Source organism: Octopus sinensis, linkage group LG8 (genome assembly GCF_006345805.1).
Source record: "Octopus sinensis linkage group LG8, ASM634580v1, whole genome shotgun sequence".
NCBI lineage: Eukaryota > Metazoa > Mollusca > Cephalopoda > Octopoda > Octopodidae > Octopus > Octopus sinensis.
In genome coordinates, this window is record NC_043004.1 from 79,230,703 (window position 1) to 79,374,881 (window position 144,179).

Below are 144,179 nucleotides of genomic sequence, written 5' to 3' on the forward strand. Positions count from 1 at the left end.
TCTTTTTAATGTTGTATTGTATTCCAAAACTGTTGAATAAATATTTAAAATTATAAATCAACGTTATTGAATTCCCTTTCTCTTTTTCTTTTACAATTTCAGGGCATAATTGGTCCACCAGGACAATCGGGTATAATGGGACCTGTTGGCCTACCAGGTGTCCCTGGACCACCTGTAAGTATTCAATGACAAATCCAACTTTAAACTACTGTCTTTATATCATCAAATATTTCATTTAATTTACAGCTCGAGTCTAAAACAGATTATTATTATTATTATTATTATTATTATTGCTTAATCATTACTTAATATTACTAGCACTGATGCATCACCAGATACTAAGGTTTCTGGATTCACTCCTGCTACATTCCAGACAACGCATAATTTCTGCTAATTCCTCTTTTATATATATTTTTTTCTTTTGCTTGCTTCAGTCATTAGACTGCGGTTATGCTGGGGCACCGACCTTCCTTTGACTGCATTTACGTTTTATGTGGGCGGATGTAAATTAAAAGTTTATTTTTAAATTCCGCAAGACAAGATATGTCAGCCGTGTCCATCATCTGGTACATAATCTTTAATCTTAGTATTTTATAGATTATATATCTTTATAATTTGATAAATTTGTATTAAATTAATGGTCGAAAAGATCAGGACTGTAAAAATCCTTTTGCCTCCGAGTTCAAATTCCGCCGAGGTCAACTTTGCTTTTCATTCTTTCGGGGTCGATAAATAAAGTACCAGTTGCGTACTGGAGTCGATCTAATCGACTGGCTCCCTGCCCAAAAATTTCGGGCCTTGTGCCTAGAGTAGAAAAGAATCCTTTAGCTTCTGATGAAAAAGAAGAAGCTTCCTTGCATTCTCAAATTTTTGTTTTATATTTTGTAGGGGAAAAAACTTGATCCTAGAATTCAAGGCAGACACGGTTTTATTCTAACAGGCAATTCCATTTGACGTAAAAAAATTAAAAAATTTCATCGTAAATAGAATCTGTTTTAAAATCAGAGTAAACCTATTTGCAAAAAGATGGTTGTAACAGATAAAATATTAATGAAATTATTGCACTGCACTCAGTAGTAGCAACGCCCGCGTTCAGTTACAATTAGCGGTAGTTTATGCCGAGCCTTTTGTGGATCAACTTAGAAATATGACGAGAACATTACCACTATTGGGTGTGAATACTTAAAACCTTCGAAGTAGTTAGGTTTTCCTCTTGAAGCTTAAACATCTTTTAAATCCGTGTGTTTCGTCAGGTTCGAATGCCGTTGGGGAGTGGAAGAGGTACGTCACATCCCGAGGCTTTCTCCCCGTCTGGTGTCAGGACCCGTTTCCTCAGACTTTATTATATTTATGTAGCGCCCTTTCTCAAAAATTCATTCTTTGTATTTTACATGAAGAACAAGTTCTTAAAATAATCACAGACCATTTTTTAGAGTACATACTCCCCGCTCTGAACAAGGCAAAATAATGACCAAGAAAAATTAGTGCCTGAGTTCAATACAAATTATTTATTCAATTCAGCTCAATATTAGTAGGTTTATTATTATTATTATATTTACGTCTATTGTGATAGAGAAGTGCAATAATTTGTCATACAAAAACCATTTGTGATGCCGCTAGAATTAAAGTCCATACATCATTTGCTTTCTGTTTCCTTCGTCTTTGACAAAAAAACAAATGAAGCTTAAAAAATCATGAATGATTTATTAAAGTTTACACATTCTATTTTAATGGTAATTGTTTGAAATTTTGTGTATTTCCAGGGACCTCCCGGGCCGGTAGGACCACAAGGAGACCGTGTAAGTTGATTTAATTGTTACTGTTCTGTTTCACGGGGAAGCATGTTTGTATGCCATCCTACTTATAATTACAAAATCCAGCAAATTACTTTCTAAAATGCAAGCAAAAGAGGAGAGATACAGGGATAAAGGTTCATCTAATCGTTACATCGTGGATTATCATGCTAACGTGGAGGCACAATGGCCCAGTGGTTAGGGCAGCAGACTCGCAGTTGTGGGACCACAGTTTCGATTTCCAGACCGGGCGTTGTGAGTGTTTATTGAGCGAAAACACCTAAAGCTCCACGAAGCTCCGACAGGGGATGGTGGCGAACCCTGCTGTACTCTCACCACAACTTTCTCTCACTCTTTCTTCCTATTTCTATTGTAACTGTAATTTGAAAGGGCCAGCCTTGTCACGCCCTGTGTCACGCTGAATCTCCCTGAGGCTGATCGGATCAACTGGAACCCTCGTCGTCGTAACCGACGGAGTGCCACGATATCAAGCTAACATTTTGCTCCACGGAAGTTTTCTTTTTCTATCCTTTTAAACGGAAAAGTTCTGTAAAGAAGGAAAAGTCAAATCTATAGAATTAAACATGTCATTTGTTGATTTCTCGATATGTAATACCTATATGTAATATATAATATATGTAATACATAGATATGTCACACTTTCTCAAAAGTTATAATAATTGTTGATCTTTTCTTTTCGTTTATAGGGAGATACATTAGGTGTTTCAGGATCAGATGGCGCATCAATGGCTTACGGACCCCAGGTAATTAGTAACCATTATGTAAACAATACGATTAATTACATCATCAATTAGTGGTCAAAAAATTCCTGTTAAAGCTTCTTTCAATATGGAATCTGTAAACGAGGCATTCAGTCATGTCCGGCATTCGCCATGATAGATCGCTAGCCACTAAACCTTTTTCTATTTTCTCTCCCTGTTTATTTCTGTGTTCCTTTCTGTCAAAGAGCGTAAGCTCGAAATGTAAAAGACTTTCTCACTTCCCGAGCGTTAAACTAATACATCTGTTTGCTGTTTACACACACGTCTTCGTCTTTTGTTTTTTTTTATTGCTAAATTCTCACTATTTTATTATTAACACAGATTTAATTATGATGGAAACAGGATTTTACGATTTTCAACAAAAATACCCTCTCTCCTCAACTGTCTCATATATATATATATATATGCATATATATATATATATATATATATATATGCATATATATTTATATATATATGCATATATATATATATATATATATGCATATATATTTATATATATATGCATATATATATGCATATATATATATATGTGCATACATGCATATATATATGCATATATATATATATGTGCATACATGCATATATATATGCATATATATATATATGTGCATACATGCATATATATATGCATACATATATATACATGCATACATACATGTATGCAAACACACATACTATATATATAATAAAATAAGATAAACACAAGTTTATAATGTGAGTTTCATTGTTATGACTGGTTGGAAACTTGCATTGAGTGTGCGGATTAGAACGTAATAATCTATGTGGAACATAAATGTAGCAGTCGTTTCGTAAACCTGTTTGTACACACACACAATATATATATATATATATATATATAATATATATATATATATTATATATATATATATATATATATATATATATATCGTTGTTGTTATGTAAAAGTGTCGTAAGTCCAAAACGTTGTGTTTTTCAGAAAGCGAAAAAAATATTTTCACCAATCTATAGCAAAGCTGTTGTACTACACTTTGATAATTTTTGGGATATCTTAGCATTTGAAGCAGCTGGAGATACAATAGTTTGACCAAAAGAACAGGCTATTGCAAGCAAAAATAATACTGAAAAAGACTCATTTGGCCAAATTTGGACATCCGACAGTTCAACATAACAGCACGATAATATATATATATATATTATATATATATATATTATATATATATATATATATAGATAGATATATAGAAGAAAGAAAGAAAGAAAAGAAAATGGCTAAAAAAATTTTTGGGGCTGCTATTTCTACTAAGTTCAGTATGTGGCGAAGTAATTTAGTTTACTAAGCCCTAATTATATAATGTAATATTTTGAATTCGCCTTAAATGGTCCTTTTACATACTGAACACTTGGTGAAATTGATTAATTAATTTTACCCTCAATTGTTGATATTATATAGATATATATATATAGATATATATATAGATATATAGATATATGTATGTATGTATGTATGTATGTATGTGTATCAACGCTATGTGTTAGCATTTGTTTTGACTTCCTGCACTTTGGGTTCAGATCCTACCGAAGTCGACTTTGTCTTTCAGCCTTTCAGGGTCAATAAAAAAGTAGTAGTCCAAGATGATGGATTAGTAGAACTGTACGGGCATGGTACCAAATATCTTGTGGTATTTGTTCCAGCTTTTTCTGTTGTGAGTTCAAATCTCACCATGGCCTACTTCGATGCTAGATCAAATCCATCACTCCCTGGCCTTTTGAATGCCTTTTTTTTTTTTGGAGTCGCAATCCTTAAGATGTTTTACTAATTTGAAAACAAGACCAAGATTTTAAGGGCTGGCCGGCCGATTACATCGACTCTAGTACTTACTAGTACTTTAATTCATCGACCTCGGTAGGGTGAAGGGCAAATTTAACCTTGGAACGATTTGAACTGAGAACGTTAAAAGCCGAAACAAATACCACAAGGTATTTTTCTGATACACAAACGAGTCCGCTTTCTAGTTTGAAGATACCTTCTTCCCTCCCACCGCACCCCACCCAGTCTTGAAGGCCCCCTAACTAAAAAGATAGAAGTAATATTATACGTGAATGAATATCGAGATAAAATCAATACGAAATCGATTACATGGTTGATAATATCGAATAGATTAACCTTTTTTGCCTTTGTTTTATCGTTTTAGGGTCAGCCTGGACAAAATGGCCCCGCTGGAATGGTAAGTTATTTGCTTTTAACCTTGGTTTCTTATGGCTGTATGGTTAAGAAATTTGTTTTCCAATCGCGTGGTTGTGGGTTCAGTTCACTGCAGGGCATCTTGGTCAAGTATCTTCTACTATAGCTCTATGCTAACCAAAGACTTACTAGTGGTTTTGGTAGATGAAAACTATCGGAAGCTTTTCATGTTTATATACGTTTGAGTGTGTGTGTGTGTGTGTGTGTGTGTGTGTGTGTGTGTGAGTGTGTGTGTGCATGCGTGCATATGTGCGTGTGTGTGTGCATTTGCATTCCACAAAAGTCATAAGCTACGAGCAGTGCTGTTGTCACTTGTGAACAAATCATCCGCAGACATCATACCTTTGAAAATGAAGCCACATGAAATAAGAGGTCCCTTACTTGAAAAACAGGTAAGGATTAGTGACAGAAATTGCATCCAGCTGGAAGCCAATACTTTCAGTAATATATTCATCTAACCCAGTGCTTTTCAAACTTTTCCTTTTGCAAACCCCTCCTTGCAATGATCTAGCGCCCAACTCCTTTTTAAATGTTCACACACGTAATATCAGACCAAAATACATCAGCCCGTGGTTTTAGCTTTGGCCAAACTCAGGTACGTATTCTTTGTGCTTCGTATATACCCCTATAGCCCACTTTGCTTCCTACGCCCATAGAGGGTGGCATTGCCCATTTTGGGAAACACTGATCTAACCCATGCTGTCATGGAAAAACTGATGTAAAACGAACGAATGAATAGTGATGAAAGAGTACAAATTTTTAATGAGGGAAAATGGTAATATTGATAATATAAATCTATTATAATGCTTGTATGTGTGTGCTTTTTTTTTCTTTCTTGTTGTTTGTGTTGCTCTTGAGTCTCAAGAATGCAGACGTATCCATCGTAAATACGTTTTTTTTTAATCAAGAAGTTTGTAAAAACTGTGTTTTCAGTTGTCTAATTAAAAAGTGTTCTTTTATTTTTCCTGTTCAAAGCCTGGTGAGAGAGGAGCTACTGGTGAGCCTGGGCCTACAGGACCCCAAGGACCCCCTGGTATACCAGGAATGCCAGGACCTGCAGGTGTTACTGGACCAAGAGGACTTCGGGGACAAACAGGAATGCCTGGCATGCCAGGACTACCGGTTTGTCAGAAAATATTGTATTTATTTAACTATTTAATGCAATATTAACAATTACATTTCAACTTGCTTTTTCATCAATCATTTCTCAAATCATTCTTCAATCATTAACATCTGGAATGGCTTCTTTAATCATCATAATGATTTATATATTTTTTTCATAGATTATAGATTCCATTAAAAAATAAGCGATAAACACCGAGTAACGTATAAACTTTATTAAGCCTCGAGATATTAACATGAAAATATCATTGTCGAAAAACACTGACCTAGAATTTGTCAATGTGCTAATTAATCGCTTAGCACTAATAATCTTATGATTCTTCTAAATCTCAGTTAACCCTTTTCTTACCACATTTCTGTTGAAATAATACACTGCCTTTGTTTCAATCTATTAAAGTGCTAATGATAGATTCCTGTGGTGTAAAAACTCTGTCGCGATGTGGAGAAGAGATAGTAAAAGTATGTGTGCGTGTATGTGTATGTGTGCGATAGAGAGAGGGGTGGGGAGATGGATTTAAATTAATGCTACAGTCGCGTACATACATACATGCGCACATATGAACGCTGTTGGTACACGCAAACATTCAAACACACAGATGACAAATAGGTGTGTGTGTGTGTATGTGTATGAGTGCGTGTGTGCGCGCGTGTGTATATGTGTAAGAGCAAAGGGTGTGAGTATATGCCTTCACGCCGAGGTCGACTTTGCCTTTCATCCTTTCAGGGTCGATAAGTTAAGTACCAGTTGCGTACTGGGATCGATCTAATCGACTACCCCCACCTTCCCCCAAATTTCGGGTCTCGTACCTAGAGTAGAAAAGTATATGTTTACACGCCATTGACGTTTATATGTGTGAGAATGCGTTTGTGTGCCAATTCTATAATATCAAACACTTCTTAAATATTTTATTACCAAAACGCAGTTTGGTGTGTTACTGTGAACAGTGATCGTGGGGCACGACTGTGAGAGCTGAAACGAAGGAGGTAGGGAAAGATTAAGAGGAAGAGTGAAGACAAGAAATAGAAGTTAGGAATAAAGAGAAGAGAATTAAGAGTGATGAAAACGTATAAACTCAGAAGGAAAGGAATGGAATTAATAATGCAAGGAACGGAACTAGAAGGTGTCGTGTGATAAACAGCAAAGCTGAAGCTAAAAGGGAGAGAATGAGAAATATAGAGAGAGAATGCAAAATATGAACGATGATGAGAGACAAGAATATTTTGTAGCAGCCAGAATAAGAAAACTGGTTAGAAGAAAAAATGTGATTGGTGAGAATTGACAAGATTTCTCAGAAATTAATCAAAAGATTATGAAAGATATAAAATGATATTATGACAGAGTGAGTGATATGCTTATGGCTGACACTCTACCATAAACTGTAGCATGGTATTTCCATGGGTACTGCTAGTTAATTTTTGCAAATAGTAAAGAATTCAGTGTAGTAATTTTGCTGTTATTAAACTGGTGTTTGAAACATAAATTAACAGGGAATTTTGATGGAAGTCTTTAATTAAAATCATATTAAAATGGGGAACTTATATTATAGAACTAGATTCAGTTTCGAGCAGATTGGTATCAAAAGGGATAAAAAGATTAATTCTAAAATGTAATTCACAAATTCTTTACAATGTACCTCTTGAGACATCCCGAAACATTTCTGTAAGTTTTTCTTTTTCCACCTTCTTATCATTTTTTAGAATTTTTTTTACAATGTGGTTTTACTCTGATTCTTAAAAACATTCTCCAAAACTAATTCATTAATTAAACAATTTACTTCTCAACAAGTTCTGCTTTATTTCAGTTATATTAAATTCTTAGGACTCATTAAAGCTATAAAGCAACTGACTAGCTCAAACTCTTCTGCTTTTTGTAATAAAGGGTTTTTCTCCATAAACATTACATCCACTTTGAATTGGCTTAATCCTCTTCAATCTAACATTTACATAAGCACAATTGTCAACATCCTTGCATGCACCCATACGCCTTATAAGCACAGGGATGTAAGCATTCAGATTTGCATTATATCTACTTAGACACAGTTTACTCTGTCACTGTAGGTGCAGTATGGGCAAATAGTTAAGAAGTTAGTTCTAAAACCATGAGGTCTCAGTTCAATTCCACTGCATACATCTTGGGCAAATATCCTTTTCAACAGCCTTGGATCAATCCATATTTTGTATGTGAAACTGGCTTGGTAGAAACTGTAGAGAATCCCCTGTGATTCAGAAAGTACCCCCTTGTCAGGCATATTATGCCATGCTGATTCAGCCTGAGGATTACTTTAAGGGTACACGTAAAAGACACTTGTGCTAGCCCCACATAAAAAAGCACTTGTGCTGGTGCCACACAAAAAAGCACTTGTGCTAGCCCCACATAAAAAAGCACTTGTGCTGGTGCCACATAAAAAAGCTCTTGTGCTGGTGCCACATAAAAAAGCTCTTGTGCTGGTGCCACATATAAAGTGCCCAGTACACTCTGTAAAGTGGTTAGCATCAGGAAGAGCATCCAATCATAGAAACCATACTGGAACAGACAATTGGAGCCTGGTGTGGCTCCTGGGCTTGCCAGCTCTTGTCAAACCATCCAATCCATGCCAACTTGGAAAATGGATATTAAATGATGATAATGATTATGATGATGATGTACATATGTCTGTGGTATACTTAGCCACTTATTTGTTAATTCAAGAGCAGATGGTTCAGTTGATCAGACAACTGGATCTTCGTTGCAGAATGACAGAGATCCACCATCACTGTTCTCCTTTGTGATTTTATATTTGAATATATTTGAATATATTTGCATAAATAAATTTAGAAATAAACAAACAGATAAACATTTAAAGTCATAAAAACATTTTAAAAAAAGAAATTGATATACAAGCAAAAGAGAAACTGTTTTTTTTTTTTTTTAAGTATCTCATGTTTAAATGTGAAGGAATGAGATATAAACAGACTTTGGTAAAACTAAAAGAAAGAAAAACTCTCAAAAAGCCATTGAAACCAACAGTGTCTTCAACAAAATTGACATTTCCTTCTCTTTCAGGGTCGAAGCATTGCAGAAAATGAGATACGTCAACTTGTTTACCGAATTCTAAGAGGTGAGCAATTAAAAGACAATTATTTTAATGTCATAAGGAAACTTACCATAATTTCATCTCTGGTTATCTTCTTTAGAACATCTATTTATATATTTATTTATATATCAATTTACTAATTTGTTTTGAAATTTTCCTAAGGTCAAATTAATTATGTATTTCAAAAACTGCATTTTCTAAATTTTTGCTTTCTAAAAATATTTCAAATTTAGACTTTCATTTCATTTTGTTGCCTGAAGGATTAGATTAAAATCATAACTCAAGTTTTGTGCCCTAATGCCCTCACTACTATTAAAATAACTAATTGCAATATAAATAATTGGATTAATAATGAGCCAAAATAAGGCACATCACTTCTAGGAATCAGCCAAAAATTGATAAAACAGTTGGTCAGGACATTTTTGACTCAAATTCTAGGACTTGTAGGACTGGTTACCTGGTTTCCGTGACATACAAGTGACTGACATCACAACATTCCCCTGGATTGGGTCCCAGTCGGTCACAAGGTTACTCATATACTTTTGTACTCTTTTACTTGTTTCAGTCATTTGACTGCAGCAATGCTGGAGCAGCGCCTTTAGTCAAGCAAATCGACCCCAGGACTTATTCTTTGTAAGCCTAGTACTTATTCTATCGGTGTCTTTTGCCGTACCGCTAAATTATGGGGACATAAACACACCAGCATCAGTTGTCAAGTGATGATGGGGGGGTCAAACACAAACACACACATCTTTTTTTACTCATATATAGAGTATTGTGAAATGAAGTATTTTGTTTAAGGACACAAATGCTTGGTCTGGGGAGTGCAAGGAATGCAGGGTCAGTATCATCAAGAAAGAATTAGATAGTTGAAAAGAACAAATAGCATGGTACTGTAGGCTGTGGGTAGCAAGCCAAGTGAAGGGGTTCCAACAAAACCTTAATAAAAGAAATAATATATGTATATATATGTATATGTATATATATATATATATATATATATATATATATATATATATATATATATATATATATATATGTGTGTGTATATATATATATATATACATATATGTATGTATATATGTGTACATAAATATATATACGTGATATACTAGGGTCAATTTGGTCAATTAAAACCTTTCAAAGCGGTGCCCCATTATGGCCACAGTTCAATGACTGAAAAAAGTAAATGACAAAGAATGTATCAATCTAAGGAATGTATGACATGTCAATTATATTATGTTAATTATATTAATTATATTATGTTAATTACATATTTTCTATGGAAATAAACAATTATTCATTAAATTACAGAACGTCTTGAAGACTTAACAGCTGATCTTAAAGGACCCCCAGGACCAATGGGTGTAGGGAAAAGAGGTCGACCAGGTCCACCTGGATTGATGGGTACCCCAGGTAAGATGTTACATATTTACGATTTATGATTTTGTGTGTAGAAAACTCTTTTATCATTAAAAAATGCATTCTTTTCCGAATTTGCAATGAGTAAGATCTATTATTAAATTAAATAAGTTTAATTTTTCCATTGAAATGTTTTTAGGTGAACGTGGTGCTCCTGGACCCCCAGGTGAACGAGGATTTGTAGGAATCCCAGGTCTTCAAGGGCCCATGGGTACATTAGGGCGTGCTGGTAAGAAATGAAAATCTAAATTTAATTTCATCAAGAAAGATGTTCAAAAAAATACATCGGCTCTCTCTCTCTCTCTCTCTCTCTCTCTCTCTCTCTCTCTCTCTCTCTCTCTCCATTTTTCTGTATGTCTCTCTTACACTCTCCCTCTATACCCTTCTCTCCTTTCCTCTCCTCCTCACCCCTCTCTCTTACACACATACATCTAATCTTATCGCTTCCTGTCTGAATTATTTCTTTATTTGTATCATTTACATAAACCTATCTCTTTCAGGTCCCAGGGGAGAAAAGGGTGACAGAGGTCTTACTGGCACTGGTAGAATTGGCAAACCTGGTTTAAGAGGAAGAACAGGTAGAGTGTGGAATTCTTTTTTTGACAGTTTTAGTCACAATTTTTATAAAAATTTATTCAAAATACGATTTTCGAGTCAGTTTTAAGTTTTTTATTTAAATTTTGTTAAATTTTGTTTTTCTTTTTGCTTTGTGAAATTCCTTCATCTCTGTTGCAACAACAGGCTTTCTTGAATATCCAAAATTAGAAATTTTAATTAGTAAAATTCATTAATAGGCACAGGAGTTGCTGTGTTAAGTAACTTGCTTACCAACCACATGGTTCTGGGTTTAATCCCACTGCATGGCACCTTGGCAAGTGTCTTCTACTATAGCCTTGGGCTGAACAAAGCCTTGTGAGTGGATTTGGTAGATGGAAACTGAAAGAAGCCCATTGTGTGTGTGTGTGTCTCACCACCGGTGCTGGTTTGTCTACATCTTTGTAACTTACCAGTTTGGCAATAGAGACTGATAGAATAAAGACCACGCGAATAAAGATAAGGTGGCAAGCTGGCAGAAACGTTAGCATGTCAGGCAAAATGCTTAGCGGTATTCCGTCTGCCACTACATTCTGAGTTCAAATTCCATCGAGGTCGACTTTGCCTTTCATCCTTTCGGGATTGATTAAATAAGTACCAGTTACGCACTGGGGTTGATATAATCGACTTAATCCATTTGTCTGTCCTTGTTTGTCCTCTCTGTGTTTAGTCCCTCGTGGGTAGTAAAGAAATAGGCATTTCATCTGCCATTACATTCTGAGTTCAAATTCCACCGAGGTCGGCTTTGCCTTTCATCCTTTCAGGGTCGATAAATTAAGTACCAGTCGTGCACTGGGGTCTATGTAATCGACTTAATCCGTTTATTTGTCCTTGTTTGTCCCCTCTGTGTTTAGCCCCTTGTGGGTAATAAAGAAATAATAATAAAGACCAGGCTTAAAAAGAAAAGTATTGAGGTGGATTCGTTCTACTAAAAACTCCTCCAAGTAAAAGATAAAAAATAAGTTTGTTGAAATATTTAAAGAAGGATTTTGCTGGAATTCAAAGGAGAAACTGGATGATGAAGCAAAACCTTTATGTATGATTAATAGCCAAGTATTTCATTTTTATATTTGATTTGCAAGATTCTTGATGTGAACTTGTATGTTGAAACAGGTTTTGTTGTATCTTGGGAGGGTCAGTATGCCAATAATATACACATAATGGTTCTATTTCACTTCCTTTGTCAGTAGTAGTAGTAGTAGATGGTGAGCTGGCAGAATCAGATGTTTACATTCTGAGTTCAAATCCTGCCAAAGTCGACTTTGCTGTTCATCCTTTCAAGATTGATAAAAATTACCACTCAAATACTGGTGAAGATGTAATCAATGAACCCCAACCCCCTAAAATTGCTGGCCAGGCCTTGTGTCAAAAAATAGAATTATTAAAGGAATATATTTTATTAAAATTAAAAGAATTTTTTGTTTTCTGTTTTGTTTTCCTAGGTCCTCCTGGACCAGTTGGTCCTTCCGGTGTTGGTCGCCCTGGAGAAAGAGGTTTACATGGACCTCCAGGATCTCAAGGTCATAGAGGAGCCCCAGGTCTGCCTGGTCCTCCTGGATATTGTGAATATTGTAACTTTGCTGCATCAGGCCCTGAATATTTCCCATTAAATAGAAGGAATGCTATCAAGGGACCTTGAAAATGACATAAACTTTTCACTTTGCTCTCAGAACACTATTGCACCTGTAGCCACATATGACCACCACCTCCAGCACCCCCTACTTCTCTCCTCTTTAACCGCCGTCGTCATATTCTTTCTTTCACATTTCCCTATTTCTCCTAATTTTCTACATATCTAAAACTTCTTATTTTCACCAAAATTCTCTAGAATGGATAAGTATATATTTGGGAAGTTATGCCATTGAATTATGGTAGATTAACATAATCCTCCATATCATATCATCAGGGATTAATGGATAAATAATTCCTTCCATATTAAGGTTCATTTATTTGGAGTTTAAGGATTAAGGGAGCTAAAAGTGAATGACATTAATTAATAGGGAAAATGCTGTGTTTATTAATTTATATCATGTGTGCTATGTGGCTGTTATGGTTCCTGTTATAAGTAAAATAGTTAATTTGTATGTTGTTCTAATCATCATGACAGTGTGGAGAAGTCATCTGTTCACACACTGGAAACTAAATCATAAATCAAATAAGCTAATATATATATATATATATATATATATATATATATGTGTGTGTGTGTGTGTGTGTGTGTGTGTGTGTGTGTGCATATATATATAAGTATATATATATATATGTGTGTGTATATATATATGTGCATATACATATATGTATATATATGTGTATATATATATATATATGTATATATATATATATGTATAAATATATGTATCTCTGTATATATATATATAAATATATGTGTTTGTATATATATATATATATATATATACATTCATACACACACATACACACACACACACACATATATATATGCATATATAAATATATATATATATTCATACACACACACGCACGTGTGTGTGTTGTATGTCTGTAAACATATATATATATGTATGTATATATTCTGGTTCTTAGAAATCAAAGGAATGAAAGATGGAAAAAAATTAGAAATAGTATAATTTTTTATCTAGCAGATAGCATTTCAGAAACCGTCCAAATATATATGAAATAATCTCTGGTTGTCTTCCACATATATATATATATAATATATATATATATATATACATATATATGTGTGTATATATATATATATATATATATATGCTTCCTTATATGTGCACAATTATTTGTGCATTCATGAATAGTGCACAATATTTGTTGTATTATTCAAGAAAAAAATCCATCATATCATAAATGGAAAAAAAATCAATTAAAATTGATCTTTTGCAACATCTTATAACAGTAAAATCAATACCAAAGTCATTAGGCTACTAGGTTCCAATAAATATATATATATACACAGCTACCATGAACAGCAGATATTTAGGATGTGCTGTGTCATTCAATCAAGTATCTGCATATTATAAGTCCTGCTCAATCACAGCAAAGTTTACACAACAGAGTACATACATACATACATGCATATATATATATATATATATAAAACATATATATATATTTATAGCTGCCATAAAAGTAAGCTCTCCATTGTTGTTGTTGTTCTTCTTCTTCTTCTCATTATTATTATTATAATTATGGCTAACAGAATCGTGAGCATGCTAAGCAAAATGCTTAGCAGTATTCTGTCCATCTTTACAGTCTGAATTTCAATTCCACCAAGGTCAACTTCGCCTTCTGTTCTTTTGGAATTGGTAAAATAAGTACCAGCTGAGCCACTTGGGATGATGTAATCGACTTACCTGCTCCCCCAGCTTACCGGCCTTGTGCCAAAATTTGAAATTATTATTATTATTATTATTATTATTATCATCATCATCATCATTATTACCATTTGATGCAATTTAAAAATTTATATATTTCGCTTGAATTTTGTCTAAAAATTATCTGCTATCATGGAACAAGTTTCGTTGAAGACAGCAATGAGAAAGTGAATGTTTAATTTTTAAATACACATTGCTTCCTAGAACCTGCTTGATTTAATCTAGTTTTGGTGAGGTCTCTTTTTCTCTTTTTTGTCTGCTTTTTTCTTTCTTCCTTTCTTTATTTAAACTACCTTCACTATATATTACTTTTTATTCTATTTTTATTCAACTACAGACACACACACACTCACACACATATATAAAAATTAAGGATATCTACCAGACTTGTACTTACATTATTAACTATGTATTATATGCTTACAGACATAAGTGAATTAATTCTGATACCCTGAAATATAGATACACAGTTATTCACATGGCAATTTGTAGACCTGTGGAGCTAGACGTCCTTGGTTGGTATCTAGATTGGTTGCTAACTTATTCTATATCATGAGTTGTTACTAACTTACTAGACTGAGTTGTGACTTATATATATATCTACATTGCTTGGTAAGTTACTAGCATCTAGTTTGGTTGGTAATTTTCAGACGTTTAGAGTAGTTGAAAAGCTTATATCTAAATTGGTTGGTTAATAATAAAAGAAATATATAGATATATCAAAAATTTGAAATTTTATATACGTGTACCGAAATTTATATGTATATTTATCCATGGGTACCTATAAAAGAACTGATGAAGGAATCGTATAATGTGTATCTAAATTTATGTAAATATTTATAATGGATGCCTATGTGAGAATTGATGTAACGAATTTATGACAAATGTTCAGGACATTTGAAGAATAGTAAACAAAGATCATACGAGTATTTATATTTTGGTATCATAGTTCCTTTTGTGTGCATGCTAAAAGCAAGGTACATGAACAAAGGCCACAGCCGTTGCCATGGGTACAAAATATGAGGGCACGCTTTTGCATTTGTTGCAGCTTCCATAGTTCTTGGGATTGGAGACAAAACTATGGAAAAGGTTTTGGTATCATCTCTTTCTATTATTTCTTGGCTTTTACTCTCTTTTAGCTTATTTTTATCACAATATCCACCACCACCACCACCACCACTATTACCGCTATCACTATCTTTACTAAAACTGCTGTTGGCTGTCGCTATTAACAAATCAAGCATATGCTACAGGTCACGGGGTTTTTGTTATTATCAAGGTCTCTTATGGTACCATATCCTTCTGGTACCATATCTTTTATGGTACCACATCTTTCTGGTCTGGTTCGTTAACCTATTAAACACTTGATTAAAATTTAAAAAAAAAAAACATTTGTAGAAAAATAAGAAATATTACATTTCTTATATATTAAACTATAACCAAATAAAAAAGTAAATAAAAAAAAACAAGGGAAATATTTAAGATCTCACCACCATGCAGCACCCAGGAACCAGTTCCAGTTCTTCAAAGACCAGCACCATCAACAGTCACAGACAACAAGGAAGGGAGACAACAAGCAGCAAAACAGATTGGACACCTTACCATAATGTATTCCAGTTTTCTTACTTTCAATTTTGATTTCTTTGATTATAATTAGTTTTTATAAAATTTGTTTTAAATTTTCAATTTTCATATAAGCATAATTTTTATCCATAATTATATTTTACTCTCAAATTCTTCCCTGTTTATATTCTGCTTAACAAATGAAAATTTAAAACAAACAAGAAGGAAAGATAATCTTTGGAAAAAGAAAGCTCTTTTCTCATTGAATTATAAAATAAAACCTAATGTGTATATATATATATATATATATGAATTTTTTGCGTAATGGGATAAAAAAAACCAAGGCTGTATAGATATTAGAGCATTTATAGATAGAAGGTCTTACAGCTGTTTCTAGAATATTAATTAATAATAATATCCCTTCATCAGAGACGGTGTGAGAGGAAAAGTTAAGTCATAGTTAGTTTCGATGTGATATAAATAGAGGGTGAGGTGGAGGAAAGAAAATAGATGTAAGATATGTATGGTTATTGAGTTCATAAATCCGTGTTATAGGCATAATGGTATATATGTGTATTATTCCAATATTCTTTGAGTAAAATCCAAAAGTCCAACAGAGTTTAATATGAGTCCATCCAAATGTAATATGGCAAGCTGGAAGGCAACACCAGACTCATATATATATATATATATATATATATATATATATATATATATATATATATATATATATATATATATATATATATTGGTAAAAACGGTAAGATAACAAAAGAAACAAAGAGACCTCAATATTATGTAAATAGAGGAAATTTATCTGTAAAATAATATGTGACAGTTATTTAATAGTCAAGATAAAACGTTGCTTTTTCAAAAAACGGGAAAATAGTTTCACCATTCCATAGCAAAATCGTTATACTACACTTCGACAATTTTTGATATCTCGGCATCTGAAGAAGCTGGAGATACGATAGTTTCATCAAAAGACACCGGCAAACAAAAATAAATATTTAAAAAAATCTTTCGGCATCCGAAACTCAGAGTTTTATCTTGGCTATTGAATAATTGTCACATATTATTTTACAGATATATATATATATATATATATATATATATATATGAGTCTGGTGTAGCCTTCCAGCTTGCCAGTTCTGGTCAAACCGTCTAACCCATGCCAGCATAGACAACGGACGTTAAATGTTGATTATGATGATGTACACATACCTGTTTACATATTTTTTCCAGCCTGGTATCCAATATGAACATTCAGCTGATATTGTTTACTGATTTTTAATGAGGAAGCTGAGCCTTCCAGACTGTTTAGTGTTGCTTCATCTGGTATCTGATACTGATAAGAGTATAAAGAGCTCGAAATGCATCTACCAGTCTATAGGGAGAGCTTTGAACTGATTCTAGTGTTTCGACACCTTTTGTCGAAACCAAAACTTTTTCGTCATGGAAAGCCATATTGAAAATGTCTCTTTGTAGGTCAAATATGTCGCAAACATATTTGACATGATCTAAAGTTTGTTTATTTTATAACACTGCTTTGCACACCACTCATATTTCGTTGCTATTATGTTAAACTGCCATATGTCCAAATTTGGGCAAATGCGTTTTTTTTTTTTAATATTTATTTTTGTTTGCTATTGCCGGTGTCTTTTGATGAAACTATCGTATCTCCGGCTTCTTCAGATGCCGAGATATCAAACATTTTCAAAGTGTAGTATAACGATTTTGCTATGGAATGGTGAAACTATTTTTCCGTTTTTTGAAAAAGCAACGTTTTGACTTTGCATAATAGCAACGACACGTGTGTGTGTGTGTGTGTGTGTGTGTGTGTGTGTGTGGTGTGTGTGTGTGTGTGTGTGTGTGTGTGCACATTATACAAATATATAGAACAGAGAAATAAGAGGATAAATGTTTATTTCATTCATCTACACCTGTTTCATAATCTTGATAGTTATATAATTATATGTTACAGCAATGTTAATACACATAGAATATACATATAGAAACATGGATACCTGTTTACAGAAGGGTGATGATATGGGAACCAACAGACTAATCTTCAGAACGATACATTGGGGTTGAAAACAATTCTCCACCATTGTACCTTCTGTACCTTTCATAACAACACTTACGTTACCCTAAAGTCTACCATGGCCCATTGTTGTTCGCCAGGCAATTGGCAGAGAACTTAATGCAAAATATGCTTGATTCTTCAATTCCTTATTCTTTATTGCTACCTACATACAAACGACGATATATCGGAAGTCTGCAATGGCTTCATGAATGCCATCTCAGCTATAACCTTGGAGCCCTAGTAATCCGTTAAAGCGCTTACCTAGCGTACCTAAAAGTTTAGATCACCTGTGAACTAAACCCCCGTATTTTGTATGTATATATATCACCATGATCACCGTGTCCGACCAGGCTATCAGATGTTGCTTACACATCGCAGGTCACAATGCGCTTCGCATTGTTTCAGCCTTCAAATGACGCCACCCTGCTGGCTAAGCGAGCAGGCCAACAAGTTGTGGCGAAAGAGTACAGCAGGGATCGCCACCACTCCCTGCCGGAACATCGTGGAGCTTTAAGTGTTTTCGCTCAATAAACACTCACAACGCCCGGTCTGGGGATCGAAACCGCGATCCTACGACCGCGAATCCGCTACCCTAACCACTGGGCCATTGCGCCTCCACACACACACACACACACTCACACACACACACACACACACACACACACACACACACACACACATATATATACTGATGGTTGTTTTATGTTATAATACAAACCATTTTACATTAAACTGAAGGATTACTCTATACTTTTGTAGAGTACAAGTTCCAGTCAGCTAAGTCTGATAATGGCTTAGCTGTCCAAAACTTCGAAGTCACTATCAATAAGTCTTGTTTAAGAATAATAAGTATATATGTGTGTATTCCTTTGTGGGTGTTTCATGCCATTTATGATGTAACTGGTCTAATTTCATTTTTTTTTAAACGAATGTTGAAGTAATTTCCCAAATAAGGTTACTATTGTAATGAACTTGAGAGTAGAAAAAAAATGGCAAATATTTTAGAATAAAATCGGTGCAAGAACTACATGAATTATATTTCAATTTAGCGAGACTTGAACATGAATAGACCATAATATCTACAGTATAAAGTATTAATAATTATATCTACAGAATCACTGGCCATCGGAAATGACATTGTATTTAATAATAAACAGAGGAATATGAGAAATCATATGTTTTTTAAGAATGTATTGAAAATATTCAACATAATAAGAACCCATCCACCGCCTTATACCTGCAATAATAATTTTGACAACAACATAGACAACAACAATATCATTTATGACAAATTGAACAAAATATAATGTTCCTAATGCTGCCAGTGGAAATATTCTGTGTGACTGAATTATCTCATCCAATGACACTGTGAAACCCGTTGTCCGTGACAAACAGAACTTGAGTTACAATAATGTTATCATTTAAATTTCCTTTTCCCAAGGACTCTTTTTCTTTGTTTACATTAATCTTCCTCTTCTTAATTTTGATTCTTTGAAAGTTTCTCAAACAGTTCATATGTTTTCCTTCAAAATCAGAAATTTTTCAAAAGCTTTTCATTATTTTATCTTAGGTTAAATATTTAAATATTCCGTATTTTACTGTTGTAATTTTGTTTGTTGCAAATATATACATACATACATATGTATATATATATACATACATATATATATATACATATATATATATATATATATATATATATATATATATATATATATATATATATATAATATATATATATATATATATATACAAATATATATATTAAATATATATTGTAAATATATATATATATATGAATATGTATGTATGTGTGTATATATATATATGCATGTGTTTAAAATATGTATGTATATTGGAGAAAAATTTATATGTACTTATATCTAATCCATATATGCTTATAATGCGAATGTTTTCTCATAATATTTTTGTTTTCTGTAGAAATATACGATCTGTCATGATTTTACTGGAATAAGAACTTAATGCAAGGAACAATGACAAAAAGACTAACAGCACAGAACAACATCAAATATATATATACACACACATGCATCCATATAAACAAATAACTTGGAAACTGTTTTTATATATATATATGTATGTATATATTTATATGTATGTATGTATGTGTGTATATGTATACAATATGAATTAAAAGAGATCGATCTATTGAATCCAACTAATATAGCCTTGAAGAGGGCTCTATGATGAAAATAGAGTCACTAAGAATTCGTTTCTGGAGGTGACACCAATCATACTTTATTTTTTTATATAACCGCTACACAACACTCAAAAAGACAACATTCAAAAGAATCCAGAATCCATTAACTCTGAGGGATTTTTTTTGTCATTTATTCAGTGTTCTGTGAACATTTCTTTCTTTTGGCTACATTTATATACGGCGGACATTTTGTACAGTTTCAAACAAAATAATGCACTATGTTTTTTAAATAAAGACATTTAGTAAAAAAAAAAAAAGAAAAAGAATATATTATCAAATGCTCTTATATGTGAATCTTTGTGTTTACTTCCTTTTTGTAATTATATCTAAAGACATGCATGATTTGTACTGGTGTCACGTGAAAAGCTAGTGTCATTTAAAAAGCACCAAGAACACTCTGTAAAGTACAGTTCTATATTTAAGAGATGAGGAATTATGTACATTATTTACCTTATTTAATTTTGACGGATATTTGTCCTCATCTTGTTTGTTGCTAACACGTTTCGGCTGATATACCCTCCAGCCTTCATCAGGTGTCTTGGGGAAATTTCGAACCTGGGTTCTCATTGCTAAGGTATTTTTCGATGTTTATTATTATTATCATTATTATTATTATTATTATTATTATTATTATTCAGGTCACTGCCTGGAATCGAACTCGGAATCTTGGGGCTAGTAGCCCGCGCTCTTAAACACTATGCCATATGCTCGTGGGCATATGGCGTATATAATAATAATAATAATAACAAATCGAAAAATACCTTAGGAATGACAACCCAGATTCGAAATTTCCCCCAAGACACCTGATGAAGGCTGGAGGGTATATCAGCCGAAATGTTGTGTTAACAACAAACAAGATGAGGACAAATATCCGTCAAATGTAAATAATGTAGTCTGTAAAGTGATGGCATCAGGAAGGGCACCCAGCTGTAGAAACCATTCCCAAACAGACAATGGAACCTAGTGCAGCTTCTGGCTTTGCCAACTCCTGGCAAGCCATCCAACCCATGCCAGTATGGAAAAACGGACGTTAAATGACGATGATCTGTGAATACTTGGTGTTGTGAGAATGCAACTGCTAAATTTTGATATTTGTAAATAAAATTGTATTTTTTTACCCAGGTGAAGGTATGGCTGTGTGATTAAGGAGTTTGCATGGCTTTAGGTTCAATCTCACTGAGTGACACATTGGGCAAGTGTCATCTACTATAGCCTCACATTGACCAAAGCTTTATAAGTGAATTGTGTGTGTGCGTTTAAGTTGTAATGATGAAGACAAGTGAAATGGTGATATTTTGAAATCTTTTGATACGCACGTTTCAGGTCTGTGTAATATATAAGAGAAAATGCACCCAGTTTCTCTTCAGGTAATATATTTTGAAATGTTTTAATTGCAGAGTCCTACGTAATGGATGCAATTCCTATTATATACAGGGTGCGTAAAATATTTGAGGACAGATCTATGTTTATAAATAAACAGATATATAATAACAGATAATAACTTTATTTATCACAAAATTCTATGAGGATCGAAATAAACATTCTTTTCTATAGTGTTATTCAATAAAGCCACCTTCAGCTTCAATGACGGCTTGTATATGAGATCTAACTCTACATTATCGAATCAAGTGGTCCTGGTTCATTTTCGACATTACTCTGACTATGGCAGCTTTCAAAGAATCTTTGGTGTTATGGGCGTGTTCATTGACCTCTCTCTCAACAATGCTCCACATGTAATAGTCCAGTGGATTTAAATCTGGGGGGATTAGGAGGCCAAATGTTAGGAGCTATGTGATCATGATTTTTTTTTTCTGTGTTACTAGAGCCTTGTGTGATAGTGTAGAGTCTTACTAAAACACATATGGCCTTCCATTGCATACACAGTCTATCCAGGGTTTAACAATTATTTCCAGGACCTAAATGTAGGCGGCAGAATTAACTATAATGGAAAGAAGTAAGGAGGCATCACATGTCCTTCATTGCTGACAACCCCTAAAACCATGACAGTTGCAGGAAACTGTGTACGCATAACACTTGAAACTTCAGAAGGGTCTGCACATAACAATCTGTCATTTCTTCTGTAAACTTTTTGATCGTGGTCGAAGTTTTTCTCGTTTTAGAAAAACCAAATCAAATCTTCTTCTGCTGGATTTTTAAGTTTGTTTAAGAGCCTTTTAGATCTAATGCAGAGATTTTCTTTTGCTTTTTCTGAAAAACTGACGACTGTTCCTTCTGACACATGGAAATCTTTTGTAATTGACCCCATGGACTTTCTGGGATTATAATCAATGGTCTGTTGAACTTGTTGGATAAATTCATGCGTCCTGATGATTTCAGAGCATTTAGAATGCTTTTTATGCTTTGATACTGGTGATACGTTTCCATCTTCTGTCTCTAGCTTCTTACAAACTTTGTAGATGAAAGATCTGGCAACTTTTGAAAATTGAGATATTTCTAAATCGCTATGCTCAGTCTTTATAACCACAATAACAGCATGCTCTTCCTTCTTTGAGTAAGCAGAGGGTCTGCCATTATTGTTTTCTGAAACAAAGATTATACTGAGTAAGCAAAAGAATCAGCAATCACCCCAAAAAGGTATGTTCTCAAATACATTACGCACCCTGTATTATGCAGATCTGAAACACACATTAAATGATTTCAAAATATCACTATTTGGGTTTGATTTTCCTATTATTACAACTTATACCACTTAATGCCTGTACAAACTAGACTCCACTTATGCGTATATTCTAATAACGATTTCGAGTCGTTCGTTATACTAGACGGGAGTCGAAAATTCTGACACTGTGCTTTGTTTCTTAGCATGACATGAAATATCTGTCTATCTATCTATCTATCTATCTATCTATCTATCTATCTATCTATCTATCTATCTATCTATCTATCTATCTATCTATCTATCTATCCATCTATCTATCTATCTATCTATCTATCTATCTATCTATCTACACACACACAAATATATATATATATATATATATATATATATATATATATATACATATATATATATATATATATATATATATATATATATATATATATATATATAAGAGGGAATTTTTTAACCACTATGTGGAAGCCCTTATGCTAGAAGAAGATCCGCTATGGTCTCAGCCACTAAGAATTGTTCTCCAGAAAATTTAGCACACCAGAAACGTAAGCGAGCAAGACAAATGAAAAATAAGAAAAAATATAGATTAATCACAAATAATTGTTTCCCTATCAATAAATTACGTAATTTTACTTACACAATCTATCTGTAGATCGTCAGTGTGATCCTCTTTGCAAGATATAATTTGTAGAATGTGTTTGCTGTTATCTTGTCTAGACCTTATACAAGAGTGTTATAGTCATACAAAAAGTATCTTTGTTTCCAGCCTTCTACGTAAACATGTCTGACCATGGGGAAAATATTAATTACCTTACTTGGAACCAGGTGAAGTGTGGCAAAAGGAAGGGCATCTGACCACTGAAATTCTGCCTCAACAAATATCCTCTTTATGCTTGCATGGAGAAGAGGACAAGAAAGTATAATGAGTAATATAGTTTAATATATTTATTAACGTTAAGGTGCTGAGCCGGAAAAAATCATTAGCATTCTGAATTCAAATTCTATCTTTACGTTCCGAGTTCAAATTCTGCTGAGGTCAACTTCACCTTTCATCCTTTCAAGGTCAATAAAATAAGTACCAGTTAAACACTGGGATCAATATAATTCACTTATCTTTTTCCCCGAATTTGCATGCCTCATACCAGACTTTGAAACTAATATAATTATTAACGTTCTGTTAAATTTAGTTCATAGTAACTAACATTATATTTTATGCAACGATTAATATATATAAAAGTGATGCTTAAAAATCAAAAATATAGCCATGGTGTCAACGAACTCAGCTGATAACACATCGTTAAACTCCAATTGATATTGGTGAAATAAACTTGAATGTCTGTACATAAAGAATCGGCTAAAACAATGCTCAACATATTTAGAACATTTTCTATCTTTTAATTGTTTCATTCATTCGACTACGGCCATGCTGGGGTACCATCTTGAAGAATTTTAGTCGAGTGAATTGTCCCCAGAACTTATTTTTGCTAAAACCTGGTACATATTTTATCAGGAATTTTTTGCCAAACTGCTAAGTTATGGGGACGTAAACATGCCAACACCAGTTGACAAGCGATGGTGGTGGTGGGGGGGGAGGCAAACACAGACATAAAGCCACACACACACACACATACATATATGTGTGTTTTTGTGATGAGCTTCTTTCAGTTTCTGCCAACGAGGTCCTCTCACATGATTTTGGTTGGCTTGAGGTTATAGGAAAAGAAGAAACTTGGCCAAGGTGGCACGCAGTGGAACTGAATCCAGAACCATGTGGTCGGGAAGCAAACGCCTTGCCATACATTTAGAAAAATGATGGCTGTGCGGTACGAATTTTGTTTCCCAGCCACATGGTTCTAGGATCAGTCCCACTGTGCGGCACCTTCGGCAAGTGTCTTCACCTATTGCCTCGAGACCAGACAAAGCCGTGTCAGTGGATTTGGTTGACGGAAACTGAAAAAAACCCGTCGAGTGTGTGTATATATATGTTTATATTTATATGTGTGTGTGTATATATATGTATGTAAATACATACACACACACACACACTGCCCAGATCGGAGCAATCTCAAGATTAATCAGCCGAAATTGCGAAGATGATCCGGTTCTTGACTGATGATTGAAGGCTTCGAATGTCCCGTCCGTGTTTTTTTTTGTGTCGTCTTCTAAATGTTTCACGTTCTTGTCCCAGTTTGTATATATTTTTTTACTTTTACATATATATATATATATATATATATATATATATATATATATATATATATATATATATATATATATAAATGGAGTTGAACGAAGATGTTATTATTATTCTTTTACTTTCGACAAATGTTTCGAAGACAACATGGTATTATTCCAAAGGAATAAGCGGTATAAAATGCAATCTTCTCATTAGGAAAGAAAGAGAGATGGCCTCTCTCAACAACAAGACATTATAACAATTACGATGACTGCCTAAATGATAAACAGAATAGGTCGCTTCATCCGTGTTACTTGCGTGAATTTTGCTACCCTGGTAACTGTTTATTGAATTTTCCATGTTTACGGTAAACTAAGGATAATTCATTCATCCATTTAAATATATATATATATATATTATATATATATATATATATATATATATGCATACATAGACACTCACACACACATACACACACACGCACATGCAAACACAAAACTCACATACACACACGCACATACACACACACACAAATTGCCCCCATTACTTATTTTAAAGTCTAGTGCTTATTCTATCAGTGTATTTTGCCGAACCGTTAAGTTACGGGTATGTAAAGACTACACAGAACTCAAGAGATACTCGGTTCAATCAACCTCGGGTCAGCCTAAACCTTGTGAGCAAAACTGGGAGAACATAAATTATATAGAAAATCAAACATTTATTACCAATGTATTTTAGATTAATTTAGCATATATCTACATATCTACATCAATGAAAGAGGCAAACCTCAGTGAAAAAAACTGAGAAGTTAAACATTTCAAAAGCAAGTACCATATGACCAGGGCCGTCTGACCAGTAAATATATATTTCTTTACTACCCACAAGGGGACAAACAAGGACAGAAAAACGGATTAAGTCGATTACATCGAGCCCAGTGAACTGGTACTTAATTTATCGATCCCGAAAAGATGAAAGGCAAAGTCGACCTCGGCGGAATTTGAACTCAGAACGCTACGCATTTCGCCCGGCGTGCTAACGTTTCTGCTAGCTCGCCGCCTTTCTGACCAGTAAATATATAGCCCCGATAAGAACACTGTACTGAAGCTTATGATTTTATTTACTGACAGAAAACCACAGCAAAAATATGTTAGCATTGTGTTCCTAGGTTCGTGGGTCAACTCAATTTTTTTCTTTCCTCTGGGCGCAGGAGCGGCTGTGTGGTAAATAGCTTGCTTACCAGCCACATGGTTCTGGGTTCAGTCCCACTGCGTGGCACCTTGGGCAAATGTCTTCTACTATAGCTTCGGGCCGACCAAAGCTTTGTGATTGGATTTGGTAGACAGAAACTGAAAGAAGCCTATCGTATATGTGTGTGTGTGTGTGTGTGTGTGTGTGTTTGTCCCCCAACATCGCTTGACAACCGATGCTGGTGTATTAACTTCCCCGTAACTTAGCGGTTCGGCAAAAAGACCGATAGAATAAGTCCTGGGGTGAATTTGCTCGACTAAAGGTCGGTGCTCCAACATGGCCACAGTCAAATGACTGAAACAATTAAAAGAGTAAAAGAGTATGTAACCATAGCTTACATAGATCAGTATTGGTCCTTTACATTCAAGGAGGTTCCCCCAACAACTCCTTAGTGTGCTTAAATGTGGTTTGTGTTCCGCCCGAGTATTACCGACACTTCCTCGTCACTTTTGTGTCCGGAAATGCGTTGAGCTACTCATTCAACTTTTGGAAATCCGTAAGCAATGACATTATTGTTTACAAAAAGTGCTGAAAATACGATAAACATTTTTACCAGGTGTAAATTCGTAATTTACTTATTAATTACGTGCTACCTGTTAACATTCTGTGTTTTTCCTTTTTATCATGGATGACATATATTTATACAAGCGTTCCCGACAAAACTTGACGGTAAAAGCGTTTGTGACGTATGTTCTATGCTGAATTCAAGTGTAGCTTTGTGTTATGGTATTAGTATTTCTTCCATAATCAGTCTTCTGTAACAGAGGCCTTAAAACAACGTCAGAAAGGAAGACATTGATAGAAAATACTTTCATATATTATAGAATTATCCATGGAAAATTAAGACGGATTGTAGAAGCAATACTAATATCACAACACCAGGTTATAATTAACATAGGACATACACACGTCACATCTTTAAATCCAGTGAAAATAGAACAGAAAAGCTGTAACAGTCAAGCTGTAGTAGAAAAATCTGTGTAAATATAAGACACTCACTACAAAAATGGCAGCAGAGAAGTCAAAACTACTCTTCACCATAGAGACAGATCTGAGATAATTTGAAAACGCCGACAAAAAGGAATTTGGGGACTTTATTTTCGCAAACGAACAATAAGGATCTGATACGCATATACCAGAAAGCCTTAATAAAAGTATACCAGTATACGAAGTTTAAAAGTGTTTAGTTACGTGGAAATTATTTTTAAAAACTGCCGTTCAAAACCGAAAAGATCCCAAAACTACTCTACACCATGGAGACAGATCTAAGATATTTTGAAAACGCCGACAAAAAGGAATTTGGGGACTTAATTTTTGTAAACGAACAATAAGGATCTGATTAGCATTGGCCCCCTAGATAGTAGCTTGTAATTTAGGGTAAATGAGATTGTTGTTTCTAGCATTTCGGATGACTACTTAGAGGATCTCACTGACGTTCATATAAAACGTACAGACGCCGATGGAACTACTTAACCTGGATGTCTTTTAATTATAAACGCATCTGCTCTAATTAGTTTACACCGACGAGACACACTTATGTTAAGAAAGTTCTGTCTATAAATAATCAGTCAGCAAATATTATAGTTGAAACGAATTTAAATGAAATTTTTAAAATATCGCACGTTTTTTCTATAAATTTCCGTTGACTTCTCTACTTTGTAAAAACAAAAGAAAAATTAAACAAACACTATGGAACGAGATTATGTATGTAGTTTATTGATAACAAACACAAACCAAATTTCGTTATCTGATTCCCCTCTTCTGATTTAACTCCCATTGTTTTACTGGTCATCAGTATTCTTATAAATTGAGCTTTATTCTATGTCAACTAGTACATATTTCATTAACTTCAAAGAAGCAAGTAAATAACAAGGTTGGTCCCAGGACGATTTACATTTTAATTTTCAAAGCCTTTTAAACAAGAATGGGAGATGTGGCTTCAAAAATTCACCTGTCAAGGAATATAACATCAGAAATACACACCACAGAGTTCTCAATGTTCAAAATAAGGATTTCTCACTTAAGCACAATGTCAGAGCAACAGAACAGCCAATTAGATGAAATAAATAAAGAAACAAACGCACTAATATCAGTACTTGAAAAGTTAAAATGGTCTCAGTAGGATTTGAACTCATAACATACAGAACGTGAATGAATATCATAACGCTGTTTGTCTGCCGCTCTACCGATTCTGTAATCCAAAATAATATGTCATATCATTTCACTGTAAAAGTATATTTTGTATACAATGGCGATATTGGAACAATGAATAAAGAACTAGATTAGATTCCGAAGTTTATTTCGGTTTAATGCTCCCCTGGCTCCACTCCTCATTCTCACTGACCTCTCTTTAAACTCTTACCCAGAATACTGGGTCACAGAAACTTCAAACCACTTTGGCACGTTTTTATTTTAAAATAAACCCCTGGGGAATGTAGAGCTGACTTTGAGAGCCACTGCCTTACACTGTCTAGTTTTGATAACCAAAGTTGTACAATATCTATTTTGGCGCCTCATGTTTCTATGATTATGTTACGTCTGGATCGACGTAGGCTTCCATTCATTCGAAGCTGACAAACTGTAGCAGAACCTCTTGTTCATTGAAATCGGTTTATTTTACAAACGTTCCCGATAACAAAACTTCGTGTAATGCGAGCAGTTTTTAGACTTTAACATTATTGAGTAGTGAGAGAAATTCCTTCGTTTTGTTCCATTTATTTTCATCTTTATTTTTCATCAACAATTTAATCAAATCACTCAATAATATTTTGTTGTGTCTTGGGAGAGTCATTATGCCAATAACAATAACTCACTCACGGGTTCAATTCCACTCCTTTATTTTAGTCAATTGGGTAAATATCGGATCTTTTCGGTTTGACCGGCAGTTTTTTCTAGCGGTGTCATATGAAATTGTCACCCATAATTATGACCCTAGTATCGATCTATTGCATTTCAATCTGTTTTAGAGTTAAGGTTAGGGGTGGGGTTGGGGGAAGGGTATCTTTTTTTCTTCAGAAATGTAAATAAACCCAATCTGTTTCTTAAACGAGGGACATATTCATACGGCACAGAATGTTTTCACCTCAATAGACGTCATTGATTGGTTGAAATTGCAGAAATTGAAGAAAAAAACAACAAATATCTTACAAACTATAAAATTTTCTCAATAAAGCCAAGAGAAAAAGATGTTTTATAAATACATTCTACCAGTATACGAAGTTTAAAAGTGTTTAGCTACGTGGAACTTATTTTTAAAAAACTGCCGTTCAAACCGAAAAGATCCAACTAATCGATAGTTTTTTTTAATGTGTTGGTTAAACAATCAATCGGTTGCGTGTTAGTCTAAGTTCTTCTATAGGCGTTCGAGACCTTTTTAGTGACTTTCTCTCTCGCTCCAAGGTCTGCAACGAATTCGCATCAAGAATCTTACAAACTTAATACAAAAACCAAGTCACAAATATATTCTCCATTGTTCACGACTTCTTGCCAACGTTCCACAACTTGTCAATGGCTCGACTGATTTGTTGAAATCGTTGATAAAAAAAATAATTGAGGAAAAAAACGAACGAATTCATCTGCCAACCCAATAAATAGACTAGAGATAACTTAGTAAATATAAACCACAAAGCAAAATCTGGTGTCTTACCGAGATAAATTGATAACTAGTTTCTAACAGTATTAATTCAGTAATCTTAAAATCAAGATCAGAATGTTGGTTTCAAATTTTAGCACAATTCCAGCAATTTCAGGGGAGTGGGTAAGCTGATTACATCGATCCCAGAGCTAAACTGTTACTTATTTATCGACCTCGAAATGATGAAAGGCAACGTCGACTGCGGTGGAATTTAAGCTCAGAACGTTAAAGACGGGCGAAATGTTACTAAGCATTTTGTCCAGTGATATGTCCACAGTCTAATTAGCTTATTAAGAGCATCAACTGCAACTTGTGCACTTATCAGAGAGGAAGTCTTTTTGTTTTCTTTTTAAATTCAGACCCAAAGAAATCTTAATTTCATTAAGCTTATGATCGCCATTAGGAGGTATTAATTACCCACTGGATGAGGTATATTTTTCCGCCATGGAATGACACAGGAGCTTTTCTCGGACTATTCTTTTCGTTCTTTCCGGACTTTTTCCCTTTTTCCCTTTTGCTCGAAATTCGCCCCTTTTTCACTCTATAAAAACTGGCGCTTAATTCAGTCAGACGACCTTGAGCATTCGTGTAGATCACTCACAGAAGGCAAACCGCTAAGACGAGACCATCTCGAGCATTCAGACAGACCACCACTCGAGCAAGAAACGGCTTCAGGCATTCATACACGATGTACCACAGCACTCCTAAAGGACAGAGTGCGGTTCTCTCCTCCCATTCGACGGTTATATTACCAGCATCTTTCTTCTGTAAACAGCCAATAGAGCAAATCATGTCCAGCAATAAATATGTTAAAAATTAAAAGTTTCACGGGTTGGTTTCATTTAATATACTCGCAGCCAGGTAGACCACACGACGATCATCTTCAACAATATAACTCACCACAATAAGCATCCCTCTCACGACAAAGGTATTTGGATTAATATCAATGCTAGTATATTAATCAAAACTCAGTGTGGTGTTTGGTAGGACAAAATGAGAAACATTTTGAAAAGTTTCTTTTCATGACATCGCTATTAAAAATGTGATGAGCAACTTCTGCTCCAAACATCTTGCAGTTATTACTTTTTCTTTGGAAAATATCGTACACATGTAATTTCTTATGTAATGAAATCACATCTGCTGATATTCAATACTTTCTAAACATTTACGATTTATTTGTTGCCTTTAGGTAAGTCCTAGTATAACGGTATTTTTACTAAGTAGATGGTGGAGTGGCATTCATTTGACATTTATTTAAAACGAAAATATGCCAGCAACTAAAATCCAATTATTTCAAAATAAGTCCTTGCTTTTTGTTGGCTGCAAATTCCAATTTGATTTTGGTAAAATTAACAATTATTTAAATAAAAGTCAGCAGAATATTACAAGAAAGAATTACCAGAGAAATGGAAGTGTGAAAACAAGAATAGAACTTTTAGCAGACTGGCTTTGAAAAGTAGTTTTTCTCGCCCCACACATGTTTGTTCCCACAGCTATCAACTTCTTTTTTACAATTATTTTTCTTAAACCCAAGGTCTTATAAGGTCAGTAAATGATCAAGATATTACAGTATTCCTCTTGAGCGATTCGTGACAGGATTCAGGGCCTGCAATTTGGAACAAGCGGGCCAAGTGGTTCTTTATTTTATCAACCTTGAAGAAGATGAAAGGTAAAGTTGATCTCGATAAGATCTGAACTCAGAACATAAAGAGCCGAAAGAAATGCCGATATGCTAACGATTCTGCCAACTCAGCGTCTTAGTTGCCAACCAACAAGTAATTCAAAAGCGTATTAATTGCATTGATCTCATCGATCTCAGTCGACTTTCGAAAGCTACGGACACGATCTCTTTTCGTTTTTTTTTTCTTTTTCTTTTCAATATCACAGCACTTGAAAAAGATCCTATGACTTGCATCAAAGAGATTTTGCAGATCATAAATATATATATTTTCTTTAACCTTGGCTTTATATATATTTCTTTATTGACCACAAGGGGCTAAACATAGAGGGGACAAACAAGGATAGACAAAGGGATTAATTCGATTACATCGACCCCCAGTGCGAAACTGGTACTTTATTTATCGACCCCGAAAGGATGAAAGGCAAAGTCGACCTCGGCGGACCTTAGCTTTATATAGTGGCGTAGCTAGAATGTATGTCGCTGAAGCAGTCCTTGAGTCTATCACCCCCTATATGGATTGTACAGCAGCCCCCAAAGCGCTGTCACCTTAAAACCGTCGCCCGTGGTCGACCGCCCCTTATCTTTCCGCTCGTTAGCTATAACCAACACAAAATATCAAATATATAGCAATTTAAAACAAAGCTAATTTCACTTTTAATGTTTCCGGTTTCCTGTACTTACTTGTGGCGACATTCACCCTGGGTGGGTTGAGTCGGCTTCTTCTACCACCCTCGAGGCATCTCGAACCATGGCAGCCCACGCACGACGGTCATGCGCCAGTTCACTGGAGATAGCGAGCCAGTCACGGTCCCATCGGCGTAGGCCGAGCACCTGCGGACCCGTGAGCACGGAGAGGTCCTCCTTGATCGTCGTAGCCCAGGTCTTCAGCTGCCCTCCCGCGCGTTTCCGCCAGTTGGGAAGTGGAGTTGGGAGAAGGACATCACGGCTCAGTTCACCCACCGGACGCCTACATGCATGGCCAAACCACCGCAAGCGCTGTTGCAGAAGGACAGATGGAAGGGGCCGCAGAGACAGGCGAAGTCAGAGATTGGCGGTGGGAACTCAATCCACCCGACGGCAACGAAGAATGCACCAGAGGCAGTTATTGTCGAAGGCTTCCAGCCTTCGTTGATCGACCACCCGCGTAGGCCAGGTTTCCTGTACCATATCGTTATAAATTATAACTGCTAAATAAGACTGGTTACTCACTAATGAAAATTGTAGTCAACTGTTGGTGGTGTTTAGTGCCCAAATCGGCGATTATTGCTTCATTTAATGCCCTATTAACTTTGAGGGATGAGGATTGTTGATAAAATGTAGGTGGTCATTATATCCTTTCTACTATAGAGATAAAGACTGAAATTTTGAGGGAGGGGGCTAGTCAATTACATCAACCCCCAGTGCTCTACTGATGCATGTTTTATTGACCTCAAAGGGATGAAAGGCAAAGTCGACCTCGACAGAATTTGAACTCAGAACGTAAACACAGGAGAATTACCACTAAGCATTTTAGCCAGGAGGGGGGGTAACAATTCTTCCAGTTCGTCGCCTTTATGGTCGTCATTATATCAACGTTGCCAATACATAACAGTTGGAAGATAGACTATGTTGAACTGAGAATGACTACATTAATTATAATATACGTTTCCAAACACAACTCGAAGAGATATATCTAGATGCGTATATTAAATTAGTTGAATCGAAAAATATACATGTTAATGTGTAATAACTTATAGTTTTTACAGCATAGAAATAATTTAAGAAAATTTCTATAAGAGTCCAAAGCAGTATCTATAGCGAGAAGTAATGTCTATCGCTATGGAAGTTCTCTAAGAACAGACGATACTGCTATTTTAACCACGAGAGGACGCGTCCTCTAGCTGGTTATTCAGTGCGCTCCACACTCGATATATATTGCATGTGGAGAGAGAACTCCCTGTCATCCCAGCTATCGAGACCACCAGACTGCGTGGTTTCGACCTTATGGTTATCCTCAGTGATGGATATTCGTATGCTAGACATAGCACGTCGATGACCAAAATATAGTCGAAACTGCGCTGCCTGGTGGTCTCGATTGCTGAAATGACAGGAAGTTCTATACCCGCTTGTAATATATATCGGGTGCGGAGTGCACTGAGTAACCAACAGGAGGAGGCGTTCTCTTGTGGTTAAAATAGCAGTATCGTCTGTTCTAAGAGAATACTCATGTTTAGATGGCGATAAACATTACTTCTCAATAGAAATAATATTTTAATTAATTATGTTATAATTGTTCGTGATTGTTATGGCCATAACAAGTAGAAAAAGTGAGAACACATATCATGGAACTGAGTAACAGAATTCTGTGAAGTGTTTGAAGATGTTCTGCTTGACCGGGATTGAACCAGCGATAAAAAAAACACTGACACTCTGTCGGTTACGACGACGCAGGCTCCAGCTGATCTGATCAACGGAGGAGCCTGCTCGTGAAATTAACATCCAAGTGGGTGAACACAACACAGACACGTGTACCCTTAACGTAGTTCTCGGGAAGATTCAGCGTCACACAGAATGGAACAAAGCGGGTCCCTTTGAATTACAGGAACTACTCATTTTACATATATATATATAAGTAGTTGAATGAATTATCCTAGTATGGATAATTCGGTTAGCCGTTACCCGGGTAGCAAATTTACGTCAGAAAGCACGGTAGAAGCTACATGCCAAGGGCAGAAATCACGTGCTTCCGTGTGGAAATTTGTGTGTTTTTTTACTATAAATAAATGAAAGAATGGAGTTGAACGACGATTTAACAAAATACCTTTATTCTCGACATATGTTTCGAAGACTGCATATTCTTAATTCCGAAGGAATAAAGGGTGCATTATGCCGCCTTCTCATCAGGAAAGACAAGGAACTTATGCCAGCATCATGACGAACAAAAACTTTTAGATGACTGCCCACACGGAGTCCATAGTGATAATGAGTGTTTCTTTAAAATATTCCGTTATAAGCAGTGACGTCAAAATTGGTTGGATGGAGAAGATTCTAAAAAGTTCAAGAGTTCAAAAATGGTTGGAAGGGGAAAGTTCTAAGAATAGGAGGGTGACAGAGTGCAAGTCGTATGTATGGTGATGCGTTGTTGTTTGCTTTTGCTAATGAGATTGAGTGCCTATGTGTGTGTATGTATATAACTGCATTCGTGTCTATCTGTGTGTATGTGTGTGCGTGATTGTGTGGGGGGGGATAAATGCCAAATACATCTAGTGGTGAAGTGACAGGTTTGTGTCTGTGTGTTTGATTGTGCTTATGATAGAGAGAGGGAGAGAGAGAGGGGGAGAGGGAGAGGGAGAGAGAGGGGGAGAGGGAGAGGGAGAGAGAGAGGGGGTGAGAGGTAGAGAGACAAAGATAGAACATGCCCCAACGAATTTGGTAGTAGCTCTTCATGTAACGGAGTATAAAAAAATTTGTCTATGGTGTTGTTGTAGAAGTGGAACCAAATTATTAAATTCAAGGAGGTTATCTATATTAATCATCATTCATATGATTGGAAGGTGTGTTTCTGCCAGTGCATGCACCTATAGGATTTTTCTACCATTGTGTTTACTAAAGGGAATTTGGCGAAAAGTATATAGAAAAGCTCGGAATTACAGACGGCACAATATTTTCTGCCCTTATCAAAAGGAAAGGATACAGACAATATGGACCATTCCAGCTTGAAAGTTATATTGCTGTCCTTAAGACGCCAAACTAATTTACTTAGTCCTGTACTTTGTTGTTTTCTCATATCTCGGAAAGTTGAATAATGATTGGAAATCCTCTGGGATAATTTAGAAGTAGTCGCCCCAATATAGAAGAAGACACCGGTACCGGAAGAAACTTTACACAGGTAAATGGAATTTCTAATTTTGGAATTACTGGACAAGAACTTTAATCTGTTAGGGTTTACCTCCGAGACTAAGACGGAGTTTTTATTGTTATGATTGCTGTAAATATTATTGCTAGCACTGACCACTATACTATTTCTATTATTGTTATTATTATTAATTGTACTATCGCCGGCAATATGCCAGACTATAGAAATGCTGCCGTTGTTATCATCAATACTACCACTGTTATTAGAAATGCTGTCGTTGTTACCACTAACACTCCCACTGTTAATAATCCGACTAATATTATTATTAATATTACGATTGTTAATGCCAACGCTGTTATGAATGCTGCTAATATCAATACAATTTCTATTATTATTATTGTATGTTTGGTTGGAATTGGTAATAATAGTGTTGTAACTCCCGGGTGAAGAATCCTTGTTTAGCAGCTTGTTATTATGGGAGGCAATAATTTGCGATAGATTTCTAGTGTTAGAGAATGCAATCCTTACCTTATGCGAATTGATAGTAGAGTAATACTTAGAATTCCTGGGAAAGTTCCTAGCCACGGCTTCACGGAACTGCAAAAGAAGGTTTGACTTGATTTGTTTTCCGAAAGGTATGACAAACCAGATATAGTTTTTTGTGGACTTAGAATTGTTCAAAGTGTTACCAGTTACATTAAAGGGAATATTTCTGTGCTGGAAAATTGGGGTTGGTTGCCGATTGCCTCCCCTGGTCCGTAAATTATTTTTCTTAAGTATAGTGGTGCCGACGTTGTTAGAGCTGAAACCATTATTCACACTATTTCTATTGTTATTAATTTTCTTATCCTGAGAAGCATATATTGGTTTAGAATGGGCCGGGTCGTTATATGATACTTTATCTCTATAACCGGCTTTTGACAAGGCGGCGTTATAAAATTCCGCTTTCTGTTTAAAGATGTCGACATTAGCAGATAATTTTGACAGTCTTAAAGAAATATTTTTAACTAAATTATCAGTAATAGTTTTGGCATGGTTACTGAAAATGCTGATATATTTAAGATTAGTAGAAGGCTTATGATAAGGGAAGTATGAATTATTCTGCAGATTTAGGGTAACATCTAAGAAGTTGGCTTTAGTTAATTCGTCGTCAAAAACTATGCTCAAGCCCATTCTGCTAAAAAATCTAGCTAATCTGTTCTTAATCTTCTGTATCCTATTGTTCGGAGCATTCTGGAGGTAAAGTAGACAATCGTCTCGATACAGACCGCCACAGATGTCCGGGAATTGGTCAGCCAATTCATAGAGAATATATATATATATCAAGGGTAGGACAGAAAGAACACAAAAGCGGAAATCTAACAAAAAAACAACATACGGAAAAATGAACGATAACATAACAAGCGGAAAACTGGACAAAGACAAGATACATGGACCATTCGCAGGAGATTTCCTAGTCAGTCAGCGCCCGGAAAGTCCTAGCAGTTTCGTGCTTTATATATATATATAAATACACTAGCACTATGACCCGACAACGCCGGGTCATAATGCTAGTGCATGCATATACAGTTGCGTGCATGCGCACATACACGCGAGTACTGTCCAAATCTCCGACCATTCACATACAGCTAGCTGACATTCAATTGGTGTATCAAGTTTCGGGCATTTTGATTGGGGTTTGGATAGAAAATTCACAAAAAAGTCACTTCTATTGATTTTTTAATGGCTTTGAGGGGTGACTGGGGAAATGTAATGATGTGCACGACTATCCTTGGACGGTTTTAAATGACCATAGAATATGCGAGCCCTCTAACTGAAAAATTCTGGATTTGTATAAAGGACACACAGACAGACAGACATTTTGCCGTTTATATATATACTAGCAGAATTGCCCGGCGTTGCTCGGGGCTGAATTGCTTGAAAGTACTGTTAATGATTGCACTGAATTATGATGATTATTCAGGCAAATATTGATATAAGTTTACGGTGGGAGATAAGGACTTAACGATAAAACGTGTGCCATTGCATTGTTTTGGGGGAACCAAATTTCTGATGAGCATTATAGGGGCACCAACTTTAAGTTTGAGAAAGTGTGGTGGTAGTCCGGGGTGCTCAAAGGAATTGAGTACCTCTATTGGATAGTTGATGACGTCCTCTGGGTCAGGAGTTGTATCGATAGACTGATATACATAGACTTCCCCAGGAATGAGTTTTAGCATTTCATCATTAATATGGTGAACAGTTTTATATCTCGGGGCCAGTATAGCCTTTTTACCAATCCAATCCATATTCTGATAATTAGCTTGTAGATCTGGGAACACTGCATCTCTGAGATCAGAAGGCGTCTTAACAATGGTACAAATGGAATCGATGGCAATATTACCATTTTCATCCCCTGGTATTTTGCCTTCGCCAAGTGCAAGGAGGGTGTGAGGAAATGCTGCTGATGTGATATTACGTCGCATATGAGCACGCATATTGGTGTGAAGTTTGAGAGTTACTTCCCTTTATTAAAAATATGCATTAAAATGGAAAAAAATGATGGTAAATTATTTGTAAAATCATAGACTCATCGTAGACGCACGCTAATACCCAGAAGGGCTCGATATGAATCACGACTATAAGATACCCGGTTTTGGTTAAACTGCATTGCAAAATGTGGGAGTAGTTAGGAATCTAAATCGGAGTAGACAGACACACAACCTTTCTTTTATATATAAATATTTTCGTCCTAGAAAACTTTGTATGGATTGAATGGTTACCTCTATGGAAATATATACACGCACATTATACATACATGTGTGTATAGATGAATATATAAATACATTTAAATATCTATATACACTTTTGGGCGATCTTTCTTTTTCTTAGAGATAACTTTAGATCTTATATTCGTCCTAAAAACTTTGTATGGAGTGAAAGGTTACCTCTATGGAAATATATACACGCACATTATACATACATGTGTGTATAGATGAATATATAAATACATTTAAATATCTATATACACTTTTGGGCGATCTTTCTTTTTCTTAGAGATAACTTTAGATCTTATTTTCGTCCTAAAAAACTTTGTATGGAGTGAATGGTTACCTCTATGGAAATATATACACACACGTTATACATACATGTGTGCATAGATGAATATATAAATACATTTAAATATCTATATACACTTTTGGGCGATCTTTCTGCTACTTGTATATACTTTAGATCTTATATTCGTCCTAAAAAACTTTGTATGGAGTGAAAGGTTACCGCTATGGAAATATATACACACACATTATACATACATCTGTGTATAGATGAATATATAAATACATTTAAATATCTATATACACTTTTGGGCGATCTTTCTGCTACTTGGATATAGGTCTTATATTCGTCGTAAAAAACTTTCCTGTCACACACTCACGCACACGCACACACACACACATCCTCACACACACACACGCACACACACACACACACACACACAGACTCACACACACACGTTAGCTTACAATTTTATTTATATATTTGCGTGTCTATGTGTGTAAAGAGGAAGTGGGAATGTAGAGTGAAAGAGTCACTCACTACAGAAAGTGAATTACTTTCACTTTATTCGTTGCACACTGTGTGTGTGCGTTTGCGTGTGCTGTATCCCACACTAAAAGAAGCATTTGACTCATACACCACAATGTGAGTTTTCTCTAAATTTTGCTTAATTGGGGTTGAAATTTTAAAAACTGGACCTGGCACGACCCGATGCATTCTACTCTTAAAAATGCTAGGTAAATTGTAATTGAAGAAATCCTATATTGTAGATTTCTATAAGATACAAAGGGAGGCAGATAAAATCTGCCTTTTATAATAAGATGCCTTTTATAATAAGACTAGCAGTATCGCCCGGCGTTGCTCGGGTTTGTAAGGGAAATAATTATATAAGCATTTTTAGAGATGTAAAGTATAATAGCCATCTCAATATGGCTAACCACAAAGGGGGAAGGGTGTTACTGTAGCTTTTTACGTTCTGAGATTTAATAATAAATTTTAGAGAGTTACTTCCCTTATATATGTCAAAAATGGATTAAAAATGGGAAAAATTGATGGTAAATTTTTTTTTAAATCGTAGACTCATCGTAGACGCGCGCTAATACCCAGACGGTCTCGATATGAATCACGACTATAAGATACCCGGTTTTGGTTAAACTGCACCGCAAAATGTGGGAGTAGTTAGGAATCTAAATCGTAGGAGACAGACACACAACCTCACTTTTATATATAAAGATTTCCTCTATTTACATAATATTGAGGTCTCTTTCTTTCTTTTGTTATCTTACTGTTTTTACCAATATACATATATATATATATATATAAATATATATATAGTTACAGAGATGTACTTGCATAGCAAGTGACTTGATCTGAGATCGTGTGCTGGAACGAAAACAGTTGCAGCGTTGAAGGTGTTTATAAGCCATTTAGAAACACACAAAAACCGTTAGATTCACTTCAACATTTAAATTTAATTTGTCAAAATATTTTCGTCGCTTGAGACCGCGACCTGTTAGCACGATATTTTTGTCAGTGAACAGGTCGCGGTCTCAAAGCGACGAAAATATTTTGGCAAATTAAATTTAAATGTTGAAGTGAATCTAACGGTTTTTGTGTGTTTCTTAAATGGCTTACAAACACCTTCCACGCTGCAATATATATATACACACATATATATATATGTATATATGTATGTGTGTATATGTGTATGCATGTATGTGTGTGTGCGTGTCTGTGCTTGTGATTGTCCTCCACCACTGCTTGACAACGAATGTTGGTTTGTTTACATCCCTGTCACCTAGTGGTTTGACAAAGGAAACAGATAGAATAAGTACAATGCTTACAAAAATAAAACTGGAGTTGATTCATTAAACTACAATTCTTCAAGGCATTGCCCCAGCATGGCCACAGACCAATGGCTGGAAAAAGCAGAAGAATAAAAGAATACATTCTCTGCTTTGGCCTTATGTTCAAGGCATGAGAAAGCTTGAGTTTACATGAGAAAGCCTAACAGACCTGGTAGAAACAGCAGCCAAATCTCCCTCAAATCACACCTTACTGTCTTATCTATGTATATATGTATGTATGAGCCTATGAGGGAAACCCCTACATGGCAGCTAGACATGGTAGAAATAGCAGCCAAATCTCCCTCAAATCACACCTTACTGTCTTATCTTTCTGCTACTTGGATATAGGTCTTATATTCGTCGTAAAAAACTTTCCTGTCACACACTCACGCACACACACACACACACACACCCTCACACACACACACACCCTCACACACACACACACGCACACACACACACACACACACACACACTCACACACACGCACGTTAGCTTACAATTTTATTTATATATTTGCGTGTCTATGTGTGGAAAGAGGAAGTGGGAGGCAGAGTGAAAGAATCACTCACTACAGTAAGTGAAATTACTTTCATTTTATTCGTTGCCCACTGTGTGTGTGCGTTTGCGTGTGGTGTAAACCAGACTAAGAAAAGCATTTGACACACACACCAGAATGTGAGTTTTCTGTAAATTTTGCTTAATTGGAGTTTAAATTTTAAAAACTGGACCTGGCATGACGCGATGCATTGTACTCTTAAAAATGCTAGGTAAATTGTAATTGAAGAAATCCTATATTGTAGATTTCTATAACTCCCAAAGGGAGGCAGATAAAATCTGACTTTTATAAGAGATATATATATATATATATATATATATATATGAAGTTTATTGCTTCTGACATTTTGAATACGATAAGTCTACGTTAACAATGCGTTCGAAGAAAATTTAGGCAATAGGTACATATGCATATTTCAAGAGTTATTGCGCTTTCATCAGCACCTCCCCCAATCCCTTAATGATCCACGAATGCATTGCTTAAATAGCCGCACTAAATTTAGCCGTGAAACACTATTGGAGAGACCATTTTTGCATATCAAACACATTCCTGGGGATTGGTATGTAAATATTAATTGGTAGCAAGAACGCAGTATTTGCTTTTTCTACCATAATATATTTAAAGGTTTACATGTCTATACAGAGCCTTACTTCTTGTGCTAGCAGTGCAATGTTCTCATTTTTAAGTTTATTTCTACAGATTTTCTATAACCCTGGAAGTTATATTTCGTAGAAGAAGGCTGGCCAACTCCTGTGAAACAGTCCAAACCAATATGGAAAAAAGGATGTTAAATGATGATGATGATGATGATATGCATGTGTGTATATAAGTATGTATGTACATATTTATACATGTATGTATATTACGTATATTCGCCATTTTTTTATGTATATACATATTTATACATGTATGTATATTATGTTTATTAGCCATTTTTTTTCAGACTTGTGGTGATAAGGCGTCGACTGATTATGAAGCAGCCAAGAAATTCTTGGATTAGTTTGCAGAGATATCTGTTGATAAAGAATTTAACAACAGAACGTATGTCTAATAGTGTTGAAACATCGATACTATGGCGTCTTTGCTCTAGGACAAAACAAAATAACTCTAGCTGATAGAGAGAGAGAGAGAGATCAACGTTAAGAGTTGAGGATACCAAACACAGATTTACTGTGCTTGGATGTGCTAATACAGCAGATATCCATAAGTGTAAACTTGCTGTGGTAGGCAAAAGCCTATGTCGTCACTGTTTTCAATATGTGGATGTGTTACTAGCGTACTATTTTGTTAACAAACATAAAGACATACCAATATGTTTACAACAGCACTAGAGCAGTCATACCGCAATCTGTTACAAGGAACGTGCATAAATGTGCTAACGAGAACATATTCAAAGACAAACAAAAACAGATGTATTCCTCTGCGTTTACATCTGTGTTCCGACAGACAGACACGAGCTTATGGGATAATAAAAACTAAGACGATAGAAGCAGACATAGAAATGCTTTAAAGAGGTACTCACGGCATGAGGTACCTACGGCTATACCCCTATATTTTTATTCTTTTATTTGTTTCAGTCATTTGACTGTGGCCTTGCTGGAGCACCGCCTTGAAGGGTTTTCAGTCGAAGAAATCGACTCCAGGACTTATTCTTCGTAAGCTTAGTACTTATTCCATCGGTCTATTTTGCTGAACCGCTAAGTTATGGGGGACGTAACACCAGCATCGGTTGTCAAGCGACAGCAGAGGGACAACACAGACACAAAGACACGTATATATATATATATATATATATATATATATATATACTTATATATATACTTATATATATATACTTATATATATATACTTATATATATATACTTATATATATATATATATATATATATACATATATATATATATACATATATATATATATATTTTGATTTGATTTTTGATTTTTTAGTTTCAGCTCATGAGCTGTGGCCATGCTGGGGCACCGCCATATATATATATATATATATATAGGTAAGCAAGCTACTAACCACACAGCCACTCCTACATATATATTTTTTTTCTCTGAGTTTTATTTAAGTTCTTCTTGAGAGAGTTCAAGCCATTCGCTAACAAAGTAACCAGACTTTTTTGCGTTAAGAGAGTTCCTGGTGTTTGTAAATATTGGTTGAGTTGGTGTGTTGGTTGAACAGTCGAAGCATACACCCAATTGTGTGCATTTATTCATCTAGATGGAGAATCTTTAGAATGTCTTACAGACCCCCACTGTGCCGCTGATAGATAGGATTTGGAGAATTCGTTTGCTCTTTCTTGGGAAAATCTAGTATTTCTAAATGTTTGTGTAAATTTGTAGCTTCGTAGCCAAAAGCACCGATGATGATGGGTGCTAATGAGAATTTATAGCCAGGGTATAAGAACTATAAGTTTCACATGAATTCACCATAAGTGTTCTCTTTTCTTTGAACTTTTGATGGTATGTATGCGTGATTTTTTAATTATTGTTAATCTTCCACTGAGGAGGGAGCCGGTTTCCTGCAAAGATATAAGGCTCCATCTTTGCGATGAAGTTAACATAGACAAATTCACATTTGGAACTTGAGAAAAGTCTTGCATATTTTTACTGTTCCACTCACAGATTGCACTTGTAATGTACGAATTAGCCAGTCGATTTCTCTTTCTGAAAATCCCAGTTTATCCAGATTCCCCTTTAAGCATTTACCAACAAAACCTAATGTATGTATGTATGTATGTATTATGTATGAATATATGCATGTATGTATGGCACGTAAAAGCACCCATTGCACTCTCAGAGTGATTGACGTTAGGAAGGGCATCCAGCCGTAGAAACTGTGTCAAACCAGACTGGAGTCTGGTGCAGCTTTCCGGTTTGCCAGACCTGGTCGAAACGTCCAACCCATGCCAGCATGGACAAAGGATATTAAATGATGATGATGACGATGATGATGATGATCTAACTGTAGTCTCCCAGTATTGTGTGTGTGTGTGTATTATAGATGCGTACATATAGAGATACAAACATGCATATCCATGCGTAAGTGGGAGTGCATGTATGTATGTATGTATGTATGTGCTTGTGTGTGTGTGTGTGTGTATGTGTGTGTGTGTGTGTGTGTGTAGGTACACTTAGCAAGGCAAGTGAAACAAAATTGCGACAACCAGGAATCAAAATCAGATTTCACGGAAGATATTATGTCAGCACAGATGACCATACAGTTAGTAGTAGTAGTGTAGGTGGTGGTGGTGGTGGTGGTGGTAGTAGTGGGGTCGGGGTAGTAGTAGTGTAGGTGATGGTGGTAGTAGGGGGTTCGGGGTAGTAGTAGTAGTAGTAGTAGTAGTAGTAGGTGGTGGTGGTGGTGGCGGTGGTGGCGGCGGCGGCGGCAGTGATGATGATTAATACAGCAATTGCCTGTTGATTAGGCTGTCTCCAAATTCAAACTAGATTAATTTCCCAAACAGTTCCCAACCCAGTTCTGGGTTTGAAATCCCATCCCCACAACAACCATCAGCCTGAAATGCAAGTGGCAGAATTTCTTGATGGTTGATAAAGAAGAAATCTGGAGAACACCTTCATTTTTCACATTCTTTTACTTGAATCCCAGTTGGGAATCTTTCTCATAAATGGTAATGGTTAATGATAATTGACTCATTAATTAAGATATATATATATATATATATAAAACTAATCACAGGACATACTAAGTACGTCTACCTGCTAGAAATAACAGTCAAAACTCTTATTAACTCGCCAAAAACTAAGAGTTTTGACTGTTATTTCCAGCAGGTTGACACACTTAGTATGACCTTTGATTAACTTTAATCCCTCGGCTATTTAATGCTATTTCTTGGCCTGCTATCGCCTGTGTCATTGATTTTGTTATTATCATTTTTAAAATAGTTACATTGGATAATAATAGAATTAACGACACCTTCGTAAATTAATTTTTGGTATATATATATATATATATATAATATATATATATATATATATATATATATATTATATATATATATATGTATATATATATATATATATATATATATATATATATATATCGTTTTGGATATTAAATGAAACATTTTGAAACTTGTAATATATTTTAGCAAACACTTTTACTAGGATTTTTTTTTTAACCCTATAGCGTTCAGATTATTCAGTGAAATGTAATGCTTATTTATCCATGTTGCTTTCAATTAATCATCAATTATTCAAGATCTCGATGATGTAATTGCTTATTACGAGAATAACATTGTAGGGTAGACTCGTGGGGCAGGATCTCGCTGGTTTGGACATAAAACAGGTAAAATATTTTGATGTAGTATAATATGCTCGGGTTCATTCCCACTGTGTGACACCTTGTCTTCTAATATTGCCGCGGGCCGACCAACCTTGTGAGTGGATTTGGTAGACAGAAACTGAATGAAGCCCGTCATAACATATATATATATATATATATATATATATGTACATATATACATACATACATACATACATAGGCCGTTGCCAGCCTACCCTGGCTTCCATGTCAGTGGCACATAAAAACCACCAACCGATTGTGGCCGTTGCCAGCCTCCCCTGGCACCCATGCCGGTGGCTCGTAAAAAGCACCATCCGTACGTGGTCACTGCCAGCGCCACCTTGACTGGCTTCCGTGCCGGTGGCATGTAAAAAGCACCAACCGATCATAGCCGTTGCCAGCCTCCCCTAGCACCTGTGCCGGTGGCACGTAAAAAGCACCCACTACACTCACAGAGTGGTTGGCATTAAGAAGGGCATCCAGCTGTAGAAACACTGCCAGATCAGATTGGAGCCTGGGGCAGCCTCCTGGCTTCCAAGACCCCGGTTGAACCATCTAACCCATGCTAGCATGGAAAACGGATGTTAAACGATGATGATGATGATGATATATATATATATATATATATATATATGCATGTACGTATGTGTGTGTATATGTTTGTGTGTCAGTGTTTGTCCCCCACCTCAACATAGCTTGACAACCGTCTAAATGTATATATATATAAGTTCAGTAAAAATTTAGATTCAGTTGAATATGGTACTTAAGTTAAAGGCACCAGAATTTGGTATGGTATTATCCATATAATTCAAAATGGGGTGATTATAATCAAAATAAGCAACAAGGATATCCAAAGGTAATGCAGTACAATCGTTTCATACGACTCCATTTAATTAAAAAATGCAAGTATTACATCAGTTTTAAAATGTAGAGCAATCTTCAGCTGCATATAAATAAAGATTTAGTTAAATTAAAAAGATTCATTTTTATAGTTATTCCATTTACCAACATCACAAAGAGAGTAAGTAGGTAGACAGGGAAACAAGTTTCATTCTTTTGAATGAAAAAAATATGAATTTTGTAGACGAGGTCAGAACAGCACTGGAGGAGTATTTTTCAGCATGGACAAGTGAATTTTGGAAGAGGGGCTTTGCAAATCTACCAAAGAGATGAAAGAGCATTGTAGAAAATGAAGGAGAGTATATTTAAGATCAAAAAAGAACTTTGCTTATTTTAATTTTGAAAAATAAAAGAAGCATAAAAAAACGCATTATTTATGGATGACCCTATATATTATAAATATACATACATGCATGAATACACACATACATACATTATATACATACATATAATATATATATATATATACATACACATATATATATGTATGTATATATACGTATATATGTATGTATGTATGTATGTATGTATGTATGTATATATATATATATATATATATATATATATAATATATATATATATATATATATATGTATATATGTATATATATATATAATTTTAATCCAAACGGGAAAACAAAAAAACAACAACAATGGAACAATTACAGTATTATTATTAATAGGCGCTCAGGAAATGGAAGCAGGAGGGTATGACGTTTCGAGCGGAGCTCTTCGTCGGAAACATAAAGAAGGAAGAGAGAGGAAAGAAAGATCCCAAAGCGGGCAACAGGGATAGAGAAAAAAAACGACTGGTGTTTACGAGTTACACATGGTGAAAGGCGGAAGTTTACGATAACAAGAGCAAAGTAGGTTTTTAAAGGCAAAAGAGTGGAGACAAGGCTGGTAACGCAACAGATGTGTGTGTATGTGTGAGTGTGTGCGTGTGCGTGTGTGTATGTGTGTGTGTGAGGCGAGATAAAAAAACAAAAAATATATGTATGTGTTAGTGTGTGCGTCTGTGTGTAGGGGTGTGAGGTAGGGCGAGACAATGGTAGGCATAGCAAACACTGGTCAGTAGTAAGAAAAAGAAGGAAGGAGGAAGGGAGGGAGGGGAAGGGGTGGGGGCGTATGTAGCGTGCCAGCGTGTGTTGAGTAGTAGTGTGTGTGTGTGTCCAGTGTCGTGGTAGTATTAATGGCGAGTAGATTGAATGTGTGTAAGAGTAATGTATATATTTAAGCAATGTGTGTATCTGTGTGCGCGTGTGTATATATATAATATATATATATATATATATATATATATATATATATCACAGTAGTAATAGAACTAATCATGGCAGAACAGTTGGTTAGCCTGTAGCATATGCAGGAAGGAAATGAAATTCGATAAAGTTTATTTATCCTTGTATCAAATACACTCTATCCCATATCAAAATCATAAAGTGATCTTGTTAAGATGACAAGTGCCGTGCAACTCCAGTGCAAAAGCAACTTATGTTGTTTGCTATGCACTAATTAAACGAGTGAGTGAAAGGAAGAGGAGAAGCAGTTATGCACAACATTTTTTTTAAAATGCATGGAATTTGTGTTATGTAACATTAAAACTGTCACATAATTTCATCCTACTCCTTATCTTCAGGTGCTTCCGCCTGATCTCCTGAAATCATTTTGTCATTTCATAATACAGATTCCATGAGCTGTTCAAAGTATTGCTGCCAACTGAATACTTCCTATGAAATTTGGTATTTGCAGCTTTCGAGGCCAGAATACCATTTTCTTTGAGATGGCCCCAAGTGTACCAATTATAATGGGTACCACATTCACTTTAGGGGCTCTATGGATGCATTTCACTTGAAATATCACGTCTTGGTACTTCCTGACTTTCTCGTCCTCTTTCTTCATAATATTCTGGTCTGCAAGTATAGCTGCATTGATGGAAGTCCATCCTTTGGACTCCTTCATTAGGAGAGTGATATCTGATTGGTTATGTTGCAACTTCTGATCTGAGTATATTGGTATATTCTATGTGAGATTCACCTGACCATTCTCTGCTATTGACTGAGGTTAGTGCTCATACCTATTTCTTTACTATCCACAAGGGGCTAAACACAGAGAGGACAAACAAGGACAGACAAACGGATTAAGTTGATTATATCGACCCCAGTGCATAACTGGTACTTATTTAATCGACCCCGAAAGGATGAAAGGCAAAGTCGACCTCGATGGAATTTGAACTCAGAACGTAGTGGCAGACGAAATACCGCTAAGCATCTCGTCCAGTGTGCTAACATTTCTGCCAGCTTGCCGCCTTGATTAGTGCTCATACCACATTCTAACTCATACTTTTTGCACACAATTATTATTATACTTTGAGCATATACTTTTGAGTTTCCAAAGCTGAGAGAGAGAGAGAGAAAGATGGAAAGAGGGCTCTTGCCCTAGGGGTTGTAGTACAATGCAGCAGCATCGTTGTCATAGTCATTGTCAGCATCATCATCATCATCATCATTTAACATCCTTCATCCATGCCAGCATGGATAAGACAGTTCGACAGGATCCAGTGAATAAGAATTCTGCATTGAGCTCCAGAGCATGTTTTGGTTTTGGCATGGTTTCTACAACTGGATTCCCTTCTTAATGCCAATCATTTCAGTCTGAAGACTATTTTTCTTGTTGCACCAGCACAAGTGAGGTTACCACATAATTTGCAAGACAAAACAAGACCTTTTGAGTAAATGAGTGTAGTAGCAAGGGTGGTGTCTTTATGTCAAGTGTTGAAAGATCACAGAATGACAGAGAAACAGGAATGGGTATCTTGCTGTAGAGGAGATACAGAGCTACCCAACATTATATAAGGGTGGATGGGAATAGCTGGAAAGGGAGATAAAGATGGTGGCAATGAAACATTAGTGCATGCCCTTAAGGTGCAAGAAGAGGATCATAGGAGAGAATAGGAGAGGACTGGAGGGGGAGGAAGTATTTTGAAATTGTTCATAAGCCTTCCATTGTGGACAGAACTAAGAGAAAAGGTTTAGTTCTAAAACAAAGGTTTAAGTAAATAAATGATGATGAGGAGGAGGAGGAGGACCACCAACAGAGGAGCCCTTATGTGGACACTTGACCTACTAGACACAACAGTCAAATCACCTTCAAATAACACACAGCCATCTCAAAAAAAGTGAAGAGTCCATTGAATAATGTTTTTTTTCTTTCTTTTTAAACAAAGAGAAATGTTGTAATGAAATGGTTAATGTAATTCTTAGAAGTAATCAGCATGACAATGTGGGAATTACTGGTATAATCTATGGAACAGCCTTCCAAACAGTTTTCCCATTCTGTATTCATTCACAAGGCTTAGAACAGCCACAAGCCATGGTTAAAATAAATACTTGCTAAGATAACCCACTGTGGAATTGATCCCAGGATCTCATGCTGAGTGGATACACTAAAGTTCCTTGTTCAAAAATATGAGGATGCAGACAGTGTGTCGATAGCCATCTGGAGACAATGTTTCCTGCAGCCAAATAACAGTAACATTCGTCCTAACAAGGACTAATACACTATGTTTCTCATTCAGAGATTTAGAAATAATAATTTTTCTATTTATTTCAACATTTTTTAAATATAATTCCTGATAATTTATCATCATCATCGTCATTGTTTAACGTCTGTTTTCCATGCTGGCATGTGTTAGACAGTTTGACTGAGGTCTGGGAAGCCAGAGGCTGCACCAGGCTCCAGTCTGATCTGGCAATGTTTCTACTGCTGGATGCCCTTTTTAATGCCAACCACTCTGAGAGTGTAGTGGGTGCTTTTTATGTGCCACTGGCATAGGAGCCAGTCAGGCGAGCCTGGCATCGATCACGTTTGGATTGTGCTTTTTACATGCCACCAGCATGGGCGCCAGTCAGGGGGCACTGGCATTGGCTACGTTTGGATGGGGCTTTTACATGCCACTGGTACAGGAGCCAGTTAGGGGACACTGGCACAGGAGCTAGTTAGGGTGCACTGGTCACAGCTATGATATTGATTTTACTTGACTCAACAGGTCTTCTCGAGCATATAAGATTTTTTGACATGGAATGGTTAGTGGGGTCTACTTGAGTAAAATAGGGAGCAAAAGGGTCCATGGGTAAAAAAAAATGGTTGCAAAACACTGGTGTAGACGAAATAGGTATACATACAAAGAGGGATCAGCCTTTGGGTTTGAAAGGTGAAGACTGACAGATATTTTGGTAACCATTTCAAACGGTTGGGTGACATGAATCAATGCATTCTAGCTAGAAATACAAAGAAATGCCAGAAGCAAACTTGAAATTATGCCCCATAAGCAAGTAATTTAATATGAATCCATTTGGACAGCATGCCTCCCCAAGCAACCCAGCAAGGAGAGGGACTGCTAGAAATAGCAGTTATATATCTTCAAAATCACACCTTAACGTCTTTGAATAAAAAAGAGACATTTTGCATAAATAAGATCTTTGGTGCAGTGAGCCTGAGAATAAGATGGGATGGTCGTAACTGGATTGCTTTTTATCATAGCTCTACTCTGTCTATGTTGACCTGGGATTAATCTATAACAACAACTATTCATCTAACATTTGGAAAACAAAACAAACAAAATTCTTTATCTCACCAAAGACTGATGTGATTACATGTGGATGTAATTACAATTAATTAGAATAATATTGGCATTGACGAGAATTTTGTTCGTTTCTCATTAATTACTGAAATGGAACTATTTAATGTTTTCAGAATACCAAATTATCTTTAGTTATATGTTAAGATTGGTCTCTTTAGAATATATTCACAGAGCCAATATTTTGTACTGGAAGCAGACAGCACATAAGACTGAATACAGTCTCGTACATACACACACATATAAAATGCTTACAGATGTGAGTTCAAATCCCACTGGTAGTCTTTGACTTTATTCCATTCAAAGGTTTTTTTTTTAACCGAATATTCTACATTGTTATTCATAGCTTTAGCCACTGTTAAAAATTATTTACTTCATATTTCTTGAAGTTTCCAAATTCTTATCACACATGCACACATACATACATATATGTGTGTATATATATATATATATATATACACACACATATATACATACACATATACACATATATACACACATATACATATATGTGTGTGTATATATATACACACATATATACATACACATATATATATATATATACACATATATATATACATACATATATATATATTTATATGAAGGGCATTACTACACATAAATGCCTCACACTATGAGGCACTCTTAAAGTCCCTCTTAAGATTCCCTCATAGCATGAGGCATTTATGTGTAGTAATGCCCTTCATCATCATCATATAAATAAATATATTTAAAGGGAATAATTATAATTTTCCCTTATGAGGTTTTTTTCACACTGACTACTTGATAAATTCTAATAAAGATTTTATCCTAATTTAAATTTATATATATATATATATATATATATATATATATAAGCATTATTAAATCTCAGAATGAGATTGAAACAGTAATCGCTCGATAATGTAAAGTATAGAAGCCATCTTAATATGGCTAACCACATAGGGGAGGGGGTGTTACTGTAGTTATATAGCCCCAGGAGATCGTCGTCTCCAGCTGGCTTTAGACACCATTTCAGTGCCCTTGAAGTATTTGCAAAAGGGAGGCCATCCCTTCCTCGCAAGCATGAGTGATATATATATATGTATATAGACATATATATATGTCTACATACATATGCATATATATATCTATATACAAATATATATCTATATACATATATATATCTATATACTTATATACATACATCTATATATGTATGCATGCATGTACAGACAGACACAGACATATATTTGATTCTGTTCCTTCTCTTCCACAATTGTTCTTCATCATTCATCATCATCATCGTTTAACGTCCGCTTTCCAGGCCAGCATGGGTTCGACGATTTTGACTGAGGGCAGGCGAACGGATGCCCTTCCTAACGCCAGCCACTCCGAGAGTGTAGTGGGTGCTTTGTCGCCCTAAATTAAGCATCTCTATTTACATTAGGGAAAACTTATTTTCACTGAAGTGACCCTAATGAAGTGCTGCTAGCTGTTTTATTGAAGCCAGGAAAAACAAACAACAAAGTCAACCCCATCAAGCCATGAACTGTCAAAAACATACAACAAACACACAGATTTTCAACTGTTTTTTCCGATGATATCAACTTGATTGAAATAGATTTAGAAACCTGCAACTAATTGTTGCAAATATATTTAACGTGTTCTGTAACATCATCAGCATCATCGTTTAACGTCCGCTTTCCATGTTAGCATGGGTTGGACGATTTTGACTGAGAGCTGGCAAACCAGATGGCTGCACCAGGCTCCAATCTTGATTTGGCAGTGTTTCTACAGCTGGATGCCCTTCCTAACGCCAACCACTCCGAGAGTGTAGTGGGTGCTTTTTACGTGCCACCGGCACGGGGCCAGTCAGGCGGTACTGGCAACGACCTTGCTCGAATCTTTTTACATGTGCCACCAGCACAGGTGACACGTATTCTATTTAGTTTGGACAGATGAGGGCATGGCATGTGTCTTTTGCTTTTTACTTGTTCCAGTGATTTGACTGAAGGGGTTTAGCCAAACAAGTGAATCCCAGAACATTTTGTAAGCCTAGTACTCATTCTGTTGATCTCTTTGCCAAACTACTAAGTTACAGGGATGTAAACACATCAACCTGCACAGGAGCCAGTCCAGCGGCACTGGCAATGACCTCGCTTGAATGTTTTTTCACGTGCCACTGGCACAAGTGCCAGTAAGGCGACGCTGGTAATGATCACACTTAAATGGTGCTTTTTACGTGCCACCAGCATGGAAGCCAGTTAACTGCTCTGGCAACGATCACGCTCAGATGGTGCTCTTAGCACTCCACTAGCACAGATGCCAGTCATCGAATTTATATTTCGATTTCGATTTCACTTGCCTCAACAGGTCTTTTCAAGCAGAGTTTAGTGTCCAATGAAGGAAAGGTACACATAAGTGGGCTGGTTACACCCCTGGCATAAGCCACAAGGTTATGGTCTCACTTGGATTGCCAGGTCTTCTCTACATATGTGTATGTATATATGTGTGTGTGTGTGTATATTATACACACATATGTATGTAGTGAATGATGGCTCATTCCCGCCAGTGTCATTGGTTTGTAATCCACCAGGAAAGGAGAATCAGGCTTCGTGACATGTTGGACAATCTTTGTAATGAAAACACTCATCAAACCGTATCACTCGTTTCCAGTTCCTCACACAAAATATTTCCAAGCTGTCAGTTTTCCAAATCTGGGAGATTACCAAACTCATTTGGAAACAACTGAGTGCTGACGACAGGAACGGCATCTGGCAATACAAGTAGACATCAAAACAACAACAACAATGATGAAAACAACAAAGATGAAGATGATGAAGATGAGGATGATGAAGATGATGATGGTGAACATGATGATGATGAAGATGATGAAGATGAAGATGATGATGAAGAAGACGATGATGACAACAACGATGATGATGATTTGTTTTGTGAAAATTCTTTTCCATTGTTGCCAGTTGTTTACTTCTGCAACCCTTACAGACGGAAGAAAAACCAAAATTTTGTTTATTATCTCAGCAACAACAGATGTCAAAGATTTTAAAATCTTGGTTTACTTTCATTAAAACAAAAAATAAAAACAAGGAATACAAAAAACACCAATAGCATTTTGGGATTTTTTTTATTTTTAATTTTATTAAAAACTATGAACACAAATGAATTTTACAAAGTGACGCTGAAAAGTCTGCGGGTCCTTAAGCTTTTTGATCACGTTCCTCGTAAGCGTAATCCGATGGCCTGCAATGATAAAGAAACAAAATAATTAGTCATGACAAACATTCTGCTTCAGTTTTGAGAATATAAACATACATTCGGTGTTAAGATTCTGTGCATTACACATAAAATGCATTTTGTGATATGCTGTAGGCATACAATTACACATATGTACAGATATACATACTAAAATATATATATATATATATATATATATACATACTAACATATATATAGATAGATATATGTTTGAAAAGATAAGTAGAGATGGCTTTTTTTTTTTGGATAATTTATATTTTAACAATAATGTTTACAAGGAGTGACTCTGATATGAGATTTGAGCTTCAAATAGTTTTTTTTAAACTGAAAAGTGTGTTTTACTGGTTGCTTAAATAGCAAAAATCTTTTTCTTGAACTAATACACACACACAAAGTTATCTTTTTCCTAATATTTTTATTTGTTTCAGTCATTAGACTATGGCCATGCTGGGGCACCACCTTAAGGAATTTTAGGTAAACAAATTAACTCCAGCACTCTTTTATACTTGGTTATTATTCTATTGGTCTCTTTTGCCAAACTGCTAAGTAAAGATATGTAAACAAAACAACACCTGTTTTGAAGTGGTATAGTGGGGGACAAACACACATATATTTATATGAAGGGCTTCTTTCAGTTTCCATCTACCAAATTCACTTAGAAGGCTTTGGTTGGCCTCAGGCTATAAAAGAAGACACTTGCCCAAGGTGCCACACAGTGGGACTGAACCCAGAACCGAGTGGTTGGGAAGCAAGCCTTTACCACACCTGTGCTTATATATGTTATATACTAACTGGTGCAGGTGTGACTGTGTGGTTAAGATATTTGCCTCTCAGCCACATGGTATCCAATTCCGTCCCACTGTATCGCATTTTGGACAAGTATCTTTTACTATAGCCCTGGGCTGAACAAAGCCTTGTGAACAGATTTTGGCAGATGGAAACTGAAAGAAGCTTGTCAGGAGTGGTTATGAGGTAAGTAGCTTGCATACCAACCACATGGTTCTGGTTTCAGTCCCTCTGCGTGGCACCTTGGGCATGTGTCTTCTACTATAGCCTTGGGCTGACCAAAACCTTGTGAGTGGATTTGGTAGATGGAAACGGAAAGAAACCCGTCATATATATATATATATGTATGTATGTATGTATATATATATAAAATATTATTTGAGACAAAACCACTATTTTGCAAAACAAACAAGGAAAGACTTAATCAATACATAAAATTTAATAAATAGTGGTTTTGTCTCAAATAATATTTTATAATATTTTACTATAAAATTGGATTTAATCCTAAATCTGATTTTTTTTCCCTGTAAATTTGGATATATTCCCTAATATTTATTATGTATATATATATATATATATATATATTTTGTGTGTCTGTGTTTGTCTCCTCAACATTTCTTGACAACTGATGTTGGTGTGTTTATGTCCCCCGTAACTTAGCTTTTCAGCAAAAGAGACTGATATAATAAGTACTAGGTTTACAAAGAATAAGTCCTGGGGTCGATTTGTTCAACTAAAGGCTGTGCTCCAGCATGGCTGCAGTCAAATGACTGAAACAAATAAAAGAATTATGCATATGCTTGTGTGTCTCTCCTTGTCCTGACATCGTGTGATGGTTGTAAATGAGCACCACCCTCATACAAGTGGTGTCATTTGTTTTCAGTCTTCTGTAAGAATATATCAGGTGATGGGGGAATATCACCTTGCTTGACAACAGGTGAAGGTTGGCGATAGGAAGAGCATCCAGCCACAGAAACACTGCTTCAATGAAATCCATCCGACCCATGCCAGCAAGGAAAAGTGGACATTAAAACAAGATAGATGATAAGGATGAGGATGTAAGGTGTAGGTATGGCTGTGTGGTAAGAAGCTTGCTCCCCAAACCACATGGTTCTGGGTTCAGTCACACCACATGTCACCTTGGGCGAGTGTTTTCGACTATAACCCTGAGCTGACCAAATCCTTATGAGAGGATTTGGTAGATTGAAACTGAAAGAAGCCTGTTGTTGATACAAGTATAAAAGTGTAATTGTGCGAGTGTGGTGCATGTGTGTGCTGACAGGATTTGAACTCAGAATCATCAGTCATTTAATGTCCACAGCGTCGCCTTACTGGCACTTGTGCCCCGTGCTAGTAGGGTGCCAAGAGCACCATCCAAGCATGATCGTTGCCAGAGCAGCCAACTGGCTTCCGTGCCAGTGGCACGTAAAAAGGCACCATTCGAGCGTGATCGTTACCAACGTCGCCTTACTGGCACCTGTGCTAGTGGCATGTGTAAAAGAATTTCGAGCGAGGTCGTTGCCAGTACCGCCTGACTGGCCCCCGTGCCGGTGGCACGTAAAAAGCACCCACTACACTCTCGGAGTGGTTGACGTTAGGAAGGGCATCCAGCTGTAGAAACTCTGCCAAATCAAGATTGGAGCCTGGTGCAGCCATCTGGTTCACCAGCCCTCAGTCAAAATCGTCCAACCCATGCTAGCATGGAAAGAGGACGTTAAACGATGATGATGATGATTCCCAGTACTTGCATGGATCATACAGAATTTGTTGAGGCAGATTTCCGACAGCTGGATACCCTTCCCATCAGTGACCCTCACCTGTTTCCAAGCAAGGTAATATTTCCCAATGACAAGATATGTTTTTCACAGAAGACTAGAAACAAACAACCTCACGTGTATGAAAACAGTGAAACTTGTTTACAACCATCACATGATGTCAAGGTAAAGGTACACACACACACAACCCCCCCCCCCATACAGACACACACACAAATCCACGCATACACACACCATCAGCTTCTTTCAGTTTCCATCAACCAAATCCACTCACAAGTCTTTGGTTGGTCTAGGACTATAATAGAAGGCACTTACCCAATGTGTCATGGCGTGGGACTGGACTCAAACCCATACTGTTATGAAGCAAGCTTAGCCACATGCTTTCCCTGAGACCAACTGGTTTAGTCTCTTATGACACACACACATATGGAATACCAATTCTAAACGCTGGAATATACAGAGTCTCAACTCTTTGAGAATACTCTTCGCATCTAATGTTTTTTATACAGACACCGACTTCCAGCTGTTCAGACAAGACATAAATGGCATCAATGTCACCAGTCTCAGACAGTCTGCAAATGACAGAAACACAGTCTCTTCCGGCTGATTAAACCATTACAAAATTATTAGAATTAAGAAAAAAATAATAATTCTTCACCTTTAAAGTTCAAGAACACCCGACAGACAAACAATTCTTCACCTTCTTCGTTTCGTTTCTATATCACTTTCGACAGACATTCCTCACAAATTATACTCAACCTAACGTTGTTTCCATGAAATACATAAATATGATAATGCGGTTTCATGACCAGTAAAACGAATAAGTTATCATCGTTGTTTGTTTAGCTGCAGTGTCTGTATGAATTCCACTTCTCCACCAAGGACAGCCAGACTGAACACACTGATGCCAAATGTGGCATTTCGCACAGTTTTTGAAAACACAACTTAAACAAAATTTTATTTTATTTTTCATTAGTCCTATTAATCTCTTTCTGTGGAGATGCCAAGTTGTGTTTCTCTGATGAGACGACAGAAATAGGAGGCAGAAGCTAAATAATCTTTGAACCATTCCAACCTCATTTGTAGAGGAAAACCACATTAAAGTACTCAGTATAAAAGTGGATGGCATTTGAAAGGGCATCCAGCAAAAGAAACCATGCCAAAGGAGACACTGGAGTACAAAGAAGTCCTTGGACCTGTCAGATCCTGTCAAACCATCCAGTGTCATCATGGAAAGCAGATGTTGAATAATAATGATGATAGTGGTGGGGAATGAAAATGATGATGATGGTAGTTGGATGGTGGTGATGATGATTTCAAATATCAGAGAAGGCTGTCTATTTAAGGAAAAAATTCTAATGACTTACCAATCAAAAAGTTTGGGGAAATTTTCAATTTCTTCCTTTGTATAATCGTCCAGATATTTCGGAACAGGTTGCAGCTGTCTCAGTTGATCAGATACATTCCGCAAAATCTCAGCCGGAACATCCTAGAAAATAATTCAAGACAAGGAAAATAAGTGAAGAATTAATTTAGTTTTACATAGATTTATGTGTGGCTGTGTAGGTAAGAAGCTTGCATCCAAAACCATGTGGTCTTAGGTTCAGTTCCACTACACAGCACCTTGGACAAGTGCTTGCCAATATAGCCTCAGGCCAACCAAAGCCTTTGGTTGGATTTAGTAGATGGAAACTGAAAGAAGCCCACTGTGTGTGTGTGTGTGTCATCATCATCATCATATAATGTCCACTTTCCATGCTAGCATGGGTTGGACGATTTGACTGAGATCTGACGAACCAAACTCCAATCTGATCTGGCAATATTTCTACAGCTGGATGCCCTTCCTAATGCCAACCACTCCAAGAGTGTAGTGGGTGCTTTTATGTGCCACTGGCACGAGGGCCAGTTTGGTGGTACTGGCAACGGCCATGCCCAAAAGGCGCTTTTTATGTGCCACCTGCACAGGAGCCAGTCTAGCGGCACTGGTGACAACCTCGCTTGAATGTTTCAAGTGCTAGTAAGGCAACGCGGTAACGATCACGCTTGAATGGTGTGTTTAATGTGCCATCGGCACGAAGGCCAGCTTGTTGCTCTGGCAACAATCTCACTCGTATGGTGTGGATACAAAATCCTGTAGCATTTTAGACATATTAACTTTGAAGACACTTTGTCAATACCGAATGCAATATAAACTTTTCAGCGTTTGCTCTAATGCTTTTCTTATTTCTTTCAGATGACTTCAATACTAAATTGTTTAATATTTCTGCAATCTGAGTCCTCTAGAATGAGTGCTGACCAAACACATATAAGACATTGTATGCTGCGTGAATACAAACAGGGTTCCTCAGCGAAAGATGCAGCAAGAAAAATTGGTTCTACCAATAAAAATGAAGCCCCAACTGTCCAAACATGTCGACAATGGTTGAAACAACTTCGATCAGAAAACTTGTCCCTCAGTGATTCCCCTCAGGCAGATTGAACAAGTTCCCTCCATCTTGAGATTTTATGGAATATGGTGGAAGAAAATCTCACTTCTGTTGAGGCATTCTAGATTGATTTATCTTTCTCCTCTTGTCACCCTTACATCCACTGCCTCACCCCGGCCTCAAGACACACCCAAAAACCCAGTCCGTCCGTCCATCTGCCCTTCCTTCCTTCCCAGAATATTGGCTTTCTGAAACTCCCAGCTCAATGTGTTTTCTGTAGGTACTGACTTGCAATATTTCAAGAACATCAGCAACATCACATTCGCCTATCTCAGGAACCTGTGAAGGTTGTGGGCCCTGCCCCTTCCTCTAGACACAGCAAGTTAAAAAACAAAATTAAAAAATAACTACATAACATGTCCCATACATCTGTAGTTTGTTTCAAGAATCTGTGTAGTCACATGTAGACCTAAGCAACTTCTCAACTCTTTGATGTGAACTCTTTGACATTGAAACAGGCTGTATCTGGCCCAGATTTTCTACCTGTTTCCTGTTCAAACCAGCCAGATCTGGTGCCTCACATCTATCCTACAATGTTATGCTAATTATAAACGATCATCATCATCGTCGTCGTCGTCGTTTAACGTTCGCTTTCCATGCTAGCATGGGTTGGACGAATGACTGAGGGCTGGTGAACCAGATGGCTGCACCAGGCTCCAATCTTGATCTGGCAGAGTTTCTACAGCTGGATGCCCTTCCTAATGCCAACCACTCCGAGAGTGTAGTGGGTGCTTTTACGTGCCACCCAAAGCTACAAGATAATGCATGATTAATTCAAACCAATGTGAATAGAGAAGCATTACATGTGACAAAATGATTTGAATGCTAAAGAGTTAAAGAGATAACTGGAGAGAGAGAGAGAGAGAGAGGACTGAGTAGACAGGAGTAATGTGAAATGAAGTGCCTTGCTCATCATCATCATTTAATGTCTGTTTTCCATGTTGACATGGTTTGGATGGTTTGACAGGAGCTGGCAAACCCGGGAGCCACACCAGGCCCACAGTCCTCAGTTTTGGCATGGCTTCTACAGCTTGATGCCTTTCCTAACACCAACCACATTACTGAGGGTACCAGGTACCTTTTACGCGGCACTAGAATGGGTGCTTTCTATGTGGCACCATCACTAACAAGGTCACCAATAACCTTGCAAAATACAGCACACTGCCTGATCTAGGAATTGAACTGACATCCTCTTGATCACCAGCTCCTCACACCTTATCCACTGGGCCACATGTTCTCACAAAGCAGCAACAGTAACAAACACGATAAGAAAACAGATTTTAAACTCGACAAAGAAACAATGAAATTGAAATCTTAATAAGAATAAAATAAAATTGTGTAAGTGTTTTTTTCATTATGAATGAGGAAAGTTGAGATGCTGACACTAAAGAAAGCTGATGATAACAAAAAAAAAGGACTGGAAACAACCAACAAATTTATGAAAATATAAACAATAACAAGAAATGTGCTTAGAGAGGTAAAAATGATAATTAAAATGTGTGTGTATATATGTGTGTATATATATATGTACATTGGTTGTCTACAGGAAAGAAGTTCCTGAAAGAGTGAAGAGGAATGAATGAAATTGAAGAAATGTGGGAAGTGGGGGGACATAAAGAGCGTACAACAAGAACACAGATTAATTAGATTAAGGAGAGGTAATTAAAATTGTTGCTGTTGTTGTTATTCAGCCTCCAGGTCAGCTCTGATCAAGCATTCCTACTACCATGAATATAATATTTCTTGTGTTAGGTATAGCATATCTAGGACTACATTATCTCATGTGTCCTCCTCAGAGTGTTAACTGAGAGAGGGTTACTTGGTTGCTATTTCTAGTAGTTTAAGTGATGTATAGAATAACCAGCTGGTTGTGTCATAACTAGATTAGTAAGAAAACAGTGAAAGAAATATTAGATGCTGAAATGCAGGAAAGGAACTTGTTGATTCGAGTGAAAGAAATGAAGCTAGCATGATCTGCTGGATGTGTAATGTCAGTGTGCACACACAACAGGGTGTAAGCGCCCTGAGAGAAATGTTAGATATAAGAAGCATCGGATGTGGCGTGCAAGAGAGACGTTTGCGTTGGTATGGTCATGTACTGCAAATGGACAAGGAGAGCTGCGTGAAGAAGTGCCATTCCCAAACAGTGGAAGGAATCTGGGGTAGAGGGAGACCCAGGAAGACATGAGATGAGGTGGTCAAGCATGACCTTCGAAAGTTGGGCCTCACAGAGGCAATGACAAAAGACAGAGACCTCTGGAGGCATGCTGTGACTGAGAAGACCCGGCAAATAAAGTAAGTCCACAGCTGTGACCTACACCAGTGTCACAAAACCAGCCCACTCAAAAGTATCTTGGATCATAGGGTGACATGCCATGCTTGAGGAGACCCACTGAGTCGAGTACATCAACATCAACAGCAATATCAAAATCAAATCAAATGGAAATTGTGACCCCTGTACCGGTAACACGTAAAAAGCACCATCCGAACATGGCCAATGCCAGTGCCACTTTGACTGGCTTCCGTGCCTGTGTCATGTAAAAAGCACTATCCGATCGTGGTCGATGCCAGCTGTAGAAACACTGCCAGATCAGATTGGGGTCTGGTGCAGCCTCCTGGCTTCCCAGACCCCAGTTGAACCGTCCAACCCATGTCAGCATGGAAAACAGACGTTAAACGATGGTGATGATGATGATTTTTCTAGATACAACCTACACAGAAAACTTATCAGTTTCCCAAGATCCATCATATCTTGGAGGGCTGCAAGCACCTTTCCTAATTGTATTTAGATAGACCAATATACCTCAATCTTCCAAGATACATCTAGGCAGTTTAAGATCCGCACATCCAGAAAGGGGATGAACAATTTGATTATGATCAATGTTTTTAAATACATCATAACTAGGAACGTTAGGGTCAATCTTCTTAGATACGTCATATATCTAAGACATCTGTCATCAATCATCTCAAATACATCATCCATCAAGTCAAAAATTGCATCATAATCAACAAAGTCATGGCTGTGTGGTTAAGAAGCTGGCTTTGCAACCCCATGGTTCCAGGTTCAGTCCCACTGCACAGCACCTTGGGCAAGTGTCTTCTATTACAACCTTGAGCTGACCAATGCTTTATGAGTGAATTTGGTAAACAGAAACTGTGGAAGCCCATCATACACACACACACATATCTCAGGGATGTACCACCTAGGTAGACAATGCCTACCTTGATTAAAACAGATGGATAGTAACATTTCCCTTTTATGGCAAAATATGCACCAAATGCAATAAAATTATGAAGGTTACTCTTGTTACTTTGCATAAAATACAAAATATTTTATTTTTACGTAGATTAGGTAAGCATAATTCCCCCCTGCCTTTCAATCTCAATATTTAAACTACACATAGGACTGCTGTAGTACATGTGCTGCGTACACTCCTACAACAATGTTTTCTTTATGTGCTATAAAGGCAGAAGTAAATCTGCCTTCAACTCAGTCGCACACCTGTGTTTTGCTTATTTTTTGTGTGTTTTACTGCATAAAGATCACCAACTGCCTACCCTGAGTAATTACTGACATATGTGCATGATACACACACACACACACATAGGTAAACACAGTAAAGTGGTTGGCATTACGAAGGGCATCCAGTCTAGAAACCAGACAATTGGAGTTTTGACAGCTCCCTGGCTAGACAGCATCTGTCAAACTGTCCAACCCATGCCAGCATGGAAAACAGAAGTACTGGGGTTGACTTGTTCGACTAAACCCTTTAAGATTTTTTCAGCTAAACCCAGTGCTCCAGTATGGCTGCAGTCCAATGAACGAGACGGGTAAGAAATCAAAGACAAACGAAATTACCTCTTCTTCATACAGGTGAGTTCGGCGTATCATGTTAGGCCGAAGCAGGTTGCCAGGTAAGGTGCTGTAAATTGCTTTGTACATGACCTGAAAATAGAAACAAACAAAATTGCTTAACTTGAAAGGAAAACAATGACTGGACAGAGAGCTCCAGCTTGGCACATGATCAGATATTACCCTTTTTAACCCCTAAGTAGCTGCTACTACCAGTACTGTTGCTGTTGCTACTACTACTGCTGCTACTGCTACTATACTAACATGAACATTACATTCTGTCAAATGTAATGCTTATTATTCACATTGTTTTGAATTTATTATACACTAGCAGTATCGCCCGGCGTTGCTCGGGTTTGTAAGGGAAATAACTATATAAGCATTTTTAGAGATGTAAAGTATAATAGCCATCTCAATATAGCTAACCACAAAGGGGGGGGGTGTTACTGTAGCTTTTTACGTTCTGAGATTTAATAATAAATTTTTAGAGTTACTTCCCTTATATATGCCAAAAATGCATTAAAAATGAGAAAAATTGATGGTAAATTTTTTTTTAAATCGTAGACGCGCGCTAATACCCAGAAGGGCTCGATATGAATCACGACTATAAGATACCCGGTTTTGGTTAAACTGCACCGCAAAATGTGGGAGTAGTTAGGAATCTAAATCGTAGGAGACAGACAGCACACAACCTCACTTTTATATATAAAGATTATCTTGTAGCTTTGAGACGTGATTATTTTTTAGAATGGCATTGTAGGGTAGGCACAAAAGGTGGGATCAGGCTAGTTTGAACATCAAACAGAATATTTGGGACAGGCATGGCTAGTTTAAATGTTAAAGAAGTAATCCTTTGAGCATTCAGATCACCTTCGGCAACGTAAAAAGCACCATGATGCCAGTGCTGCTGACTGGCTCCCTCCCGTGCCAGTGGCACGTAAAAAGCACTCACTACACTCTCGGAGTGGTTGGCATCAGGAAGGGCATCCAGCTGTAGAAACAGTGCCAGATCAGACTGGAGCCTGGTGCGGCCTCCTGGCTTGCCAACCCTGGTCAAACCGTCCAACCCATACCAGCATGGAAAACAGACATTAAACGATGATGATGAGGAGGAGGAGGAGGAGGATTTATCCACATTGTTCTGAATTAATCTGGAATTATCTTGTAGCTTTGAAATTTTTATGAAGTGATTGCTTATTTTTAAAATAACATTGCAAGGTAGGTGTGAGAGGCCTGACCTGGATGGTTTGAATATAGCACTGGGAGAATGTTTGGACCAGGTGTTTCCAGTTCAAATGCTAAAGGCTTTAAGCAAGAGCAAAATGGGCCTCAAAGACATTAATTCAAACGGAATCATTTACTCAACTAGAATCTTCTGCTACTACTACTGCTGCTGCTACTACTACTGCTGCCGCTGCTACTACTACTGCTGCCGCTGCTACTACTACTACTGCTGCCGCTGCTACTACTACTCCTCCTACTGCTACTACTACTACTGCCACTGCTACTACTACTACTGCTGCTGCTACTACTACTACTGCTGCTGCTACTACTACTGCTGCCGCTGCTACTACTACTGCTGCCGCTACTACTACTACTGCTGCCGCTACTACTACTACTACTGCTGCCACTACTACTACTACTACTGCTGCCACTACTACTACTACTAATACTGCTGCTGCTACTACTGCTGCTACTACTACTACTACTGCTGCTACTACAACTACTACTACTGCTGTTGCTACAACTTCTGCTGCTGCTGCTACTACTACTACTACTACTGCTGCTGCTGCTACACTAACATGAACATTATTTTATTCACTGACTTGTTTCAAGCATTGGATTGTAGCCATGCTGGAGCACTGCCTTGAAATATTTAGTGAAACAAATCGATGCCAGAACTTATTCCGAAAACTATCATTTATTCAATTGGTGTCTTTTTTTGTTGAACTTATGTCATGGAGACATAAACAAACCAACACTGGTTATGAATTAGTTGGGGGACAAGCACAAAGATACGCACACAAGCACGCACACACATATGATAGGCTGCCTCACAATTTCCATCTACCAAATCCACTCAGCCCAGGGGTGTAGTAGAAAACACCCGAGGTACCATGCAACAGGACTGAACCTGAGACCACAACCTTGATTGAACAGACCTATGATTAATCAGAGGTATCCAACCATGAGTCACTTCTTTTAAGGAGTATCTAGGATTACATAAAGTAGCCTCTCATCTCTCTTTTTTAAAGATAACAAGAAGTGATGTGGGGGTGATTTGGTTGCTATTTCTAGCAGGATAAGGAACCATGCTGAGAGTTCTTAATATTTTTGAGACAAGTTTAGGAAACACTAATGCAGAAAAGATGGATCTCTAAGTCTTAAAATTATGGGCTTTTTTTCATTCCTTTTTCCTTTTCTTTTCTTTCATTTTTATGTTCTGTTGCAAAATTAAGAACACTTTCAGAACATGAAAAAACAAAAATAGCTAAATAAAAAAAAAAAATTTAAGAAGCAGCAACAAGAAGAATAAGGAACAAACAAGAAAATAAATAAATTACTTTTTAAAAAATACAAAAAAAATATAAGTTTACATTTAAAATTATAACTCTTGAACTCACCCCCTCATCCTTAACTCCCCCCCCCAATTACTGTCCTTCTGAAGGGGGGAGGGGGTTATTGCTTTTCAGACAAAAATAAATAAAAACTAAAAATATATTTTGTTGTGTGATAAATGATTTTAAGAATCTAATTTGATTTCAACAGACTGCGGGAAGCAACTACGATTACGGCAAATTAAAATTAGGTGTATGCATGAGAATCTGTGTGTATACATATTTATAAATATAGTGAAGGAGAGAGAGAGAGAGATTATATGTGTGTGTGTGTATAAGAAAAAGAGATGACAGAGCAATAAATAATAATCATATGAACTACATTGGCTTAAAGCTGTTTTGGCTGTAAGATGCAGTGGACCCATAATTGAGTACCTGAATAACATCCTACAGCTTCAACAGAGCCATAGATATGAAGCGCAATTCATTTGGGAAAGAATTACATTTGTGCCTAGACAGGGAACTGCATTAGCAATGAGAAAGTCAATAGAGATGTATATAACAGCAGTGCCCCAGCATGGCCGAGGCTTTGAGCTGAAACTGATAAAAAAAACAAGAAAAATATACGTCCAAAAGGTAATTATTATATAAAGGGAAAGTTTACGAAAATAAACAAAAGACGAAGGCAGGTGGTGTACAAACAAACAAATGTATTAGAATAGCGCTCAGGAATAGAAAAGGTCTTTTATGTTTTGAGCCTACGCTCTTCTACAGAAAGATACACAGAAAAAAAACAAGAGAGAAAAAAATGTGTGTAATAGCTAACGATCTATCATGGCATCATACATATATATATATATATATATATATATATATATTTATATTTATATATATATATATATATATATATATATATTTTGTGGTAAGTAGTTTACTTTCCAGGTTCAGTTCCACCGCGTGGTAACTTGGGCAAATGTTTTCTACTATAGCCTTGTGCGTGGATTTAGTAGATGGAAACTGAAAGAAGCCCATCATATATATATATATATATATATATATATATATATTTATATATAGTGCAGGCATGGTTGTGTGGTAAGTAGCTTGCTTACCAACCACATGGTTCCGGGTTCAGTCCTACTGCATGGCACCTTGGACAAGTGTCTTCTACTATAGCCTTGGGCCGACCAAAGCCTTATGAGTGGATTTGGTAGACGGAAACTGAAAGAAACTTGTCGTATATATATATGTGTGTGTGTATATAGGGAGAATTCACAAAAAACACAAAAGACGAAGACAGGTAGTGTAGACAACAAACAGATGTATCAATTTATATATGTGTATATATGTTTGTAACCCCCACAATCGCTTGACAACTGATATTGGTGTGTTTACGTCCCTGTACTTAGTGGTTCAGCAAAAGAGACTGATAGAATAAGTACTAGGCTTACAAAGAATAAGTCCTGGGGGTCGATTTGTTCAACTAAAGGGAGGGCTCCAGCATGGCCAGAGTCAAATGACTGAAACAAGTAAAATAATACAGAGTGTGTATATGTGAGAGAGAGAGAGAGAGAGAGATTTATAATTTTGGTTACTCAAGAATTATATTTCTGCCAAGCTACTGTATACAGCTAAGTTACATCACCGCAAGACACTGTTAATTACTAACGATAAACTTGTAGTCAATTACTGGCAAACATAAAGAAAAAAGGAGAAAAAAATATTCCCAGATAAAATGTAAACTTGCAAGAATCAAAGAGAATGAACCACTAAGTTAAAAAAAATAGCATTTTATGTTTTTATATATATATATATGTATACATATATATATATATATATTATATATATATATATGTAGGTCCCGGGTTGATTCGGGGTTAACCACAGTAAATAAGGTACTCAATACATAGCAGAGTAAAATTAATTTATTATATAGAAGGAGCTTCTACAGGACTAGAACTGTTTCATTCAAGAGAAATCTTCAAGCTTCCTGAAGATTTCTCTTGAATGAAACAGTTCTAGTCCTGTAGAAGCTCCTTCTATATAATAAATATATATATATATATATATATTATATATATATATATATAGGCGCAAGAGTGACTGTGTGGTAAATAGCTTGCTTAACAACCACATGGTTCTGGGTTCAGTCCCACTGCGTGGCACCTTGGGCAAGTGTCTTGTAAGTGGCTGACCAATGCTTTGTAAGTAGATTTGGTAGATGGAAACTGAAAGAAGCCCAACGTATATATATATGAGTGTGCATTTGTGTGTCCTTGTTTGTCCCCCAACCATCACTTGACAACAGATGCTGGTGTGTTTATGTTCTTGTAACTTAGTGGTTCGGCAATAAAGAATGATAGAATAAGAACTAGGCTTACAAAGAATAGGCCCTGGGGTTTGATTTCTTCAGCTAAAACCCTTTATGGTGGTGCTGTAGCATGGCCACAGTCAAATGACTGAAGCAAGTAAAATATATATATATATTAACATATACATGTGTGTGTGTGTGTGTGTGTGTGTATATATATATACATATGCATATACATGTGTGTGTGTATATATATAATATATGTATGTATGTATATATATATATATAACATATATATGCATGTGTATATATATATGCATATATATATATATGCATGTGTATATATATATATATATGCATGTGTATATATATATATATATGCATGTGTATATATATATATATGCATGTGTATATATATATATATATATATGCATGTGTGTATATATATATATATGCATGTGTGTATATATACATATATATATATGCATGTGTATATATATATATATATGCATGTGTGTATATATACATATATATATATGCATGTGTGTATATATACATATATATATATGCATGTGTGTATATACATATATATATATATATACATGTGTGTATATATATATATATATATATATATGCATGTGTGTATATATACATATATATATATATATGCATGTGTGTATATATACATATATATATATATGCATGTGTGTATATATACATATATATATATATGCATGTGTGTATATATACATATATATATATATATGTGCATGTGTGTATATATACATATATATATATATATATATATATATATGTATATATATATTTATGTATGTATGTATGTATGTATATATAGTTATGTATGTATATATATATTTATGTATGTATGTATATATATATTTATGTATGTATGTATATATATATTTATGTATGTATGTATGTATGTATGTATATATATATTTATGTATGTATGTATGTATGTATATATATATTTATGTATGTATGTATGTATATATATATTTATGTATGTATGTATATATATATTTATGTATGTATAAAATCCTAAATTAAAGTTACTTGCACTATAAACTTCCACTGCCAGAGAAGACTGCATAAATTACCCAGCATGAAGCCAGTTAATTTATGCAATCTGTAAGATTTTGTTTGTTTACTTGTTTAGTGGTTTGTAACAAGTTTGACACTGGGGGGGTATCGGGGGAGGGGGCAACAGTGCACATGACTTTTAAATAAGATTGATGATGTCTGTGTGATTGATTGATGTTTAAACGAAACATCACATCTTTAGAGAGAAAGCATAGGCTATGGGGGGGGGGGAGAGCTTCAGTAGACAGCAGGTTTGTGTGGAGGAAGGATTGGGTATTTTATATTTAGTAGAGAATTTGATGAATATGGAAACATAAAGAAAACAACAAGCAGAGGATTGATTTGTTTGCTATAAAGAAGTCGAGAGTTGGATGTCGGATATTCTCTTGTTGTCCAAAAGAGAGGGTTCCGCAATTTTCTGCGGAATAACCTGCACAAATGATTTGTTTCTAGTGGTCAAATCTATGTGCTGTACTTTAGCTCACTTCATTCATCAAATTGATGTGGCCTGAACGGTACACAAGTATGCCACAGATCAGGTGTTGAAGCGATAGCAGAGCAGTATGAGATGAACTGTTTTGCTCAAGAATGCAATGTGCCACCTGGTCTAGGAATTGAAATCATGACCTTGGCGCAGGAGTGGCTGTGTGGTAAGTAGCTTGCTTACCAACCACATGGTTCCAGGTTCAGTCTCACTGCATGGCACCTTGGGCAAGTGTCTTCTACTACAGCCTCGGGCCATCCAAAGCCTTGTGAGTGGATTTGGTAGACGGAAACTGAAAGAAGCCTGTCGTATGTGTATGTATATATATATATATATATATATATATATATATATATATATATATATATATATATATATATATAAAAATGTATGTATATATATATATATATATATATATATATATATAAATGTATGTATGTATATATATAATATATATGTTTGTGTGTCTGTGTTTGTCCCCCCAACATCGCTTGACAATCGATGCTGGTGTGTTTACGTCCCTGTAACTTAGCGCTTCGGCAAAAGAGAACTGATAGAATAAATACTAGGCTTACAAAGAATAAGTCCTGGGGTCGATTTGATCAACTAGAGGCAGTGCTCCAGCATGGCGGCAGTCAAATGACTGAAACAAGTAAAAGAGTTGCAATCACGAGTATACCACACTGACTGCTAGGTGACGTGACCTCACAAGAACTAGCATTGATTAATTTCAAAGTCACATGGCAAAGTGTTTGGGGTGTTAGGCTGACACGCATAAAGTCAAGAGTTCAATTCCTGAACTGGGCAGTATGTTGCATTTTAAGCAAGTCACTTCATTTGACATTAATCAGGTCCACTCAGATGAAAACAAGCACCAGCAAAATGCTAGTGCAGCCCTTTCTCTCTTCATCTGTCACATCTTAAATGTTCTGCAAGGTCAAGGGTGGGAGGGCGGAGAGGGTGATCATCAAGACCATACAAACAATGTTTTCCACAAAATTCAAAAATCAGATTCGATGACTGGCGTCCGTGCTAGTGGGGTGCAAAGAGCACCATATGAGTGTGATCATTGACAGAGCGGCTAACCAGCCTCCGTGCCAGTGGCACTTAAAAGGCACCATTCGAGCGTGATCGTTACCAGCGTCACATTACTGGCACTCAAGCCCCGTGCTAGTAAGGTATTAAGAGCACCATCCGAGAGTGATCGTTGCCAGAACGGCTATCTGGCCTCCGTGCCGGTGGCACGTAAAAGATGCCATTCGAGCGTGATCGTTACCAGCATCGCCTTACTGGCACCCGTGCCAGTGGCATGTGAAAAAAGATTCGAGCGAGGTCGTTGCCAGTGCCACCTAACTGGCACGTAAAAATCACCCACTACACTCACGGAGTGGTTGGCGTTAGGAAGGGCATCCAGCTGTAGAAACTCTGCCAGATCAAGATTGAAGCCTGGTGCAGCCATCTGGTTCACCAGCCCTGTCATACGTCAAACCCATGCTAGCATGGAAAGCGGACGTTAAACGATGATGATGTTGATGTGGAAAACAGATTTCGACAGCCATGGGGGAAATATTATGTTTGCTTGGAAACAGGTGAAGGTTGGCAACAGGAAGAGCATCTGGCTGTAGAAAACTTACCTCATCAAATTCCATCTGACCCATGCAAGCATGGGAAAGTGGACATTATGATGATGATGATGGCTTAATATAATATAAAACAGACATAATGACATGTGGATCAACACATGTGTTCTTCTTGTCAACTAACAATACATTAGCAGCAGAGACAAAAAAAAAACACCCTGCTGGATATAAAATAATTATAAAAAGTAAATGCAAATATATATATTAAAAAAAAATGTGCTTATTCAGAGACATTCCAAAGACAAATAGAAAGTTTTTGAAGCATAATAATTAAAAGTCAGTCAGGACACACAGGAAATGAAAAAAAATATTCAAATTTTGTATTTAATTGAAAAAAAAAGACTGAAATTTAAAAAAATATAAATCTGATGAAGCTAACGAGAATCATAAGGCTGATTGCAACAATGAAGTGATGAGATCTACCCAAAGATTTACATTTTGCTACTTCCTTTAGAATACTATTATTTATGTCATCATCATCATAATATTATTATTATTGTTGATGTTGTTGTTGTTTAGTAAGATGGTGATAGAAGTGTATACTATTTAGAAAGTCACTAACTAAATAGTAAAAAGCAAGAAATTTATTATGAGGCATTTACATAACATCTGGAGTTGTAGTCGAGTAGCTTAACCCTCACACAGCCAATTAATCTTTAGATATCAGAGTAAATTAAATATTTTGATAATTAAATTGTTCTTTCATGATAATTAGACCAACCAGATAGCAAATGCTTGTCTAGATAATTCAACTAGTGATGAATTTATTTATTCTCAATCTGTTCTGCCAGATTTAAACAAGAAAAGACTGACAGCTTTTGTTTTTCATCATCAGAAGTCATCTCCTCTCTTCAGATACTAACACACGATTCAATGACATAAAGGACTTTCAGACACAAGTGTTTCGAACTTATGCATGTCTCCTCAGTAAAAGCTATTACCAAGATCAATAACGCTAACAAAAGTACTGGTGGCTCTTATCTACAGAAATCTGTAAACAAATTATTTACTGAATAGGCGTAGGAGTAGCTGTGTGGTAAGTAGCTTGCTTACAAACTACATGGTTCCGGGTTCAGTCCCACTGCATGGCACCTTGTCAAGTGTCTTATACAATAGCCTTGGGTTAACCAAAGCCTTTGAGTGGATTTGGTAGATGGAAGCTGAAAGAATCCATTGTATGTGTGTGTGTGTGTGTGTGTGTGTGTTTGTGTATCTGTGTTAGTCCCCCCACCATTGCTTGACAACCGATGCTGGTGTGCTTACGTCTCCGTAACTTAGCGGTTTGGCAAAAGAGACTGTTAAAATAAGTACTAGGCTAATAAAGAATAAGTCCTGGGTTCGATTCGCTTGACTAAAGGCAATGCTCCAGGGCTTATTCTTTATAAGTCAAGTAGTTATTCTATCGGACTCTTTTGCTTGGCTAAAGGTCTCATTTGCTCAACTAAAGGCGGTGCTCCAGCATGGCCACAGTTAAATGACTGAAACAAATAAAAGAATAAAAGAGTGATGCATGACGATGTCAGCCAAATTGATAATAATTCAGCCGGTGAACACAGAAGAGCAAAAATCTAAACAGTAATAAAACTTCATTTTTAATACATTTTAGCAGTGATTTCCAGCAGTGGAGAACACCTCTTCTCTTCAGACGATGTGTATTTATAACACACAGTTCATTGATATAAGGGGACATTGAGACACTGCAGGGTTTCAACCTTTTGTGAGTCTTCTCAGCCAAAGCTAACCTTGGATCAGTGTAACTAACAACTGGGTCTTGTCTCTAGAAATCTGTAAACAAATTATTTGCTGATGCATAACAATGTCTGCTAAAAGGAAGATGTTTTCTGGTGACAAAAAGCAAGTTCAGCATTTTCACCTTGAAATCTGTTTAAAACTTATCAAAAATGAACAGAGATATTATTCTTTGTATTGTCACTGTTCTGTGTGAACCTCATCAATTATTAAACGATTCAACTAAAATTCGTTAGATTGGTTCCATAATTCAGTTTAATTGATAACTGAATATCTTTTATACCATTAATGTTAGATGGCTCTTACAGCTATCTACTCTACTCTACTCTCTCTCTCTCTCTCTTTCTGTTTGACACTTTCTTTCCACCTCTCTCACTCTCTGTATCTTGCTCCCAACCCTCCTTTCTCCCCATCTCTCTCTCAATACACTGATGATATTAAGAATGAATTCCTGCCAAAAAGATTCTATTCCTTAATATTCTAACATTAAGAATTCAATAACCCTTTTCTTTTCTTGTCTGCTAGCTTTATAACAACTGATTAGTCATGACAAATTTGCTGATATTTCACGATTAATTAAAATATATGCATTTGTGTTTAAATAAACTAATTAATTATATCAGGTGGTGAAAACCTTTTATTTTATTTTTATTTGTCTTTTGGCGTTTCCCCAGCTGGCGTTGCATTCCTATTACAGCAGCTGTAGGATAAGAAATATTGGAATGGTTAACAAGATGACTATCAAGGCTGTAACAAAATGTAATCACAGCTGGTGGTGGTGATGGTGGTGGTGTTCTAACTGAACAGCATTATTCAACTCTGTTCAGACAAATGAACAGCACCAAGGTAGACATAGGCCATATAAGTCTTGCATCTTGAATATCCCAAAGTTCAATGGCTTTGGGAGACAATGTAGTACTTTGCCATGTTAAGTGCCAAACAGCAGTTGGAGCATGTTGTGTCCATTCTTCCATCCGTGATTTCTATTCTTGTATATTTTGTAGGAGAGGGCAAGCATGAGATGTCTTCTATGAGGTGGCTGCTTCAATTTGGAAAAAGATAGCGGTTAAATCTCTTCCCGATATAAAACCAGGAACTATTTGCTTGAAGGGAAAAATGATGGGACTATGGAACCAAGAAGAAAGATGGAATTGTTACAGAAAAGTATGTCTTACATCAGAACAGAACATGTCAAATTAAAGTTCCACTATTCACTAAGGATAGTACTCTGGTACTTGGATAAAGTACAATGGTTCTTACATATTAATAGACAACAAAATAAAGAAAAAAACTTGGTAAGAAGACATTGTAAACATGATAAATTTGCCAAGTCAGGGATCTTATCAAAGGTTGATGAAACCTGCCTCTGGTACCATTGTAAACCAATACTATTTGTTCAGAGCAGAGAGCTGGCAGAAATGTTAGCACACCAGGCGAAATGCTTAGCTGTACTTCGTCTGTCATTACATTCTGAGTTCAAACTCTGCCGTGGTTGACTTTGCCTTTCATCCTTTCGGGATTGATTAAATGCACTGGGGTTGATGTAATCGACTTAATCCCTTTGTCAGTCCTTGTTTGTTCCCGCTATGTTTAGCCCCTTTGTCTGTCCTTGTTTGTTCCCGCTATGTTTAGCCCCTTTGTCTGTCCTTGTTTGTTCCCGCTATGTTTAGCCCCTTTGTCTGTGCTTGTTTGTTCCCGCTATGTTTAGCCCCTTTGTCTGTCCTTGTTTGTTCCCGCTATGTTTAGCCCCTTTGTCTGTCCTTGTTTGTTCCCGCTATGTTTAGCCCCTTTGTCTGTCCTTGTTTGTTCCCGCTATGTTTAGCCCCTTTGTCTGTCCTTGTTTGTTCCCGCTATGTTTAGCCCCTTTGTCTGTCCTTGTTTGTTCCCGCTATGTTTAGCCCCTTTGTCTGTCCTTGTTTGTTCCCGCTATGTTTAGCCCCTTTGTCTGTCCTTGTTTGTTCCCGCTATGTTTAGCCCCTTTGTCTGTCCTTCTTTGTTCCTGCTATGTTTGAAGAAATCAAAAAAATACTACTTATTTCAAAGTCAAGTGGTCAGCAACTGAACGATCTACCTCACTAGAGTAGCTTGCTATTCTTGTGAGGAGAGAGGCTGGACACACAGCGGGATTTAAAACATGACCTGTCAAAGGACAGATGAGCTCCTTGTGTGCTGATGGCCATCCAGTTGAGGAAAGCAATGGCAAACCACCCAAGAAAACACTATGACAAAGTCAGTACAAGGCGAGACTATGGTTTCATCCGATGGGAGATCTCACATTTAACCAGAAAGACTTCCACTGTAGCATCATCAACATGATGCAAAACGCTTACGATACATGATGATGATGACGATGCTGATAAAACTAACACTGGTTTTTATTATAAAAATAACAAATCTGCTAATCCCTCTTCCCCAGACATACACGTGTCTGTGTGTCTCCATCTGTCTTCACACTGAGACTACTTGGGCAGCAGTGTTGCTTGTGATCCACGCAAACAAAGAAAAGTCAAGCAGGAACTCAAAGGTCTTTGGTGTGCAAAAATGGAGATTAAAATATCTTACTTGAAAAATATAAGGGTTGGTACCAGAGAGGGCATCAGGCTATAGGATGCTGCCTCAAGAAGTCTCTTTTAGCTCAAACCAGAATGGAAAAGTAGACAAGAAAATGCCAACACCAACACTGGCCACCACTGACGATAAATAAACTACTCAGACATTAAATGCTACATGATTCTGAAGAGAAAAGCAGGGTCTTTGATGGAAGCATCTTAACCCTTTTTTACCATATTAATGATGTATTCTTTTCAATTAATTTTTAAAATAATGAAGAATATTGTAAACTAAATTTGTCCTTATTAAGCTGAAGTTTGGAAATTAAAATTTCTAAACCCTTTGGCATTCTGGTTATTCTGTCAAGTGGAATACTTCTCATTCATTTTTCATTGCTCTGAATAAATCAGACATTATCTTGTAGCTTTGAGATTTTTGATGATGTAATTGTTTATTTTTAGAATGACATTGTAGGATAGGTGTGAGAGGCTGGATCTGGCTGGTTTGAACATAGATCTGGTAAAATATATGGGCTCGATATGGCCAGTTTAAATGCCAAAAGGTTGAAACATGATGTTTATATCATAGAACCAAGAGCAGTCTTGAGTGAGCTGGTATCAAAAGATTTATATGTGGTAGAAACAGAGTTTATAAGAGAGATTAATTAAAAAACAAAAGTGATTAGTTGCAACATATGTGAGTATGAAAATTACTATTTGTAGATCTCACAACGAGAGATATTCAGCAACAGTACTTTGGAGTAAAGATTGTTTGCCAACATAACATGGCAGTCCTGGTTTAGGACAAATGTTGCTGCAATTTAGCCCCAGGAGATACTGTCTCCAGCCAGCTATACGACACTATTTTTTAAAATAGTACTTTTTTAATTTATAGATCAGTGACTAGTTGTCACTTTGAAAACTATATATTTCAAACGGGAATTTGGCAGAGCCACCTCTAGCTGAACAATATTCTGTGCTGATGAAGGGAACCAACCTGGAAATCGCAATACACAGATATTGTTTTGAGCTAAGTGGGGGTGCTAGATTCCCTTGTTCGAAAATATAAGGACACAGATCGTGTCGTATAGCCAGCTGGAGATGATATCACCTGGAGCTAAATTACAGCAACATTCATCCTAAACCAGGACCGCCTTGTTATGTTGGCAAACAATTTTTACTCCATATGTGAAAATATGGTTTAAAATTCTTGGAATGAGAACCATTCCTATCAACCAAAACATTTGTTCTTGTTTTCCCTCAAGAGTTAAATAACGCTTCAGCATTTATTATTGTTAGTTACGACCAAAATTGTTATTATCACATTGTGCCACCTATATTGCATGTATTCAATGAGATCCATATTTAGGTAACACCCAACTGCTAAATGAAAATCTCTAATATTTTTAATTGAAACCAAAGTTCAAATCATCATCATCATCCTTATCATCATTTAACATCCATTGTCCATGCTAGCATAGGTTGGATGGTTTAACCAGGGCTGGCAAGCTGAAAGGCTGCACCAGACTCCAGTCTGATTTGGCATGGTTTCTATGCCAACCACTCTGAAAGTGTTACAGGAGTTTTTTATGTGCCACCTGCATGGGTGCCATTTGCATGACACCAGTATCTGCCACGACTGCAATTTTGCTTGGCTTGATGGGTCTTCTTCTCAAGCACAACATAAGGCCAAAGGTCTTGGTCATTGCCTCTGTGAGGCCCAACATTCGAAAGGAACTTTGCACATGCCATTGGCATTGGCCACTTTGTCTCTGTGAGGCCCAATGCTTGAAAGATGCTTTTTATGCGCCACCAGCATAGTGGCCAGTCAGGTGGCACTGGCCTCGACCATGCTCAAAGAGTGCTTTTTACTTGCCACCAGCACAGGTGCCAATCAGGTGATTGGCATTGGCCACAACTACGATTTCACTTGACTCAACAGGTCTTCTCAAACACAGCATATTGCCCGACAATTGAAGGGTACTTATAAACTGACCGATTATGCAACACTGGCACATCAGCCACATCTACGACCTCACTTGGCTTGCTGGGTCTTCTCAAGCACAGCATATCTCCAAAGGTCTCAATTGCTTGTCATTGCCTCTGTGAGGCCCAACATTCAAAGGTCATTCTTCACCACCTCATCCCATGTCTTCCTGGGTCTACCTCTTCCACAGTTTCCTGCCTCAGTTAGAGTGCAACACTTCTTCACGCAGCTGTCCTCATCCATATGCAACACATGAACATACAGGCACAGTCATCTCTCTTGCACACCACATCTGATGCTTCTTATGTCCAACTTTTCTCTCAGGGAGCTTACACTCTGTCATATATGCACACTGACATTATACATCCAGCAGAGCATACTAGCTTCATTTCTTTTAAGTCTACGCATATCCTCAGTAGTCACGGCCCATGTTTCACTGCCATGTAGCATGGCTGTGTACATGCATGCATCATACGGTCTACCTTTCACTCTGAGCAAGAAGCTCTTTGTTACCAGCAGAGGTAGGAGCTCTCTGAACTTTGCCCAAGCTATTCTTATTCTAGCAGCTACACTTTCAGAGCATCCACCCCTGCTATATTTATTTGGACAAGAGTTACTAGAGTTACTTACCTTTGTTGGATCCAACTCATGAAGTCTCCATGCTGATGTTATAGACTTGCCTTTGGGGTAACTAAAACATAAAAAAGACAAAAAACATTTAATCAAGAGTCGAAAAAATATCATCATCATCATCATAATTTTAATGTCCGCTTTTCCATGCTCGCATAAGTCAGATGGAATTCACTGAGGCAGCAGATTTTCTACAATTCACCTGTTTTCAAGTAAGGTATTATTTCTCCGTGACCAGACATGTATTCATGGATCAGTGGAAACGATTGACACAGCTAGTAGGTTGGTGACATTCGTTTACAGCTATCACACAACATCAAGACAAGGAGGCACACACACCACACACACACACACACATTTAGTTTAGTCTTCTGTTACGAGGAGGATCAACAAGAAAAGTACTCCATCCGGTGAGAGAGAAATATCTTATATTCACAGAATTTCAAAAGAAAAGCTCCTAATAGTTTCAGGATGTAGAGATACAATAACCTGGCAGATTTATATAACATGCCATGTGTCTCAGAACAATCTGTCAGATTCAGTTGGACATTGAAAACCAGAATGCTAGTCTGTGAGAAAACAACGGGGGAAGAAGGTTGATGTAAAAAGTGGAATGAAAAGAAAGAAAAGAAAACCTAGATCTCATAGACCAGCGTCCTGGTTGTCAAATATGTCCAACAGTATATACTGATAATACAGTTCTATATTTAAGAGATGAGGAATTATGTACATTATTTACACCTGACGGATATTTGTCCTCATCTTGTTTGTTGTTAACACAACATTTCAGCTGATATATCCTCCAGCCTTCTTCAGGTGTCTTGGGGAAAATTTCGAACCTGGGTTCTCATTCCTAAGGTATTTTTCGATGTCATTATCATTATTATTATTCAGGTCACTGCCTGGAATGTTGGGGTTAGTAGACTGCGCTCTTAACCACTACACCATATGCCTGTGGGCAACTATGGAGTGAATTTTAGGACTTATAAATCAAATATTTTTCCTATCCTTCCTTAATACCGGTTCCCATATGCTGCTCATATCTGCACTCGGTCTGCTTAGGAGGTTGTTGTGTCCTAGCATATGTGCTGCTTCTTATAGTTTTTGTATTTTCTAGTGGTGTTCTCTGTCTATTATTTTAAGCCTGAAAGATTGCTTGGAACACAAAGCATTATCTAAATCTGCCAAATTATTGTCTCTCTAAAGCATGAAACTGTTAGTAACTCTTTTTAAAATTCTCATCATCATCATTGTTTATCGTCCGCTTTCCATGCTAGCATGGGTTAGACGGTTTGACTGTGGGCTGGCGAACCAGATGGCTGTACCACGCTCCAGTCTTGATCTGGCAGAGTTTCTACAGCTGGATGCCCTTCCTAATGCCAACCACTCCGAGAGTGCAGTGGGTGCTTTTATGTGCCACCGGCAGGGGGCTAGTCAGGCGATACTGGCAATGACCTCTCTCGAGTTTTTTTTCTTTTTTTACACATGCCAACGGCACAGGTGCCAGTAAGACGATGCTGGTAATGATCCCGCTCAAATGGTGCCTCCTACATGCTACCAGCATGGAAGCCAGTTAGCCGTTCTGGCAACGATCATGCGCAGATGGTGCTCTTAGCACCCAACTAGCACGGGGCACAAGTGCTAGTAAGGCGAAGCTGGTAACAATCACACTCAAATGGTGCCTTTTATGTGCCACTGGCATGGAAGCCAGTTAGCCGCTCTGTCAATGATCACATTCATATGGTGCTCGTGCCCGTCATCGAATTTCACTTTGATTTTTATTTCGATTTCACTTGCCTCAACAGGTCTTCGCAAGCAGAGTTTAGTGTCCAAAGAAGGAAAAGGTACACACAAGTGGGCTGGTTACGCCCCCTGGCACAGGCCAAATCACACACATATTTGTAATAACTATCACAGTTGAATGAGGAGGCATTACTTGAGCACTTAATTACCATAAATATATCTTGTAATGTTTATACAAGCATGGCTGTATGTTAAGAAGTTTACCTGCCAAACACATGGTTCTGGGTTCAACCCTACTGTGTAACACCCTGGGCAAGTATCTTCTGCTACAGCCTGGGCTGACCGAAGCTTTGTGAGTGGATTTGGAAGGCAGAAAGTGAAAGAAGTCAGTTGTGTGTGTGTGTGTGTAAAAAATTTTACATTTTTACTTACTCATTAATTGCTTCAAATTTTGGCACAAGGCCAGCATTTTAAATAAGAGGGGGTGGTTTAGTTAGTTACATTGACCCCAGAACTTGACTGGTACTTTATTTTATTTACTCTCAAAGGATGAAAGGTAGGGCCAACCTCATCAGGATTTGAACTCAAAACATATAGAGTCATACTCTTCATTAATGAAGCTAATAAAAAGGACAAATTAATGATTTGTTTTAGCTGAAAATTAATAATTTAAATGATGATAATGGCATTTTAGGGCTTCAGGATTTTAATGTGACCCTAGTAAGGTGACCTGTGGGTGCTATGCCTTGCCAAAGGGCAAGCTGTGATTTTGTCTGGAACTGCATATTGAGTATTTGAAGCTACAGGGCATTCCCCCATTTGCAAACTGGGGACCCAATGGATGGGAGTTTTCATCAACACATCAGGATGGTAAGAGGAAATGAAATACAAGATACAAGAAATAGTCTGTCCTTAGATTTCTTCCCATTTCACAGGACAAATTGCCCTGTTATGAATCTTGGTCTGGGAAGCCTGTCAGTTTGGCTGACTCTGCCGATTGTCTATAGGACTTGCAACCAGAGACGAGAAATTAGCAATCAAAAGACAATAATCATGTCCGAGAAAGCTTGACCAGATGATGAGATGATGCGAGTTGATGAAATTTTTAAGCTGAGGTGGGTGTAGGTGTGTGTGTGCCATGTCCAAATGGAGTTATTTACTTAAGATTTAGAAATGTTTTCATATCATGGATACATACAGTTTCTAAGAAATAGTATGCTCAGAGCATGAAGGGGAGAGGGAGAGACAGACAAACATACAGAGGTAGAGAGAGAAATAGACAGACACAGACAGATACAGAGAATTGAGGGTGTGATGGGTGTATATATATACATGTATATTTGCTGACAGTGAAATTAGAAGCAGTGACATAAAACTAAAAACCTCTGGGCCCCAAACTGGCCTAAATAACAATTAGAAGCCTCAGTAGTTAAAACTCTGTGTGAGTTGGTGTGTGTGTGTTTGGTGTCCCTGAATGTAGCTGATATCAGCAGATTTAAAGCCCTTAGAGTAAAAGCAGTCTAAGCTAACATACAGATACATACATACATACACATAACAATATGATTATACATACACACACACATATATACATACACACACATATATATACACACAATCATATATATACAGACATATTTACACATATTTGCATACATCTATATATATGCATATATTCATATTTACACACATCTATACACACATGCATGTATGTATGTGTGTATATATATATATTTATATACACACACACATACATATATGTATGTATATATGTGTGTGTGTGTGTGTAGATATATATATGTATTTACATACATGTACATACGTATACACATATGCATAAATGTATGTACATATGACTATAGATATGTCTGTGTACAAATTGTACATGCACGCACACACACACACGTCTCCATATAAAACTAGACATGTTGCTCACCACAAATACCCCGCCATAATTGAGTCCACCTACGTAAATAGATTTCACAGAAATATGTTCAGGTGTAGTGGTGATCACCAAGTTCAAAGCTCGTTAAGAAAACACCGATATTTGTCAACTCAGCAAAAAAATTCATCACTTGATCTCAAGCCACCCACCACCACCCCCAACAGCCTCTCCTTGCTTCCACCCCCACCATTGCACACGTTTTTGGGTTGGTTTTTGTGTTTTGTTTTTTGTCATGAATTTACTTTAAGAATAATTCGGTAAGTAAATATGGTAAGTATGAAGTCTCTTACCAAACGCTTTAATATGAGGGTTAGTCAGTAGGAAAAGAGAAGAAAATAAATATCTCAGACTCAGGTACTCTACTTTTTCTTCTCTTTTCTTTCCGTTGCCATATTGGCCATGTGTGAAAACAAACTTGGGAATACATTCTTCAGAAATATCAAAGCAGTCACCAACTTAGCTTTCGACTGAAAGAAAAACTGCTCTCTCAGACAAGCACAGTGCTTCTAATGCACCATCATAATTACACTTCGTCTAACAAGTTAATGAACACCAAACATGAATGGAATGGATCTTTTTTTTTTTTAGTAATTCTTGTGGGGATATTTTGGTTTCTTTTTTTTTTTTTACAGTCTCAGAATAAAGCTGAATTGACAACAGGCCGTAGTTCTAACTTGCAAAAAATGCAGATCTAAGTCACAAGAATTATGATAATGATGATTGTTATCATCACCATTACCATCAGTTTAACATCCACAGCAGTTAAAGTAAGAGTTATTTGAAAACCAAGGTTCTACTGCATATATATATAAACGATGATGATGATGATATAAATACACACACACACACACACACACGTATATATATATACAGTGGGGGGAAATAAATATTCGTACATGTCAAAATTCGTCATTTATTTAATTTCTAATGAACATAAATGGGATGTACCAATACTATATTTGCATACACATGCATAAACTAAGAATATGCAAAAGAAATTAATAAATTCTATTAACTAAGGAATTTATATACAATTATAAATATTTAGGGGTGAAAAAAGTATTCGTACAGAATAAATTTATGATTTTCTATGCCACAAAATGCTGTTAAAATAATTTTTTTTTACTAGAACTTTCTCGTTTGTTCCAATAATCTTATCAGTTGTCATTTTTAAGTGTCAAAACGATAGTTTCTTCATTCAGCACTGAGACAACATAAAGTAGTATCGTAATAATGGCGAAAAGTAAAGAACTCACAAATTCAGTGAAAAATTTAATTATTGAACAATGGAAAGCAGGTAAAAGTTACAGGAAAATATCAGAGACCCTTTGTATTCCATTTACTACCATATCTACATTTATTCAAAGATATAAAGAATCGGGAACTGTAGAAAACAGATCCGGTGCACCATGCAAGATTTCCTCTAGATCTTTAATATAAATGAAGCAAAGAATCGAACAATCAGCAATGAACTTCATAGGAATGAACTGAAGTCACACTCCCCTAGAAAAACTCTGCTGTTGACTAAAAGGCATAGAGATGCCCGTATAAAATTTGTTTATGAACATAAAGATAAATCTGATACATTCTGGGAAAATATTCTATGGACAGACGAGTCGAAAATTGAATTGTTTGGTCGAAATTCACGTAACCATGTTTGGAGGAAAAACACAATTCCTACCATAAAGTTTGGAGGTGGCAACATCATGGTGTGGGGGTGTTTCTCTGCAAATGGTACAGGCAATTTACATGTGATAGATGGTAGAACGAATGCAGAGATGTACCAAAATATTTTGAACAATAATTTATGGGACTCAGTTGAAAAGCTCCAGCTTTGTGAAGGGTGGGTTTTACAACAGGGTAACGACCCTAAGCACATGGCGAAGTCTACCAAAAAATGGATTGTCGATCACAATATAAAATTATTAGAATGGCCAAGCCAGTCACCTCACTTGAACCCCAGTGAAAATTTGTGGCGTTATTAGAAAATTAAAATTCATTCAAGAGCCCCAATGTGCATTGTAGATTTGAAGAAAATTTGTCGAGAAGAATGGGAAAAAATTCCTAAAGAAACATGCGAGTCATTGATTAAGAACAACAAGAAGAGATTGGTTGAAGTGGAACTGAATAATGGTTATGCTACGAAGTATTAAATCAGAATTATCAATTATTTATGTTCTGTACAAATACTTTTTTCACCCCTAAATATTTATAATTGAATATAAGTTCCTTAGTTACTATAATTTATTAGTTTCTTTTGCATATTCTTAGTTTATGCATGAATATGCAAATATATAGTATTGGTATATCCCATTTATGTTCATTAGAAATTAAATAAATAAAGAATTTTGACATGTACGAATATTTATTTCCCCCCACTGTATATATATACATACATACATACATATATATAAAGTTAATCCAAACAAGAAAGCACAAAAAAACACAACAACGCGAGGACGTGGAACAAATATAGTATTATTGGACGCTCAGGAAAGAAGGAGGGTTTAACGTTTCGAGCGGAGCTCTTCGTCGGCAACATAAGAGAAGGAAAGATCCAGAGAAGGGAAGACAGAGGAAAAAAAAATCGCCAACGGTAAACACACGGTCATGTTTTGGCCCACAACCACCACCGTTTGATAATTAGGGTTGGTTTGTTTACGTCCCCATAACTTAGTGGTTCAGTGAAAAGAGACCTACAGAACTAATACCAGGCTTAAACAATAAATACTAAAAGGGTGATTAAATTCAACTAAACCCTTTAAGGTGGCACCCCAGCATGGCCAGAATCCAATGGCAGAAAGAAGCAAAAGCCACGGAACAGGAGGAAGAGAAGAACAATTATTATTATTATTATTATTATTATTATTGCTTACTCAACAGATTGGCCAAGTTGTTGAATATTAGGTGACACTGATGTGTTAAAAGTTATTTCATGACTGTTTTTTTCTTTTTTCTTTTTTTTTTCCTTCCTCATTTATTAATGTGAAGTCTCTGAGGTTTTGAAGGAGAAAGAAAAATGCCTTTTAAAAACACACGAGCAAACGTACGGGGATTGCAGAAGGTGGGGTGGTGTTCGGGGTGGGGTGGCGAGCAGGCATCACGAACCGAATTATTAGCTTCCATGCTTGGAGAAGATGACAAAAATAAAACTGGAAATCCTGCTTCTTTCCCCTTCCCACTGCCAATGTATATGTGTGTGTGTGTGTGTGTGTGTGTGTGTGTGTGTGTGTGTGTGTGTGTGTGTGTGTGTGCTGAGGAAATCTGATGCAAATTCCCATCCCCTCCACCCTCCCCCAACATCTCTGGTGTTCCACAGAGTTCAACCAGGATTTTTTTTTCTCCTTTTTGCTTCTCTTCCCTGATTTCATCAATGACCCCTTTCTTGGGGTCGCTCTTTAATTTTCTTTTTAAGTGGATAAAAACACATAATAAACAGCTCTTTCACATTAAAACATTTGTCACAAAGGAGCAGCGACTGAAATATTGTATTAATCAAAAAAAAAAAAAAAGGGGTTTATGAACATTTTCTATGACAATCCTTTCTCACGTGTCGCAGAACTGCTGAGCAATAATGAATAGAATTCTGGATTACTATGTCAGTCAGTGTATATTTCTGTACATTTATTTACTTCACGATTCCCCCATCACTAATATGGCAAGTGTGATGAAGTTTATGGCTTCCTGATGAGGCTGCAATAAAACTGAAACAGTTGTTTGTCATTTGCCCGAAACAATTAAGATAATATTGTTTGTCTGTCTGGTTTTTCATCATCATCATTTAGCATCTGTTGTTAATGCTGGAAGGCTGCATCAGACTCCAGTCTGATTTGGCATGGTTTCTACAGTTGGGTGCCCTTCTTTATGTCAACCACTCTGAGAGTGTAATGGGTGCTTTTAGATGTCACTGGCACAGGTGCCATTTGCATGACACCGGCATCTGCCACGACTGTGATTTCACTTGACTTGATGGGTCTTCTTCCAAAGCACAACATAATACCAAAGGTCTCAGTCATTGCCTCTGTGAGGCCCAACACCAGCATCAGCCACTTTGCCTCCATGAGGCCCAATGCTCAATAGGTGCTCTTTATGTGCCACCAGCATGGGTGCCAGTTACATGACACCAACATCAGCCATGACTATAATTTCACTTGGCTTGACAGGTTTTCTCAAGCACAGCATATTGCCAAAGGTCCCTTTTTGTTTCTATATCCCTACTGGAATGCACAGCTTTTGCTCCAATTCTTTTTTAAAAATCACATAAAAGGCCAATAATTAAGACAGTGAGCTGGCAGAATCATTAGCATGCCAGGTGAAATGCTTAGCGGTATTTCGTCTATCTTTATGTTCCAAGTTCAAATTCTGCTGAGGTCAACTTTACCTTTCATCCTTTCAGGGTCAATAAATTAAGAACCAGTTACATACTGAGGTTAATCTAATCGACTGGCTCCCTCCCCAAAAATTTTGGGCCTTGTGCCTAGAGTAGGAAAGAATCATTAGCACACTGGATGAAATGCTTAGCAGTATTTCACCTATCACTATGTTCTGAGTTCAAATTCTGCTGAGGTTAGCCTTGGCTTTCATCCTTTCGGGATCGATAAAATAAGGACCAGTTGAGTAATGGGGTCAAATCTAATCAACTGGCCTCCTCCCCTTAGAATTGCAGGCCTTGATCCAAGATTAGAAAGGAATATCAAACTGATGCTGGAACATAAATTAACATGAAATTTTAATGAAAAGCTTTTAATTTTGGTCACTAACCTTTTTGTCACCACATTTCTGTTTAAATTCGTTCATTATGTTTCAATTAATTTTGAAAATGATAAAGAATTTAATCAAATAAGTTAGTCATAACTAAGCTAGTGTTAATTATTAGCATGGAAGCTAATAATTCGGTTCATGATGCCTGCTCGCCACCCCACCACGAACCCCACCCCACCTCCTGCAATCCCCGTACGTTTGCTCGTGTTTTTAAAAGGCATTTTTCTTTCTCCTTCAAATAAGTTAGTTGTAATTAACCCTTTCAACCCGGAATTTTTTCTCAAGAATTTTTTCAAAAGTCAGTAAAAGCAGCAGGGTTCGAACGCATGCAAGCCTTCCGATCATACATCTAGTGCTACATACCAGGGAAACCGGAGTGGTACTATGCTGCAATCACACAGAATGGGAATTTTAAAGATTTGGGTTGTAAAATTTTCAACTTGTTCAAACATGAACCAGCCGGGCCGAAAAGATTAGCATGAAATTTTGGTGGGAAGTTTTAATCCAGATCACTTCAAAACCGGGATTTTATCCCATAAATCCAGAAATTTCATAGTCTCTCGCAAACCTTCACCCACCACACTTCTAGTCCCTCTCTCCCCACTCACTTTGATTCACTTCGTACAGTGAAGGGCCACCTGGATATTTCATCACCACTAGTTACCTCTTTGCAGCTCCACCTGATCGTTCTCACTCTCTCTCTTCTAAAGGTGAATGGCCATGTAGCTACTCAACAACAACAACAAGCTTTCACCTTCTCTCTCGTACTTTAGCTTCTCTTTGAGCATAAAGCTGCCCCACCCCCCTCCACAGACACACGCAAGTGCACCTCAGTGTTCACAGTCTTGAGGGCTGCAGGGTAACCTTAGCAATGCAGGTGGCACCCAGTACACACTGTACAGTGGATGGCATTAGGAAGGGCATCCAGTCATAGAAACTGTGCTGAAGCAGCCACTGAAGCATAATGCAGTCCTTGGACCCATCAAAATCTTGTCACATTGTCCAACCCATGCCAGCAAGGAAAATGGACTTTAAATGATGATGATGACGATCACGACAACGACGATTATTAAGATGATGATAATGTATTATCAACTTGTATATGATGACATAAATACCATCACCATCGCGAACTTTCCGTTTCGCGACCGTTGCCAGCACCGCCCCGTTTCGTGTCCGTTGCCAGCCTCGCCTGGCCCTCGTGCCGGTGGCACATAAAAAGCACCATCTGTTCGTGGCCGTTTGCCAGCTCTGTCTGGCACCAGTGCGGGTGGCACGTAAAAAGCACCCACTACACTCACGGAGTGGTTGGCGTTAGGAAGGGCATCCAGCCGTAGAAACACTGCCAGATTTGACTGGGCCTGATGAAGCCTTCTGGCTTCACAGACCCCAGTAGAACCGTCCAACCCATGCTAGCATGGAAAACGGACGCTAAACGATGATGATGATGATCATCATCATCATCATCATCAACTGAAGTTCACGATTCCATGCTTGCATGGGTCACATGGAATTTCTTGAAGCAGGTTCTCCTATGGTTGGATTCCTTTCCACTAGCCGCCTGACCCCCCTCCCCATCTCTCCAAGAATGGTAACGTTTCCCCACAACCAAACATGTCTTTCACAAAACACTGGAACTAAACAACATCGCTTGTATGATGGTGATGTTCGTTTACAGCCATGATGTCAAGACAAAGGTGTACACACACACACACACACACACACACACACACACTTGGAAGATAGAAATTGAAAGGCTATTGTGTGTGTGTGTGAGGGGGTGAGAGACAGACAGATGAAGTGTGTGTGTGTGTGTGTGTGTGTGTGTGTGTACATACACACACATACACAATTACACAATTTGGTCTTCTTTTAGTTTCCATCTTCCAAATCCACTTACAAGGGTTCAGTGAGGTTGGGGCTAAAGTAGAGAACATTGCTCACGATACAATGTGTGTGTGTATATATATATATTATATATATATATATATAGTATGTATGTGTGTGTGTGTGTGTGTACACACACACATGTACAAACTGAATACTTAAACACAACTAACTGCATGAGTTGTGTGTATATGTAAGTTGGTGTGTGATTGTGTGTCGGTATTTAGGCTAAGATCAAAATGTAGTGAGTATATATATGTATATATATATATATATATATATATACAGACACACTCACACATACACATAGACACACATATATATATACATCCACACACATACATATAGACAAACACACACACATGTATACATATATATATATACATACATATATAGATACATTTACATACATGCATATATATATACATACATATATACATTTACATACATATACATACATACACATACATATACATACCTATATATATATATACATACATATATATAGCAGTTTTGAAAGGAAACACACATATATGCACATAGAAACCATGCCAAATCAGACTGGAGTCTGGTGCAGCCTTGCAGTGTGCCAGCCCTGGTCAAACCGTCCAACCCGTGCCAGCATGGAAAATGGACATAAAAGGATGATGATGATGACATATACATACATACATATACATACCTATATACATATACATACATACATATACATACCTATATACATATACATACATACATACATATATACATACACATACATACATATAAATACACACACACACACACATATATATATATAAATACACACACACACACATATAAATATATATATATAAATACACACACACACATATATAAATATATATATATAAATACACACACACGCATATATAAATATATATATATAAATACACACACACACATATATCATCATCATCATCATCATCATTTAACGTCCGCTTTCCATGCTAGCATGGGTTGGACGGTTCAACTGGGGTCTGGGGAGCCCGAAAGCTGCACCAATCCAGTCAGATCTGGCAGTGTTTCTACAGCTGGATGCCCTTCCTAACGCCAACCACTCCGAGAGTGTAGTGGGTGATTTTATGTGCCACCGACACAGGTGCCAGACGAGGCTGACAAACGGCCACGCTCGGATGGTGTTTTTTATGTGCCACCGACACAGGTGCCAGACGAGGCTGGCAGACGGCCACGCTCGGATGGTGTTTTTTATGTGCCACCGACACAGGTGCCAGACGAGGCTGGCAGACGGCCACGCTCGGATGGTGTTTTTTATGTGCCACCGACACAGGTGCCAGACGAGGCTGGCAGACGGCCACGCTCGGATGGTGTTTTTTATGTGCCACCGACACAGGTGCCAGATGAGGCTGGCAAACGGCCACGATCGGATGGTGCTTGTTACGTGCCCACAGCACGGAGGCCAGTCGATGCGGTACTGGCTACGGCCACGTTCGGATGGTTTTCTTATGTGCCACGTGCCACCGGCACTGGTACCACAAAGATACAAATTCCATTGATGTTCATCTATTTTGATTTGTTTTGATTTGATTTTCACTTGCCTCAACAGGTCTTCACAAGTGTCACAAGAAGGAAGGTATGCACAGGTGGACTGACTACGTCCCAGGTAGGGGCCATGGGTTATGGCCTGACTAGTCTTGCCGGGTCTTCGGATGGTGTTTTTATGTGCCACCGACACAGGTGCTAGATGAGGCTGGCGAACGGCCAAATATATATATATAAATACACACACACACATATATAAATATATATATATAAATACACACACACACATATATAAATATATATATATAAAACACACACACACATATATAAATATATATATAAATATTATATATATATATATATATATATAATATATATATATAAATATTATATATAATATATATATATATATAATATATATATATAAATATTATATATATATATATATATATAATATATACAAATACCCACAAAAGTGCATATGTGTGTGTGTTTCCTTTCAAAACTGCTATAAATGCAATCGTAAGAAGCTGACAAAAATAAATGTTACAACAATAACAACAACAAGAAATAATTCAGAGATGAATTTCTGTCTAATCAGCTGCCAGAGTTAATATTATATGATGTTGGCGATACTTTAATGATGTTAAAATAATAACTCTTTCACTGAGTGGGGCTTTTTTTTTTCTTTTTTCTTTCTTTCTCTTTTGTGTAGCTGCAGATTTCTTGGAAGAAATTTAAATGAAAAACAAAAGGGAGAAGAGACAAGGGATGGAGAGGGGCCAAAGAGAAAATACCTGAAATATCAGAGGACATGTAGCTGTAATTATAAACGTGTGTGCGTATGTGTGTGTGTGTGTGTGTATATATATATATATATTATATATATACATAAAATATATAAACACACATAGAAATATATATGCACACACACATATATATAAACTCATATATACATATATATACACATATAAAACACACACATATATACATATGCACACACACATATGCATACGCACACATCTATACATACACACAGGCACATACATATATACAGACACATACAAATATACGTACACATGCATACATATATATACACACACAAGCATATATATACACACACACATGCATATATATACACACACAAGCATGCATATATATACACACACACAAGCATGCATATATATACACACACACATGTATATATATATACACACACATGCATATATATACACACATGCATATATATATATATGCACACACACACATGCATACACACATACACACATACATATATATATATATATATACATTCATGCACATACATACACGTATTTACATATGTACATGCACACATGTATCTCGGCATCTTTTACAATAATCCCTCGTGCCACTCAGCCACAAAGAAGAAAACAAAAACATCTGCCTTCATCTCGCAGAGTTGATGACTCAGCAACCTTACTTCAAGGTCTTCCACCAAACAATGGTGCCTCTACCCACAACCCTCCCCACCTCTTTACCCCCTCCCCCCAAACACACACACATGCGTACACATTTATAAAAACAACAAAATCTTGTCACTAAGTTTCAATTTTCTCCATTCTACTTTTACAAACAAACAAACAAGGCAAGATGGTTTAACGCAAAGCAAATCTTGCGAAAAACTAACAAAACGATTACCAACACATTTTTACGTTTTATTAAACTCATTATTTTCCACTCCAAACAACTTCTGTCTTTATTGTTTTGTTGTGTTTTGTTTTGATTCTAAAAATGCTTTGCTAAAATTTTGGTTTCAGGAATTTCATGAAGACGTGGGTGTAGGTCACTGTCCCACAGCCTTTCTTTTTTTCACTTGTGGTACATTTTCAAAATTCAGCTGCACACCTGAACTAATAACATAACTAAGAGTATAGCGGTGAAAAAATTACAGTCAGGTTACACTGTGACACACCTAGCATCGTCTCGTGGCACACCAATGTGTCGCGGCATACTGGTTGCAGAGCACTGGTGTAGATGCATGTTTGCATGTTCAGACATTCCAAATTACCCCCACAGTGACATCTGAGAGATGGCTTCACTTAACAGGGATGGAAATATAGTCATGCGGATAAGAAGTTTGCTTGCAAGCCTCGTAGTTCCAGGTTTAATAACACTGCATGGAAATTTAGGGGAGGGGGTAACTTTCTTAGACTGTTAGTTTAGCATCTCTTTTGCTCTGCAAGCATGGATTAGACAGGGACCTATTTGAAGCAAGACATTTTGTTACTAACCTGTGAGCTACCTGCACCTGAATTTTTACAAGGATGAGGTTTCTTTTGTTCTTCAAGGTTCTGAAAACACCTGGCTCCCTGCACTGGCAGCGCGTAAAAAGCACCATTCGAACCTGGCCGATGCCAGTGCCACCAGACTGACTCCCATGCTGGCGGCATGTAAAAAGCATCCACTAAATCCTCAGACTGGTTGGCATTATGAAGGTGCATCCAGCTGTAGAAACACTGCCAGATCAGACTGGAGCCTGGTGCAGCCTCCTGGCTTCCCAGACCCCAGTCAAACCGTCCAACCCATGCCAGCATAGCAAACAGACGTTAAACAATGATGATGATGAAGATTTTACTCATGAGAATACACACACACACACACACCTTATGACAGAGGCTGATTGACAGTTGATGCTGCTGTTACTTGGAGAGTGTTACTAGACATTAAAATACTTGCACTTTGGTTTCAAATTTTGGTGCCAGGCCACCAGCAAACTGATTACATCAACCCCTACCCCAGTGCTCGACTGGTGCTTACTTTATCGACCCCGAAAGAATGAAAGGCAAAGTTGACCCCAGTGGAATTTGAACTTAGAATATAAGGATGGACGAGATGCCGCAAAGCATTCTGCCTGGTGTGCCGACAGCTCCACCAACTCACCATTCTGAAAGTAACACTCCAGTGTGTAATACTGTCAAAATACAAGAAATGAAATGTGAAAATCACAATAGGCGCCAGAGTGGCTGTGTGGTAAGAAGCTTGCTAACCAACCACATGGTTCTGGGTTCAGTCCTACTGCATGGCACCTTGGACGAGTGTCTTCTAATATAAGCCTCGGGCCAACCAAAGCCTTGTGAGTGGATTTGGTAGATGGAAATTGAAAGAAGTGTGTGTGTGTGTGTGTGTGTGTGTGTGAGTGCGTGCGTGTTTGTGTTTTTGTTGGTCTTGACAACCGATGCTGGTGTGTTTACATCTCCGTAGCTTAGCGGTTCGGCAAAAGACACCAATAGAATAAGTATTAGGCTTATAAAGAATAAGTTCTGGGGTCAGTTTGCTCGACTAAAGACGGTGCTCCAGCATGGCCACAGTCAAATGACTGAAACAAGTAAAAGAATAAAAGAGTAAAAGAGTAAAAGAATATGCTGGAAATGAACCCAGGATCCCTCATGGTTGTCAAGTAAACTCCTGAACCATTTGGCCATACTGTCCCTAAATATGCCTACACACACACACACGACATGCACACATGTAGGAGGTTTACATGCACAACCGACTGCGTTAACATCATGTTGGTGATCAATCAGTAATGTAGCCAAAACTCTGACTACTCTCAAATACAAATCACATCACTACAAAATTTGCACTCTACTTTTGTATTGAGTACTTTTGTTTTTCTGTTGTTTGTAAACACATGTATATAGCATTGAATTATATTTTGCACCCTTCCAGGGTTGATGAGATGGAGTACCAGTCAGGTACTGGGGCTGACGTGTTCGTTTAACACCACACAACTCCAAATTACTGACCTTCTACCAAAATTAGAAATAATAATGATAATTTGATAATGATAATAATGATAATCTGAGTTTGATTCCAAACAGTGACCTGAATAATAATAATAATAATAATAATAAACATTGAAAAATACCTGAGGAATGAGAACCCAGGTTTGAAATTTCCCAAAGACACCTGATGAAGGCTGGAGGGTATATCAGCCAAAACGTGTTAACAACAAACAAGATGAGGACAAATATCCAAAAAACGTAAATAATGTAAATGATTCCTCATCTCTTAAATATAGAAATGGAATAATGATAATATTAATTATTATGATTATTATTATTATTAAAGTGGTGAGCTGACAGAATCGTTAGCATGTTGGACAGAACAGTTAGAAACCTATCTTTTGGGTTTATGCTCCGAGTGCCAATGAGGTTGACTTTGCCTCTTAGCCTTTCAGGGACAATAAAATAAGTATTGGGCCATCCCATAAAAAATGCGTTTTTTTTCAGTTTCATGAACTAAAAGTCGGAGGGGCACGGGATAATCTACCTGCATCAACTTGCTATAAAAGCAGGTAGTAATTTTACCTTGGCCTTATTCTTAGTGCAAGTTTTGAAGAGTGCAGTTTGATTTTAGCAGTTACTTTTTCAAAGCTATAATGGAGGTAACAAAGTATATTCAGTATATTTTGCTTCATGAGTTCAATACAGGCAAAAATGCAACAGAAAGTGTGAGGAATATTAATGCAGTATATGGGGAACAGACAATAAGCATAAGCCAGTGTCAATGGTGGTTCCAGAAATTCTGAACTGGAAACTACAGCCTAGATGACGAGCCTCATCCTGGAAGATCTGTAGAGCTTGACAAGAGCATCCTGCAAACCATGGTGGAACAACATGCCATCATAACTGTTGAGGAACTAGCAGAGAAGCTTGGATTTGGTAATTCAACCAGTCGTTCAAGCCAGCACTAGAAGAAAAATGACCATCTTTGGTTTCAAGACGAAAGGTGTTCTTCCATCAGGATAATGTTCAGCCTCATACAGCAAGAATGACATTCCAAAGGCTGGAGCAGCTTCAATGGGAAAAGATGCCCACCCACTGTATTCGCCGGACATTTCCCCATCTGATTATCATTTATTCTGTAATCTTTAAAATTATTAGGATGGAAAAAATATGAATTTTGTAGACGAGGTCAGAACAAGTACTGGATGAATATTTTTCATCACGGACAAGTAAATTTTGGAAGAGAGTCCTTGCAAGTCTACCAGATAGATGGAAGAACATTGTAGAAAATTAAGGAAAGAATATTTTAGATTCAAAAAGAACCTTGTTTATCTTCATTTTGAAAAATAAAAGAAGTATAAAAAAAGATGCATTATTTTGGGGATGACCCAATACCAGTTGAACAAGGTCAATGCAATCAATTTACCCCCTCCTCCAAAGTTGCTGGCTTTGTGCCAAAATTTGAAACCATTATTGCTGTTGTTGTTGTTGTTAGAAACTGAAGCTTTTTGAATCATTACTTTGAGTTTCACTGTGCTGATTATTTAAATGATTGAAAAATTAAAAGCAAATTGACAACATAAAAATATTTCTAAACACAAATTAGTCATCAAAATTTGATTGAGTGCTAGAAAGAAACATTAGAAAATGTTTCACACATTCAGCTATTCAAGTGTCATATGCAGAACATATATTCATTTATTCACATGCAAAAAAAAACACTATAAAAAAAAAATATGTAATATTCTCAGGGATTCAGTATCATGTGCATAAAACACACAAAAGCAAGGAAGATGGCTATTATTAATGTTCTTTTAGTGACTAAACATTTTGGTTTCTTTTTTGTTTTCAGTATGTGACCTTTTGTTTTAGAGTATGGCAAATCTATTAGGTGGAAACTTAAGTAATTTTGAAATTGTAATTTGGAAATTCCTCAATAAATACATATGGAATTATCTGTAAGAATTTACTAATTCCAATCTTTTGCTCAAAATAGAATATTATACTTCTCTAAGAGACAAAGATCAGACCTTCAAGAGGGGACATAGGTCAATGAAAGACCAACTGATGTTATAATTGTTAATATAATCATCAATTAATCGCAAAATATATTTGGAGAGTGAAGTGGTAAGGTACCTTTCTCTCAGAATATATACATGTTGTGAGAATTTGTCTTTAAAGGAACTTTCAGTAAGCTCTTTATAGCTTTTTTCTTTAATAGTTGTTTGCAAGACAGGACTCAGCTTAGTAAACTAATGCTTTTGAGAAACAAGTACCACTAAAACCACATATATTAGAGTTGTTGCAAATACACAGAGGAGAAAAATTTGTTCAAGAAAAACGTTTTCCTGCTTCTACTAATTGTAGAAACAATAAAGTGTTTGGGCTAAGTGAAGCTATTATGATATCTATGGCCTATGGGGAAGTGCTTATTAATAAGGTTTAGCAAAATCTTAGCAACATTCAAATGAGCATATAATCTATGTGGAGAACTATACTGTATAATACTTTTCTTTCTTGTTTTTGCTCTTCCTCTCAGTGTATTATTTGCTGAGGTTAATCTGTATCACTACTGACTTTATGTGGTGATCACATGACTGGTTTATGACATATGAGACATGGTGTTTATGACATCAAATATTTATGAGGGATCAGTTAGAGTATGGAAAACCAATTAATTGAAAAATAATATAAAATGATGTATAAGGGAAAAACAGATCTTTCTCTATATGCACACACACACACACACACACACACACAACTCACGCACTTCTATACATGAATACACATGTACATATATTTTCACTCAAGCATATTTATTTTGTTATAGTTTGATGTCATGGATACATAAGCATATTTCTTATAACTCACAATATTTATGTAGCTATATATATATATATATATATATATATATATATATATATACTTTATCTTCCTATCTATTTGTCTGTTTACATGTATGTGTGTCTGTCTTCCATTTATTTATCTGTTTCCCCCTACCCTCTCTGTTTACATACTCTTCTGTCTAAAGCACACATAGCTCTATAAATATTTATATATATATATACACACACACACAAACACACAGGGAGAGAGACAAATACAGACAAAAAGATATGTTTCTTTATTGGCCACACAGGGCTGAATAGAGAGGGGACAAAATACAAAATAGAGTTTTTCTTTTTGGGAAGAAGAAAAAAGAAAAAACGGGGGGGGGGCAGAATTTCGATCAAAAGGGATCGTGGAGGAAAAAGGAGAGCAATCAATAGGGATCATGTATCAAAGAAATGTCATAATGTAAAAAGGGGAAACAGATTAGGTTTATCCATAGAAAGAAAAGGCTACAGAAAAGACCACAGTAACCTTGGGCAATAATGTCATGCAGAAAAATACATTACAGTAAGTGACTCTCTTTTTTCCTTGATACTTGAAGAAGTTGATGAGAAATTGACCAGAGAGGAAAGTGTTTGTCTCTAGACCTATCAGACGCGTCCACCATAGACATTCTTTCGCCATAGCCACAAGTATGATGAAAATGGCTCTTCCTTCCCGTTTCAAGGAAGGAGGCGCGACAATATTCACGATAGACTTGGTTGATAAACTGACTCGTCCCACACGCGATAGCAGTCGTTCGACATAGGCCCACAAGTCGGAAATTGTTGGACACTGTACGAGTGCGTGCAGAACGGTTTCGTCGCTCTGATCGCATCTCGGACAGGTTGGCTCCGTGTTTCTTGAACCATGCCTGTAGAGCTTATTCTGAACAGGTAGAATTTCTCGATAGCACTGCCAGACCAGGGATCTCTGGAAGTTGTTCACAGGTCCCAACCTGAAAGTTGTCTTGAACAAACAGGTCAGGTATTCCTTGTCAACACCCAGGTTCGCCCTGAGATCGTCGTCGTACCTCCCCCCCCCCCACTAATCCCCTACAGAATGCTTTGGTTGTGTTGCAGTCGCACAAGATTGACCCGGGACGGCATAGTTGATCAAAAAGTCATGGATCAAAAAGGGGCCCTTCCTTGACCTCTTTTTGATCCACGACTGCAGTTCGGTCATGGAGATGAGCTGCGGGAAAGTGCGCCTCACAAACGGCAACCACACCTGTTCACCATCGTCTACGGAGAGCTGGAGATGTTGCAGTCTCAGCGCATGTCTGCACATCATCAACCACTGCATGCCCAACCCTCCTTTTAACGGGTGTTGGCAGCAAACGGATTGCCTGACCATCGGAATAGACAGATAGATAGCTATACAGCTGGATAGATGGATAGACAGATGTACAGATAGACGGATGGATAGACAGACAGACAGGCAGATAGAGACAGACAGATAGATAGAAACAGATAGACAGACAGACAGACAGATAAATAGACAGACAGAGAGAGACAGACAGACAGACAGACACAGACAGACAGACAGACACAGACAGACAGGCAGGCAGGCAGACAGACAGACAGACAGACAGATAGATAGATAGATAGACAGATAGACAGACAGGAAAATAGATAGATAGATAGATAGATAGATAGATAGATAGATAGATAGATAGATAGATAGATAGATAGATAGATAAATAGATAGATAGACAGACAGGCAGACAGATATATAGATATCAGGTTTAAAACTCTTGTGGCTTTAAACTATTAATTTACAAAATACACAAATACAGTTTCTGTGATGAAGCAATAACCGTCCAATTGTATCTGTCACCAAACAATAAATAAACATCAACGTTGCTACCCGTGTGAATGTGGGTGTGTTCTCATTTACAGTGACTTGCAAGAAGTTTTAAGCCACCCACCAAGGTTCCTGTTTTAAATGAGACACGTTTTCTCTTCTTCGCAGGGACAGATAGGAACAGTTGGGTGTAAGCTCCATTTTGCTAGGATTCCAATTTTTTGATAAGCATCCAGGTTTTTTTCTCCATAAAAAAGGACTGACTCTACTGTTGCATGGAAAGAATCCTTCTCCAGGTTGCCCGATAAGGTTGATTTCCAGACAACATCCAGTTTCTTTAGGGCCGACCATGCTGGGGCTATCTGAGTTTTTAAATCCTTTTCAGCTGAGGCTATTTCAGAACCGATGTAAGTGAAATCATCAACTTGATTGATGGGGGTCTCTGCTGATGTTGGTGATTGATTCTTTTTGATTGTGAGAAATGAATTTGGTTTTACTGGGATTAACAGGTAATCCCAAATCATTTGCAGCTAATTCTAGACTATGATGTAGTCAGGTAGAGTTTGATTTTTGTGACAGAACAGTTTTAAACATGTCTTGGAGAACTCCTCCCACCAAGAAAGCAGCTGAATGGAGATCTCCTGCCTGTGTCCACCATTATAAGGGAAAGGCGCTGGCGCTTTGTGGGATATTGCTGGTAAGGGAAACAAGAGCTGGCAATGGATGCCAGCCAAAGCATGGCCATGGTTGAGCAGGTCGTCTGAACACAATGCCTGTAGACCAACTCATCAGAGACATTAGATGCCCCCACCCCCCACCCAAGACCTCCCTCAACTAATGCAGGACTGAGATGGATGGTATCCATGGATTAAAAATATCCAAGTAAGCTCAACCACATGATCATAATGATATGAATTTAATTGTAATTTTGAATTAATTGTAACTCTAACCCTGAGGAATTACAACCGTATTTCGTGGTCTGCTACCACAAGAGCTCCTTTATAGGATCCACTTAGCTCAAAACATCATCAGGAGGAACCACGTCCGGTTTCAGCCCCTACTCCTCTACCATTTTGACATGGTGTGGCCCCACTTTCGGAGGTGTCTTCAGCTCTGGTGTTGGGTGCATGTCTTCTTTCTTCTGTTCCCTGGCCTCTTTGATGTATCGTCAGCGAGTGTCAGCCAGTGACTGACTGACTTGTCAAATTTTTCCCTTTAAATACCTGCCGCTAGGCTCCAGCAGGCAGCCCCAGCAAGTTGTCACGTGACACTGTCTCACCTTAACTGACCAGTGAAGGCGCGTAGTCTTAACCCACGCATTCTCTAAACGACCTTCACCTGTCAGTCGGTGAAGTTGATTCAGTGTCAGCTTGTCTCACCTAGTGATGTTATTTTCCGCTGGCATATTATGACTTTCAAGCCATTTTTGATCTTCCCGCTTCAGCCATATGTAGAACCTGGCTTTTTCAACCGCCTCCTGTACTCTCCTTATTAGTTTTCACAGCTCGGAGCCAGTATTCAGATTAGTTCGTTAAATGTAAATCTTAATTATTCACATTGAGTCAAATTAATCAGAAATTTTATCTCATAGCTTTGAGATTTTGATGATATGATTGTGTATTTTTAGAATGATATTGCAGTGTAGGTGTGAAAAGTCAGATCTGGCCAATTTGAACGTAAAACTTGGAGAATATTTTGTCTGGATGTGGTCAGTTTAAATGCTAAAGGGTTAATTTGATAAAGTATGATGATGAAAGCCATTAGCAAAAGACAATGTCACTGAATTTACATCCAGTAAATTAATGAAGAAAGCCTAATTGAGAAAAATCTCAGTTTCTGGTATTCGTCATCAAAGCGTGAAGAACATAGTCAAAAGAGGGATTGATGAATGGCATTGCTGAGAGAAGAAGAGGTTTGGAAGGCCATGTTGGGAAGGCCACAGAATGCTTCTGTGAGGGCAAAGAGGACAGTTAAGAGGGAAATTACGAAAAATCTGACATACAAGTGTTACAGAGATTGCAACTTCTGTAGATATGTCTCCATGCTTTGTGAGAACATTACTGGAAGATGTTGGACATGAATGAAACAGTTAAAGAGAAGAAACAAAGGAGTTCAAAACCTAATAAAAGCAAAAGGCAAAACTGAGCCAAAGAGTTCTGCAACAAGCAAGGGTTTTGTTGGCTGATATACCCTCCAGCCTTCATCAGGTGTCTTGGGAAATTTCAAACCAGGGTTCTCATTCCTAAGGTATTTTTCGATATTATTATTATTATTATTATTATTATTCAGTTCACTGCTTGGAATCGAACTCAGAATTTTGGGGTTAGTAGCCCACGCTCTTAACCACTATGCCATATGCCCATGGGCACATGGCGTATATAATAATAACAACAACATCAAAAAACACCTTAGGAATGAGAACCCAGGTTCAAAATTTCTCCAAGACACCTGATGAAGGCTGGAGGGTATATCAGCTGAAACATTGTATTAACAACAAACAAGATGACGACAAATATCTGTCAAATGTAAATAATGTAGTCTGTAAAGTGAGTGGCATCAGGAAGGGCACCCAGCTGTAGAAACCATTCCCAAACAGACAATGGAACCTAGTGCAGCTTCTGGCTTTGCCAACTCCTGGCAAGCCATCCAACCCATGCCACCATATGCCCACCGACACCTGAATAATAATAATAATAATAACATTGAAAAATACCTTAGGAATGAGATCCCAGGTTCGAAATTTCCCCAAGACACCTGATGAAGGCTGGAGGGTGTATCGGCCGAAACGTTTTGTTAAGAACAAACAAGATGAGGACAAGTATCCGTCAAATGTAAAAGATGTAAATAATGTACATAATTCTTCATCTCTTAAATACAGAACTGAAGCAAGGCAGGATTTTGTACTCAATGTTATAATCATCTTTTAACGTCCATTCTCAATGCCGGCATGGGTTAGATGATGTGACAGAAGCTGGCCAGCTGGACGCTGCCTAGTTCCATTTGTCTACTTTGGTATGGTTTAAAGAAAGCAAATCTTGCCAGTTTTCTAGTTCAAGGCCCTGTGGTTAAGTGTGTTGCACTCGTAATCGCGGTTTCAATTCCCAGACCAGCTGCACGTTGGGTTCCCGAACAACAAAGAACATCATTTCCCTTTGCTCCAGTCTACTTCTGTCAGATCGACCTCAGAGCATTTTCCTTTTTATCAATTTCTTTTGCAAGAACGTAAACAAACCAGCACCGGTTATCAAGCAGTTGGCAGAAGAGGTGGGAGAAACACAATCACAAAGGCACGCACAGATATATATATGCGAAAGGCTTCCACACAGTTTCCTTCTACTACATTCACTAACAAGACATTGGTCGGCCCGGGGACTGAACCTGTAACACCGTGGTTGGAAATCGAGTTTCTTAACCGCAGAGCCATGCCCCGTTGTTACTCCTTTGATTTTTTTTTCCTGATTGCATTATTTCTTACAATGTAAACAATTCCTTTCAGCAACGCAACAAGGTAAAAACACAATGAAATTGAAGTTGTTGCGTTGATAAGGAAGAAAGTCAACGGAGAAATGTAAGACTGGGGTATATATATTTGACAACGATATAAGGGAGATAATTACAGAGCGAGGAGAGTGGAGTAATCTCCCTTGGACCATAATGTCAATATTTTTCACTTTCTGTGACGGTCGTAAAAAGAAAAGTTTAAATTCGATCCTGTTGTTTGTTTTTCTTTAATTCCGTATTAGAAGAGTTCTAAATGAACAAATAAAATTATAAATCTTTTAAGTATCTTGCCTTTTTTAAGAAAACATTTCACCAACATCAAACTGAATAATATAATTTAAGGTTTCTCAAAAAAATAACACGTTATTCTATCCAATTACGTTTAATAAAACAAAATACACAACAGTTCATTTTCTCGGTACTACGTGAGAACAGTGGCCGCGGTGCGCGCACTCGCGCTAGCTAGTCTTGACTAGTCGATCCTTATTTTGTGTGTTATCTACTCTGTTTAAAAAATTATTTACTTTGTGTCTTTTGTGTTTTATTTACTTTGCTAGGTAGTCGTTGTAGGATCGACTAGTCACGACTAGCTAGCGCGGATGCTCGACTACGCGAGTGCGCGCACCGGGACCACTGTTCTCAAGTAATACCCATTTTCTCTTCGAAATTTTAAAACAGTTTATTTTATATTTAATTTCCACCTGAAATACACCAGTAATATTTTGTTTGATCGACGGTGCGTCACTAAGTCAATATTTAAAGGTACGTAACTTTTTTGTTATTAATTTCTCAGATACGATTTTCGTAATTAACAAAAATTAAACTATGCCAAACCACAACAATTTTTCAAAAACAAAATTGGATCGGGTGTTATCAAACCGAAAAATTCTTCAAAATGTTTGAAAACTGCTGCATTAAGACATCAGCTAATAGCTCAGTTTTTTCTTTACCATTAGTAACCAGCAGTACATCATGTTCCTGTACTTCACTTCCAAGAACACAGTCTACCTCTACCGGTAACTATGGAATTGCCAAACCAATAAGGAAGACAGCAATTCCACAAAGTGACGAGACATGGGCCCTGAATGCAGGACACATGCGAAGGTTGGAAAGGAACGAGGCTAGTATGGTCTACTGGACGTGTAGTGTAAGTATAAATGTTCGACAGAGTGTTAGCATACTGAGTGAGAAGTTAGGCATAAGAGGAATTGGTTGCTGTGCGCAGGAGTGAAGACTGCGCTGGTTGGGACAGGTGATGCGGATGGATGCTGACAGCTCCATAAAGAGCCAATCTTGTTCGCATTTTTCCATGTAACCCACGTTTATCCCAGGCTATGCTATTATGCTAATTAATAATGTGTCAAATGTGTCAATCAGCAGTGTCATTTATAATTTTTTCCTAACCTCAATGAGAGATATTAAAACTCCCCTTATGGAACTATATTCATAAAAAAAAGTATAGAACTATATTATCGCCCTCAAATTTGAGAAACAAACACTCATAACTTTTTTCTTTTAAAACTTCATTGCATGAGATTGATGCCATGAAATTCCTCGAATTAAAATAATTGTTTTTAAAATAAAGAAGTTAATTATACTTAAATTCTATATTTTGCCTTATATTTTTTTTCATTATATTTTACCTTACAACTTTTTTGATACAAATTTTTGTTGCATGGCATCCAAAACTATAAAATTCTTCATGCTTTCGTCTATCATTGAAGGTAAGATAGATATATTTTGCTTTTAAAATAAAAAAGTTATTTAGATCTAAACTTGATTGGAGGCATTACTTACTTTCCTATAATGCTGCTACAAATTTTGATGTAAACTTTTTTCTACAGGATCAAATCTCAATTTTTTTATGCCAAAATGTAGCTAGGGACCAGTCCCCTTCAAAAATAGTAACAGTTTTCAAGTTCATTAAGAACTATATAAGTGACAAGCTCTGAAAGGTGCTGTGTGTGAGTAAACTGCGGCCTTAAGAATATTATTCAGCAGTACCATAGTTGACTGATATCATTATCATCATTTGTCCATGCTGGCATGGGTTGGACGGTTTGACTGAAGCAACTAAGCTGGAAGACTGCACCAGACTCGTCTGATTTGACATGGTTTTCTACAGTTAGATGCCCTTCTTAATGCCAAGTACTCCAAGAGTGTAATGGGTGCTTTTACGTGCCACCGACACAAGTGCCATTTGCATGACACCAGTATCTGCCATGACTGCGATTTTGCTTGGCTTGATGGGTCTTCTTCTTAAGCATGACATAATGCCAAAGGTCTTGGTCATTGCCTCTGTGAGGCCCAACTCTCAAAGAACTCAGCCACTTTGCCTCAATGAGGCCCCACGCTCGAAATATATACATACATACATATATATATATGGCGTTAGGAAGGGCATCCAGCTGTAGAAACTTTGCCAGATCAGATTGAGCCTGGTGCAGCCTCTGGGTCACCAGTCCTCAGTCAAACCACCCAACCCATGCCAGCATGGAAAGCGGACGTTAAACGACGATGATGATGATATATATATATATATTTATTATCTATTATGGCTGGGTTCCAGCTCAGGCTACATCAACAAAGTCTGCTCACCACACTTTTCGGTCCATCTTCACTGCCTTAAGGTCCCTGGATACATTCCAGGCCAGTGTCTGCAACAAAGTTATCAATGTAAATATGACAACGCTATCCTCTTCTTACATCACCATAAAGTGGGTTCCACAAGAGTAATTTGGATGTTTCCTGTACAGGGTGGGGCACACAGCGACCAGACAGTCGCAGCCTGATCTTCTCACTAACTTTCAGCAGGTTTCCATAAAGGCATTCATTTGTCATATGTTACTGCCAAATGGGCTTCCACCAAGTTTCCACCTTCCAAATTCGCTCACAAGACTATGGTTAGCCTGGAGGCTTTAGTAGACAATATTTGCCCAAGGTACTGTCCAGTGGAACTGAACCCGAAATGACATGGTTGCAAAGCAAACTTCTTAACCACACAACCATTTATTTCAGTTCTTAGCCATACAACCTACGAAAACCATTATTCTCAGTTCTAATCTCACCAAGCATCCTAAAAAAAAAAAAAATCCCTCTGCACCATTTGATTGTTGCAACAGAAAAAGATCCACAGCTATTTATTCTGGAGACCAAACTCCATGGAAAACATGCAAAATGATGCTAAACGTAGCACTCACCTTGTGTGATGATGGTATTTCCAAGTTCTCCATAATTCGTTTTTCATGCTTATATGTTTTGTATTAATCACAACAACATGGTCACCAACGTCGCCTGGAAAACAGACAAAAAACAAACATAAACCACTAAAATAATTGGATCTATTAATAACCACCAAAATAATTGGATCTATTCCATGTCAATCACAGATTTTTAAATTAGTTTTTTAATAACTAAACATTTGACTGAGGTCTGGCGAACCAGACTCCAATCTGATCTGGCAGAGTTTCTACAGCTGGTTGGTGTTAGGAAGGGCATCCAGCTGTAGAAACTCTGCCAGACCTCAGTCAAATCGTCCAACCCATGCTAGCATGGAAAGCGGACGTTAAATGATGATGATGATGATAAACAGTTTGAAACTCTGAATACTGGTAGAATTTCTCACATAGAACACAGTTTACTCTGAACGTTTGGGACAAAATTTCTTATTTTTTGAAGTTATTTCGTGTTAAAGTTGTCATATTTGGGTAATTTCAACCTATCAACGACGTGTTTTCAGTTGAAGAAAGCTATTACTGTTTGCGATAGAACAGAGTGGTGACATTTAATAGAGATGACCTGGAAGTTGTTCTTTGATTACTATTGCAAACAGCAGTAGCTTTCTTCAACCAAATACGTGTTGTTGATTGGTTGAAATTACCCAGATACGACAACTTTAACATAAAATAACTTCAAAAAATAAGAAATTTTAACCAAAACATTCAGAGAAAACCGTGTTCTACACGAGAAATTCTACCACTATTCGAAGTTTCAAACTGTTTAGTTAAAAAAAATTAATTAAAAAATCTGTGACTGACATGGAATAAACCATAAGAGTAATATCTAGCATGAACACAAGGCCACAAATTTAAGAGATATACACACACATATATATATATATATATATATATATATATATATCATCATCGTTTAACGTCCGTTTTCCATGCTAGCATGGGTTGGACAGTTCAACCAGGGTCTGGGAAGCCAGGAGGATTCACCAGGCTCCAATCTTGATCTGGCAGAGTTTCTACAGCTGGATGACCTTCCTAATGCCAACCATTCCGTGAGTGTAGTGGGTGCTTTTTACGTGCCACTGGCACGGGTATCACAACTACAATTTCCATTTGATTTTTATTTTGATGTACTTGACTCAATAGGTCTCCTCAAGCACAGCATAGCATATATATATATTTTTTTTTTTTGCATATATCATCATCATCATCGTTTAACTTCCGCTTTCCATGCTAGCATGGGTTGGACTATTTTGACTGAGGTCCGGCGAACCAGATGGCTGCACCAGGCTCCAATCTTGATCTGGCAGAGTTTCTGCAGCTGGATGCCCTTCCTAACGCCAACCACTCCGAGAGTGTGGGTGCTTTTTACGTGCCACTGGTACGGGGGCCAGTCAGGCGGTACTGGAAATGACCTCGCTCGAATCTTTTTACACGTGCCACTGGCACAGGTGCCAGTGAAGCGACGTTGGTAATGATCACGCTTGAATGGTACCCTTTTACATGCCATGGGTACGGAAGCCGGATAGCCGCTCTGGCAACGATCACACTTGGATGGCGCTCTTAATATCCTACTAGCACAGGGCTCGAGTGCCAGTAATGCAACGTTGGTAACGATCACACTCAAATGGTGCCTTTTAAGTGCCACTGGCACAGAAGCCAGTTAGCCGCTCTGTCAATGATCACACTTGTATGGTGCTCTTTGCACCTCGCTAGCACTCCATAAGTAAGAAACTTGCTTCTCAGTCACATGGTTTGGGGTTCAGTCTCACTGTGCAACACTGTGCGCCAGTCATCGAATTTGATTTTGATATTTGATTTCACTTGCCTTCACCTGTTCAGGCAAGTGAAATCAAAAATCAAAATCAAATTCGATGACTGGCGTCCGTGCTAGCAGGGTATATATATATATATACATACACACATTCATTTATTCCCAAGCCAGCTCTAGACCTGTTTGATCGTATGTTAGAACTTGATCCAAATCGGTGACGCAGTGCTGAACAAGCTTTAAATTGTGCTCAGCTCAGAGATATTGATCCTGCTAAAAATCGCACCACCTGAGTATGATGGGTTTTTTCCTTTTTTTTTCTGTTTATACTTATCCCTGCTGTTTCTATTTCCATTCATTGTTGTTGTACATTGTACTATGTTATTTTATTATAGAAGTTCACCTCCCATTCAAGTATGGTCAATGCCTGGCCTGCCTGACTGGCTCCTGTGCCAGTGGCATTAGGAAAGGCATCCAACTGTAGAAATATTGCCAGATCAGATTGGAGCCTGGTGCAGCCTTCTGGCTTGCCAGCCCTCAGTCAAACTGTCTAACCCATGCCAGCATGGAAAGCAGACGTTAAACGACGACGATGATGATGATGATGATGATGATAAGAGCAGGAGTGGCTCCATAAGTAAGAAGCTTGCTTCTCAGTCACATGGTTTTGGGTTCAGTCTCACTGTGCGACACTTTGGACAAATGTCTTCTACTACAACTCTGGGATGACCAAAGCCTCCACAGTGGATTTAGTAGGCAGAAACTGAAAGAAGCCTGTTGGTGTGTGTTACAGTCTCCTTGTTTTGATTTCACATGATAACTGTAAACAAGTGTCATCACACAAACAGTGTCTGTTCCCAATTTTCTGTGGAAGCATGCCTGGCCATGGGAAAATATTGGTTTCAGATTTTGGCACAACGCCAGCAATTTGAGGTCAATTACATCAGCCCCAGAGTTCAACTAGTATTTATTTTTATCAATCCCAAAAGAATGAAAGGCAAAACTGACCTCAGCCATAGGAAAATATTGCCTTGCTTGGAAACAGGTGAGGTTTGGCAATAAGAAGGGAATTTGGTCAGGGAAAAATCTGCCTCAATAAATTCCATCTGACCCACGAAAGCCTTGAAAAGTGGACAATAAATGATGATGATGTGGTGGTGGTGATGTGGTGTATGTAGGTGCACAGGTATGTGTTAGTGTCTTCTCATCTTGATATTGTATGGTAGTTGTAAATGAGCCTCACCATCATATAAGCAGTGTTGTTCATTTTCAATCTTCTGTGAAGACATGTTGGGTCAAAGGGAAAGATTACCATAAATGGAAAGAGGTGAAGGTAGGCAACAGGAAGGGCTTCAGTAAATTACATCATGCCCGTGTGGGGATGGAAAATGATGAGGAGAATCATCATCTTCGTTTAACATCTGTTTTCTATGCTGACATGGGTTGGACGGTTTCACCGGGAACTGGCAAGCCAGGTGGCTGCACTAGGCTCCAGTCTGATCTGGCGATGTTTCTACAGCTGGATGCCCTTTCTAACGCCAACCACTCTGAGAGTGTAGTGGGTGCCTTTTACATGCCACCGGCATGGGAGCCAGTCAACCAGCCACATTCAGATGGTGCTTTTTATGTGCTACCGGTACAGGAGCCAGTCGGGGCAGGTTGCTGGCATCAACCACATTCGAATGGTGCTTTTTATGTGCCACCAGCATGGGGAGCCAGTCAGGTGGCACTCGCATGAATGGTGCTTATTGCATGCCACCAGTATGGAAGCCAGTCAGGCGGCACAGGCATCAGTCACATCTACAATTTCCATTTGATTTGATTGTTCTTGACTCAAAAGGTCCCCTCAAGCATGGCATGTCACCCAACAATTCAAAGGTACTTTTTAAATGGGCTGGTTATGTGACACTGGTGTAAGCTACAACTTGCTGGGTCTTCTCAATTACAGCAAGTATGATTAAAGAAATCCATAATTTGGAATGAATTATTATTGATTTATGACAAATAAAATTCATTCAGGCATATATATACACACATACACACATATACATACGTGTGCATGTGTGTGTTTTTACATATATAAATTTCATTTCAAGTACTTACTTAAGGGATGATATATCGGTTTGTGTCTACCTTGTAAAACATAGGCCAGCATGTGGGCAGATTTGAACGGACATTGGTGAGAAGCATCGTATATCCACCAGGCTCGATGGAACGTTGCCCATTGCTGAAAAGAAAACAAAAAAAAGTAAAATAACATAAAAGAGAGCACTAGGCTTGAAAAGTACTGGGGGTCAATTCTTTCAACAAAATTCTTCAGGGCGGTGCCCCAGCATGGCCACAGTCTAATGATTGAAACAAGACAAAGATAAAAGATTATAAGAGTGTTATCCATCATATGGCAGCTAAGTCGGTCAGACGCATTCAAGCATGGAAATCTGGATGTTAAAACGATGATGATGGTGACATAGATTATATGACAAAAAATTAATTTCTGCTAATCTGTGAAATTAATCTAAGTAATTTATTGTTCATACTAAAGAGTTATCCATCCCTTTACCCCTGAAAAAAAACAAGGGTAACTTTGGAAGTATACTTTTGCCACCAAGGGTAATATCAGGAAATATGGCCTACATACAGTAATTATAATAACAAAATAGAATAGTCAAGGTAGTTTTGCAAGAGGCTTGCCACTCAGAAAGTCCTGCAGACCAGGGGTCACCCATGACTGCAGTAGACGACAACGAAGTCCATCGTCACTTGAGAAAGGGAGATAATCTCAAGCTATAAGATCTCTCCAATGATGACAAACCATTAACCATTTTCTTGCCATTTTAATAGTTTCTTTCCACTGAATTCAACCTGGCGCCATGGCAGAAGACATCTGCCCTAAGGGCCACACAATGGGATTAAAGCGATTTCTTAAGCATGTAGCCCTGGTTACATCTGTGATCAATGGTAATCCGGTCATGACTGTCACTGTACAATCCTCTTTTGTCTCTCTGCCATGTCTTAAAACAGCAGACAGAGTGAACTGCTATTTCTAGCAAACAAAATGACTGTGTAGAGGCCGCCACATGTTTTGATTTTAAACTGAATCAGTATCTCACCTATACTGTACATGTATCAACTACTCAAGTAATTGACCTCCTGCTATTATTCTTACGAACAAGACGAACTATATCGGCTTCAGAGAAGAGGGAAATGATGTGGTCTTATACCTTTCCCGGGTATATTAACGAACTAGCATCGATTGGGAATCGAAACCGGGTCGGTGAACATGCTCCGAAAGGAGCTTACCATGTAACCAAATTTTAGGCAACAGTATAGACGAAAATCATATTCGTTATTGTTTATAGTCAAAGCAATTTTGATAGAATAAAACGGTTATAAAGTGTACCAAACGTAAAAATTCCTTCAGTTTTCAAACATAGGTAGAAATATATTATCAAACGTGTTCTTTCTGCAGAAGAATGTAATTTTCGGGGAGATTTTCTTATATTTTTAACAAGGAGATCGACAACGTTGTTGGCTCGTGAAAAAAATCATTTATAATTTACACGTGAAATATTTAAAAGAAATTATATATTATTTATTCATAATAAGTTAATTATTTCAAAGAAATGATATATATATATATATGGCAATTAAAAGGGTTTTAATCCCTTGCTGATGCGGGAGAAATATCAATGTCACCAGAAGGACGATTCGTTTGTTAGAGAAAGTGAGAATAAACAAGAAGAGAATGAGGTTTATCATATTTCAGCTTCCACAACCACATAATATATGTATGTGTGTGTGTATATATATATACATATATATATATATATACACACACACAAACATTTTAAAAATAATTTTGTGTGAACATTTTCAAATCGCTCGTGTCGTAAACACAAGACTGAACATTTAACTTTAACGCTTTATAATCATTTTTAGTCGAGTTTTCCAAAAGTACAAATATTGTACACACATAAATAAGTGTAGTTTCCAAAAATATTTCTAATTTTATAGCTTTAACCATTATTACAGTAATAAATAATAAGAAAAAGAAAACCTTACCAAGACTCGATTCATCGCTGACGGAGACATGGTGCCAGGGGCAGGTAACTCTGAACTTCCTTTGATCAGAAAAGCTGAAAGACCGGAATTCTATCCTCCAAGTTTTATAAAGTCTCTTCCTCTTATATCACGTGGTAGAAAGGATTTATTGGAGTATCAGTATTCTTTCAGTGTATGGTCACAAAATGAAATTTGAGATGCGAACTTTCGGAATACCTGTGCCTAATGCAGACATTAAAAAAAAATTTTTAACTAAACACTTTGAAATTTCGGATACTGGTAGAATGTGTCACGTAGAACAGGGTTTACTCTTAACGTTTTTGACAAAATTTTGTATTTTAGAAGTTATTTCGTGTTAAAATTGTCGTATTTGGGTAATCTTAACCAATCAATGACGTGTATTCAGCTGAAGAAAATTACTGCTGCTGTTTGCGAACAACTTCCGGGTCCATTGACAAAACGACGAATCTTCGACAAAAGAAAAATTTAAGCTGAAAATCTTCCCTAACAAAACCCTTCTTTAATAACCAGAGATGTTTTTAATGGCCAAATTCATGTTTGATTAGTGCCAATACACGAAACTCTCAGCTTTTGACTTACTAACTGCTGCCGATGATATATATATATATACATACATATATGTGTAAAAAAAAATCTCATCACGCAATCGAATCAATGAAAGAGCCTCGAAACCGTTCTCGATCGAGCGTTTGGTCCGATAGGATTGCATCCTGTCCCCGCTTCTGTATGCAGTGTCGCTTGAGCCGATGCTGCGGAGTTAGATGGCTGCAGGGGCTGATCCCCGTGATCTATGGTATCATGTCTGATGAAGGGCAGCTACCTCGCGTAGAAGACGCCATCAAAAGATACGAAATTAACCAGAAAAAAATCAGTCGGCTTGCAACTCGGCACCTGGAAAGGCAAATCACCCCCCCCCCCCAACAGCGTCGTAGGACGTTGGATGGAGTGTCCGGTTAAACTGCTCGGAGTCTGGTTTGGGCCAGATCTCCTGATGGATAAAGACTGGAGCGAGGTCACAGGCAGGGTGACTGCCCTAACCCAGACCTGGTCTGGAAGGACGTTTTGCTGGGGAGGGTGGAGGTTGCACAGGTGTTTATAACATCTGTGATAACCTACCGCCTAACCGTCGTGCCTTGCCCCAAGTTGTGGATGATCAAGTTGGAACGGCTCCTATTTCGCTTTTTGTGGAAGTGGGTGAAGCTCTGACACAATGGAAAGAGCTAGGTCTGTCTGTTACGGTTACTGTGGAGTTTAGACATAAACAGAGAGTATGGAACAACCTGCGTTCAAGCGTCACTTTCAACTCTCTCCTTGATCAATCTGATCAATTCTCAAAGTGTCGCCTACTTTCAGCTAGTGCAAAATTCTCAGGGGACTAAATTGATGGCTTGTCTGTGGCCATCATTGGAGGTTTACTCAATCTAGATAAACTTCGCACTCGGAGTGGGAACTGACGTCAGTAGGGAACTGAGATGTCGCTGTAGTAGGCCTCCTCAATCCCACAGGTCTTCATGGCTTGTCTTGCCACTTAAATGCTGGTCACACCGAGCTAAACCTAATCATTAAGCGGGCTCTGGCTCGGATTAATATCCCTCCAGTTCTGGAGCTGTTGGGGTTATCCAGAAGTAATGGAAAGATGGTCTTCCCCTCTGTCCCTGGGTTACAGGTAGGTGCCTTATTTGGGACGCCACAGTCTGCGATCACTTTGCTCCCTCCCTCCCACATCCTGGATACTGCAGTTAATGGGAAGGTCACTGCTTCCGTGGCTGAACGGAAGAAAACCCTGAGGTATCGAGACCTGACAGTGAACTATCTCTTCCAACCTGTGGCGTTTGAGACGTTCAGAGGTGACTGGGCCACTAATCGCGAAGTTCTTGTCAATGTTGGCAGCTCACCTCACCGAGGTGTTAGATGATGTCCATGAGGGCGTTTGGCTTTCCCAACGCCTTAGCCTCACCATCGCCCGTGGTAATGCTGTGAGCGTGCTGGCTTGCTTCAATGGGTTCCGTTAAACCTTGTGGTGGATGACCAGTTGCTGTAATTAAAAAAAAATTAAAAAGACACAAATGGTTTCAATACAGTTGTAGCATAGCGAATAGTTTTAACAGAAAGATTTGCAAGTATTAGATGAAAGTTCTCCGGTAATTTTATTTCATGTAAATAAATGTTTATGATGATTAAAAATTTACCAGTATTCTAGAAGATATATATGTTTATCTCTCTATATATAAACGGCAAAATGTCTGTGTGTGTGTCCTTTATACAAATCCACAATTTTTCAGTTGGAGGGCTCACACTTTCTATGCTCATTCAAAACCGTCCAAGGGTGGTCGTGCACATCTTTACATTTCCCCAGTCACCCCGCAAAGCCATCAAAAAATCAATAGAAGTGACTTTTTTGTGAATTTTCTATCCAAAACTCAATCAAAATGTCCGAAACTTGATACGCCAATTGAATGCCAGCTAGTTGTATGTGATTGGTCGGAGATTTGGACAGTACTCGCGTGTATGTGCGCACGCACGCACGCAGCTGTATATGCATGCACTAGCACTATGACCCGGCAACGCCGGGTCATAGTGCTAGTATGTTATATATGAAAATAAAAAAGTTTTAAGATTTGACATCAAGAATAACAAGGTAATAGGTTAGTGGTAGGGTTTGCAGTAAATTGCAAAATTTCATTGCAACTGTTTGCTTTCATGTTCTTTAATTAAATATTTTCAATATTAAAAGTTTTAAAAAAATAATAATAAATGAAATTGAATAAATGCTCACCAAAACTTCTGAATTATTTTATACCTACATGTTTTACTACAGAAATATACTTGCATTTTTGTGGTTTGCGGAATCTTTAGAGAGTGGGATAAAATAATTGTGAGTTCAAATCCGTCCGAAATTAATTAAGAATTTTATTCCTCTTGTACAGATAAGATAAAATACCAGCACGACCAAAATATTTCATGTTATTAATAATAATCAGTTTTTTAACAGTGAACACTAGAAAAATCTTAAGTGATATTTCTATCATGAAATTTATTAGTAAAATCTTACATTCCATTCCGCGAACATAGCGACTAGTTTTTTTTAGTCGTGGACATCTCAAAAATAATAATAATGATAAAAAATGGTAGGAGCGGCCTTGAAAAAAAGAAGCAGTGGAGGATCATTGCAGAACAGCCGGGTAGCTGGGGTGAAGGACGAGGGGTCGGTTTTTCTCTGGCAACATTTTCATGCAGGCGGCATTTTGGGGTCTGATGTATAAACTTATATAAGATTGGGGACCTGGGGTAGAGATGTCATGATCAAAGGTTATCCCAAGCAGCTCGGAACACCCGTTCGATCACAAGTCTTTTCGATCAGCTGATCAGGGTCGAAACATAAACAACACACACACGCCCACACCCCACACCCCCACCCACGCACACACACACACACACACATGGTCTTGTTTATTAGAATTGTCTCCCTTGTTTGAAACCGGATGTTGATTTATTCGATATCAAAATGGACGTCTACGTGGCAAATTTAAAAACATGCGGTGCCTTTGTCTCTCTATTATTTTTATATTTAATTCCCACTTACTGCCATGATAACCTTGATGACATGGCCTACCAGGTACCTGGGGCGCAGAATGTAGCGTTTGGGACAGCAAAAAGCAACAGGTATTTATTGTACGATGTAAATCACGGCGAAGGCTTCAACCTTCGACGAGACGTTTATATGCGAGTGGCTAATTTAGCTAAAAGTCTCAACGCGATCGAACCGTGGGTATTAGTACTGCCTCCTTGGGGTAACCTTTACCACTGGCAGTCAGAGAATTTGGAAGGAAGACAGATACGTATACCATGGTCGCTGTTTTTTGATGTAGAGAGTCTGTCTTATCATGTACCAACGATGGAGTTCGATGACTTTTTGAAAGTGACTGGATCTGAGGGACATATCGATCAGGTTTATTATTTACAGCATTACAAAGAAGGTTGGACGGACGGGAATTTTGAAGAGAAAATTGATGAGCGTGAATGTCTGGAGAAAAAACGGTACAATTTGGATGAAAATAATCTTTGGAGAGGCTGGTTTTTTGGTTACTATGACGACATCCGCGCCAAGCACTTTAAATGTCTGTCTGTTCAAGGCCATGCCGGTATAATGAAGCCTATTTTGTTGAAGAATACTACTTCTACATCTGTCTTGGTGGATCGTGCTGAAAATTTGTTACATGACCTCTACGGCGACAAAGAATATTGGCGTGCTCGGAGAAGCATGGTTTTCTCCAAGGACCTCCGTTCTATAGGTGACGAATTCCGTGCAGAATTCCTCAATTCTACAGACGCGACTGACAGAACCATTTGGGAATCAGACTGGCGGAAAATGATTCGCAAAGAGCGAAATGCCTTTGGCGGTCCGTATCTGGGCGTTCACCTACGTCGTAAAGATTATTTACGCGCTCACAGGGACCATGTCCCCACGTTGAAGTTTGCAGCTAAACAAATAAGAAAACTCTTGAAACAATTCGGATTACAGAAAGTTTTTATTGCATCTGACGATCCAGATGATGTCGAAAAGCTAAGAAAGAAGTTGAAGAAAAAATACGAAGTTTATAACTTTATACCACCGAAGGATATTTTAGCAAAATACATGGACGGTGGCGTGGCTATTATCGATCAGTGGATCTGTGCCCATGCCAGGTACTTTATTGGAACACATTTATCAACCTTTTCATTTCGAATCCAAGAAGAAAGGGAAATTTTAGGTTTTAAAACAATTACAACTTTTAATAGGTTATGTAAAGAAGAAGAAGGAGCAGAGTGTGAACAGCCTTCGAAATGGACGATCTTATATTAAATATATATAAATATATATAATATATTTATATTATAACCAATATTTATATAATTGAAATATTTTATTAATTTATGTACAGTAACAACGAACCCTGTGCTAGCATGTTTTCCGGGTTTTCTTTTGCGCATGAACAAATTTTTCTTCCATTTTCTATTTTCCCCTACCTCAGATTGTTATAACAAATGCGTTACCTAAGTTATTACAAAAACAGTTTGCATCAACTACAGTGACTGCAATATATTATTAGTACTATGTACTAACAAAAGTAGAAGGTAACCAATTCACCATGAAGCACGTTTTAACTATACCTCTTAGTATACAAAAATTTAGAAAGTCTTTTCTTTTAAAACAAGTTTTTGTTTTTAATTTTCTAATAATGTGTGAAGAATTTCTCTCTAAAATCTTTCTGAATTGGAATATTTTTATTTTATTCATTATTGGCATTCTCTTTTCTTTTAGGTGATACACTGAAATATTCTTTTAATATTACCAATATATATATAATAATTTTTTTTCAGAAACATTTTCACTGTATTAGAATATAGCATTCTTTTGGTGTATACAGTAATCATGTATTTATTATCTTCAGGTCTTCCTATACATTTGTTGATGTTAATAGAAATATAATTTTTATATTGACTTCAAATCTCATATCAATGAGAGAAAATTTTAAAGAAATTCTGGCATTGAAGCATTTTCTAATCGAATAGCATTTCTCTCTCTCTCTCTCTCTCTCTCTCTCTCTATATATATATATATATATATATATATATATGTACGTATGTCTTGTACGTACGTACACGCACACACACAGATATATATGGTGGGCAAGTAGCAGATTGATTAGAATGTCAGTTAAAATACCTTGTGACTTTTGTTCTACTTGTCTACACTCTGAGTTCAAATTCCATTAAGGTCAACTTGTGGGCTTGATAAATAAAATACCAGCCCTGTACTGTCCTGTGGTTGATTCTTCACTTTTTTTCCTGCCTGTCTTTCTCTCTTTCTGGAAGAAATCAACTGTAGTGGTCAGATTTGAGATGTCCTAAAACACTGTCCAAGAGTTGAAGGGCCAAGACAAAGCAAGGTGTGTGTGTGTGTGTTTAATCCCTGTCCTATGATCAAAGATTCCTGCCAAAACATTTAAGATTACAGTATCCATTATATCTTTTATTATTATCAACAGCGGAATGTGACAAAGTAGATTTAGCTGCTATTTCTTGCAGGCTCACTGCTCATATACGCACCCTTCTCATTGGCCCATCTTATACACTTTTAAGATATTGCTCTACCAATTCATGAGTTCAAATCTTGTTCAGGTACATTATTGTGTCTCTAGGTACAATGCCCTAAACAAGATAAGTTTTTACTTCTAGTCACCAAACTGCTGAAATGAGTATCAAAGATTCTGTGGAAGTTTGTCTGCTATAGTCCAAGATCATGCAGATGGATAATATTTGTCTCTCATTTAATGCTGTCAGTGAAAAGATTAAATTTTTGATTATAAACCAAAGATTATCCTTGATTGTTGTATGTTGGGAGGATCAGTTTGTTAATAAAATCACTGGTTCTAGATCACTTGATTATTATTATTAATATTATTATTGTTATTATTATTATTGGGGCCTTGTGCCTGGAGTAGAAAAGATTATTATTATTAAGGCAACAAGCGAAATGCTTAGCGGTATTACGCCCGTTGCTATGTTCTGTGTTCAAATTCCTTTCAGGGTCGATAAATTAAGTACCAGCTATGCACTGGGGTTGATGTAATTGACTAGTCCTCTTCCTCCAAATTTCAGGCCTTGTATCTATAGTAGAAAGGATTATTATTATTATTATTCATGCTATAGTCCAACCCATGCTAGCATGGAAAACGGACGTTAAACGATGATGATGATGATGAATTTTCAAATGCTGTCAAGGTTGACTTTACCTTTCATCCTATCAGGGTTGATGAAATAAGTACCAGTTACATACGGGGGTTGATATAACCAACTAGCTCCCTTCCCCAAAAGTTTTCAAGGCCTTGTGCCTGGAGTAGAGATAATAATAATTATTATTATTAATTTTCAAATGCTGCTGGGGTCAGCTTTGCCTTTCATCCTTTCAGGGTCCATAAATTAAGTACCAGTTACACATTAGGGTCGATGTAATTGCCTGGTCCCCTCCCCACAAATGTCAGGCCTTGTGCCTTTAGTAAAAAGGATTATTACTATGCAGAAACTATGCAACGTCGGGTCATAGTGCTAGTCAACTATAAAGATGGTGAGCTGGCAGAATTGTTAGCACAATTGGCAAAATACTTAACAGCATTTTGTTTTTGTCTTTATGTTTTGAGTTCAAATTTTGCCGAGGTGACTTTGCCTTTCATCTTTTTGGAATCGTTAAAATAAAGTACCAGTGAAGTATCTACATCAACTAGCCCCTTGATGTCTATCTACATCAACTAGCCCCTTCCCCACCAACAAAATTGCAGGCTTTGTACCTATAACAGAAAAAATTATTAATCAAATATTTAATTATTCAAAACTAATAATTTGTTCAATCGATCAATCAGTTTGTTCGTCAGAGTCTGTTTGTTGTCATTCCTCATCAATGACTTGCCTTTGTCACTCCGGGTGTGCCACACCTGACGAGATCTGGAATAACAAACTAAACAGTTGCTTCTCTAATTATTTGATCAGGTCACCTGATTGAATGATTAGCCAAGCAATTGATTTGTTAATTGGTTAATTAGGTAATTAATAATAATTCTTTTACCTTTTACTTGTTCCATTCATTACAGTAGCCATGCTGGGGCACCACTTTGAAGAATTTTTAGTGAATGAATTGACCCCAGGACTTTTTTTTTAAGCTTGGTACTTATTTTCTCGGTTTCTTTTGTTGAACTGCTAAGTTAGAGGAACATTTAAATTTTCTTTAAAACTTGGCACAAGTCCAGCGGTTTCGAAGTGAGGCAGCAAGTCGATCATATCAACCCCCAGTACTTGACTGGTACTTTATCAATCGCCAAAAGGAGGAACAGCAAAGTCATCCTTTGTAGAATTTGAACCCAGAATGACAAAGCTAGAAGAAATACAGCTACACATTTTGCCTGATGGCGTAATGATTCTATCAGCTCACTGCCTTAACTGATAATATTAGAAAGAAGTAAAATAGAACCAGTGCATGTGTGTTCATTGGCAAAATGACCCTCTTATTAGTACCACTTTGATATTGTGGCATTAGTTTACTTTTTTCAAATAACCACATAATACAAAGCAAAAAAAAAGCTTGTGAAGGTCATAAGCATGACTCATTCTGCCAGAATAAACCTATAAAAAAAAATGAAAAGAATATTGGTGATAAAAGCAATAACAGAGTCGGAACTTTTAGCTTTTTAAGTTAATAAAACTTTGAAAAAGCTGTGTAAAAAAGGGACAGATTATAAACAACCTTTCAAAAGTATAATTGTGTTATTTGTTTGTTTTATGTCCATGTTCCTATGGTAGCATGGGTTAGATGAATAGAAATTATTATCGTTTTGTTTTTACTGCTGATTGCCCTTCCTGTTAACTCTTAACTATTTTTCATGTAAGGACATTTTCATTCCACTTAATCTTCGAAAGCAGAACATTTCCATCCAAAGAATATCTCCAAACATTACCATCCAACGCTCTGCTTTTTGATGGAATTGCAGTATAAGTCTTTACACACATATAAGCAATGGAATTTGTAGTTTCTGGCTTCCATGCTGGTGGCGCGCAATAAGCACCATTCATGTGTCAGTCATTGCCAGTGCCACCTGAGTGGCTCCCCGTGCCGGTGACATGTAAAAAGCACCATCTGAATGTGGTTCATGCCAGCCCCCTCACCCCAACTGGCTCTTGTGCTGGGGAGCCACTCAGGTGGCACTGGCAAGGACCGATACATGAATGGTGCTTATTGCGTGCCACCAGCATGGGAGCCAGAAACCACAAATTCCATTGCTTATATGTGTGTGAAGACTTATACTGCAATTCTACCACTACACTCAGAGTGGTTGGCGTTAGGAAGAGCATCCAGCTGTAGAAACATTCTCAGGTCAGAATGGAGCCTGGTGCAGCCTCCTGGCTTGCCAGACCCCAGTCAAACCTTCCAACCCATGCCAGCATGGAAAGCGGACGTTAAACGATGATGATGATGATTTACCAAATTCACTCATTAGTTGGCTCAGATCTATAGTGGAAGACACTTGCCCAAAGTACTATACAGTAGGTCTGAAACCAAAACCACTTGGTTGGTTCCGGGTTTATAGAATTTCAATGTTATTAAAAATGAAGGTGGAAGGTTGGCAGAATCGTTAGCGCTCTGCATAAAATGCTTTGCAAGCATTTCATCTGTCTTTACATTCTGAGTTCAAATTTCACCGAGGCCTACTTTGCATTTCATCTTCCTGGGATCAATAAAATAAATACCAGTTGTGTACCGGGGTCAATATAATTGACTTAGTCCTCCCTCCCAAATTCTTAAACCTTTGCTGAAATTTGAGCCCATCATAGTAGTGTGCTGGTAGAATCATTAGCATACCAGGCTAACTGTTTTGTGGTATTTCATAAGCTTTACATTCTGAGTTCAAATTCTGCCAAGGTCAGCTTTGCCTTTCATCCTTTTGGGGCTGATAAAATAAGTACCAGTTGAAAACCTGGGGTTGTTGCTATCAATTAAGCCCCTCCTCCAAAATGTGTGCCAAAATTTAAAGCCAGTATTTTATTCACAACTTAAAAGAAATAACATGCTCTCTGCCAGCAAACAAAATATAACTGTACACAGGACGTTTTTCTGGAAAGTTCTTTTTGGTATGAACAAAATTTTCCCACCAACTTGTATATTCACAATATACAAGTATTACCTAATTATTACAAAAAAAAAATACCAGCTAGCAACAACTCCATACATTGATTGCTAAATAATTGTGTGTCCTTAGGAAATCAGAATAACCAACATGTTCCCTCCTGTATTTCCAGTAATGAAGCATATATTGAATATAGATTTCTATTCACAGAAATCTATAGTTTGTAATCTGCAAGCTGTTGTAATTTACAGCTCTTGCATGGCAACGCATTATTGATTGAGGAGTTTTGATTTTTAGACGTTTAAGGTTCCATGTGGTTTTGAATTTATAACCTATTTTTAAAATTTAGTTTGGAGAACAGAGCCAGTATACATATTCTGTGTGGACCTTTCTTAATTGATGTGGTCAATACAAATGATGTCCAGGTTGAATTCCTGCTGGTCAGGGTCAGTATCTCTAAGGAGAAAATGTGGACAGGGCCTTATTCAAGAGACTAGATTGCCTCTCGTGGCCCCAATATAATGTGTTATTGAAGATTTTGTTCATGGGAGTGGTATGTATCCAGTGAGAAATACCTAGACTGCATAGAGATAGCACTCAGGTGGTGAAGATTACGGAATCGGTTATGGTACCGTTATCTTCGTAGGAATGGTAAGAGTGTATGCAGTGAGGAGAAACCTTAAGCTGATCATTGATGTCATTATCATCATTGTACTGTCCACTTTGCCATGTTTGCATGGCACAGATGGAATATCCCAAGGCAGATTTTCTATGGGCAAATATCCCTTCCCTCTCACCAAACCTTAACTGCTTCTAAGGAAGATATTTCCCTTTAGCCAGACATGTTCCCATGGATAAAGACAGAATAGTTGGAGACATCTAGCCTTTGTGGGAGAGTCGTGCTGATAGAATCTGACACTCCATTGATTATGACGATGCAAGTTCTAGTTGATCACAATCAATTGAACAGCCTGCTCATGAAACTAGCATGCATGTGGCTGAATACTCCACACACGTGACCCTTAACATAGTTATTTTGCTAAATTCTTTGTTATATTTAACCCCTTCGATACTGTCTTTATTTTGAGATGTTCTGTGTTTCTTTCAATTACTTTAAATATAACAAAGAATTTAGTAAAATAACTTAGTTATCATTCAGCTAGTGATAGGAACATAAATTGTGCCTAAGGTTTGGTGGAAGACTTTAATTCAGAATTTATAAAAACGAGACATTTGTTCTACAGACCCTGAGGTAGTTTCAGCTGGGTTGGTAATGAAAGGGTTAATCACATTTATAAAATAGTGAATAATTTAGCTCAGAACAGAAAATCTGAAAGGCTTCAGCAAACATCAGTCTTTGTCAGGTTGCCAGTTGTTGCTTATAAATTGGCGAGTATTGTGATACAGCTATTGATTTTTTTAAAAATAAACCTGATATGCAACCTAAATTTCAAACCTTAGTCAAAATCAATTCAATTTACATTGATAATGCTCTTTTTGTATAAAGTCTCATGACTGCTACTGGGAAAATGAAATCCAGTACAACTTGTTGCATCGTTGGGTTGTCAGCGACTAAACCAGCACCCCTATTTAGTCTATGTTAAAGCATGTCTCTAGAACCCCCTTCAGACCCAGGTTACATCTACTCTGATAATTGGCCATGACTTGGTCAGCAAATCCTCTGTGATAGTCAATAATCGATGGACTGCTGCAAACCACACTATCCCAAAGTGTGTATACATATGTCCAGGGACCACATGTGAACCTGTATTCATGCTGAAATGCCAAAGATGAAATAACTTGTAGGTCGGAGCTGGCTCAACCCACCCTGGGTGGATGTTGCTGCAAGGAGAAGTAAGTAGCCATAGATGTTCTTTAGGATAAACAGGAATGTACAGAGATTGAACCTGAAACCATGTGGTTACAAAGCAAGCTTCTTAACCACGCATATTTCCAGATTTATCCTCTCAACAGAACAAGAAAGTGAAAAAAAAAAAATCTTGATACTTTGTATTAACCCTTTTGATACGAACCTGGCTGAAACCAGCTCTGGCTCTGAGTACAAATGTCTTGTTTTCATAGGTTTGAATTAAAATATTCCACTGAACCTTAGTCACAATTTGTGCTCCTAACACTAGCTGAAAGATAACTAAGCTATTTTACTAAATTCTTTGTTATATTTAAAATTAATTGAAAGAAATACAGAGCATCTCAAAATAAATACAGTAACAAAAGGGTTAAAATATATAATAAAGAAACAATTCTTAACCCTTTTGATACCAACCTGGCTGAAATCACCTCTGACTCTGTTGTACAAATGTCTTGTTTTCATAAGTTCTGAATTAAAATCTTCCATCAAAGCTTAGTCACAATTTATGTTCCTAACACTTGCTTAATGATAACGAAGTTATTTTACTAAATTCTTTGTTATATTTAAAATTAATTGAAAGAAACACAGCATCTCAACAGAAATACAGTAACAAACGAAAAGGATTAAAATGAAATGCAACCTTTACTGGATATTCTGTTTATTCAGACTAAAATGAAATTTGCCTCAATCCTTTACCGTTCAAATTACTCTGTCAAGTGATTTGCTTATTTATTAGATGTTTTGAATTTATCATACTTTATCTCATAGCTTTGAGATTTCAATATTATTGTTTATTTTTAGTATGACATTGTAAAGCACTGGTGTTGGTGCCATGTAAAAGGTTTTTAGTACACTCTGTAAAGTGGTTGGCATTAGGAAAGGCATGAAGCTGTAGAAACCATGCCAAAACAGACTATGGAACCTGGTGCGGTTCCTGGCCTTGCAAATTCCTGTCAAGTCGTCCACCCCATGCCAGCTTGGAAAACAGATATTGATGGTGATGATTGTAAGGTAAATGTGAAAGTTGGAATCTGGCCATTTTGAGTACAAAACAGGTAGGACCTTTGGGCCAAATATGGTTAGTTTAGATGCTAAAGGGTTAAACCAGACCTCCAATTTTCTCAATAAAAAAAAGCAATACTAACACAACAAATATTACTTTAACATAATTAAACCTTGAACATTCAAACTAGCCACATCCAGTCCAAATATTCTGTTTTATATTGATTGGAACTAGCCATATCCAGCTTCTCACATTTACCCTACAATATTATTCTAAAATAAAACAATTACATCATCAAATTCAAAACAATGTGAAAAATAAGCATTACATTTGACAGAATAACCAGGATGCTTAAAGATTAAAATGCTTCTTTTTTTTTTTATTTTTCATAATTTCACGAGAGAAAGAATAAAAGTTTTGACACAAAACACTGAATAATATTAATAAATTTTATTAACAGTTTACATTGATTTGAAAAAGAGAAAACCATTTTCAAGTCGGTACTTACTTTTCATTGGAAACAAAATGTGGTATTTTATTAGTGAAATACCTTTCTTGTAACAATTTGAAGAATCTCTCTAAGAGTAATTTTACAAGAAATCATATACTGTAACAATTTCCACATGAACAATTCTAAAGATTTTAATAATTCATGCTCTATAAATTTTAAAATTAAATTAGACATGTGTGTGTTTTATACATCACAAGAAATAGACAAACCTATTGTCTCTTAAAGAAGTAGAGAAGTTTAAATTTTGCATCCTTATTTCAAAGAACTTTCGGGTCAAATAAGATATTTCTGAGGAGTGAAATTGTAATCTCTAACAGTTAAAAGAGCCAGCTGTCACTTGCAAGCTTTTACGGCTTGCTGACATGTATCATACTTTCTGCTTTTACTAATTGTTTCAGTATTTTAAGTGCATGTATAGTCATGAGCACACATCGACAGCCTCTCGATCCTCCTGCCCTTTGCCCCAACTTCACATCTAAGAGGGGACATCTGGAGGGAGAGAGAATTACACCAGCTGGTGCAACTCTCTCTCTCCCTGGAGCATTGTTAGATGAAGTACCTTGCTCAAGGTCACAATGTGGTGCCTGTTTCCAGGAATGGTACTCGTGGCATTAAGATCGAGCCAAACACCCACATGACATGAAACAGTAATGAGACATTATTAACACATAAAATTCTTCGGAGTAGCACTCTCATTTTGGTTGTAAGATCTATGTTTTGACTTCTATAGCCAGGGACTGTCTTCAGCTCCCTGTTGTCAGTAAAGTTCTCAAAATTTTTAAAGGGTTTAGCATAGAAAGTAACAACATATTAGGGCTTTTAAATATGAAAGATAGAACATTAAGTCTAAGACTTATCATTTTCAACATTTAACATCTACTTTTCCATGCTAGCATGGGTTGGATAAAGTTTATTGAGGCAGATCTTCCATGGCAGGATGCCCTTCCAGTTGCCAACCCTCACCTGTTTCCAAGTAAGGGAATATTTTCCCCATGGTCAGATATGTTTTCATGGAAGATTGAAAAACAAGGCACCCACTTGTATAACAGTGGTGCTCCTTTACAACTAACATGCAATTTCAAGACAAGGAGATACTAACACACAATGGATTTCTTTCAGTTTTTGTTTATGCACAAGGCTTTGGTCGGCCCAGGGCTAGAGTAGAAGACACTTACCCAAGGTGCTACACAGTGGGACTGAACCTGGAACCATGTGGTTGGGAAGCAAAATTCTTAACCACACAGCCCCACATAAATTTAAAGCCCCTAATTACCATTACCTAATTGTCCTGTGGAACAGTATTATAGTCAATATAAACATTAAGCGTTTAGATGGTGGGTGTGAGTTCAAAACCTGGGTCAGTGAATGTGCGTGTTTCTGTATTTGCTCCACTGCTTTACTGACTGAATTTTATAAAGCAATAATTTCTTACAAAGCTATAAAGCCTTTGATTTTTTTTCATAAGGGAGGAGGAAAGAGATTCTGTGATGTTCATGGTATTCTTAAAAGGTATCAGAAAAGTTGTCAAACGAAACACTTCATCCTACAAACAAGAATTGAAATTGGTTTACTCTGGCGGGTAAACCATTCTACTTTTGTAGAATGGTATTCATTGCCAAGATAAACTGTCTTTGCCATTCCAAATGACATTTAGATACAATGCAAGAGATGGCAATTTCTCTGGGAAAAAATGTTTTATGTAAATACTGAGAACAAAATACATTATGTTTTAATTTGTATTTTTGCAGCCATGGGGGCTTTCTATCACCTTGTAAGCTACGAAGTGACCCTATTAGGGATGGCACTACCAAGAACACATCAGCACTCCAAACATTCTAAGTGATTGGTAAATTGAAGCAAGCTGTGACAAGACAGGGTTTGAGAGAGTTCTTTTGTTTTGCTGAGAACAAGATAATCTCTCAAGTGCTGATACTAAAAGAAAGGAAAAGACCCCAGTACACTCAGGAATGGCATCCAACTATAGGGACCAGGACAAAAATGAGACTTTGACTCAAGACATAATTCTCCAACTTATCAGATCCTGTTATACTATCCGGCCCATGGAAAACAGATATTTGTTCTCATCTTGTTTGTTGTTAACACAATGTTTCAGCCTTCATCGGGTGTCTTGGGGAAATTTCAAACCTGGGTTCTCATTCCTAAGGTATTTTTCCATGTTATTATTATTATAATTATTCAGGTCACTGCCTGGAATCAAACTCAGAATCTTGGAGTTAGTAACCTGGGCTCTTAACCGCTACACCATATATCCATGGGCCCAAGATTCCGAGTTCGATTCCAGGCAGTGACCTGAATAATAATATCGAAAAATACCTTAGGAATGAGAATCCAGATTTGAAATTTCCCCAAGACACCTGATGAAGGCTGGAGGGTATATCAGCTGAAACGTTGTGTTAACAACAAACAAGATGAAGACAAATATCCGTCAAATGTAAATAATTCCTCATCTCTTAAATATAGAACTGTGAAATGATGATGTTTAAACAACAAGCAAGTGGAATCACCAAATGAGAATAATAACCGGGTGTTTCAAAGAAAGGGGTCAGTTTGAAATTCCAAGAATGTTACCAAAAATGACCAGCATCTGAAGAATGTGACATAGCACAACGTTCAAAATATTGTGACTATATAATAATAAGCAAGATTAGGACACCGGGTTGAGTAAAATAAAATAAAAAATCTGAGTACAAAATTTGGTAATCTCAAAAATCAGCCAGTATTGAAGCAATGAAATAACTTATGTGTATGTGTGAGTGTAAAATGCCCCCAGTGCACTCTATAAAGTGGTTGTTGTTAGGAAGTGCATCCAGCCATAGAAACCATGCCTAAACAGACAATTGGAGCTCCTAGCCTTACCAGCTCCTGTCAAATTGTCCAACCCATGCCAGCATGGAAAATGGACATTAAATGATGGTGCCGCCTTGACTGGCTTCCGTGTCGGTGGCACGTAAAAACCACCAGCTGATCGTGGCTGTTGCCAGCCTCCCCAGGCACCTGTGCTGGTGGCACATAAAAAACACCATCCGTACGTGGTCGATGCCAGCGCCACCTCACCTGGCACGTAAAAAGCACCCACTACACTCATGAAGTGGTTGGCGTTAGGAAGAGCATCCAGCTGTAGAAACACTGCCAGATCAGACGGGAGCCTGGTGCAGCCTCCTGGCTTCCCAGACCCCGGTCGAACCGTCCGACCCATGCTAGCATGGAAAACGGACGTTAAACAATGATGACGATGGTGTGTGTATTAAGGTTAATGAGATATATCTTAAATCTAATGATATATTTGTTATGTGAACTCATTTAAAAAAATTTCTATTAATAATCAGAATTCCTCTTGTAAAGTGTAATGCCTTAAAAGAAACATTGGTTACCAAAAAAAAAAAAAATGTTTAACCCTTTCGCTTTGAAGTGGCCAAAATATTCTGTTTTATGTTCAAACCAGCCAGATCTAGCTTCTCACACCTACCTTACAATGTCATTCTAAAAATAGACAATCACATCATCAAAGTTTTGAAGCTATGAGATAATGCAAGATTAATTCAAAACAATGTGAATAAAGAAACAATACATTTGACAGAGTAATTTGAATGTTAAAAGGTTTAAAAAGCACAGATTGGATAGTGTAGCTGGGGATAAATGGTGTGCATCTCTGGAAATGTGGGATGGTCATGGCTGGAATGTTCTTAAACAAAGATGTGTTTGATCAACACCAACCTCAGGCTAAATTGCATCAAAATAAAAAAAAAACCTTTCATTTTCATGTAGAAAATCAGTTTGACAGAGAGAAACTATCTCCAAACTTAAATGCATGAACAGATTACAGCTCAACCCTTTTGATATGAACCCACCTTAAATTGAACCTGGTTCTATGATTAACAAAAAAAAAAAAGAATTGTAGTAGAATGATCTTAAAATTTTGAGTTAATTTATGATCTAAATATTAGATTAATGATGACAAAAATATTTAAAATAAATTGTTTGTTATTTTCAAAATTAATTGTAATACAGACAGAGTATTTCAACAAAAATGTGGAAACAAAACGGTTAGATGCATTCCAACTCAAATGAAGATTGTTATGATTAAAATGAGAATGAAATGATGAAGAAATTTCAGGTCTTGCTCATTGGACTACGGCCATGCTGGGGCACTGCCTCGAAAGGTTTAGCTGAACAATCAATCCCAGTATTGTTTTTAAAGTCTGGTACATCCTCTATTAGTCTCTTTTGCTGAACTGCAAAGTTACAAGGACATAAACAAACCAACACCAGTTGTTAAGTAGTGGCAGATGAAGACAAATACAAACACACACAAATGGGCTTCCACACAGTTTCCATCAACCAAATTTACTCACAGTCCAGAGTCTATAGGAGAAAACACTTGCCCAAGGTACCATGCAGTGGGACTGAACCGAAAACCATGTGGTTGCAAAGTGAGCCTTTTAACCCACACAGCCATGCTCATGCCTATGATAAATTCGTTACATTTATTTTTACAAATACAATTAATTGTTTTAATAGTCTAAAAGACATTACAGTATCAAGGTAACATTTATGGAAAAAGAAAAACATAAAACATTGTTCTTTTACTTGTTTCAGTCATGCTGGAGCACCACCTCTAATCAAACAAATCGACCCCAGGACTTCTTTGTAAGCCTAATGATTATTCTATCGGCTTCTTTTGTTGAACCACTAAGTTAGGGGGACAGAAACACACCAACATCAATTGTCAAGCGATGGTGGTGGGGACAAACACATACACAAAAATACAAATATATACGACGGACTTCTTTCAGTTTCTGTCTACCAAATCCACTCACAAATCTTTGGTTGGCCTGAGGCTATAGCAGAAGACACTTGCCCAAGGTGCCAAGCAGTGGGACTGAACCTAGAACCATGTGGTTGGGAAGCAAGCTTCTTAGCACACAGCCACTTGTGCTTTTTTTTTTTTTGTTTTTTACTGGTTAGTTTGGTCCTCATTTATAACACCTCCCCTTCTCGTTACTACAATATCTTATTCCCCATTAAAATTATTCCTGTTGCAGTAAGCCTAACTATCTAAGCCTCAACAAACCTGCAAACCATAAACTCTCAGCTACAAGTTGCTATGACACAAATTTCTACCCTAAACAGTGCTGAAAAAATTTCTACCCAAATACATTTGCGACACGTTTTTAGCTTTTGTTTTTGTCTCCTAACACACCCCACATAAAATGAAATAAATTGGTTTCAAATTTTAGCACAAGACCAGCAATTTTAGAAGAGGGATAAGTCAATTATACTGTCCCCTCAACTGGTACTTATTTTATTGAGCCCGAAAAGTTGAAAGGTAACGTCTACCTGGGTGGAATTTAAAACAGATGAAATGTCACTAAGCATTGTGTCCAGTATGCTAATGATCCAGCCAGCCTGCCGTCCTCATAAAATGAAATATCATAAACAACTATGTCCTTGATATTTTATTTTATTAGCCTTGTTGGGAAGGGTCTCCAGCTATAAGAGAAACCATGCCAAAGTAGTAGGCATTGGAACTTGGCACAATCCTCCAGCTTACCACCCCATCAACCCATCCAACCTATGCCAGCATGGAAAACAGACAATAAATGATGTCTTCAAAGATATGGTCTTTAGATAAGCTTGCACCAACTTCCATGGGACCTTGAACTCTCCTGTGTTAAGCCCAACCTTCAAGCCTTATCTTCAATTTCAATTAGGCCTCATAAGATGACATTCAATCGGTCAGCATCATCTTAATGTCTGCTTTCCTATGCTTGCATAGGCAGGAGAGTTTATGGAGGCAGATTTTCTATGGTTGGATGCCCTTCCTATTGCTAACCCTTACCTGTTTCCAAACAAGGTAATATTCCCCCATGGCCAGGCACATTTTTGCAGAATATTGGAAATGAATAACACTGCTTGTATGACAGGGACACTCATTTACAACTATCACATGATGTCATGACAAGGAGATACAAGACATGCAGTCACACACACAAACATATTGTGCGGCATTCACCATGATTGATTGCCAGCCACTAAACCATTTTTTATTTTCTTTCTGTTTATTTCTGTGTTCCTTTCTGTTGAAGAGCATAGGCTCAAAATGTAAAAGACTTTCTCACTTCCCAAGCATTAAACTATTATACCTGTTTGTTGTTTACACACCTGTCTTCATCTTTTGTTTCGTTTTTTTGTAAATTCCAACAATATATATATATATATATATATATATATATATATATGAATGTGTAAACACATACAATGGATTTCTTTCAGGTGCCATCTACTAGGTAGACTTACAAAGCTTTGGTCAGCTTCAGGCTACGGTAGAAGACACTTGTCTGTCATATGACCACACAGTGGAACTGAACTCAAGACCATGTGGTTGGGAAGCAAACCGCTAAAGTATGAAGGAAAAAAAAAAGAAAGAACCAAAAAGGGAAATAATCAAGAGGAGTGAAGCATCTCAATCTCTCGAGTTCTCTTAAAATTACCAATGCTACACAAGCAGATCCATGGTTCTTAATTCCTAAATTATTATTCCAAATAAGACACAGTGCTGAAGATAAATGGAAAACAGAAATATTTCAATGGAAGGCATAAAACACTGTTGCTGATATCTTTAATATTTAAAAAAAATTCTTTAACCCTTTCGTTACCGTATTCCTGTTGAGATGCTCTGTGTTTCTTTCAATTAATTTTAAATATAACAAAGAATTTAGTAAAATAACTTAGTTATCATTCAGCTAGTGTTAGGAACATAAATTGTGACTAAGGTTTGGTGGAAGATTTTAATTCAAAACTTATGAAAACAAGACATTTGTACTCAGAGCTGGTTTCGGCCAGGTTGGTAACGAAAGGGTTAACTAACTAAAATGTAAAGATAAGCAATGAACTTAATGTTTGGTGATTATTAATAAATAAAAAAAAAACCATGATGCTAATAATGTTTAAGTAGAAACTGAAGTAAAATATTTTTCTTTATAGTGCATGGTTTAGTTTTTAATTTTAGAGGTTTTACTGTTTCTCTGAAGTAAAGAAATGAAGACCAGGAAAATATATCATCGTGAAAGAAATTGCCAACATAGGTTTAATCATAGACTGTAAATTAAAGGAAAACAACGCCAATGAATAACGCTGATATTATATATATATATATAAAGATAGAGCAGTCACCATTTTTTCCATACTTGCCATCTTTGATGAGCCAAGTTATTAGATAATCATCTGAATACCTAATATCTGGTGCTAAACTGATTGGTAAGATAGGCTGTAACGGATCTACAATATCGAGTCTGTGAGAATATATTAGTTGTTGGGTAATGATCTGGGGAAGAAGTACTCAATACAAATGTAGAGTGTATTAGTTTATTTAAACTGGTCCAGTGTACTGTTACATTGTAGTTTCCAAGATTTGCAGTAGTTTCTTTGGGCAAATCAGAATGGACCCAGTGGATGTACACCATGGAAACTCCAGAGTAACAGGTCACAAGAGTAGCTTAAATATGTTATAAAAGTGTGTGTGTTAAAATGTGGAACTTTTATGAACTAAAAATATTTCACATTTTAAGAGAAAATACGAATATTTAATCTAGTTAAAATTTTACATAATTTCTCTCTTTTTTTTTAAATGTCTTAATGTAAAAATCAAAAGCAACAGATGTAACCATTTCCAGGAACTTCCAAGACTAATGGAAAGAATTATCCTAAGAGCAAAAACAGAGAGTAGGCCCACTGTTTACAGATTGATCCCTACTAAAGGAATTAAATGAACAAGTGGTAGATTAAACCATAAACTATGAGACAGATTATTTGTCTACCAGCCAAAAACAACAAGATGAATCTTTCAAGGATTTTAATAATTTAAAATTCTAAACAACATAAAAAAAAGGTAGAAAATACTATGAACAAATATCAGATTAACCATAAATCATCATCAGTCAATTTGTTCATGAATTTTTTTTTTTTAATGTAATAAACCACGCTCCGCACCCACCCCCAAGAAAAAGCTGTATCACAATGAAGCATGATGAAGACACAGGCAAGTTTAATTATTTATCTGACCCTGGAGCATAAAAAACAATGTGTCTGAAGTAGGAATACATATCCAATAATTTCAAATACTATAACTTCATCCAATCAATGATTGTTATTTCTGATTTATTGATTTTCAATATGATTAATAATAATAATAATAATAATAATAATAATAATAATAATAATGATAATTATCCTTTCTAGTATAGGCACAAGGCCTGAAATTTGAGGGAAAGGGACTAGTTGGTTATATCAACCCCAGTGTTTCACTGGTACTTAATTTATCAACCCCGACAGGGTGAAAGGCAAAGTTGACTTTGGCAGAATTTCAACTAAGAACCTAAAGACAGATGAAATGCCATTTAGCTCAGCAAAGCTAAGGATTCTTCAACAATAAAAATAATAATAATAATTATTATTATTATCCCTTCAAGACCTGAAATTTTGGGGGAGGGGGCAAGTCAATTACATCAACCCCAGTGCCCAAATGGCACTTGATTTAAAGACCCCAAAATGATGAAAGGCAAAACTGAACTCGGTGAAATCTGAACTCTGAATGTAAAACCAAAAGAAATGTCTGGCCATAATAATAATAATAATAATAATAATAATAATAATAACAAATCCTTTCTATTAGAGGCACAAGGCCTCAAATTTGGAAGGAGGGAGCTATTTGATTTCATCTGGTACTTATTTCATCAATCTCGAAAGAACAAAAGGCAAAGTTGACCTTGGTGGAATCTGAACTCAGAACATGAAGGCAAATGAAATGGCGCTAAGCATTTTGTCTGGGGTTGTTAACAATTCTGTCAGCTCACCACCTGAAATAATAATCCCTTCTAATAAAGGCACACAGCCTGAAATTTTATGGTGGGAGGGGGGTACAAGTCAATTACAATGACCCAGTATGCAACTGGTACTTATTTTATTGACCCCAAAAGGATGAAAGGCAAAGTTGACCTTGGCAGAATTTGAACTCAGAACATAGAGACGGGTGTAATACCACTAAGCATTTCATCCAGCATACTAACGATTCTGCCAGCTAGCCGCCTTAAATAATAATGATAATAATAATAATGGTTTCAAATTTTGCCACAAGGGCAGCAATTTTGAGGGGAGGGGGTGAGTCAATTACATTGACCCCAGTGTTCAACTGGTACTTATTTTATTGGCCCCAAAAGGAAGAAAGGCAAAGTCGACCTCAGCAGAATTTGAACTCAGAACATAGCGATGGGCAAAATACTGTTAAGAATTTCATCCAGCATGCTAATAATTCTGCCAGCTCGCTGACTTAATGATAATAATAACAATAATAATAACAATCCCTGTTGGAGTGAGTTCCTAAAAATCTAGGCATGTGACTCAATTTCTATTCCTGCTTTGAAAGCTTTTAACTTTCACTCCACTTATTCACTAATATCTAGTGGAAAGGCATGAATGTCACATCTGCCATTTTCCATCACTTAAATCTCAAACTTTATAACTTTGTAAGAAATACTCAGCATCAACAACAACAACAACATCAACAACAATGGACAGGGAAAATGTATATCAAGTAAGGTCAGAAAAGTTGGTTTTTGTCTATAAATTAACAGAAATAATAGACACATGGGTAAATTCCTACTATTTTCAGATTTATGGTAGAATACAGAATACTGGAATATAGTGAAGCTTATAAGAATAATAAATAAAAAGTTTCTGATCTGATAAAATCTGTCCAATTTTATGGTAAATCTGCAAATGCATGCACTCTTGCACACGTGCACAGACACCTACAAACACACATATAAACACAGATACACCCCCCCCACTAACACGCATATAAACACAAATACACACACACACATTCATATGTGTATTGACATACACACAAATGTACATGTTCAAATCCATAAAAATTTGATTTTGCAGGAAACATCACTTTTTCATATCACAATCCAGAGACTATGGATCTAGTTCTCTATGAGAAAGAAAAAAAAAAGTATATGGAAGAGGCAAGAGTTTAAAATACAGAAATGGCAGAATTACAAGAAAGAATTGTTTGATTTCAGAGAGAAAGAAAATCATGATAAAAGAGAGAGAAAAAAAAAAGTGTTGTAAATCTCAATTTTTTTTTTCTTGTGAAATTTTTTCTTTTATTTTCATCTATTTTTGAAAATTTATTTTGTTCCTTTAGTGATTATGTTAGTGTTGACACCCTTAAGGTAAACTGTTTTAAGGTTCCTGTGATTTTAGACTTAACAGGCCAAAGTAGATTATATATTGCATATCTCTTTCCCTCTCCTTTTGTCTCAATCTCTCCCTCAATCAATCAATCAATCAATCAATCTCTCTCTCTCTCCTCTCTCTCTGGCCATATTAAAGCTATTCCACGTCTTCATTTAACCCTGCCCTAAAGCCTTGCCAAAAAAGGAAAAAAAAAAACCCAGGGTAAAGTTTGTTTGATTGTTAAATGTACAGGGAACAGCTGTTGACAGAGAGCAGCAGCAGCAGCTGTAGTGGGAGGGGGCGGGGGCAGAATAGTTTCAAAATTGAACAGCTGCAGGTAGAGACATCTGCTGGTCAGGTGTAGAACTTTAACTGTCGAGGTCACATTATCACTGAGCTAAGTGCTAGCTCATGTGCTTTGTTGCTGTAAGGCAGGATTGGTGTTGCCAGCTGATGACTTGGGTGGAACTCTCTTCAATAACGGATTGTCGTAGACCCAATGTTCTCCTACTTCATGGAAGTACTGAAAATGGAAAAAAAGATTTCTATGGATTATGAATATCATCAAAGAAACATCAATATACATGTAGAGTATAAACACAAACAAGGGATCTTTTCGGTTTGAACGGCAGTTTTTTCTAGCGGTGTCATATGAAATTGTCACCCATAATTATGACCCTAGTATCGATCTATTGCATTTCAATCTGTTTTAGGGTTAGGGGTGGGAGAAGGGTATCTTTTTTTCTTCACAAATGTAAATAAACCCAATCGGTTTCTTACACGAGAGACATATTCATATGGCACAGAATGTTTTTTTTACCTCAATAAACGTCAGTGATTGGTTGAAATTGCAGAAATTGAAGAAAAAACAACAAATATTTTACAAACCATAGAATTTTCTCAATAAAGCCAAGAGAAAAAGATGTTTTATAAACATGTTCTACCAGTATACAAAGTTTAAAATTTTTTAGTTACCTAGAAATTATGCCGTTCAAACCGAAAAGACCCCAAACAAGTGTTTATCAAATGTTTTATGTTGTTTTTATTTTATGATAAAAAAATTCTTTAAGTAGAATTTACTTTGATAATCATTCAATTGTGTACACTGAGTTTTTCCTGTAACCACCAAGGTTCACTCTGTAAAGTGGTTGGTTTTAGGAAGGGCACCTAGATATAGAAACCATGTCAAATCAAGCACCAGGAACCCAGTGCAGCTCTCCAGTTTGACAGCTCCTGTCAAACCCTCCAATCTGTACCAGCATGGAAAACGGACATTAAATGATGACGATGATGATGATGAACACATGCATGGCATTATCAAGCCTCAACAAAAGTGAAATCCATTTCTTGTTTCTGTAAGTCACTGCTGTGACAATATTTGCCTCACTTCAATATATACTGTGTTTTTAACACAGGTCAAAGAGATTTTATCTCAGACTGTTCTAGATAATTCCACAGCATCTTGCCTTCTAATGGTGTTTATACATTCAGTATGAGACACAGAAGATGATAGTAATTTAAAGTTGTTTCAACTGCAAATACTGAGTTTTTTTTCAGCCCAGCAAGCTTTCTGCAATATCAGTGAATGTATTATATTATTGACCATTTGCTATATATTGAGACAAATTTCATTTAAGCAGGTGACTGTCAGATGCACAGCATTAACAAGCTTTAGCGAAACAGAATGCATCTATCATTAATCATAAATCACTGTTATGATAATGTTCACCTCACTGATATGTGTGTGCGTATATATATATATATATACACACACACAGCGTTTTTAACATAAGATATTTTATCTCAGACAATTCTACAGCAACATACCTTCTCACAGTATGTATACATTAACTATTATATTCAGATAGCTATTTTGATTAAATTTTTGATTGTCTTCCATAGTTCAGGTGGTTTAAAGTGAAACACACAAGTCTGTTTCATTATGTTAAGATTTCAATGATGTCCATCTTCAACAGTCTTACTTGTTGGAGGCACAACACTCAAGCACATGCCGAATGGTATTAAAAATTGTTTTGTTTAACAACAGGTCAATTTATAGCTAACAATATACCCAGTTCAACTTGTGTTAATATGAAACACAGAGCAAATGATAGGATGTACATGAAATAGCTTGACTTGCTAGAAGTAACAGCCAAATGTCCTTCAAGTTAGAAAAAGGGGTCAGAGCAGAGCTGAGGCAAATATACATTAAACTAATGGTGATGTATAGATCAATAAACCTGTGATCAAAACAAATGATCCATTTGCCAGGAAGATGCTGAAAAGACTCTTAGACAAGTTTCTTAATTGGGAAAGTAAAAACCTCAAACAATAGTGGAATGATAATTTCTGTTGTTGTTGAATTCTAGCTAAAAAAGTGTTTATCAAAAAAAAAAAAGAAAAAAACTCAAAATGATAAAGAAATAAAAATAATTAAACATCTGAGAGAATAAAATGAGAAGAATGCATTATTACTAAAAGCTCAGATGTGCTTACTTTAGTTTCCCAAACTAATCCCTTTTCTTTCCGTTCTTTGGCTTCATCTCGCTGCCGTTGTTCCAGATGATGCTTCGCTTCAGTTGCACTGTTAATATTTTTGATCTTCAAGTTATAAGTAACATCTCTCCATAGACTGAAGATCAATTAAGAAAAAGAAAAAAAGTTATATTAATTAATAAAGTTAAATTAAAAATACAACAGAATGTTGACCTTACAATAATAGTTAATTAATTTGTTAGCATTTAGAATATTCCCTCAAATATTCTTTTGAAGTAATCACACATTATTTTGTAGCTTTAATATATCAGTGATATGATTGCTGAATCTTAGAATGACATTGTAGATAGGTGTGAGAGGCTGAATCTGGCGTGTTTGAATATAAAAGAGGTAGAATGTTTGGAGCTGATATGGCTGGTCAAAATGCTGAACGGCTATATTTATCTGAGAATGAAGGGTGAAAGTTAGAAGTGAAATCTCTCGTGGAAGCTTCATCCAACCAAAGTACAAATATATGGGAAATTACCACATGTATCATCTCTTGTGAAAGGTAGGAGAGTCCAGTTTGCTGGACATTGTTGTAGAGCTGAAAAACGAGGCAATTTCTACTCTTCTCCTCTAGAAACCATCTACTTGTGATATCAGAGGGTGCACACTCTCCTACCCTGATGTAATCTCCAGGAATACAGGCATCCAGCAACAGGGCCTCTGTAGCAATGTACTGTATTGAGACAGATCTATCCAACCCATGCCAGCATGGAGAAACAAAATATAAAATGATGATAATAAGCAGAGTTATTATTATGTTGATGAAGGCATTGAGCTGTCAGAATTGTTACTGCGCTAGACAAAGTGCTTAGTGACATTTCTCTGGCTTTATGTTCTGAGTTCAAATTGGCCTTTCATCCTTTTCAGAACTGACAAAATAAGTAAGAGTCAAGCAGTGGGGATGCCACTGTAATTGATTAGCCCCTTCCCACCCAAGATTTCAGGCCTTGCACCTCATGTAGAGAGGACCACCTTTATTCCTTTCTACTCTAGGCACAAGGCATGAAATTAGTTAATTAATCCTTTCATTACCAGTTCTGGCTCTGAGTACAAATGTCTTGTTTCCATAAGTTTTGAATTAAAATCATCCACCAAACCTTAGTCACAATTTATGATCCTAACACTAGCTGAATGATAACTAAGTTATTTTACAAAATTCTTTGTTATATTTAAGATTAATTGAAAGAAACACAGAGCATCTCAAAATAAAGACAGTAAAGAAAGGGTTAAAGCCAGATGGAAATTTTAAAATTGTAATCATTAGAATTTGATCTCGTTAAGTTTGAAGAAGTTAAAAGAATTTTCAGAGAGATACACTAATTTTGTCTTCCTTAGTAATTACAAAAACCTTAGTCATTAATTTTAATATAATTAAAAACCATTTTAAAACAATGAGCTTGTATTGGAGAGCCACAGGTTCTTCAATACAAACTTAGTACTAGAAGTACTAGAAGAATATAAAACAATGCCATGTAACAACAAAATGTCACTGAAATTTATAAAAGAAAGAAATTTGAAATATAATTTCTTACTTTCGAGATTCCATATCATCTTGTTTGTCAAGTTCTTGTACTTGTTTCTTTATTATTGGCATTCGTTTGGTGTCAACAAATACATCATTCATCTGAAATTTATGAAGAATAGAAACAAAAATAAAACAAAACAAATTCAGCAGCAACTATTTCGAATATGTTGGCATTCTATTTACTAGAGAAACTAATATTTTCAGTCTCACCAGAAACAGAATATCTAAGATTCCACATATGGATACGAATCTTACACTGCACTACCTCAACTATAACTTATCTGCAACCTTCCTTACCATTCCATTTCTCACAATGGCTGCGTGCATATATAAAATTTAAACCAGTTCTGATAGACAACTCACCACATCTCTTCTTCCTTCAACTTCAAGTACAATCAGAATATATGTTTCAAAGAAGTAGGATATGTTTCAAGAGGAGTAGATATGGGTATTAGACATAAAAAAAAATAAAATGTGACATATGTTGAGACTGACACAAGACAGAAATTGATGTTCCTCTGATGAACGACTCTGTGAGTAAAGTAATTTCATCACACACACACACATACCATAATCATCATCACTTAACGTCTGTTTTCCAAGCTGGGTTGGGCCGTTTGACAGGAGCTGGCCAGTGCAGGCTCTCTTGTCTGTTTTGGCATGGTTTCTATGGTTGGGTACCTTTTCTAACACCCATATACATAATTTTTAGTTTCACTTCATATCTGATTTATGTCAACATTACTTGCCTATCATTTCCAAAAGCACTTGTGCTGGTACCACATGAAAAGCACTCAGTACACTCCATAAAGTCTTGGTGTTAAGGGCATCCAGCCATAGAAACCATGCCAAAACAGACACCTGGAGCCTGGTGTAGCCTTCTGGCTTGCCAGCTTCTATCAAACCATCCAACCCATGCTAGCATGGGAAATAGATGTTGAATGAGGACGACAACAATAATGATACAAATTTATATGACAACCAACAAAATTCAATAGAAAGCTAAAATAAGAACAAGCCTGGAAAATTCTTATTTGTATTAAGAATTTGGTTGAAATATGGACAAAGAAAATATATTCAATAATGAAGACTTGATGCTAAATTTTAAAATAAGTGAAAAGCTTTAAGCAAGAATAAAAAATGAAACGGTGAGGCATCTACTTACTCCTGATGAATGTTTAGCATACATTACACCATTCCATTCACCTTCAATACTACAAAAGGGTTTTTTCTCATTAGCTGCCAGAATTTCAGCTGTGATCCTATGTTTCTTACCACCATAAAAAGGCTGTGTGGAATAATTAAAAATACATATATAAAACCAAAACAGATTTAAGGAAGTACAACAATAATTCTAATTATGTTAGACTAAGAGTGGAGGAACTCGCTGCCTGCTGAAATGTTTACCTCCCTTGTAAATCATATTGATGATTTCTAAAAAGGATGCAATGGTACTGTACATGATTGCCAAGAACTCAAAATTTTAATAAATCTTAATAACTTTGTATTAAGTAAACAAATAAAATTTAAACATGTGAATTCTATGCATCTTTCATTCATATAATTCCATAATTTCAAATTTAAATTTCTTATCTAGCTTCATATTTTGATGAAATGATTATCTCCCTTGTAATAGCTGTGACCATTAAGGGAACCATATATTAATAACCTTCTTTAAAAATCTATAAAAGAAAAACATCCATAAAAACAGTTGAACTTTAAGAATAAAATAGCAATTTGATGTAAATTACATACTTATAAATTTGGAAAATTAACAATTCTTTTTGCAATGACACCCAACAAGGTATGCACATAATTTGTCCCAGCACTTTAAAAAACCTGTGTTCCATGTTAGTAAGGGTAGGATGGTACCAGAAGAGCTGGCCAAGCTGAAGCCTGCACTGGGCTTCTGGGATGGTTTTGGCAAGATTAGGTGAGTAGTGCTTTTTACGTGGCACAAGCACAGGTGAGGTAATTTTTGGCAAGGTTTCTACAGCTGGATGCCCTTCCTAACACCAACCACTTTACAGTGAGGGCACCTGCACTGACAAGGTCACCAAGTACTTGCAAGACAAAAACTTTTAAGAGGGGAGGGGACATTGGAGGAGGTAATGATGTAAAAGTTATAGTGAGATAGACATACTGATTTATGAAATTCAGAACAACAACGGTAGGTGCAGGTGTGGCTTAGTCCACTTCCCAACCACATGGGTTTGGGTTCAGTCCCACTGCATGGCACCTCAGGCAACTGTCTTCTACTATAAGCCCTGGGTCAACCAAAATCTTGTGAATGGATTTGACAGGTGGAACCTGAAGGAATCCTGTTGTGTGTGTGCCTCTGTCTTGGCATCAGATGATGGCTGTAAACAAGTGTCACCCTTATTCAGATGCTTTTGCGCATTTCCATTCTTCGTTAACAATATGTCTGGTCATTCGGAGTTACTGCCTTGCTTGGCAACAGGAAGAACATCCTGCCATACAAAATCTACCTCAACAAGTTTTGTCTTATTCAAGGATGGAAAAGTGAATGTTAACACAATAATGATGATGAATAGAATGTCTATCATCATCATCATCATCATCATTTAGCGTCCGCTTTCCATGCTAGCATGGGTTGGACGGTTCAACCCATGAAGCTGGAAGGCTTCGTCAGGCCCAGTCAGATCTGGCAGTGTTTCTCCCCAGTACATTGCAGGTAGTTAATTCATGGTGTTGATAAACAGATTGTCAACTTCAGGGGTGTTTTAACTCAGAAGATGAAGGGACATAACTCAACACTACCATTCAGTTTGGCAAAACTATTTCTGTCGCTCTTATGCCTTTTAAGTTACAAAATACCATATTTTTTTCCTTTTCAATGCTTGCATGGTGGAGATGGGATTTATCAAGGAAGATTTTCTAAAGCTGGATGCCCTTCCTGTTGCCAATCTTCACCTGTTTCCAAACAAGCTAATATTTCCCCATCGTCTGACATGTTTTTATGGAAAATTGGAAATAAAACATGCTACTTTGTATGATAGAGAGCTATTATTTTAAGCTGTTAAGGGTCATATACAAATGAAAGTTTAAGTAATTCTTTAAAAGATTCCTGTACACCAACCTTCGTATGAAATTCAATATTTGCACTATAGCCACTCTTTGGACAAGTCAAAGAGACTTTACCACCAAGCTCAACCCAAGGAACTGTTAAAATGGACCTGTAAGAAAATAAGAAAAGTTATTCAAAGACATATATAGATTAGTTCAACAGCTATAGATAACATACGCATGTCCACACACACACTGATTTCAAATTTTGGTACAAGGCTAGCAATTTCTGAGGAGGGGGTAAGTTGATTACATCAACCCCAGTACACATCATCATCACCATTGTTTAATGTCCACTTTCCATGCTAGTATGGGTTGGATGATTTTGACTGAGGGCTGGCGAACCAGATGGCTGCACTAGGCTCCAATCTTGATCTGGCAGAGTTTCTAGAGATGGATGCCCTTCCTAACGCCAACCACTCAGAGAGTGTAGTGGGTGCTTTTTACGTGTCACTCAGGTGGTACTGGCAATGACGTCGCTCGAATATTTTTTACACATGCAACTGGCACAGGTGTCAGTCAGGCGAGGTTGGTAACGATCACGCTTGAATGGTGCCCTTTTATGTGCCACGGCACGGGGGCCAGTCAGGCGGTACTGGCAATGACCTCGCTCGAATCTTTTTACACATGCCACCAGCACAGGTGCCAGTAAGGCGACGTTGGTAACGATCATGCTCAAATGGTGCCCTTTTATGTGCCACCGGTACAGAAGCCAGTTGGCTGCTCTGGCAACGATCACGCTTGAATGGTGCTCTTGGCACCCTACTAGCACGGGCACAAGTGCCAGTAAAGCGACGCTGGTAATGATCACACTCAAATGGTGCCCTTTTATGTGCCGCTGGCACGGAAGCTGGTTACCCGCTCTGTCAAACGATCACACTTGTATGGTGCTCTTTGCACCCAGCTAGCACAGATGCCAGTCATTGAATTTGATTTTGATTTCACTTGCCTCAACAGGTCTTCGCAAGCAGAGTTTAGTGACCAAAGAAGGAAAAGGTATGCATAAGCGGGCTGGTTACGCTCTTGACATAGGCCACAGGTTATGGTCTCATTAGGTACAGGGGCTTATCTTTGGCTAGGTATTTCTCCTGCAGCTGTCTTACCAGAAATATGGCATCAGCGGTGCTTTTCCCTGGCACGAAACCAAACTGCATCTCATCCAAGCTGACTCTCTCCCTAATCAATTGGGCTATGACCCTCTACTGGTACTTATTTTATAGGCCTTGAAAGAATGAACAAAGAACATAAAGACAGACGAAATGCTGCTGTTAGGCATTTTGCCCAGTGTGCTAATGATTCTGTCAGCTCATACACAAATATTGTGTAATAAATTGAATTACACTTAAAATACCATTATTCTACAAAATGATTTTATTTTGCATATTGGCATCAATTTGCATAAATCATGATTTCATGTCTTTTGATGACAGTCATTGCTTACTTTCCCATTTCATAAGTATCATCAACCATCCTTCCACCCTCATCCACCATTTACTATTTCCACTCCTGAACTCCACCCAATCTCTACAGTCATCACTTGTTCTTCCTTGCCTTCCCTCCAATGTATATCTATCATCAACCGATCCTCAACCCTTGTCCTTCATTATATTTCACCCCATGCTCTTACCCCCGTTTACTTTCTTATATCTTCATGGTTCATCCTGACAGTTCACCTTTACTTTATCCCTCATTCCAGCTCCACCTCATCTTCTCTCCTATAATATCAGTAACCATGTAGCTCCTGTACAGCAAAAAACCTGTTTGGTTCTGGTCCTTCTCTCACACTTCAACAGAGCATAAAGCTACCTCCCTCTCTACAGTAACCCCACAAGCTGAGGAGGTTTTTAGTCTTGTGAGCTGCACAAAAACAAAATGTTTCATTTCCTCTTACCTTTAATAAAAAAAACCCCAACATCTTACGTTTTGGAAGGGTAGTAGTAGTAGTAATTATAATCATAATAATAATAATAATAATAATAGTAAATGCCCTGATGCAGTACCAGGCAGTGGCTCTCATGGCTTCTGATCTTAACTGATTGGAAGTGTTAACATGTACATTGTTTTGTCTTGGTATAAAAGATGGGCTACAGCAAATATTCTGCTCAATATCACAGATTTGCTTGACCATAACCAGTTGAGCATGTCCCTTAGTGGCTGACGATATGTGCATCTCTGATCACTAGCAGAAGTAGTGGGGGAGCATTATTAGCCAAGTGTTGAGAGAAATTCTTTGGGATTTGGATACTTCACCTTTAGAAACATGGGTGTTTTGTTCAACATCCTTAAACAACCCTTATTCAGGGTCCTTTTGAGCAGGATGGGCTACTCGACCTGAAGAATATCCTAACTGGACCTCACCTGCAAGGTCATGTGCTATTTATCTTGATATGAGATTATCATGTTGCACACATGTGGTTGTGATACATGTACTTGGTGTACCCTTATCAGATGAGTAGTCATGATGGGTATATACTGGACTTCATGTATTTTACCCCTGTCTCACTTTGATGGCATGCACTGCTCTCTCACTCAATAACAACAACAACAATAATAATAAACATTAACATTCCAGTTATTAAAATGTCTGCATATTTTATGAAGAGAAAATGAAACTCAATTGTCTGAAATGAATTTTTAAGACAAATATCATCATAGTTATGAAATAAGACTCCTCTACTAACCTTCCATAACCATTTGGAAATGTGAATATGTACTCTTCTTCATAATCTGTGACTGATAGAACAGCTTGCCCAATCATATGAACACCGATGGACAAACCAAGAAATTTAGATTTCGTCCATATGTATCCATCCAAGCTGATTCTTTTATCGTAGTGTTCTGCATAGAAGGCAGAGACTGGACAAAAGGAAAAAAAAATTTAATACAACTCAAACAAATATAAAT

The 144,179-nt window shown here is 37.1% G+C and overlaps 4 protein-coding genes and 1 long non-coding RNA gene across 7 annotated transcripts in view; 3 read left to right on the forward strand and 2 right to left on the reverse strand.

Moving 5' to 3' along the window:
* LOC115214859 (collagen alpha-1(XXII) chain) overlaps positions 1–13,015 on the forward strand; it is a 257,647-nt gene extending 244,632 nt beyond the window's left edge. Inside the window, exons 32-41 of the mRNA XM_036505510.1 lie at positions 103–174; positions 1,764–1,799; positions 2,501–2,557; positions 4,753–4,785; positions 5,778–5,924; positions 8,968–9,022; positions 10,313–10,414; positions 10,560–10,649; positions 10,921–10,998; positions 12,457–13,015. Of these exons, the coding sequence (XP_036361403.1) occupies positions 103–174; positions 1,764–1,799; positions 2,501–2,557; positions 4,753–4,785; positions 5,778–5,924; positions 8,968–9,022; positions 10,313–10,414; positions 10,560–10,649; positions 10,921–10,998; positions 12,457–12,653 (867 nt within the window). The 3' untranslated portion in view covers positions 12,654–13,015. The remainder of the gene's footprint in view (positions 1–102; positions 175–1,763; positions 1,800–2,500; positions 2,558–4,752; positions 4,786–5,777; positions 5,925–8,967; positions 9,023–10,312; positions 10,415–10,559; positions 10,650–10,920; positions 10,999–12,456) is intronic.
* Positions 13,016–13,734: 719 nt separating this feature from the next.
* On the forward strand, positions 13,735–20,540 carry LOC115215223. The gene is made up of 2 exons (XR_003881958.2): positions 13,735–15,990; positions 19,973–20,540. It is a non-coding gene; the product is annotated as an uncharacterized LOC115215223 (long non-coding RNA).
* Positions 20,541–53,864: 33,324 nt separating this feature from the next.
* On the reverse strand, positions 53,865–110,963 carry LOC115215199 (39S ribosomal protein L13, mitochondrial). The gene is made up of 7 exons (XM_029784391.2): positions 110,796–110,963; positions 108,837–108,960; positions 104,930–105,023; positions 77,925–77,985; positions 62,919–63,005; positions 57,941–58,062; positions 53,865–53,997 (listed from the first exon to the last, which is right to left on the reverse strand). The coding sequence occupies exons 1-7, from the start codon at positions 110,823–110,825 to the stop codon at positions 53,955–53,957; spliced, it is 561 nt and encodes a 186-aa protein (XP_029640251.1). The 5' UTR covers positions 110,826–110,963; the 3' UTR covers positions 53,865–53,954.
* Positions 110,964–114,314: 3,351 nt separating this feature from the next.
* On the forward strand, positions 114,315–117,234 carry LOC115215079 (GDP-fucose protein O-fucosyltransferase 2-like). Its single transcript, XM_029784238.2, has one exon. The coding sequence runs from the start codon at positions 114,322–114,324 to the stop codon at positions 115,657–115,659; it is 1,338 nt and encodes a 445-aa protein (XP_029640098.2). The 5' UTR covers positions 114,315–114,321; the 3' UTR covers positions 115,660–117,234.
* Positions 117,235–133,524: 16,290 nt separating this feature from the next.
* Positions 133,525–144,179, reverse strand: part of LOC115214930 (oxysterol-binding protein-related protein 9) — a 138,136-nt gene continuing 127,481 nt past the window's right edge. For all 3 annotated transcript variants that reach the window (XM_029784009.2, XM_029784010.2, XM_036505513.1), the window contains 6 exons: positions 143,957–144,131; positions 141,289–141,385; positions 139,354–139,476; positions 138,196–138,287; positions 136,616–136,751; positions 133,525–134,642 (listed from right to left, as the gene is read on the reverse strand). In XM_029784009.2, the coding sequence (XP_029639869.1) occupies positions 134,529–134,642; positions 136,616–136,751; positions 138,196–138,287; positions 139,354–139,476; positions 141,289–141,385; positions 143,957–144,131 (737 nt within the window). In that variant the 3' untranslated portion in view covers positions 133,525–134,528. The remainder of the gene's footprint in view (positions 134,643–136,615; positions 136,752–138,195; positions 138,288–139,353; positions 139,477–141,288; positions 141,386–143,956; positions 144,132–144,179) is intronic.

Bases quoted from the DNA above. Each gene is read 5' to 3' on its own strand.
- LOC115215199 (XM_029784391.2), bottom strand. From the start codon at position 110,825: ATGTCTCCGTCAGCGATGAATCGAGTCTTG. The intron at 77,986-104,929 runs GTGAGTGCTACG...TTTATGTTTTAG, and splicing joins AAATACCATCATCACACAAG to TTACCCCAAAGGCAAGTCTA. The intron at 63,006-77,924 runs GTAAGTAACTCT...TTCTATTTTCAG, and splicing joins ATGAGTTGGATCCAACAAAG to GTCATGTACAAAGCAATTTA.
- LOC115215079 (XM_029784238.2), top strand. From the start codon at position 114,322: ATGGACGTCTACGTGGCAAATTTAAAAACATGCGGTGCCTTTGTCTCT.